The sequence below is a fragment of the Puma concolor genome, chromosome A1 (assembly GCF_028749965.1).
Source record: "Puma concolor isolate L17-30 chromosome A1, mPumCon1.1.hap2, whole genome shotgun sequence".
Lineage (NCBI taxonomy): Eukaryota > Metazoa > Chordata > Mammalia > Carnivora > Felidae > Puma > Puma concolor.
Window position 1 is genome coordinate 52,023,775 of NC_141667.1, and position 143,313 is coordinate 52,167,087.

A 143,313-nucleotide genomic window follows, 5' to 3' on the forward strand; every position below is an offset into this window, starting at 1 on the left:
ATGTAGAAACTAAGGCCATAAGAAGTTTAACTAGTTGAAGGTCACATTAAGAAAGTTCTAAGCAGGCTGGCTCAGTCAGTAGAGCATGTGACTCTTGATCTCAGGGTCGTGAGTTCAAACCCCACACTGGGCGTGGAACCAGTTAAAAAAATAAAGAAAAAAAAAAGGAAAAGAAAGTTCAAAGCAGAGCTATGCAGCTTTCCCTCCTTGCCCACCACGAATTGAAGTTTCACTATTTTTTTTTTATTTTTTATTTTTTATTTTTTTTTTTTCAACGTTTATTTATTTTTGGGACAGAGAGAGACAGAGCATGAACGGGGGAGGGGCAGAGAGAGAGGGAGACACAGAATCGGAAACAGGCTCCAGGCTCTGAGCCATCAGCCCAGAGCCTGACGCGGGGCTCGAACTCACGGACCGCGAGATCGTGACCTGGCTGAAGTCGGACGCTTAACCGACTGCGCCACCCAGGCGCCCCTGAAGTTTCACTATTAAAGTGATCCTGCCTAAGGATCATAGCTTCACCTCCTGCAAAAATGCAAGACTATAATAAGGCTTGCCAGTTACATACATTCAAAATTCATGAATCTGTTTCCAGTAGAATCTGAGTTGAAAGGAATACTAGCAATAATAATAGCTAATCCCTGTGTCAACTATTGTTGTAAGTTCACTTATCCTTTAAAATAAGATGACAAAGCAGGTCCCATTATTATTTTTGTCTTACAGATGCAGAAACAGAGGCAGAGAGAAGTTAGGTGAGTGGCCACTGGAATGATGTAGCTGATGGCTAATGAATGGCGTGGAGAGCTGGCCCCAGGCCACTGGCAGTCTTGTGATCCTCACTTCACACTGTCTTTCCTCTTGGCCAACTACCTGCCTCTTGGCCAACTACCTGACTACCAATAGGTCAATAGCCTATTTGTAGGCTCAGGTGAGCCTTTGGGAATCTGGAAAAAAAAAAAAAAAAAAAAAAAAAAGCCATAAATACTTTCCTGAGACACATAACTCTTTGTGATTTTAGGGGGTTCCCCAAACCTCCAATACTTATCAGAGAACCTCCAAAAAGTAACCTCAGCTCAACCCAAACCCTCTACCTCTTATCTCCCTACAACATCCCCATCAATGGCCTTCAGTCTTGCTTGACCACCTCAAGGAGTGGGAACTTTCTACCTCCCCAGGCAGCTCATTCTTCAAACAGCAAGATTCAATAAAAACTTCTTCCCTCTGGTGAGATGATGTCTGTCTCCCAGAGACCACTGCACAGAGCCTAGCGCCTCAGAGAACAAGGCAGCTCTCAGCTCCCAGACAGCCTCTTCCTGACAGCCCAGGGTCTATCCCACCCCACCCCTCCTTCCTGGAAGGCTTCTAACAGCAGGGGGTCCCAGACCTGTCATGTGGCTGCTAGTTTCCTCTGCAAAGTCTCCCCTTTAAGACAGAAACACAGAGACAAGAGTGATGCTTCCTCAGAAACTGTCCTCATCCCTCCTGAGAGGGTGGGTATGTGTGGAGGAAACATAAAGCCACCTACAGCTGCCTCCCCATCCAAGAAGTACAGGTGCAGATACCTTTCTACTGGCTGGGTATGCATCCTTGGTCAAGAGAGGGACTGGACCCTCTGGGCCCAGAGTAGTCTTTCTGCAAAATTAGGGTATTGTTTAGATTGGGGTTGCAAACCCAAATGCTCACTGGGCCAAGCTAATGATAGAAACATTTCTCTTCTGATTTCCTTAAATCACGCCACTCTCTCAGTCTTTCATTTCCTATTTCTGATGGTGCCAGATAGGCAAACTATCTAAAATAATAAAAACGAAAATGCCAAGGATGAAGGAAAATGGAAATTGGCACTTGGTCTCAGTGGAGGGGACAAGAGGGAACTGTAGTCCACTCCCTGTACACAGGAGCTGCTGACACTCACCATCAACAATTGGTGCCATGTGGACACACAGGCCCAGGGTTAACAGACCTTAGTTTTCTAAAGAAGCTAGACATGTGAATTTTTATGTGAAATCTCCCAATTTTTAAAATGTTGGCTCAAATATTTCTTAAACAGTGGGAGGGCCAAATACAACATGTTCTGAACTATGAGCTGCCAATCTGCAATCTCTGGAGTTGGTGTTTTTAAAGCACCCTTTTTGCTGGAACATTCTGTGTGAGAAGTGAAGGGGGAAGCGAAGAGGGAAGGAGGACATGAAGGAGGGAAGGATGGCAAGAGTCACAGAGGAATCTCTCTGAGACTTGGCTCAGCCTCTACTGAGCCTCCAGACCTCTGCTTGTTGAGCAGAGGGTTCAGGGAGAGAGAGAAGGCCCAGCCTTTCCATTCTGTAAAGCTTTGTTTAGGTTAACCATGCTTTCCTCTTGCTTTCAGTTCTCACTTGGGAGAAACACAATGGCCCAGGGCCTCAGGAGTGTCTGAACAGGTCTGAACAGGATGCTCCAGTTGTGGTTGAAGTGGTGGGTCCTGGCTCCCAGGGCTGGTGGGGGGAGGGGAGACTCAGCACACTAGGCCTGAGCAGGGCTCCAGGCCTCTGCCTCAGGCTGGACCGCTCCCTGCTTCCTGGCTTGCTTCTAGCTCTCTGGGTGTCTTTCCGACTGGGCCTCTGTGTCAAGGAGGGAGTGTATAGCCCATGGTCGGTGTGGCTGACTGCCAGCCTGGCAGATGGCCAGAGCCCAGAGCTCACCGGGAAGGAGCATAAACAAGGCCCCTGGTGGGCAGCTGTGACCCAGAATCTTCCAGCAGAAAAACAGTGAGGAAGGAGGCAGAATCCCAGGGGGACCCTTTCCTCAATACCCCAGGCTGCCCAGGATTCAGGCATCAGCCTGGGACAGTAGGGGACTCCCTGGGGCACTAGGCAAGCAGCTGTCACAAAAAGGGCTGCATGAGTCCACTTTTAAGGTGTCCTTTAGCTCCAACCTTCTGAAACTGTGATTCTATGACTGTATGATTCAGCTTTCCTTGCTGTAGACTTTGCTGTCTATAGAGGACATCTGTGGTTTTCCCTTGCCTGGAATCCACTCCACTCCTATTAGTAGCATCCTCGTCATCTTTCCAGAAACCACCCCTCCTCCACTCTTAGTCCATACAGTTTGGGTGAGGCTGGCCTGGCCTTTCTACCCGCCTGGCTCCAGGGTAGGCATGCGTGCCAGGCCTGGTGTGGCTCATCAGCCAATTTCTTCTGCTTGCTGGGCCAATGAGACTCGATCCAAGGAATTTTGCTTGAACTCTTGGGAAAAAAGGAACTGCCAACAGTTGGTTTGGTGCACATCTGGAACTGCTGGAGACCATCTGGTCATGACATGGGAGGAGCTTTCTTGAGAATGAAGCCATCACAGAAGACAGCATGGAATGAGAGGGAGAGAATTAGAGCTAGGGAGAGTGGAATGGATTAATTAATTAACTGATGTATATAAGAGAGAGATCAAGACCTGAGATGACAAAATGGGTTGAGCCCCTGGATTCAGCTTCAACTGATGCAGTATCCCATCCCTGGACTTTCTTTTCTTTTTTCTTTTCTTTTCTTTTCTTTTCTTTTCTTTTCTTTTCTTTTCTTTTCTTTTCTTTTCTTTCTGCAAGCTCTACGCCCAACATGGACCTTGAACTCACAACCCTGAAATCAAGGAGCACATACTCTACTGACTGAGCCAGCCAGGCACCTCATAATCCCTGAATTTTTCAATGATATGCTACTCTAACACCAAAATTATTTGGGGTAGAAGGCATTTGAATTCCTGATATGTCTTATCTCCCTAAATGCATAGCTTCTCAAAAGAACTCATTGTTATAAATCGCCTCTGGGAAGCAACCAGGAAAGACTAACTCAAGACTAGAATCACCACACCTAAACAGACATTATCACAAAACTATCATCTCATCTGTTCTCCTAAGGGCCAACTTATCTTCCCTCATGGTCATTTGTTTTCCTATAAACCCTTCTGCCTCCTATCGCCTATGAAAACCCAAATTCTAACCACCTCCTGGAGTCATTTTTTCTGTGGTCAGATCTTTTTTCAGTTTAATTTGCAGACCCCAACAATGAGCCTAAGAGGGTATAGGAAAAGTTTTTTATAAGCAAAAAATCTCCTTCTGACAACAGCTTCCATGACTGCAACATTCCACACAAGTCTATGAGTTACTCTATAATTTACCTAATAACTAAATTTTCTCATCTATTTTCTAGGACAGAGAGAAGCCAGAAGTGACCTGGGACTCTGAAGACCTGCGCTGGTTGACTGAAATCAGAGTGATTCGCCCATGAAGACTCAGATATCCTGGCTACATCCCTGCCCTGCCTGTAACTCCCAACATATACCCTAAGCAGTCATGGTCAGTGCCCAGACCTGCAAAGCAAATGGCACAGGTCCCAGTGTTGCCCTTTGTTGATTCATTTGTGGGGCGCCTGGGTGGCTCAGGTGGTTAAGTGTCCGACTTCAGCTCAGGTCATGATCTCATGGCCCATGAGTTCGAGCTCCTGCATTGGGCTCTGTGCTGACAGCTCAGAGCCTGGAGCCTGCTTCAGATTCTGTGTCTTTCTCTCTCTCTGCCCCTGCCCTGCTTGTGCCCTGTCTCTCAAAAATAAATAAACATTTAAAAAAATCAATTATTGATTCATTTGTTAATTCACCACTCACTTATGGAACACCAGCTGTGTTCAGAAATGAAGTTCTTTCATCAGAGATCTTAGGATTTGATGAAGAAAACAGACCAGTAAAAAGAATTTAATCAGAATGTGATTAGTGCTATGCCAAAAATAAGCACAGTGAAGAGGCCTCTACACCAGGAAGAGAGCAGCAGGCATGTCAAAGAAGCTTCCTGAAGGCGGTGACCCCTGAACTGAATTCCATATGTTGAGGAGTCAGCTGGATAGAGGGTAAGGAAGGAAGTGCTTTCCAGGTGGGCAAAAGGAACAGCATGAAATACAAACTCAAGGAGACAGAAGAGGCTGTGGTCTATCAGAGGAACTGTCTGGCATAGAGTTGGAGTGGGGACAGGTACAGGGGGTTCCCATTAGGGACATGCTAGGCTGCTGTTTGACATGCTGGCTTTGCTGAGGACAGCTTCCTGCATGTACAGACGCAAGATAGCAAGCATTGTAGCTCAGCCCCAAACCTGAGCCCAGAGCAAAAAGTCTGACTCACGCCCATGGAAAAGAAAACAAGCTAAGAGATCCCCAGCCAGGGTCCTCAGTCAAGGGGGTGCAACAGTGTCCTTGAGTACAAGTATCTCTGAGCTCCTTGCCCACAGAGAAGGCTTGGACCTTTCTGTTGATAATAACTGTACACCACTGAAGGCAGGACCCAGAGCAAAGTCTGCCATCTTCTCTCCACCCCCTCTCCTTCTAGATTCTTCCCTTCTCACCTATGTCCTTGAGCCCTGGGGGGCCTGTGGGAAAGGAACTATCCTGGGTAAAAGTAGGTCTTTTGGAGGCAGGTGATCCTGGGTCCTAATCCTGGCTGAGCCATTAAGTGTGACCTTCTTACTCAACCTCTCTGTGCCTAACTGTTCCTCTGAAAAATAAAGCTAATAATAGTACAGATTAAAGAAAGCAATGTATAACAGGTGACACAATCACGAATTCATTCATTTACTCTTTTTTTATATTTCCCGTTCCTTGGGATCCAGATTGTTCTAGGTGCTCTGCTGATACTTGCCATCACAGAGCTTTGGTCTCATCTTGGCCATAGGGGTGGGGCAATGACCATGCCAGCCAATCATGATATCCCCTTCTTGGCCAGGAGTGATTGGTCCCTAGGGTGGACTCAAGACTCCCACAGGCCAACCAGAGTCTGCCTTGGGGAAAGATCTCTTCTCCCTGACGTTCCTGGGCTAGAGAATAAGGATTTAGAGAAAGCCCGTCTGTCTTTGGATGAGATTACTTCTTATAAGGGAATAGAGCCAAGATGATGATGCTAATGATGATGAGGACAGTGATGATGATGTAGTACACATCAGTATGCACTGTTTCCAGCCAAATCCACTCCAGGACTTCCCAGTTCCAGGAGCCAAGTCATTAGCATTTTCCTTAAGCCAACTGAATTGGCTTTCCTTTATATGCAGATACAAAAATCTTAAGTCATTTGTCATGAAAAGGCCAGAGCTCAGTATTGGCCACGGAAGAAGAGCTCAGTGATTGGTCACACAAAGAGGGTGAAGATGACCCCGTGCTTCCTTTGCCACCACCTACCTCTTTCCCTCCCCTAACACAGACTCACCCCTTTCCTTCTGGCCTGGGGAACAGGCTGCTGACTGTTGGCCTTCTGTTTGCAACAATGGGCTGGGGATGAGGGACATGGTGACAGAAAGGCCAAACCACACAGTATCAGGCAGTCAGGTTGGGAGCTGCAGAACCCTCGCGCACGGTCCCCAGCCTGCCCCCGAAGGTGGTCTGGATTGGCTTCAAGATAGATTGGGCATAAACTGGAGTCTGACTGGCCTAGTTTGAGTCATGTCGCTACATTTATGTGGCCTCGGTCATTTTACCTTTCTGGTTTCTGTTTCCGTAATATCAGGACAATAATAGCTCCTTTCAGAGAAGTTGTGAGGGCTAGATGAGACAAAAAAAAAAATTATTAATGTTGTTACTATATCCAAGCAGTGTTCTAAGCACTTTATAAACTATTAGTTGAATTAACCTTGACAATAAACTGAGGAGGTAGGTAGTATTATTGTTCTCACTTTACAGATGAAGGAACTGAGGCATGGAGAGGTCAGTTTCACAACTAGTATTTCATAGAGCTGGGATTTGAATCCAGACCTGCTGACCGACCACACGCACACCCACCCAATAGTAGTGGTCCAAGGCAGGAAATCAAAACTCATGGCAGAGAGCTCAAGAGGAGTTAATACAGGCAGGGGAGCCTGGGTAGCTGAGTCGCTTAAGCATCGGACATTTGATCTTGGCTCAGGTCATGATCTCCCATGAGATGGAGCCCTGAGTCAGACTCCGCTGACTGATGGCTGGCTCAGAGCCTGCTTGGGATCTTCTCTCTCTGCCCCTCCCCCGCATGTGCACATGAGCTCTCCTCTCTCTCTTTCTCTCTCTCTCTCAAAATAAGTAAGTAAAAAATACATATATGGGGAACTATTTAATGAGGCTAGTAGGGATGGAAACCAAGGACAGGTGGGGCAACCTAGGGACTAACACCTGTGGGAGATCACTATTTGCCCAGGGCTGAGTAGATGTCACTTCAGCCCAAGAGCCATGCTGCCCGGAGCTAGGACGCTGAAGGAAGGGCCATCCTCTGGAGTCACTACCAGAGACTGCGGAAGTGCTGGTGTTGGGGATACATCCTGACATCCGCCCACCCCCCCCCCGCCCCCCCCAGCTCTCTAATCTGCCAAGACCTCCCATTGGCCGAACCTCGCAGAAAACGAGTGGGTAGGGCATTCTGGGAAATGTAGTTCAGTCCTAGATGCTGAGCCCAGCGGGGGAAGGGCAGAGAATGGATCTGAGGCCAAACAGTAAATGACATGCATACATGCTGTACAGCCTCCTCATCAAAATACAGGGCACATGGGGCGCGTGGGTGGCTCAAATAGTTGAGCATCCGACTTTGGCTCAGGTCATAATCTCAGGGTTCGTGGTGTGAGCCCCGTGTCAGGCTCTGTGCTGATAGGTGGGAGCCTAGAGCCTGATTCAGATTCTATGTCTCCCTCTCTCTCTGCTCTACCTGCTTGGGCTCTGTCTCTCTCTCTCTCCCCAAAATAAATAAACATTAAAAAAAAAAAAGAATTAAAAAAAAAGAATCAAGAGGCTTCAAAGATAGAGAACAGCAACAATAACAAAAATGCAGGGCACATAAGGATAATTGTGCCATAAATGGGAATGGAAGATACACACTATGGGGGCAAGAATTTAGGTCCCTGACTCCTGGTTCAATGCCGTGGCAAGCCCAGGAGTGGAACCCAGCAGCTGTGAGCATCCTGTGACACTGAAAAGCAAGACGAAGAGCAAGTGGAACTCCTGGTAATACCTCCTCCTCTTGGCCTTTGCACATCTGGAAGCTTCTACAGACAGCTCTGCACAGCTGGGTGCAGGACCTGCCCCAGGAAGCAAGCTCTCATTCTCTTTAAAGGGGGAGCAACCCAAATCACCTCAGCAGCCACTTTGGGGTCTGAGAGAAACAGACACAATTCCTGCTGGAAATCAGGAGGCAAATAAGTGGGTGAGGTGCCTCCCAGCTCCCCACGTCCTCCTTTTACAAAGGCCATCATCCCTGTCCCTGCAGGGCCTTCTCGTTCCCCTCCTCACTGCGGGCCCCTGCAGGACCTCACTGGGCAGCTGGCAGGCAGCTACCACCTGCTGCCCTTGAAGCCGGCAGGATCCCACAGGTGACGGCATGAGCAAGGGCAAAAGATGCAGTCAGAGTGCAAGAGAAGATGTGGAGGCTGAGCCTGTCCTGCTGGGATGTAGTAGAGATGGTCACAGGAACCCTGCCCTTTGACCTGGAATTCTGCCTCTAGGAATTTATCACACAGGTAACTTTACCCAAGGGCACAGAGACTTCTGGACAAGGTTACTTACTGTAGTGTGGGTTGTGATTAGCAGAAGACTGGGGGGGAAAAGCAAGTGGCCAATTTGATTAAACAAATTAGGGTGCATTGGAACAATGGAATGCTCTGTGCTCTTACAAGGAATGAGACCCTGCTGAAACAGGCTGATCTCCAAGATAAATTGTTAAGTGAAAAAAGCAAGGAACGGAACAGTATGTCTCGTATACTCACGCTTTGCGTGGGGGAGAGTGTTTTTATGTATATTTATGCAAGCATCTATTGCTACCCAAACCCATTTGGTTTCTGAATTCAGATAGTGAGGGTTCCGATAGCAGGGGATGCTGCATTATTGGAATCTTTGACTCCTGCATTTCGTTTCAGATAGCAAATAGCAAGCGTTTGAGAGCAAATAGCTAATCTGAGAGGCTATCTGAGTCCGTTTGGTTCTTGAGTTGGAGAAGTGCTTGGATAACCTGAGTAAATAGTATGGATATCTCTATATGTATAAAATTCTCATGTCCATGTACATGTGGACTCTCTCTGGGAAGATACACAGGCAGTGGATTAGTGGTTGCTACTAGGGAGGGTAATTCAGCCCTGAGGGAATGGGGTGGGAGGGAGACTTATTTTTCAGTTTACATATGTGTTGTGATGGTTTTAAAACGTAGCCCCAACATTCTCTGAGAGGTGGGGTCCCTGTCCCCTCCCACTCAATCTCAGTGGGTTTACACCTGCCTAGATCAATAAAGAACTGTAGAGGTGATGCTATGTGACTTCTAAGCCTAGGTCATAAAAGGTCATGTGGCTACATCTGGTTCTCTTTGTTTGCTTCCTCTGAGACAATCTCCGCCTCCAGCTCTACTCATGTTGGGAGAAGCCCAAGCCACATGGAGAGGTGCCATGTAGACACTGTGGTCCACAGTCCCGTCTGAGCTCCAGCTGATAGCTAATATCATATGTCAGGTGTGTGAGAAAGCCATCTGAGATGTTCAGCTCCCGTCGAGCGTTCAAATGACTGCACCTCCAGCCCCTGTGTGACCACAATGCCACCATACCAGAGATCCCAGGTAAAAACCACCCATCTGAACCAAGTCACACACAGAACTGCAAAAGACAGGAATATAATGCTGTTTTAAGCTGCTAAGGGTGGGAGTGGTCTGTGTGGTGGGAGTTGATATTAACGGAAATATATATATTAGCATACATACCACTATTCAAAATTAAGAGTATTTTCCTTGTAAACATACAAAGGGCAGTGCTACATGTTTACTCCTCGCAAGGTACCACCATTGTCTCCATTGCCAGATGAGAAAACTGGAGCTCTGAGAAGTTCTTGGGCTAGTTGTCCAAGAACACAGCTCAAAAGAGGCAGCCCTGGGATATGAAACTGGGAGACCTGCCAGCCCCGGGGTGTTCGCTCCTGGGACCCTGCTCCCATTCCTGGCTCACTGTGCTGTGTGCCTCACTTTCCTCAGGGAGGGGGTGTGGAATAGGTGAGGGTTCGAAAGGCCCAGCCCACTCCAAGCCCCAAGCCGGTGCAGTGACACAAAGGGGTGAGGGTGAGCAGACATGGCGGTGGGGTCTGTTGGGAGCCGCCTCTACTTGGCTCTGGGAAAGCCAGCCCAAAGTTGCCAGATCTTTTAATTTTTTAAAGGCAACTAGAAATCAGATTTTTATGTGCAATCTATTCCTATTTCATTGTTGCAACTCTTTTTCTTTCTTTCTTTCTTTCTTTTTTTTTAACTGTGCAGACTGAAAAGCAAAACAAAAACAAAAGCCTGCCGATTTGTCTTTCTGGACTAGGAGGTCTCCAGGGAATTTTCAACTCAGACATCTTGACTTTGAGCAGAACCTCTCTGGGGAGAGACTGCAAATCCCAAACCCAAGCGGCTTCTATCTGAGAAAGGAGAGGGTGGAGCCAAGGTGTAGATGCCTCAACCTCTCCCGCCACTCCCCTCCCCTCCCCTCCCCTTAGTGGAGAGGGAGCAGGGGGTGCTGGGGAGCAGGGAGTGCTGGGAAGCTGAGCCACGGGGAGCCCAGGGCGGCTGGCCGTGCGGGAGGGCAGCCAAGCCGCCCTGAATCCGCCTCCTGAACCGCCCGCCTTCCCAGAGCTGTCAGTCAGCTCCCTGGGCACTCAGGGAGACTCAATTTCAGTTGCAATGGGAAACCGCCCTGGCCCCTCACCAACCGTTTCTCCACCTCTTCTGTTCACCCTCTGTTCACCCACTGCTTTTCTAATGGGAACCCTGCCCCTGCCTACTACCCCAGTCGACCATCCTTAGCAGAGCCCGGATTGGGCCAGACTTGGCTGTCTCTCTGGGCACCGACCCACCCCCCCCCCCCACCCCCCCCCCTACCCCCCCCCCCACCCCCCGCCCAGCTACCTGCAGTGTCTTCCATTCCCTCCAGAGCCTGAGGCCCATTCTGTCTTCAGCTGACTTGTCTTCCTCAGATACAGCCTGGCAGAGCAGGGCGGCATGATTGATGAGCTAAGAAGCTCTGGCTGGCAGGCGGGTGGGCAGCCAGGCAGAGCCACGGCTCTCAAAAGATAGCAGAGCTGCCCGGTAAGGGGGGGCGGGGAGCCCACAGCTACCAACGCTACCATTGCCCAAGCTGTCACGGCAGTCACTCTGGGCAGAGCAGATAACCACAAGGGCCATTGGATACCGTGCGTCGCACACAAGGATCCTCAGTCACTGAGAGTGCTCCCTTCTTTCCCCACTTCAAAACAGAGACCCAAGAAATTGAAGATGGTGAGCTTCTGAAAGCTGGTATTGTCTGTCATTCAGTCATGCCACTCTGTCCGGGTGTTTATCATTTGCCCAATCATTCATTTGTTCATTCAAACATGAGGGTTTGCTGTGGGGATCAGCGTAGCATTGCAGTTGCTAGTGTGGTCTTGGGGGGGGGGGGGGGGGGGCGGGGCGCCAGGCTGTTTGAATCCAGGCTCCATGACTTCCTGGCTGTATGACCTTGGGCAGGTCACGTCACCTCCCCAAGCTGCCATTCCTCTCTCAGGTTCTGCTACAGTGAGATTCAGTCAGGTCCTACATGCAAAGTGCTTGGAACAGAGCCTGGCATATAAAAAAGGTAAATCTTTTCATTCATTCAACACCAAGTAACTGAAGGCTTGTGGGGCTATAGCTAGGATTGAGGCAGACGAGTGCTCTCATGCTATTTACCTTTGAGAGAAAGAAGACTGACAATAAACAAATAACTGAGCACAAGGAGGGAACAGCACATGTAAGGATCCTGAGGCAGCAACAAACCTTGGAATTCAGGAGAGAGAGACTGAGCAGTGTGGCTAGCAAAGCAAAGAGGAGTGCCACCTAGGTGGGTCTGTCGCTTAAGCATCAAACTTCAGCTCAGGTCTTGATCTCACAGCTCATGGGTTCAAGCCCTGTACGGACTCTGGGCTGTCAGCACAGAGTCCGCTTTGGATCTTCTTCCGCCTCTTTCTCTGCCCCTACCCCACTCTCTCTCTCTCAAAAATAAATAAACATTAAAAAAAAAAAAAAAAAAAGGAAAGGGGACAGCGTAGCACAGGAGCTTGGGGCCCAGCAAGGACTTGTAGGCTGGGATAAAGATTTTATTTTAAGCACAGTGGGAAGTGACTGTGCTTTTGTTTTTGTTTTGCTTTTCAATCTGCACAGTTAAAAAAAAAAATTACTTGCCAATATTTAAAGCAGGGGAGTGGGCTGATGGGGGAAATGGAAGAGAGGGCCGCAGAGCTCTCATGGAGGCTGGCGCCAGGGCAGCGGTCATGGCAGATCCGGGATGGGGTGAGAAATAGAGGGGACAGGTCTTTTCCTGGATAGCCGGAGGAGAGAAATGGAAATCAAAGTGTCCACAATGATTCCTGGGCATTTTGTTTAAGCTGCTGTATGAACAGTGGTGCCATGAACTGACATGAAGCTGACTGGAGGGACAGTGTCTGGCAGGTCTATGGATGATTAGTATTTTGCTTTATTCAGTGAGTCAAGAATAAAGGGTAGGGGTGCCTGGCTGGCTTAGTTGGTAAAGTGTGCAAGTCTTGATCTCAGGGTTGTAAGTTCAAGCCCCATGTCGGGTGTAGAGATTACTTTAAAAAAAATAAAATCTTTACGAAAAAAAAAGAGGGGTTCCTGGGAGGGCAGTTCAGTGTCTTACTCTTGGTTTTGGCTCAGGCCATGATGTCAAAGTTTGTGGGTTCGAGGCCCGCATCGGGCTCCATGCTGACACTGACAGAGTAGAGCCTGCTTGGGTTTCTCTCTCTCTCTCTTTCTCTCCCTCTCTCTGTCCCTCTCCTGCTCGAGTGTGTGCTTGCTCTCTCTCTTAAAAATAAATAAACTAAACATTAAAAAAAAAAATGAATAAAGGGCACAACACTTACAGGAAATCAGGAAGTGGTCTCTGTCTTTAAGAACTTGTGGTCTATTTGGGGGATCAGGGAAATGAGCAGGCAGTGATGATCCATTGTGATGCCTGCTGTGATGGGGAAATAAAGGGTGAGCACCTATCCAAACATGAGGGAGGAGTCCTAGGCTGATCTGCTCCATCCAGGCCCTGTCTCCAGCCTCCCTGCTTGCCTTCCTCCCTCCAATGCTCCAGTACACAGGCCTTTCCATTCTCGTAACAAGCCATTTGCTTTCCTGCCTCTGAGCTATGCACATGCACCTGCAAGAGTGCTGCCCCACACCCTTCTAGCTCAGCCCTGTTTCTGTCCCTCTCATGTTCATTGCAACTTAAATTATTGTATTGTTTTGTGTGTGTGTGTGTGTGTGTGTGTGTGTGTGTGTGTGTGTGTGTGAAATTGTTTAATTGGCTGTTTCCTCCCCAAAGAATCCATAAGTTCCCAGGGGATAGAGACAGATTGTGTCTTGTTCACTCCTGGATCCCAAACCCTGGGCACAGCCTAGCATATGGTAAGTGCTCTGTAAGTAGAGAAGGAAGGAAGGAGGGAAGAGAGAGAGGAAGGAAAGAAGGGAGGAAGGAAGGAGGGAAGGGAGAGAGGAAGGAAGGGAGGGAGGAAGGAAAAGAAGAAGGAAGGAAGGAAGGAAGCAGGGGAGGGAGGGGGGAAAGAAAAGAGGAAGGCAGGCAGGCAAGGCTTGAAAAAGAAATTGAGTTAAATGGGCAAAGAACAGGGGAGGTAAGACTATTTCAAGCATAGGGAATGGCTTGTGCAAAGGCTAGGAGGTGAGAAAACGGTGTCATCAGAAAACGTAAAGGAATGGAAGAACTGCAGCCATCTGTATTTGCTCTGTGCCCTCAGTCTGGCAGACAGGAGGTTCTCAGTAAGCATGGAGGGCTCTCTGCTCTCCTCCATGCTGTGAATAGACAAGCTGTAGCAGAACAGCACAGGGCCTGGGAACTTGTAGGGTAGGACAGCGCCTCATTTGCACACTGCCACCCCCTGTCCACAGTGCCTGGCATAGACTGGCACATGGTAGGTGCCCAATAGTTGTGGAGGTTGAATGATGCTGGAAGGACATTCACCCCTCAGCCGAGAAAGTGACAGGATTGGATAATTCCAGAATGTTAGCACCAGCAAGACATTTACAGCTTAACTTGTACATGCCACAAATGAGGAAACTGAGGCTCACAGAGGGGAATGGATTCACGCAAGCTCACATAGTGAGTCAGTGGCAGTGCTGGGATGGGAGCCCAGGTGTCCTGATTGCTGATTCAGAGCCTCCCTCATCCTGTCCCCTCTTCTATCAATTTGCCTCCTTCCCTCTCCAGCCTCTGCCTTTCAATATGTCAGAAACCAGCAGATTGGAGCCAACAGGAAATCCCTGAGTGCCTTTTACCAGGGTGAAGGCATTATGTTACAGGGAGGGCAGATGGGGTGACCCATTAGTGAGCTAACACTGAGTTCCTGTGGGTTCCATTAGTGCCTCAGATTAACCCATTAGCACCCAGTGGAAGCCAGACACACAGGGACCCCAGAAGGTTGAGTCACAGAGTAAGCCAGCTTTGATGAGGCTGAGGAGCAGAGTTGGAGGGATGGAAAAAGGGCCTGTCCTCTTTCCTTGGAAAAGGTTTTCCTTAGAGAGGGTGCCAGATAGTGTTAGGGGTGACAAAGAGCAGGCAGGATTCAGAATTGAGGTACTTCAGAGCTCGAGGGAGCCAGTTGAGCTGACCCTTTGTTCAGTGAAAACTGAACAGCAGAGAGAAGGAATTTGTCTCTAAGTCACTTATGGAGAACCCAGGGTTCCTGCCCATCACACTACATTACAGGACTCAAATGTGCTACTTTTTTTTTTTTTTTTTTGGTCAGGGGGAAATGGGAAGTTTATTCTCCCCCTCCCCCCAGTCTCACTGATTGCCAGTTTATTCTTAAAGTCAAGATGTTGCGATTCCCTTAAATCCTCCATTCAGTATGAAAAACAAGCTTTAGGGGAGCCTGAGTGGCTCAGTTGGTTAAGCGTCTGACTTTGGCTCTGGTCATGATCTCCAAATGTGCTACATTTTTAGCTATGGCTAAAAATACAGCCACCCATTATGGGGACATCATGCTAACTGCTTTATATACATCATCGCATTTTATTCTCCTGGCAACCCTGCGGACATCCTGGGGGCACTATTACCCCAATTTATATGGCAAAACTGAGGCTCAAGTTGGTTAAGTAACCTGCCCAAAGTCACACAGCTAAATCATGGAGGAATCAATGTTTGGACCCAGGCAGTCTGATCATCAAATCCTCATCTTTGTCATCTACCACATCCCGCTGAGCAGCAGAAGTAGGCAGAACCACTAGTTAATAAATATTGTCTGCAAAGCTCTTCCCACCAGTCATGCATTTTAATTTAACCACTTGGAGATGATTCTATCATCCCATCTTCCAGGTGGAAGATGCCAGGCCCAGTGAAGCCAAGCACCCCACCTAAAGTCACCCCTACAAATACTGTCAGAGGCAGGACGCGAACCCATTTATCTCACTCCAAAGTGGGCCACTCCACTACATGAGTGTGACAGCCCCGCACTAGGACAACTGTGAAAACTCATTCAACGAATGTGCTACTGAGTGCCTGCTCTGTCTGCCAGGCCCTTGTTTCCAAGACCAATGGATCCTAGCACTTCTGCAGCTTGTGTTCTACCTGGGGAACAGGACAGACAGACAAGCAATTCCAGTAGGGTAGGGATGAGCATTGGATGTCACGGCGTCATCTAGTCTTAGGGGATAGAGAAGACCAAGCTGAGTCTTATGGGCCAATTAAGCATTTGTCCAGACAAAGAGAGGAACCCAGCCCAGCAGAGGCCCAGAGGTATAAGAGAGCTCCAATCTGAGCCACAGCTGGGGCCAGAGCTTTAGGGAGAGTAGAAGGAGCAAGGTAGAAGTGGAGATTCAACAAGTGAGTGGAGTGTGGACTTTATGCTCAAGATAAGACATCGGAGGGACAGAGGGACACTTTGGAACTGCTGCAGGATATGAGGCATTTAGAAAGCTCAGGATCCAGAGGAAGGGTACGGGGTGGGGACAGATGCCTAGAAGCTGGCTTGGTGGAGTGCCAAAGATAAGGAGGGCTTTGGTGCTGGATTAGATCTGTGAGGCCAGTTTCCTGCTGGGATGACAGGCAGATGGAAGCGTGGGAGTAGGGGTGATGAACCATGGAAGAGAAGTATGGAGAAGTCAAGTTCTAAGGACCTGTTGAGTATGAGATGCCTGAAGGGTATCCAGTCAGCTCTGTCTAGAGTCTGGCTAGAATTTCTGGCCTGAATTTCAGGCCTTCCTGGTCTTAAGGTTTAGCAGACTTTAGACCTTCCTGCCATGTTCCTCAATGTCCTCATCTGTAAAATGGGTAATAACATTATGTCATAGAGCTGTAAAGATTAAATGGATATCAAGTATATATAACTAATGTATACAGCACTTTACATTGTCCCAGGCACATGGGGATGCCTAATAAAGGTTGGTCGAATAAATGTATAAATGGATGGTTCTTTGGGCGTGGCTGCTAGAAGTTATTTAGGAACAGAGTTGACTTAAAAACACAAAGGACTTTTCCTCCCTCTTCACTATTTAGCGCTGGGTTGGGAGGGTCAGGGAGAAGTATAGTAATGCAAATGTTCATGTGATCTAGTTAGTCTTTATCGAGAACCTATCTCCCTGTGGTCAGATACCACTGGGAAAGGAGACTATAACTTCACATCAGGTCAGGGAGCCGGACACCAAGTATTTTAGGTGATAAGTGTCGTCAGGGAAATGTAAGAGAAGCTGAGGCTTTTGCACCAGGAGAGGACCTTGACGTTTCAGTGGCACAGAGCTGGGGGAAAGGAAACACTGAGCAAAGGCCCTAAGGCTGCAGGGGATTTGGTTTCACTTAACTCTGAAAATACTTTCAAAGTGCCTCCTGTGTCCCAGGCACTCTGGAAGGTGCAGAGTACTCATCAGAGGGCAATACAGACACAATTTCCTGCCCTTGTCAACAACAGTGTCACCTCTGGCCCCTAAGAAGACCTTATGATTACGAGGAAAAGTGCCTCCTTTTGGCCCTACTAAGGTGACATTGAACCAAATGTGGGAGGTGAGGGACTGAGCTTCCCAGGCAGAAGAGACCACCAGTCAATGGCCCTGTGGGGGAATGAGCACGGAGAAGGAAGAAGGGGAAGGAAGGCACACGTGGCTGAGTGGACTAGCAGGAGAGGAGTCCAAGAGGGGCTATGGTCTGAATGTTCTGGCCCCTCAAAATTCATATGTTGAATCCTAATCCCCAAGTGCTGAGTGCTGATATTAGGAGGTGGGGGCTTTGGGACGTGCTTAGGTCATAGGGCAGAGCTTTCATGAATGAAACTAGTGCCCTGAGAAAGGGGACCCCAGAGAGATTCCTGGCCCCCTGCTGCCATGTGAGGATGCAGAGAGAGGTCTGTGACCCCTACCTGACTGTTCTGGCTCCCTGGTCTTTGGACTTCCAGCCTCAAGAACTGTGAGAAATAAATTTCTGTTGTTGATAAGCTGCCCAGTTTGTCGTATTTTGTTACAGCAGCCCTAAACAGACCATGATAAGAGGTCTTGAGCCCCAGGTCATTAGGCCTTGCGGGCCACTGAAGGGACTTTCACTTGGAGACAAATAGGAGACACGGCAGGGTTTGAGCATAGGCGTGGCTTGACCTGACAGGTCACTCTGGCTGCTGTGTGAATAGACTGAAGGGGCTGGAGGAAGAAACAGAAATCAGCGATGAGGCTGTTGTGATAATCTAGGGGTCAAGTGTTCAGACCTATTGGAGACAAGGACTCATTTGGAGTTGACAAGGACTCCTGAGAGGCTGCTTGTGGCCATAGAAGGGAGGAGAGGAATCAAAGATGACACCATGTTTGGGCTTAATTGTGTTTGGATGCCATTGATGGCAGTGGGGAAGACATAGGACTGGGGACGTGGGGAGAGAGTCTTATCAGCATGAAAATAGCAGAGGGCCACTTCAGTGAATAAATGGTAGCTTTTTTTTTCTTTTAAGTTTATTTATTTTGAGAGGGGGAGGGGCAGAGAGAGAGGGAGAGAGGCTCCAAGCAGACTCCATGTTGTGAGTGCAGAGCCAGAGTCAGACGCAGGGCGCTAACTCACAAACCGTCACATCATGACCTGAGCCAAAACCAAGAATCAGACACTTAACCCACCGAGCTACTCAGGCGCCCCTAAATGTTAGCTTTGAGATGACTACTAGACATCCATGTGGAGGGGTCAAGTTAGTGGTCGGACCCCAGAGAAGTCAGAACTGAAGACATCAATGATGGTGTGATGGCCTGTGAGTGCTACTTAAAGTCACAGCATAGGACAGGATCACCTAGAAGTGCCTTGATTTAAGGAGTTCAAGGACCATGTGTGAGGAGAGGGAGTGGGGTGTGCCATTTTGATGCCTAGTAGAGGAACCTGTTTCGGAGAATGAGAAGGGTCAGCCAGTGAAGTACAAGGAAAACCAAGACATTTCTGTGGGAGAACAAAAGCTTTTCAAGAAAGCATTCCACTCAAGGGGAAGTAATACAAAACTAATACTAGGGCGAGTCTGGGAAGGATATAGTGCTGGAAGGAAGGGAGAAGGTGACTAAGAGAAACAATAGGTTGGAGGTCCAGATGAAGTTACGAGATGCTGGAGGGAAGAGAAGGGAAAAGGAGGAACAGGAGGTGCTGGTCAAAGAGAATGAGGACCTCTTAGGGGCGTCTGGGTGGCTCAGTTGATTAAGCATCCCACTTTGGCTCAAGTCAAGATCTCGCAGTTTATAGGTTCAAGCCCTGTGTCGGGTTCTGTGCTGACAGCTCAGAGCCTGGAGCCCACTTCAGATTCTGTGTCTCCCTCTCTCTCTGCCCCTCCCCTGCTCAGGTTCTGTCTCTCTTTCAAAACTAAATAAACATTTAAAAAAAAATAGTAATGCTGGTGATAGGGGTTAAAGATACCACCATGGGAGGAAGTGGCTGAGATGGGTTGAGGGTGACAGGAGGAAGGGAGATGTCTGACCAGTGAGAGTCGCTTTAATGAAATTTGCAGGAGAAAGTAAGGTAGGGACCAAGAGCAGGCTGTCCCAAGATGGGCCACTTTGGCAGACTGGTGATTATAAAGATTTATTTTTTCTCATGTTTTATATTTATTTTGAGAGAGAGAGAGAGAGCAGGAGCAGGGGAAGGGTAGAGAGAGAGGGAGAGAGAGAATCCTAAGCAGGGTCCGTGCTGTCCCCGCAAAGCCTAGCTTGAGGCTAGATCCCAACTGTGAGATCATGACCTGAGGCGAAATCAAGAGTCAGAGCCACCCAGGTGTCCCTGGCATAGTGGTGATTTTAAATAAAAGTTACCAAAGAGACAGCCTGTGCAAGTGAGACACCCAGACCCTTCTCTGTCCCCCTTAAAGCAGGAAATAAAGCTACCACGTGAAAGGCACCCTCCCTATACCAGGAGGTAAAGAGACAGCCTTATCCAGAGATGGGAAATTTAGAGCCCAGAAAGCTGTATGAACAAGCCTGTTACTTCTCACTAATTTCCCACCCCAGCCCGAATTCTGTTTAGCATTCCTTACTAAAGCTCCCAAAGTTAAATTTTCTTTGTCTGGTGGATTCCTCAGTCTTATTCCCTTTGTCTAAAAAGTATGCCTTAGTCATTTCTTTGGGTCTCAATTTCACTATTGGGCCTCTGAGCACACGTTATAAAACTGTGGTGTTTTGTCTCCTGCTAATCTAGCCCATGTAAATTTAATTTTTAGTTCAGCAGTTAAAGCTTGAAGGATAGAGGAGAATGTTTTTTTCCCTTCAGTAACAAACGGGGTTGTGGGCCGTCTAGACTGGTAGTAGTAAGTCCACAGGACTTAATGAGTAGAGAAGGCAAAGGGAGGAGAAATGGGTTGCAAAGCTCCACGAGGAGCAAGCAAGAGAGTGCCCTTACCCCCCACCTCCACGCCCCGATCTACTGCAGTGTGTGGGAAAGTTAACAGCTTCCCAGGAAGGGGTTGTAAGGTTGGGGTCCTGGGTGGGGTGGGCAGGTTTCAGGGCAGGAAGGTGAAAGCAACGTGCGGAGAAGCTGAGTATCCATCAGTTTGCTGAAGACTGCAGCTCCGGAGGGCACGAGGGAAGGATGGTCGCGGAAGGGGGTAAATCTGGGCCAAATCAGTCGTGCAGAGCCTTGTGGCAGCCAGGGCCAGGTGAGGGACGGTGGACGCCACGGGAAGCTCGGGCTTGTGGAGGCGTAGGATCTAACAGTTTCACCGACGAACTCTGCGCGCACCTATCCTGAGCCCCGCCCTTAATAAATGTTTGCTATTCGGTTTCTTATTTCTGCAGGCTGCAACTGAAAGGAGCCTGCTGAACTCCCCGGGGCCGGCCCTCCCGGCTCCCCCCAGGGGAACCGGCTGGGGCGGGGCTCGGATTCCAGGGCCCCACCCGGGGCTGCCCCCCCCCCGCCTCGCGGCCGCTCCCCCGCCGCGCGCGTCCCTGCTGCTCTCGGAGCCCGGGGAACGGGGCGTGTCTTCGTGCTTTGCAAAATAGAAAGACAAAAGACTGCCGTGCCGATCCCCTGACCCAGGTAGCCCCCGGCGGAGCGCGCTCCCTCCTTACAGCCGGCGGGGCTCCGGGAGGGCAAGCCCCGGGGCAGCGCCGAGGCGGGAGTAACGGTGGGCGAGCCGAGGCCCCTCCCCTTTCCCGCCCGAGAGAGGCCTCCTAGGCCGCCCGCTTTCCCGGCCCTGGGACCTGCAGCCCCTCGGGGCCCAACTGAACGGAAGAGGCCCCAGGGGCCCCAGGCGCCTCACACCCGGGAGCTGGCCCGCATCTGCCCGCCGGGGAGAAGCTCCACCCCACCCCCACCCCCGACCTGGCTGCCCGCCGGGTCCTAGGTGGCCTCGGGCAGGTTGCCTTCCGTCTCTGGGCCTCAGTTTTTCTCATCTAAAAAGAGGCGGCTGAGCTCCATTTCTCCAAGGTCCCTCCAGGTTAGAGCGGTCTGTGTAATGACGCGCCTTCTTCGGATTTGAAAATACCTTCCCTCAAGGCCTTCAAGTGGACCCTGGGTTGTTTTGGATGGCATTTATCCATCCTACCTCCTTGGGGAGAGAACTGTTGCAGTGAAGGGGTACCCTCCAGTAGGGGTCTGCACACTTTCTCCCCCGCTGCAACCCCGTCCCCCGCTTTCTATAAAGAGCCAGAGGGTGAATATTTTAGTCTCTCTAGGCCCTACTGTCTCTGTTGTACTCAATTCTCCCCTTGTAGCGAAAGCAGCCTTTAAACAAATGAGCCAGGCTGTTCCCATTAGACCTTGTTAATGGCAGCTGAAATTTGAATTTCTTATAATTGTTACAAGAAATTTTATTCTTTTTTATATATTTTTTAAAAGCGTAAAAGCCGGGGCGCCTGGGTGGCTCAGTAGGCTAAGACTCCAACTTTAGCTCAGATCATGATCTCACTGTTCCTGAGTTGCCCCGCATTGGGCTCTGTGCTGACAGCTCAGAGCCTGGAGTCTGCTTCAGTTTCTTTCTCTCTCTCTCTCTCTCTCTCTCTCTCTCTCTCTCTCTCTCTCTCCCTCCCTCCCCCTCTCTCTCAAAACTAAATAAACATTAAAAAAACAAAAAACACCTTAGAAACCATTCCTAGCTAGCAGACTGCGCTAAAACAGGCAACTTGGCCACTGGCATCAATTTGTAACTCCCCCTGTTTACAGCTTAGGCTTTGTCTTGTGAGTTTTGGGGCTGGTTCTTTGGCGTTGCTGGAGCTGTTTTCTCATCTGCCAAATACTGACAAATTGCAGCATGACTGTGGGGATGAAGTCAGACCACAGATGAAGCTACTGCATGAATGATGTTATTCTTCATGTGGTAGCTGACATGTGTCCCCAACAGAACATAGGGACTTGGAGGACAGGTCCCACACTCCCCCCATTTCCTGAGTGCTTACTATGTGATAACACTGTGCTAGGGCTCACCTTGTGATATCTCATTTAATCATCTCAGGCCTAGGAGATAGAAATATATTCCCATTTCACAGATAAGGAAACTGAGACTCAGAGCTGAGATTTTCTTTAAAGTTTATTTTAATAATCTCTACACCCAATGCAAGGCTCAAACTCAAGACCCTGAGATCAAGAGTCGCATGCTCAGAGCTGAGGTTTGAACTGGGTATTAGGTTGGCCTCTGGGGCTTCTATACATCTTCCTGGCTTTCCTGTGAGCAAACTTAGAGGTATTTCGTCTGGCTATGTGACCTTAGACAGGACACTTTATCTTTCTGGATATCTGTAATCTCTTTGGTCAAGGGACAAGAATTAACACCCTCTGTGGGCAACTGTCATTCATTGTCATTTTTCAGAAGAGAAAACCAAGGCTTGAAAAAGTTAAATGAGGACTGAAATTTGGGCCTATCTGACCCCCGAAATGAGCTCTTTCTGATGACAACAGCTAGAGTAACTGGTTGCATAGGCCCCAAATCCAGGAGTCTTCTAGGACTCTTCCCTTCCCTCAACCCACGTCCAACAACATATTGGCAACTTATTTTCATTTATCCTTGAAAATATACCCCAAATCTCTGGGGCTGCTGTCATCTTTTTTTTTAAAGTTTATTTATTTATTTTGAGAGAAACAGAGTGCAAGTTGGGGAGGAGCAGAGAGAGAGGGGGGCAAGGATCCGAAGTGGGCTCTGTGCTGACAGCAGTGAGCCCGATGCCGGGCTTGAACTCACAAATCATGAGATCATGACCTGAGTCAAAGTCAGACACCTAACCGACTGAGCCACCCAGGCACCCCGGGGGCTGTTGTGATCTTTTAAAAGGGCAGATCAAGCCTTACCACATCTCTGCTTAGAACCCTGGAAGACTTCTAGTTGACTTGAAATAAAACCCAAATCCTTACATCAGCCACAGGGTGCTCTACCATCTAGTCACTGCCTGTCTCTGCCCTGACCCCCCTCATGTCCTCATTCCCTTTGTTCCAGCCTCAGTGCCTTTCCTTTTGTTCCCCTGACTCTCCAGGGTGTCAAGTCCTCGGCTGTCCCCTGAGCTCTTGCAGGTTTTCAAATGGGAGATGGCCCAGTGATACCTCCCCAGCCAAGCTTCTCTGGCCACCCCACCCACCCTCTTAACACAAGACCTGTGTTGTCCTCTTTCTGGCAGTCGTGCTATCTGATATTCTGCACACCTTGTCCCTCCCCCAGTGGAATGTAAACTCCATTCCAGCAGGAAACTTGTTTGCTTGTTCTCTCCTCAGTCCCCAATGCTTAGCCCACGTCTGACATGGAGTAGGTGCTCAACAAATATCTGATGAGCTAATGACTCATTGTCCCTGGATCTCTATTCTCTCAGTGGGAGATCATGAACTTGCAACAGAACCTTTCAAGAGAAATTGATCCTGATCATGTGCCTGGCCCTGTGTTAGTCAGGCACACGGTCAGGAGGCAACCACAAAAACATACCCAGTCCGGAGTTGGTGATTCACTGGCCCCCTGGGCAGAGATATGTGCACACACAGGAAGACCAGACACTGTACATATGCCCAGGATCTGCTTGAAAGCTGTCTGGGCTCAAAGGTAGCTAGAGATAAGACCACACAGCTCCCAAATCCTATAAGAAATCCACATCCTGTCTCTGTCCCAGAGCTGGATCTCTCCCCCAGACTCCCTCTGCCTGGAACAGCTTTCTCCCTGTGCCCCCAGCCTTCCTTGGCTTTGATTCATTCTTTGGACCCCAGTTTCCACATCACTTCCGCTGGGAGGGCTTCCCTTGCTTATCAGACCCCACCTTGATGGTAGCGCATCAGTCAGCCCCAGTCCCACTTGGCACTGTCCGCCTGTTTCCCTGTCTATACCTCACACACACTCTATAGGGCTATTTGTTCCAGGGAAGGAGGGACCTTGGCCAGCACATGGTGTAGTACAAAGCACAAAGTAGGCGCTCAAAAGTATCTCTTTCCTGAACAAACAAATACTCACATAAGGAATTTCTTGGGAAGGCACAATTTCATCTTTCCGAGGCCAAGACAAGGGGATGAGACCCAGAGCCCCTCCATCTAGCCATGGCTGACTCTGCTAACTCTTTGCGGTTAGCCTGGCCCACCTTCCCCTCTAGGGGCTCTAGCATCCAGCCCCAAACTGATGCTTTCTCTTCTCCTCCTTTTTCTTCTCCTTCTCCTTTTTTTTAAAGTAAACTTTACCCCCACATGGGGCTCAAACTCATGACCCTGAGACCAAGAGTGTCATGCTTTAGTGACTGAGCCAGCCAGGTGCCCCATAAATATGGTTTGCTTGTTTTGATTTACTGTTAAAAAAATTGTTTTTTTTTAATGTTTTCATTTTATTTTTGAGAGAGAGAGAGAGAGAGCAGGGGAGGGACAGAATGAAAGGGAGGTACAGTATCTGAAGCAGGCTCCAGGGCTCTGAGCTGTTACAGAGCCCAACGCGGGGCTGGAACTCACGAACCACAAGATCATGACCTGAGCTAAAGTCGGACACTTAACCTACTGAGCCACCCAGGAACCTCACTCACTGATTTACCATTTTTTTACAACAAAATTTTAAGTAAACTCTATGCCCAACACGGGGCTCGAACTCATGACCCCAAGAACAAGAGTAGCATGCCTGTGACTGAGCCAGCCACCCACCCCTTGATGCTTTCTCTTGTTAATTGTTTCTTGAAATAGGTCCGCTGTAGTACACATCGCAATGCATGACGGGTCTCCCTCCCTCTCCTCCTGGAGGTCAGCTTCTGTTAGCACTTCCCTGTACCACTCTTCCCTTTGTGGTATGGTGTCCTAGAGAGGCTGCAGCTTGCATCTCCTGGCCTCTCTAGCCACAGAGAAGGGAGAACATCAGTTTTGGCCTTAGTGGCCTCACTCTGTAGCTGGGTCCAGGCAGAGCAATGGAGGGGGTGAAGGCAGAGGGCCAGGATGATTCATCCCAGGCTGGAAGATTCCCAGGCTCCAGGGCAGCTGGGAAACCCCCTGCAGAGAGAACAGACAGTGCCTGCTGTCCTGCATTACAAGGTCTCTTCTGGTCCTCCTGGCCAGATCCCCAGAGATGCCACTCAGCAGCAGTGGTGGGAAGTGCCACTCAGTGACAAAGGGTGGGAAGACGATGAGGCCCTCAGGAGGGAGGATCTTACTCCAGTGTGGGACCTGGTGAAGGGGCATCCTTAATCTGGCTCATTCTGCCAGTTCTAGCTCCAAACCTTCCCCACCAAAGGGTTGTGAGTAAGTGGAAAAAAAAAAAAAATCTCAATGGCAGCCTCTCTGCCCAAACATAGGATTCTACATCAATATTAGGTTAAGACAAATGTCAGAAGCACCCAAAAATCAAACCTGACAGGGTTCTGGGAAAGAGGCAGAGCTGGTTCCCCGATCCAGGGCCTGCTGGAGGCTCTTCTTGGGGACTTCCATGTATAGGGGCCTCCAGTCTGTGTGTGTGTGTGTGTGTGTGTGTGTGTGTGTGTACATGTGTGTTTTCAATATAGGGTTGACAGCTCCATTTTGGATTCACCACTGAGTTGCAAGGAGAGGGGCAAGATATCTCCTAGTAAAGTTCAATTTCGTATTTCCTATATCTTAGAACAGGGAAGGCAGATACTCAGCATTCACAGCTACCTCACACCTCCTTCCCGAAGCTCCTGACCTCATTAATTATTCATGGCACCTTGTCTAACAAGCAATGCATGTTCACACTCGAAATGAAACCTATTTGCCACCCCTGCCCTAAACGTAGCTTTGCCTTAACCCTACCAGCCTCACAAGGTAGCTCACAGGAATGGTGTCCCCCATTTTGCAGAGCACAACACGTGCAGCCCTCCGCGGTGGCCCAGAGTAGAGAGATGGCCTTAGAGGTTCAAGGGTATGGGCCTTGAAGGGTGGAAGTGCAGGGGTGAGGGTGTGGGGGCTTTGATAATCTCCCAGGCTGCCTCAACCTAGGCAGTCTTACTTTACCTCTTACACTTTAGACTTCCCAGTAAGACTTCACTTGAAACAGAGTGTCCCATTGCTAACCACAGTGACTCTCCCTGTGAAATGTGTTCTTGAGGGAGGGGGCAGTGAAACCTCAGGCTTTAGCATCTGAATACCAGGCCTCTCACTGACTGAGTGACCTTGGGCGAATACTACTACCTACCTCACTGTGTGGCTGAGAGGACTAAGGGAGAAAAGGAAGCCACAGCACGGCCACATGGCCACCACCTGATCCATGGCAGCGTGATGACAGCAGGACCAGGGAAGAGGACAGTCTCTTCCATTTTTGATGGCAGTGAGCCTAGGGCAGTTTCTTTCACCCTCAGCACTGTTGACATCTGGGGCCAGACCATTCTTTATGGTGGGGGCTGTCACGTGCCTTGTAGGAGGTTCAGCGGCCTCTACCCGCTAGATGCCTGTCTCGCTCCCTCCCCACTTGTGACAACCAAAAATGCTTCCAGGGACTGCCAAATGCCCCAAGACAAAATCGCCTCTAGCTGGGAACCACAGCTTCTCTTGCTGCAAGAGCCAGGAGGGTACTGTGGAAGCAGCAGGGACCGGAGGAAGGAATGTGGAAGGCAGCACAGCCTGCCTCCCCCTCCTTGGAAAACTCCACAGTCAGCGCCTCTTGCTGTGTCCCTGGAGACCCCTTGTTTCTGCTGGAGGCTTCCTTCTGATAAGGCTGCAGTAAACTGCGTGTATGTGTGTGAGTGTGTGTGTGTGTGTGTGTGTGTGTGTGAGAGAGAGAGAGAGAGAGAGAGAGAGGGAGGGACAGAGAGAGAGGAGGGGGGCGCAAAGGGAGGGGCCCAGGGAGGAGAATGAGAGACTGCACAGGAGGGGGAGAGAGCTATAGAATGCTGAAAGCACCTCGGGTCCCCAGGTCCCTAGTGTCTGAACACACCCACACAGGATCCAGGCCTGGGGGTCTCTGGCAGTGGAGTCTAAGGTCCTTCACCCCTCCTGGAAGTGAGCTGAGGGAGATGACTCAGTAGGGCCCATACCCAGGCTAGAAGACGTGGAGTGGGAGGGAAGGCACCCAGCCTGGTCTCGGCTCTCCCAGCCTCTCCCAGACAATCCACCAGCAGGTCCTTCTCACCATCTACTATCCACTGTGCCCCTAAGATTCATCAGAACATGACTCTTCCCTGCCCCATTTCAGCAACCATCTCTATATCTGGAGACCTGGAGTCACTTCCTAGCTGGCCTCCTTGCTTTCACCCTCATTCTCTCTATCCTTTATTCTCCACAAGACAAAAGGCACGACCTATTAAAAATGCAAATCGGATCACACCGTCCTCAGGGTCAAAGCCCTCCAATGACAGCCTCAGCCCTCAGGATCAAATCAAGTCTCTGGCACAGCCTTGGAGCCTGTGTGGTCCCTGCCCTCTCTCTGACCTCAGCCCTTCTTGCTCTTTCTTTCACCCCACCCTGTCTTTCCTTCTATTCCTGCAATATACTGAGATCACCCCCCACCCCAGCTTTGGTACAAGCTGAACTTTTGCCAGAAGTTTCTCTGCTCGCTATTCACAGTCCTGTGTTCTAAGCATTAAAGTCTCTACACCAAAAATTCTTACCAGGCCTTCCCTGTCCACTAGTCTGAAAAGGACCTCCTTAGACACTGGTACATCACGCCCTTGTGTGGTGTTCCCAGCACTTTTGACCTTGTTCCTTTGTTGTTTGATTCTCCTGGCCTGGGATCTCTATTCCCGGAAGTCAGGGACCTTGCCTATTGTTAATTTCCGTATCCTCAGGACCTGTGTGTCTGCACATAGTAGGGGATCAAGAAGATTTAGAATAGACAAGGGAACGAATGATAAGATGATCTAAAGAGCCCCCTTTTGGGGCGCCTGGGTGGCGCAGTCGGTTAAGCGTCCGACTTCAGCCAGGTCACGATCTCGCGGTCCGTGAGTTCGAGCCCCGCGTCAGGCTCTGGGCTGATGGCTCAGAGCCTGGAGCCTGTTTCTGATTCTGTGTCTCCCTCTCTCTCTGTCCCTCCCCCGTTCATGCTCTGTCGCTCTCTGTCCCAAAAATAAATAAACGTTGAAAAAAAAAAAAATAAAGAGCCCCCTTTTAAAAAAATTTTTTTATTAATTTTTTTTAACATTTATTAATTTTTGAGAGACAGAGAGAGGCAGAGCATGAGCAGGGGATGGGAAGAGAGACAGAGAGATACAGAATCTGAAGCAGGCTCCAGGCTCTGAGCTGTTTTGTTAGCACAGAGCCCAACATGGGGCTCGAACTCACCAACCGTGAGATCATGACTGAGCCAAAGTCAGATGCTTAACTGACTGAGCCACCCAGGTGCCCCTCAAGAACCCCTTTCTACCCTATGGCTCCGTCTCATTGCAGGCTTTGTCCTCTACCTCAGGGAGGCTCACAGGCTGAGGCTGGCCCAGCCACTGGTGATAGGGCAACAGATGCTGACCCCCGCAGCCCTGTGAAGGTGCCAAGACGTCGTTGGTGCAAATGCTATGCTGTCCCAGGTCACAGTGGGGAGGCCACGTGCGGGGTTTGTTACACCTTTCCTGTAACTCTGATGGGCCAGTCATGGCTTCAAGAGTCCCTTTCCTCCTTCCAGCAGTCCCTTTGTGACTCTTTCTGTGAGTGCCTCGTTGTTACTATTATTGAGCTGGCTTTCCTCCGAGGAAGGACACTCCCCGGTATAGTGGCAGGCCAGCCAGCCCCCCAGAGATGAGTGTGGACAAAAGGGGCAGCCCCTCTTCCCTGGACCCAGACCCCCATGGGCCTTCGCAGGCCAGGCTGCAGAGTGCACCACCAGAGGGCGCTCCAGGTCACGGCATCTGTGGCAGCCAGACGCTTGGGGCGGGGAGAAGGGAGCAGTGTGTGGGGCTGTTAGCCAGCCTTGGCTCTGTCCTGCCTGCTGGGGCCTCTCTCTCTGTCTTTACCCAGCTTCCCCCACCTTTCACCTAAGCTCCTCTGCCTCGTCTCCGTCAGCAAACCCGCTGCACACCCTGTTCTGTGGGAAGCCCTACAGCCAGACGCCAGGGTGCCTAGCCTGAAACACAAAACCAGCCCCCAAAATAGGGAAGATTGCTGGGGATTCAGCCTTTCCTGCAAGAAGTGGAACCGAACATGGTCCGGGGAGAGGGGCCCGCGTCCCCACATGCCCTACCCCAACCAGTTCCTTTTCAAGCCCCTCACTGCACAGTCACAGGCCATGTGACTTTCTGAGGTGGAAGTCGAGGCCGTGAAACACAGTGTTAAGTCTGGGATCAAATCCTGACTCTATGATTTGAGAGCTGGATCACTGTGGGTATGTTCCCTAACCTCTCTGAACTCAGGCTGCAGAAGTGCCAGCCTCTTTTTTTTTTTTTAAGTTTATTTATTTTCGAAAGAGAGAGGTAGAGAGAGAGAGTATGTGAGCTGGGGAGGGGCAGAGAGGGTGAGAGAGAGTCCCAAGCCTCCAAGTCCTCTTGCTTCCTGTCCTGCCATCCCATCATAGTTTCTTTACTGGGAAACGTGCTGTGAAAGAGAAGCCAAGGGTTCAGCGCCACCCTGTGAGCAGCCTTGAAACTTGGGCTTACTACTGTCTCTGAAATCCTGTCATGAGGTTTACAGCTCCAAGGGCAGGGCTGGGATGGGGTGGGGATCATGGAGCCAGTAGTTCCCTAGGTAGAAAACCCCAGAACCTCAGGGAATAATTAAAAAAAAAAAAATTGTAGAGGGTCCTTCTCCACTGCTATCAGTGTGGTTTTAGTGAGGTTATGATAAAGGCTGAGTCTTATGCCTGGCTTGGGACCCACAGCCTACTAGTCAAGGACAAAATCCTAGTAATGATTAGATTGTTACCTTGGCCAAGACTGGCAGTCTCAGCATATCTACCCAGGAAGGCCACAGCTAGGACAGGTCAATTCCACCAGCTTTCCTTACTGGCGCAAGCCCCTAGCTCAGGTGGACAGTCGCCCCTATACACATGTGCATCTCTCCTTATGTGTACATGCACATCCCTCCACAAATACCCATCTGCATGTACATATATGCACATAAACAGGCATGCATGTGTTAACTGGCACACGTACACTTACATACATCTACCCACATGACTTAATACACACATACAAACAAAAACGCACACACTCACACACGCCTATCTTCATGTTCAACACATATTCCTACTGTTGTAGATCATTTCCCAAGATGGCTGCCATTGATTCTTTTCTCTTCTGCCTGTGCATCCTTTCCCACCTATCAAAAGGCAAATTCTATTTCCCTTCTCTTGAATACTTGTGGTAGAAGTGACATTCTGAGAGTTCTAAATCCAGGTTTTAAGAGGACTGGCAAAAAAAAAAAAAAAAAAAAAGCCCAAAACAAAATAAAACAAAATTACTGGCAGTTTTTGCTTCTACCTTGTTGGAAGTCAGCTGCCATTTAAGAAATTCACCTTTCCTGAGGCCACTATGCTGTGAGGAAGCCCAAACTAGTCATGTAAGGAGAGAAAGGAACCGTGCAGAGGAACACTGTGTCAGACATGTAAGGGAAGCCTTAGACCTTCCAGCTCAGCCCAGCTACTCGTGGAATATAGCTTTGTGAGTGACCACAGAAGATGCCATGTGGAGATGACCACCCTGGCACACCTTGCCCAAATTCCTGACCCACAGAATCATGGGAACTGATAAAACTTTGTTGTTTTAAGCCACTATGTTTTGGAATGGTTTGTTATGCAACAATAGGCAATTGAAACACCCATACATATTGTATACTTACTTATGTTTATATACACACAGACTCATGTACACTTACAGACATGCTCATATACATACACACACCTTTGTACTAGACACTATTGACTGTCTACCCGACATCCATTCCCATTTGTCTTTCTTTTTAACACTGTTTTTTCTCATGTTTATTTTTTTTTTTGAGAGAGAGAAAGAGTGGGGGAGGGGCAGAGAGAGAAAGAGAGAGAGAGAATCTCAAGCAGGTTCCTCACTGTCAGCACAAAGCCTGATGTGGGGCTCGAACTCATGAAACATGAGATCATGACCTGAGCCGAAATCAAGAGTCAGATGCTTAACCCAACTGAGCCACCCAGGAGCCCCTGTTTTTATTTTTTTAAGTAATGACCTCAAGATGAAGTGTCCCATGCTCTACCCACTCATCCAGCCAGGTGCCCACACATTTGTCTTCCTGACAAAACTCTGTCAAATGACTGCCATTCCTCTGAGCAGCCTTGGGCTTTGAAAAGCTAATTCCATCCTTAGTTCCAGGAGGGGGCCTAATTAGTTTAAGTGGAATTGGTGGTCTCAGTTCTCTTAACGGAGATTGGTTTAGCTTTGACCATGTAACCAAGTTCGAGCCAATGAGGCATGGTGGGGGGAGTAGGATTGGGGCTTCTGGGGACAACTTCCTCCTTCTTAGGTAAGTCACCCCAAAAGCAAAGATGCATTTATCTGTTACCGGATTCTTCATGTCTGAGTGTGTGATTTGGAAATATTGCAGTCACTCTGTGACCAGAAGGATATAGAATCAAGCATAGTGGAGAGGTGGAAAGAACAGGTTCTTAAAGATATTTTGATCAATGCAATCAGTCATCTTAAGAGTCCTTCCTCCCCACGTCTGGAACTCCTGTTATGTAAGATAATAACTTTATTATTGTTTGAGGGTTTTTACTTGCTTTGTTTGTTTTCCACTTGTAGTCTACCGCATCCAACCAATATCTCCCTTCCCTTCGGTAAATAAACACTCCCACATGCCAGTATACAAACAGGTCCAAGCCATTCACAGAGAACCACAGCTGAGCACATGTGCTCTGTGCTTTGTATGCATACATACCTATACACAGGGAAAGCATGCATCCTCCTACACACAGACATAGGGATATATGTATATATGTACATACATATACTTTCTCACACATGCATGCGATTTCCACTGCAGTATCACAGATGTAAATGCACCTGGGCAGTATGCATTTTTGCACACATAGGCACACAGACACACATATGGGTCACATCAATGTCAACATGAATTTACCCATTCCTTCCCACATCTGAATAGCCATAGTGAACATACCCACAGCTCCAAGGGTCTACTTGGCTGGGAGCAAGCTGAGAAACCAATGGCAGAGACCAACAGCACCTCACCCAGGACTGACAGAAAGTTCTGGAGAGAGTTAGGAAACAGGGACTTGCAGACCAGAACACGGCCCAGGAATCAGGAAGTCAGTTTCAGGTGGCTTGACTGTGCACAGCAGCCCCATGGTCATGGGAGCTGAACTAAATACAGCACCAGGGAAGGCCGGGATGAGTTTGTTTCCACCTCAGAGGGGAAGAAAACCTTCCCCCCACCCGCCCAGCACTTCCTTCCACATTTGCACAAAACCTGCTTCGCCCTCCAAGGAGCTCTCTTTGTTTACCTCCTAGGCAAACAATTGAATTGGTTATTGCACAAAAGTGAGCTGTCACTAATTACACCACTGGGTATTCCAGGTAGAGAGAATAGTATGTGTAAACGCAAGGAGGTGTAAAAGAGCACATAGTGAGTGTGTGTCTGTGTGTTGGTGGGTGGTGTGTGTCCAGTGATGATGAGTTTGCAGCAGAGAGTGAGGGCATAACAGAAAATGACCTTGGGGAGCTGGGCAAGGGCCGTATCAGGCCCCTGGGTTTACCTTTAAACTCCCAGGGTGCCTGGTGCCATGTGACTTTGCACTTAGAGCTTGATAAGGCACATTGATAATGGAGATGTTGTGGAAGATAGGTAGCAATAAGTACCTTTGCTTTCTGGCTTGTGGATGAGGTTATTTGGGATTTATTCTCTAAATTCTCCTTCTTTTGTATCTTCTCATAACCCAGAGTAGTTACCGAGAGTATTCTTGTTAGGTTAGATTTTATTATTTGACAATGTAAATTCATCTTTCAGAAATTTCATGTTGCTAAGTTTAATAAAAAGCAATTTCCAGGGGAGTCTGGCTGGCTCAGTCAGTGTAGCATGTGACTCTTGATCTCAGGGCTGTGAGTTCAGGCCCCATGGTGGGTGTGTAGAGATTACTTAAAAATAAAATCTTAAAAAAAAAAATAGCAATTTCCAAAGTAGCACATATAGTAGAATCACACTGTGAATAAAATGTTTGTATGTATATTTATATGTGCATATCATAAGTTCTCAAAGGATATATATACCAACTGTTAAACAATAGTTATATCTGAGTGATAGGGTTACAGATGACCCTTATGTTCTTTATTATTGTATTTTATTTGTTTTAAAACAAACTTTGTTCTTTTTAATTTTTTTTTAGCATTGTATAAGCTTTTTTTATGTTTAAAATATTTATTTTTGAGAGAGAGAGAGAGAGAAAGAGACAGTGACAGAGTGCAAATGCGGGAGGGGCAGAGAGAAAAGGAGACACAGAATCTAAAGCAGGCTCCAGGCTCTGAGCTGTCAGCAGCGAGCCCCATGTGGGGCTTGAACCCATGAACCGCAAGATCATGACTTGAGCTGATGTCTGACGCTTAACTGACTGAGTCACCCAGGCACGCCATTAAAAAAAAAATTTTTTTAATTTTTGTTTATTTATTTTTGAGAGAGAGAGACAGACAGAGCTTGAGTGGGGAAGGAGCAGAGAGGGAGACACAGAATCCAAAGCAGGCTCCAGGCTCCAAGCCGTCAGCACTGAGCCTGACATGGGGCTTGAAGTCATGAACCACGAGATCGTGACCCAAGCTGAAGTTGGACACTTAACCGACTGAGCCACCCAGGCGCCCTGACCCTTAATGTTCTTTAGACTTTTCTGCATTTTTCTGCATTTTATGCAAAAAGCATTGGTTACTTTTATCACCCTGAGAAAATGATTTCAGACTTTAAGAAAAGTTTAATTTACGTTTTAGCTAGAAGTATAAAGGTGGTTGTAAGAAACTGGGAATAAAGAGAAAATTTCAGGGAGAAGCAACTTGTTCATGAGAGAATGTTCTCGGTGCCTTCAGGAGGCCTGCCCTGCCCTTACCAAGAAAGCCTTGGAGCCCACCCTCTGAACCAAAGGCAGTCAAAGAGGTAAAGAGGGTCATAGAAATAGCTTCATCCTCAAGGGATGGCTGACCTAGGAGTGAAATACGAGCCATGTGCACATGAGAAGCATACCAGGCAGTAAATGAGAGGTGATCTGGAGGGAGAACTCACTTGGGGGTCTGGAGATGTGAGTTCCATTTCCATTCTGGCGCCCAGTGACCTTGGGCAAGTCTCTTCACCTCTATGAACTTCAATCTCCTTATCTGTCAAAGAAGTTTAATGATAGTAACTGGGATGCTATGATGATCAGATAAGATAGCTTATCAGTAACCACATTGTGAACTCTGAGGTGTGGCACAGGTCACCTTCCAAGGTGCAACAGTGCTTCCAAGACAAAGGAATCCATCCCTGTGGTGCAATCGGTGAGTGGACAGTTTGGCTGCAGGGCCACCTTTGGGTGGGCCTTAAAAATCCCACTAAGCAGACTGCAACCTGCACAGCTCTGAAAATTATGGGATATAAAATCAGGGAGGGCACTCTTGCCTCAGCTCAAAGACCTGCACAGCTGGTTCCTCTCTGCAGAGAAGTACACCCCAAGGAGAAAAAAAAAAAAATGAGTAGCCACTTCTCGCCCTTTTCTGAATGTCCAATCCATCCCCGAATTTAACTGCCTGCTCCGGATAATTACTTTTCTCCTACTTATGAGCTTAGAGGAATAGTAGTTCCCAATAACTAGAGACTTAATAAGGCTAAATTATAATGAGTGTCCTGTGGAATTACACACCGCATTAACACCAAATGAGTTCATTAGAAATTCATTAGGAGTGATTCCTGTGACCACCACAAGAATTAATCACAGTTAGCCAGAGGCAGGAGAGGGGAAGATGAATAATTGCATAGGGAACTGGATGAAGACCTTTTGGCACCTGACTTTGGCCCGAGGCAATACTTTTGGAGGGTCATGGGGTGCTTTGGCGGTAAGTGTGGAGGTGAGGTTGTTTGGATGTTGTTGGATCTACCTCCTACGCTTTTTCCTCCTCCTTCCTGGCTACAGCCCCAGTCAGGATTAAACTGGTAGATGTGGGAGTGAACAATCTTCTTCTCCAGTCCTAAGGAATCATGGAAGGACTTGTAGTTCTTGTAAGAACATGCATTCCCCTTTCTCTGTAAGAGCAGGTGCTGGTCTGCTTTCTGAGTGCCTGTATGTATGGAGTCATCCAATCCTCCCGTGGCCCTATGAAGTGGGTTTAATTGTTGGCCCCATTCTGCCACTGTGGAAACCCAAGTGCAGAAATTAAGTGACCTGCCCAGGTGACGCAGCCAATAGTTGGCCAAGCTCGGAATTTGAGTCTTGAGTGGTGTGCTGTAAGGATGGATGATGGTTGAAGGTGGTTCACTGGTCTTTCCTTCTTGCTCCCTGGTGTTAAGTGTGATCTTGAGGGCTGGTGGTTTAGCTTTTCCATCCTTTCTATGAGCTACCCCATAATCTCCCAAGAAGTTACTTTTTTGTTTGTTTATCACTAAGAATCAGCATTTTTTTTTTTTTTTTACAGATTTTATTTTTAAGCAATCTCTACACCCAGCATGGAGCTAGAACTCACAACCCTGAGATCAAGAATTGTGTCCTCTACCAACTGAGCCAGCCAGGTGCCCCAAGAATCAGTGTCTGTTACCTACATCAGGAAGAGTCCTGATCAATGCCTGAGTCAATTAACAAGTACTTGTAAAGTCCCTACTACACGTCTGCCCTGAGTCAGCTGCTGTACAAGTCACAGAAAAGCATAAGGCAGACTTCTTGCCCTCCAGCTGTTTCAGTCTCAGACGGAAAAGCAAGGGTAATAATTTAATCCCGTGCCCTCCTCTGCAGGTTTTAAGTGGAAGAGAGTGAGACCTAGGTGAACTGGACTGGGAGGAGAGAAAAGCTTCATGGAGGGCACAGCACATGAGCTAGGCAGGACCTTGGGGGAGAGGTCACTGTTGTGGACACTATCTAGGCAACTGCCCATTCCACAGTCCCTTTTTCAAAAACTGTCACTCTCCACCTGAGAAGTTGTCCCTTTGGTGGGATGGAGTGTCTGCACCCTCCTCTATGTTTAGAGAACTCCCCACTGCATGGGTTCTGGTGGAAGATGGGGTCAAGGCCACTTCCCAGTACAAAGCTGCAAAGGCCAGATACCCCATGGTCTTATCACCAGTGGCAATGAGGTACCTGTTCCTGACTTGAGCTCAACCAATCAGACATTCCCACAGGTACATTTCCTCTGCAGCTTGTGATGCAAAGAAGCAGGGACAAGAGAATCCATTCTGGTGGGGGTAGGGGAAGGCTTGGCGGGGGGCATACCCACTGCCCAAGGGAATGGTGGCTGCAATGCCAGTGAGCTGTATCACAGTTGATAGGGGTGCAAACTGTCCAGTCCATCTTTTGGTGGCACAGGGAGCAAGATCCCAACAAAACCACTTCTGTGATGTATTTGAGGCTGTGGTTCTTCTAGCTGTTTATCCTCTTCTGTCCCTGCTTGTTTACCAAGCCTGAAAATTCTGTGACCTAATCCATATCCCTTCAATAAATTTCATTTCTGCTCATATCTGTTTCCATTGCTTGCAGTAAAGACCGTTGCCTCTGTGACCACAGATGATCAGACCATGGGCAGACACCTGACTCACGACAGACCAATCACAATGTCTCTCCTGAGTTAGCTTCTGTTGGTTGCTCTGAAAGCCCTTTTCTCTGTGAGCACTGGCAGGGCAGAGAAAGGACGAGAGGGGAGAATCAAGTAGATACAGGGAAAGAAGCTGCATATGATAATGGAGAGACTGGTTCTGACGCTTTCCAGTTCCTCATGCTGTCCAACTCCATTTCTACCCTGTGGGCTCTCCAAGTTGGCCCCACATCCTTATATTAGGTTGAACCACACACAAAAAACTGTTGTTTTTAAAGGTCAAGAAGATCAAATATTAGCAATTGGGTATGGTTTAACCTAATAGGTCCCTTCTTTTGGCCTAGTCTAGTTCAAGTAGGTTTCGTTATTTGCAACATCAAGGACTGTGTCTACAACAGTCAGATATTCCATCAGCTCAAAATTGAGTGGAACAGTCAGAGACACAGAGCAGAGACAGAAAACAAGGGTTTGCCCTGTTTGGTGAATACTGTCTCCAGTGAAGAGGCTGTTCTGAAGACCAAAGGTTGTCTAGGACTTCCCATCTAATCTCCAGGGACCATCTCTGAGGTCACTGTCCTGTACTGGTTTATGACCCATGAACATCTACCAGAACTTTAGCCCCACCCCATTTGCCTCAAATAATACTCTTCATGTTAATTCATGGTCTTGAATAATGCTTTTGTTTTTGTGTTCTCCACATTGTGGTGTTTCTTATTCATGTATGTACTTTTTCTTACCTAACCTAATCATCCAACAATAAGGACTGGTTGACTAAGTTGTGATATATTCATAATGTGGATTCATATATGGTCATTAAAGTGATGGCTGGGACTGAGGTAGACTTGGGTGGTGGGGATGATGTAGGAGACTTGATAAGAGTTGATAACCACCCAGTGATGAGGGGAAAGACTAGTGAGTGTTCAATACCCGGCTGAGGGAGGACCATGAACTTGTAGTGGTGTCACTCTCCCTTCCCTGCACTGTACCTTTTCTTCTGATTGTAATCAGCAATCCTGGAGATGGGAGGTGAAAATACAGGGGTTTTTTGGTCCAAGGATGGGGCCTGGGAAGCCAACCAATGAACACTGAGGGTCCTGGCAGAGAGAGTGATGCATCAATGGGCTGGATAGGAAAGGAAGTGAGGCTAAAATTAGGGGGGTGCATGGGGGAAAGGGGAATGAGCTATGAGGCCGAGCTTCATTTATTGGGGTGGGGACTGTTTTCTCTTGCTGTGTATCTCTGCTCCTTAACACATAGACTGGTGCTCAGTAAATGTATATTGAATGAATTAATTGATGAATGCGTGGGTCATAATTCTGACATTAGAACCAGAGACCAATATTCTGCTTTTCATCAGGGATCTGGCAGGATCCATAGTGGTGTTAAGTACCACTTCAGGTCAGAGAGAACTGAGTTCAAATCCAAGTGTCATCAGCAACAAGCTGTGTGACCTTGGCCAAGTCATCTAACCTTTCAGGGCTTAGACTTTCTTTTCTGTAAATAGGGATAATAACAGCTCTCTTGGAAGTTCCAGATGCCATGTGTCAAACACTCGACACAAGAATTAGTTGGTTCTGGAGGCTGCATCCAAACCAATTGCTGTATTTAGAGGACATGAGGGCAGGAGAAAAGAAGACGAAGACAAAGACAAAGACAAAGACGACGAAGAAAAAGACGACGACATGAGGGCAGGACCTGAAGCCAGGCTATGGTCTCTAATTACCACCTGAGTGTGACATTTCTGAGGCTCAGTTTCCTCATCTACATGGTGAGTATATTATGAGGATACTACCTAACCGATTGGTTGAGAGAATTGAGCAGATAATTCATGTAAAACATTTAGGACATCACAGGTTCGGGATAGATGTTGGCTCCTGGTGGGTTTCTTATCAACTGAGATGGAGAAGTTCAGGGGAGGAGGAGGCTTTGTTGAGGGTTGAAGAACAGGGGGTTTTAACCATGTTAAATTTGAGATGGCATAAGACGTGAGGTGGTAGTCAGTTGGACATAAGTCCATAGAGGAGGTCTGAGACAGAGAGAACAGCTGGAGTCATCAGCATATAGATGACACTTAAAGACTTGGACTGGGCAAGCTCATCAGGGAAGTGAGTGCTCAGAGAATAGACAAGAATGAGGACGGGACCCTGGGGCTTCTGACACTTAGCAAAGAGGGAGTTGATTGTTACTGCAAAGCTGGTGGCCAGGCACAGCAGCACTGAAGCTACACAGCTAGCCTGCCACAGCAACATTTACATAACACTCTTACCTACAGGCAACTCTTAGAGATGTGGGTTCAGTCCCAGACCACTGCAATAAAGCAAATATCAAAACAAAGTGAGTCAAATTAAGTTTTTGGTTTCCTAGCACATATAGAAGTTATATTTACACCGTGCTCTAGTCTATTAAGTGTGCAATAGCACTATGTCTGAAAAAAAAAAAAAACACAACAATGTACATACCCTAATGATAAAATGTTTTATTGCTAAAAATTCTAACCATCGTCTGGGCTTCCAGTCATAATTACTGATCACAGCTCACCATCAGAAATATAATGGTAATGAAAAAGTTTGAAACATTGCTAGAATTACCAAAATGTGACAGAGACCCAAAGTAAGCAAGTGCTGTTGGAAAAATGGGGCCGGTAGACTTGCTTGACTTGGGGTTGCCCTGACCTTCAATTTGTAAAAAATGCAGTATCTGCAAAACACAATAAAGCAAAGTGCAACAAAACGAAGTATGTCTATAGTCTGTGCCAGGCTCTGCAGAAAATGCTTTCCAGAGATCAACTTATTTAATTAACTCATGGGAAAACAAAAATACAGGAAGATACATGACTTGCCCAAGGTCACACAGCCGGTGAATGGCAGATCTGGGATTCAGACCCAGGCCTTCTGGCCTCAGAGTCTCCATCTCTTCTGCTTCCAACTGTGGGTAAACAAAGTACTGACTGGAAGCTCCAAGGGAATGCTGAGTCCTGAGAGGAGAGCTGGGAGAATCATCATGGAATAAATTGCCCTCAGAGATCCCATTTAGCCTTGACACTCTAGGATGAACCCCAAGAAGCACTTCAGATTTTTGGTTGAGGAAAGAAGAGGAAGGAGGTTTGATTAAGGAATGTGTAACCCTGATCAGTCACTTATTCCATGCAAGGCACTGGAAGGTTCTGAGGTGGGGGGGTTAGGAGGAAGGCTACTGCTCCAACCATGGACTAAAGCATCTGCATTTCCCACTCTCTAGGCTAGCTACTCTCAGAATAATGGTGGCTGATTTGAGGTAGGAGCCAGAGTGCAGGTGGGAAGTTGGAGTGGCCCAGGGGATTGGCCTTGGAGTCCTACTTGATCTCCATTGGGGTAGAGTCTCTCTCTGTTAGTTCAATTGCCCCATAAAAACTCACTGAGATATGGAGGCAGTTTGAGTTCATTTACCCCTCTTGGAAAGTTCTCAGTGAGTGTCTGAACAAATACGTGAACCCCAGCTGAAGAGGAAAAGAGGCAGGGCGCAGGTGGAGAAGGGGTGAGGGTCAGATGCACACATAAACTCCAGTGAAGGGGAGAGGAGGGGCACAGCTGAGTCAGGCATCCGGGTGACAGTGTTGTTCTTTCCCACACCCCCCCCGCCTCACCCGTCCTGCCCTTGATGCTATTTAGGAGAAAACAGTTTTGACCGTCCAGAAGGAAGTCAATGGGAAAGGAAGCTGGAGGGCCCTGGAGAGGCTGTCTGGTCCATCCTGCCCACATCCCCTGGCCTAGAGCTCCTCAGGGTAACTGTGCAGCACAACCACTGGGGGTGTGTCAAATGCAGACTCCAGGGCCCCACCCAGACCTACGAAGTCAGAACTTCTGGGGGTCAGAGCCCAGGAATTTCTTTTAAAAAAAAAAGTTTATTTATTTATTTTGAGAGAAAGAGAGAGCGAGAGAGTGTGCGCGCACGAGAGAGAAACAAGTAGGGGCGGGGCAGAGAGAGAGGGAGAGAGAGAATCCCAAGCAGGTTCTGCACTGTCAGTACAGAGCCCAATGTGGTACTGATCTCATGAACCCTAAGATCATGACCTGAGCCAAAGTCAAGAGTCGTACATTTTAACTGACTGAGCCACCCAGGCACCGGAGAGCCCAGGAATTTCTATTTTTACAAGTCTTCTTCTCCCACACCCTTAGCAGTGTATGATGAGGACCACACTGTACAGAACACAACCTCACAGCCTATTGCAGACTGGTCTGAACAAATAAAATGAAATCAGTGGTATTCCAGTGTCTCTCACGTACACATTCACAAGGAAGTATGAAGTGCAGCTTCTATACTTGAAGGGATTACAATCTAATTGGGCCATAAAAGACATGCTTTGTGAAGAATTAAATTAATACTACAATAAATAAATATTAATTCAAAACAACAAGCAAATTCAAAAGGCTGGACAAATTGCCAATGAGTGGGCATAACAGTATCATTCAACGAGCACTTATGAAATACTAGATCCTGTGCTAAGCACCTTATTTATGTACTCATTTAATTTCATTAAAACTCTGGAAGATGGCTTTTTTAAAATCCCCATTTAATAATGAGTAAGTTGAGGCTTTGGCTTATTGGTCAATTCTTCTCAGATCAGCTTTCCCTGATCCTTAGGAGGTGGTCAGGCTCACATCTCTATTTTCTACAATATCCCCATGTTATGGCCTTTATCTCATTTATCATGCTGGGTTGTAACTCCCTGTTTTCTAGCCCGAGTGCCCCATGAGACTTGAGGGCAGATACTTGGCAGTTCCAGAGTCTAGTACACACTAGGTGCTCAGCTAATGTCTGCTGAGTGAATGAAAGCAGTGTGTCTGAAGTCTCTGAGCTAATACATGAAGACTAATGCATATGACTGTAAAGTCCAGGTCTCCCCGTGAGCCATTACAAGCAGATGGTACACACTATGGGGATTGCTGCAAGAGACATTCTATAGGTTGGAGGAATCAGGGAAGGATCCCTAGAGGAAGCAGAGTTGGAAGGACAGTTAGAATTTGGAAAGACAGATGAGAGGTGAGCAGTCAGTCCAGGCAGGCCAAGGCACGAAGGTGGAACTCTGCAAAGTACACACTTCCTCCAAGACTAGAGACCTCAGAGGAATCCAGGAGACTATACGCCATCCCCTAAGCCTTCCTAGCTTGCCTGTCAGCTGTCACCTTCTACCTAACTTACATGCCAGTTACTGCGGTGATATTATTTTCCTCCAAGGTTTATGGGAGATGACAATTGCTCCATGTTTTCCCATGCCTAGACCAGGTGACATAATGTACTCTTAGTTGATTTATCCATTTGGAATGTCACTTAATAATGAATGGGGGCGCACCTGGGTGGCTCAGTCGGTTAAGCATCCGACTCTTGGTTTTGGCTCAGGTCATGATCTCACAGTTTGTGAGTTTGAGCCCTGCATCAGGATCTGTGCTGACAGCACATAGCCTACTTGGGATTTCTTTCTCCCTCTCTCCTTGCTCCTCCCCAGCTTGGTCTCTTTCTGTCTCTCAAAAAATAAATAAACATAAAACACTTTTAAAAAAATGAATAGGATATTTTTCAGTTTCCATGAAGAAATAAGATCCATTAATGTCCATGGAAAAAAATCAAGATAAAACAGTATCATGGGATTTCATTTTTGTTAAAAAGAAAATATATTTGTATGCATGTGGGAAATGTCTAGAAGGCTATATATTCTGAACTTAACAGCAACTGATTCTTGAAAATGAGATATAGTGGGATGTGGGACTTTCACTTTTACTTTACAAAGTTTCTGAGTGTCTTTTTTAAATGTTTATTTATTCTTAAAGGAGCGAGAGAGAGAGAGAGAGAGAGAGAGAGAGAGAGAGACCACAAGTGGGGGAGGGGCAGAGAAGGAGAGAGAGAGAGAATCTTAAGGGTGTAGCCCGACATAGGGCTCAATCTCTCCAACGGTGAGGTCATGACCTGAGCTGAAATCAAGAGTCAGACATTTAACCAACTGAGCCACACAGGTGCCCCTGAGTGTTTGTCTTTCTAAACAATGAGTATGTATTAATTTCACAATTGAAAAATAAGGCCCTTTGGTGGGATTTAGGTAGTTTTTAGTTTATTTGTCCTTTGTTCTTCCCAGTTTTTCTACTGTGAACATCAACTACTTTTATAATCAGAAAATTAAAAGCCCTTTACACCATAAAGTTTATTAAAAAGAAAAGAAATAGATTATCAAGATGACATAGTTTGAGATGTTGGGGGACGGTATGTTTGGGGAAAGTGCCAAAGATGGTCTAAACTCTGTGTCCCAAGAAATTCAGCACCCAGACAAGCTGGATGTCAAACCAATACAGTCCCAACTTGGCAAAACATGTTAAGAGTTATAAGAATTTTCCAGATCCCATAATTTTGGAATCCCATCCTGGGGCTTCTGTTTAAGGAGATGCTTTTTAAAAAAATCATATGAAGGGGGGGTGCCTGTGTGGCTCAGTTGGTTAAGTGTCTGACTTTGGCTCAGGTCATGATCTTACTGTTCGTGGGTTACATCCCATGTCAGGCTCTCTGCTGTTAGCACAGAGCCTGCTTCAGATCCTCTCTCTCCCTCTCTCTCTGCTCCTCTTCTGCTCATTCTCTCTCTCTCAAAATAAATAAACTTAAAAAAAAAAAAGGCAGCTTTATAGAAACATGGGACTGTGTTTACAAACTAATGCTGAGCAAAGAAAAAAAGAATGGACTCTTGTATTTACATGGTGATCATGGCTATTATTTATGTGCTATACTTAGGGTCAGTAAGAAAGAACGCAAGGATGAGAGAGGAAACAGAGAAGAGCTGAAGGCTTCTGCTCATCCTAGAATAGCATCGCCCTGTGTTCTCCAGCCCTCCTGTTTCTTTAAATATCCAAATCCATGGGGTGCCTGGGTGGCTCAGTCAGTTAAGCAGTTAAGCATTAGTTGGACTTCAGCTCAGGTCTTGATTTCACAGTTCGTGAGTTTGAGCCCCGCATTGGGTTCTGTGCTGACCGCTCCCTGGAGCCGGCCTCGGAATCTGTGTCTCCCATTCTCTCTCTGCCCCTCCCCTGCTCACACTCTGTCTCTCTCACTCTCTCTCAAAAATAAGCATTAAAAAAAATAAATAAAAGAGAAAAAGAAAATAAACATCCAAATCCTATTGTTCCTTCTGGACCAGCATTGCCATCTACACAAACATGCACCAGACCCCAGCTGCAGAGCTCACTCCTTCCTGGAGCCCCAGGCCACACATCTGCATCTGTCTCAGGACTAACATGCTGCCTGCTGAGGGTTCTCTGCAGGCAGGTGTTTCGTTTCAGGACTAGACACGGAGCTCTTTGGGAAAGGGTATATGTCTCATGGATCTGTGTTTCCTCAGTGCCAGCCCCGCATGCAGGAGGTGCTTGGTGCACTTTGGTCGATGGATGAGAGGGTGAACGAGTAAATAAGGGGTGACGAGAGTGTGGCTGGAGGGCAGAGCAAGGAGGAAGTTTTGGGGGTGGGATGGCAGTGGCGGATGAGGCCTCAAAGGCCACGGCATTGCCCTCGTCCTTGCTGGGAGCGGCAGTGGGCTTACAGCCAGCTCTTCCCCAGGGTGACTAACCTCAGGGCTCTGCTCCTCTTAGGTCCTGCCCACGTTGTAAAGTGGCAAGTGCTTCCTCTTCAGGGGCTGGAGGGAGAGGTGGGGTGACTTAGGGGCCGAGCCCCAGCATGTGGAAGAGTTTATAAGCTGGGGCACCAGGCCCCTCAGCACCACGACCATTCTCCCTCATCCCCCTGCTGTCTGCCCTCCAGCTCTCCAGCAGAATGGCCTTCAGCGGCAAGTACGAGATCGAGAGTGAGAAGAATTATGACGAGTTCATGAAGCGTCTTGGTGAGTGAGTGCATGAGTACCCCTTCCCAGGGCTGGTCTGTCACAGCCAGCTTGGGGCCAGGAACCCAAACTCTTTGAGGCCGAGAGGAGTGGAGTGACTAGTCGAAGGTCACATAGCCAGTAGTTAGTGAGGTGGAGACCTGATTGGTTTATTCATTCATTCAAATGTATACTGAACACCTGTTATATGCAAGGGCCAGCCTGATGCTACTGATGGGGTGCCTCAAGGTCACACTGTAAATTAGGGACAGAGATCATTAGAACCCAGGGCCCTATGATGAGATGATGAGGGGGGCCACCACATCCTACCTGGGGAGAGGTAACCAAAAGGTCAGTATAGAGACCAGGCTTGAAAAGCCATGCATTCACTTGGCCATTCAACAAACACGGGCCTCTCTTCCTGTGCTAGGAACTACGGGAAGAGATCAAAGATGCCACTCCTCTCACCACTCCATTTGTGGCACTGGGTGTGAGGAACCCACAGGACAGCTGTCCTGACAATCCTGCAGAAGTCTTGGTGCACTATCTAAGTCTGAGACAGCACCATTGTCACGAGTCAAGGGACAGCCCCGGGGATCTCTGCCCTACCTCCCAGTGGCCAGAGAGGCCCTGAGAGCAGGGCACAGGGGAGACAAGAGTCCTTCTGGGTCAATTATTGCGAGTGGCCCTGAAGGATCGGTGCCTGGCTTCCCCTACAACAGTCTCATGTGGAATGGAAGGGAGCCAGTCTGAATGCTAGACCTGGTTCTGCTGCTAGCCTCCACTGAGATGCTGAGAAGCCCCTTTCCTGGTCCAGGTCTTCATCGTCTAATCTGTGAAGTAAGAGCCTTAGGAGACGGTGTTGGTGGTCCCATTCGTTCAAGGACTTTGTGAGCTTGGCAGTCTGTGTATGCTACGGTACTATCAGAAGAGCAGCTGTTATTTATTGTCAATTATATGCCAGAAGTTTTACAAGACACTATCACTTTGATTTCAACCTTGCAACAGCCCTGTGAAATGGGCCTTATTATCCCCACTTTGTCGATGGAAACACTGAGGCTCAGAGAGGTAGTGACTGACTCATCCAAGCTCATGGTTCATGGTAGAACTAGGATCTGTGTTCTTAACCATTGCGCTAGCCTGCCACTAGGGAGGAAAGCCCTCTCTCAAAGCCACAAGCTGTAAGCAGCTCTTACACAGCTGCTCTACTTGTCCCTGGGCCAGGGCTCCCCAGCGATGTTATCGAAAAGGGCCGAAACTTCAAGATTGTCACGGAGGTGCAGCAGGACGGGCAGAATTTCATCTGGTCCCAGCACTACCCGAGCGGCCACTCCATGACCAACAAGTTCACCATCGGCAAAGAATGTGACATGGAGACTGTGGGGGGCAAGAAGTTCAAGGTGAGAGGCCACTGGCCGCCATTCCCTCCTTCCCTAAGCCTCTGGCTAACTTCTTGGTCTCAAGCGTGTACCCTGGGGCTATACCCAAAGCTGAGGCTCTGTTCTCAAGTCTAGCCTCCAGCCCCTAAGCACTTGTGTTACTTGGCAACTTAACCACTCCTGGTTTTTAATGCTACCCCCATAACAGACACTGTAACGAAATTGTTAAAAATTGTTAACATGTGCCAAGCACTTAATATATCCCAGACACCTGCTGAATACTTCACATATGTTAATGCAGTTAGGCCTACAAAGTTGCTACAATTACTATCCCATTTTACAGATGAGGGAGTTAGGCTGAGCCATGGGGTTAAACAGCTTGCCCTCTTGCCCCGGTTGCACAGCATGGGTGCACCTTCACACCCAGGCAGTCTGGCTTCAGAGAGCATAACCATTTTTTCATGCTGCCTTCCAATGTAGCCTAGAGACTGACAACCCTAGAATCAGACTCATGTGGGTTTGAAACCACAATCTTACATAAGAAAGAAGTAAAAGGTGACTGTCCTCATCCGACCCAGCCTGGTCCCTCAGGTCTTCCGTGCATTCTGGGTCCCCTCTCTCTATAGCCCCAGTCATGACCGTGCGTACTTTGCCCCTTAGGCTGCCCCAGTGGAGAAGAAGTAGTCATAACATTCATGTTCTGTCACTTGTGTATTTAAAAAAATTCAACCATTTCTCATGATGTCTTTCTGAGTCAGCACATACTGATTTGCCTTATTCTTTTTAATGCTTGCATAGTATCTTGTAGTATGGAAAGCCTACCATTCATCTAACACTCCCTCGTTGATAAGATATTTAGGTTACTTACCAGTGGACAGTCCAGATTAGATATTTAGGTTGTTTACAATTACAAACGAAGCTGCACCCACATCCTTGGCTGACATCATCGTTGTCCTATCAGTGAGGATCGTAACTAACTCCGTGGCTAACAAGGTGTGCTCAGCATGTGCCAGGCACCGTGCCAAGCACTTTACACATGTCATATGAAATTGCTTAGTCCTCGTAATAACTCTGAAGTAGGTCCAGTTACTACCCCCACTTTAGAGGGGAGAAAACTGAGGCACAGCAAGGTTGAGCGACTCGTGCTTGTTACCCGTATCTTCAGACATAGGTCATCGTATATCTATCTACAAGGCAAACAATGCCAGAGGGGCTGCGATGGCTGTAGGTAGCCCATCCTCCCTGGGGGGCTGGCCTGCATTTGGGGGTGTCTGCCAACTCAGGCTCAGTGTTATGCTTCCCTCCCAGGCCACCGTGCAGATGGAGGGTGGGAAGATAGTGGCAGACTTCCCTAACTATCACCAGACCTCGGAGATCGTGGGTGACAAGCTGGTGGAGGTGAGTGTCCTGCTCGTTCCTGGGATAATGATGAGAACACTCTTCTGCCTCCAGCCATGGCCCCTGAGAGCCGGGCCTCTGGGTCCTGGCTCTGTGAGCATGTCCTGTGTGCCAGGCTCTGTGCTGAGCACCCGGTGTACGTCATCTGGTTTGATCTTCAGAGCAACCTGTTAGGCGGGGGTTCTATCTCCATCTTCCAGGTGAGGGGACTGAAGCACCGGGAGCTAAGCGGTGAGCTGGAGGGCACCTAGCTTCTACGACAGTCCTGGGAATTGATGCTTGGCAGTCTGGTTCTGCCACCACCGGGGCACAAGTGTGGAAGCCCAGAGTTTAGGTGAAGGGGGGAGTCTGGGTGGGCCCCGCAAGGCCAGCCACCATACTGCTCCACGTCCTCCAGGCCCTTCTGCTAGACCTTCTGATTTTTCAAGAGAAGCTGGAAATTTGCACTTCTTTGTGAAATCTCCAGACTATTAAACATTGGCATTGAATCAATCCTTTTAAAAAATGCAGGCAGGGCTAACACACATATCTGTGGATGGCCCCTTCCCACACTTAGTGCTCTGTAAACACAGATTGGAGGCCCGTTACTTCTTCCCGGGGTTCCAGAAATTTCCCCAGGTGAAAGAAATGGGTATGAAATTAAAAGCGAAAAGCAGGCATTTCCACACTTCATTCCCCACCTTGTGATCCTATGTCTTGGGCCAGAGCTCCCTGGGGTCCAGTCTACCCTCCCGAGGCTCTCCAGAAGGGAAGTGATGAGGGAGGTAGGGTTTGCCACCTCCTTGTTGCCCCCTTCTCCTCTCTCTCTCTTTCTCTCTCTCTCCCTTGTTTTCATCATCTCAAACCCAGTCTAGAGGCCCAAGAGACTCAATGACCTCTCATTATTCCCATTTTACAGACTGGCCATAGAGGTTCAGAGACAACAGGTAACTTGTCCAAAGCCACACAGCTAGTTTGTGCTGGAGGCAGATTCCACTGGCTGACTTCTAGACTAGGTCTCTGCCAGCTCTTCCCAGGCTGGTGGGTCTCTAATTTTTTTTTTTTTAATCTAAAAATGAAAAAGATGCCCAGTGTTTTAAAAAATATATAAAAGATCAAAAGTGATTATCCTGGATGGAAATTGATCTCTTAGAGAATCTGGTAAAAGCTTTGGACACATTTTTACTTTAAATGTCAGCCAGTGGGTTCTGACTCCCAGAAGCAAAGCTCCCCAAACTGAGGTGTGTGGGGAGAAATGAGGGCAGAGACCCAGAAGCAGGTTTGTGCCCAACAAGAGGATCGATCTTCCCAAACTGAACAAACCTGTCTCCTGATTCCTAAGGTCTCCTGACCATGGAGCCTGTGTGGTGTGAGCAGTGCTCAGAGATCAGGGTGTGTCACATGTGTACACACACACACACACACACACACACACACACACACACGTGCATATGCACTGGCATGCACACACACAAATGCACATGCACACAGACCAAGCACCACAGAGAAGCTGTCTTGGTGGGCACATCTCCCATTTTCAGAGGCTGGAATCATCCTAGACTTCTCTGTCCTCCACCAGCAGGGAGTGCATTAGGTGGGCATCCGTCCTCCCCCTCCAGGCCACCATCAGCAACGCTTGCCATGTTCTCACCATGGCTCTAGACCAAGTCCCAGCCTCCTTCCTGCTTGCAGCTCCCCCTCTGCTCCATCCTGCTCCATGTACAAATCACACATCACTTCACACTGCTGCCCTTGACAAAACTCCATTTGCCACCTGCCCACTTCCCGTGAGAAGGCAGCCTCCTCTGTTGAGTCTCAGGACCAACTGATGATATGTACGTGCCCCACGATGTTGGGTCCCTGATGGCCTCAAGCTCAGGACACAGCACACAGTGGGCCTTCATGGAACAGCATCCTCTCACCTGCCTCTCTCAAGAAATCTTACACTTCCTTGGGGGCAGGGACCCTATCTTCCCATCACCGAACACAGGTGCCCCATAAATGGTGTGTGTGCAGAGGCTGTGGACTCTTGATCTTAGAGGGCTTACTTGACTCCTCTAGACTTCAGTTTTCCCATCTGTACAATGGGCACAACGCTACACCATTGTTGGGAGGATTAAATGGGATAATGCAAGGCAAGTGCCTGAAGTGGGTGAACTTCAATGAACAGACAGGTGGAAGGTTATACTACAAAGAGCCACATCAGCCCTGACATCCGTTTAGCACTTTTGCCACATTGAGTCTGCACAGTGACTTGTGTAACAAATTGGGAAACTGAAGTTCAGAGGAGTGGTGCAACCGCTCACTTCTACTCAGGGCTGGGACTGGGGCCAGTCCTCCTCCAGCTGTGCCCCATGTCACTTAGCGACCCCTGCACTGACTCCCTCTGTTCCCGCTGCTTCTTTCAGATCTCCACCATTGGAGGCGTAACCTACGAGCGTGTGAGCAAGAGGCTGGCCTGAGCAAGCAGGTGGGGCTCCCAGGGGGCTACGAAGCCAGCAGTGAAAGCTGGGATAAGAACAGACATTGTTTGCTCCAAACCTTTGTCTTTGTTTTTTGTTTTCTGCTGTCTGGGGACAGTTTCTAGCTCGCTGGGGGTGGGAGAGGACTCAGGACAGCTGCATAGGCCAAACCTTGGCCCTGAGACCCTGTACAGTCTGCAACATGGCAGAGGGAGGCTTGAATGTGGACTGCAATACTCCTGACCCCCCTGGAAGTAGCCAAAGGTGGTGTTCAAGAAGCACGGTGGGCACACTTCCATGTGCCCTCACCCTACCTTGCCACCCACCTTTCTGTGGGTACGGAGACAGGGCTCCTTTAGAGAGACAGATGTCACCTGGGAAAGGTAACACACGGACTCTCACAGGGGCCACAGGGCAGGTGTCAGACGGTGGGTAGGAGTAGGTGTGGCACTTCCAGGAAAGGGCCGTGGACCTAGGCTCCAAGGCTGGCAGACAAAGGAGGGACACACCAGGGCTTAGCCAGGAAGGTGTTTTGGCATTGCCATGGCTCCGCTGTTAATTGGCCGTGGAGGCATCCTTCTGGGCCTGTTTACCTAGTGGCACAAAGGGGGACCAGAAGGACCAATGAGGGCTGAGGAGAAATCAGAGAGTATGAGATGGGGCCATGGGAGGGGCAAGAGGGACTAGAAGGGGCTGGGATGTCCTGGTTTGCACAGTGGTGCCCTGGAAAAACTGCGAGGGGCTTTGGCTGGCTGGGAAATGTGGTCAGAAGGGTCATTCTGACCTCCTGGTGGGTGCCTGGAGCCCAGCCCAGGATTCTGAGGCAGCATCTGGGTCATCTCTGCCTGATTATGCGTCTGTCTAGGGCATGGGAGTGGAGGACTGGGGTCGGCTTGCCTCCTGGCTAGATAATCCCTAACCCAGAGCACAGAACGGACCCTTTTCCATTCTCCTCTCTCCTTGGCAGTGTTCCTCACCTTGACTTCTTATCCCATATTTTCCTGTATGACAATTCACTTATTTTTGCTACAATGGAAACTTTACATCACTTCTATATATGGAAAGCCAACATCATTTGTCGTGAACAGATGAAAACTATCAAAAAAACCAAAGCTGAACAACAGTGAGATCCTGTTGCCAGCCCAAAGCCCTGAACCTATGGCCTCCCTCTGTGAAGAGAGATATGTAGCAGACACAACAGCATCAAGTGGGCAATGTTTTCCTTGACTAATCAGAATTACTGCAAGGCTACTAAAAAGAGAACATACTCACTATGAGAGCCAATTATCTAAATTATCTAGAATGTGTAAGTCCCAGATATGGGGCATTAGAAATAAGGTTTGCTATGGGACGCCTGGGTGGCGCAGTCGGTTAAGCGTCCGACTTCAGCCAGGTCACGATCTCACGGTCCGTGAGTTCGAGCCCCGCGTCAGGCTCTGGGCTGATGGCTCGGAGCCTGGAGCCTGTTTCCGATTCCGTGTCTCCCTCTCTCTCTGTCCCTCCCCCGTTCATGCTCTGTCTCTGTCTGTCCCATAAATAAATAAAAACGTTGAAAAAAAATTGTTTTAAAAAAAGAAATAAGGTTTGCTCAAAGCCTTACACAGGGTCCGGCACACAGCAGGTGCTTCATAAGTGTCACCTGACACGTGGCCCTTCCAGTCCGTGTAATGTACAACCTTTCACTGTCATGGGCCATCCTCAGTCTAGACAGATGGCATGGCCCAGCTTACTGGCAGCTCCCTACTGCCTCCTCCCACATTCTGCCCTGAAACTTGTTTATCTTCCTAAGAACAGCATTCAGCCTCCCCCACCCCCCATCAAGCCAGGACCCCTTGCATTCCATCGTTTTGCCAAGACTTATTGCTAATTAAGTGAACTAGGTAAGCATTAAATTAAACTAGCAGTGTTGCTGTTTCCCCTCCAGACTGAATAATTACTCATAATGAGCTTGGATAATAAGTCTCTAAATAACAGACAGCCATAATTAGGCTGAAAATTGAGATATTGAGAGAAAGCGAGAGGAGGAGGAAGGGAGATGAGAGAGGATAGAAGAGAAAAGAAGAGGAGAGAGGGGCCAGGGGGAGAGGGAGGCAGGGAAAGGGAGAAGAAGGAGGAGGGAGAGGAGAGAGAGAGAGTTTGTCTTTAGATTGGTAACTGATTCAAGGACAAATTCAAATTGTTAGCAGGAGAGAAATTCTTAAGCCAGTGTCATTATAGATTCACAGACTTGGAATATAGCAGGACCTCAGAGCCCAACTAGTTTAAGCTCTGTATTTCACAGATAGGGAAACAGAGACTCAGAGAGGGGAAGCCATTTGCCCAAGGTCACACAGCAGAGAGTGAGTCTCTGAGGAGAATGTGGGGTTGGGCGTCGCCAGCTGATGGAGGCTATGGCTTCTCAGGCCAGCTTGGGAGGGTAGACAGAGTGAGGTGTGCTGGAGCAAAGCATCCATTTTGCTGGCATCTCAGCAAGGAGGCTTCCTCAGCCAGTAGAAGGGACATTGGTTAAGAGCTTTAGCGCTGGAGACACGTTGCCAGGGTTTGAATCCCTCCTCTACCACTTAGAAGCTGTGTCACCTTGGGCTAAGTTCATCCATTCCTCTGAATCTGTTTCCTCACCTGAAAATGGGGATAATAATGTACTTACCTCATACAGCTGACATGCTACAAGCATTTGCTACAAGCAAATATTAGCTGCTGCCACTGTGACCACCATCACCTCCATCATCACCACTGTCATTCTCAACCAGTGTGATGAAAGGGCTAGCTGCCTCCTTCACTAACTCAAGGCACGTGGGCAAGCTGCTGGATTTATGTGTCTTATCTTGTCCATGTGTAAAATAGGCCCCTAAGACCTCCCCTTCCTTCACAGGGGAGTTGCAAGGATAAAGTGTAAAAACCCATGTTCATTGGCTTCCAGAAAGAGAAGCCTCTATCATTTTCCTGCACTGTTTGAGATGCTATAGTTTGAGATGCTGTTTGAGGCCCCTCCACAGGCCTCAGTTCTGCTGCCCTTTACCCCAGGCATGACTTTCATCCTGACCCTTGGGAGTCATCTCTTTCACTCTGCCAGGGCAATTGTCTCCCTCCACCAAACTCATCTGGTGGAGCAGGAACTTTCAAAAGCATCTTTAAATTTGTATTTATTTCTGAGAGAGAGAGCCAGTGAGTGAGCGAGGAAGGAACACAGAGAGAGACACACACAGAATCTGAAGCAGGCTCCAGGCTCTGAACTGTCAACACACAGCCTGATGCCGGGCTCGAACTCACAAACCGTGAGATCATGACTTGAGCTGAAGTCGGACGCTTAACCGATTCAGCCACCTAGGCGCCCCTCGGGAGCGGTTTTTAAGACCACCACTAGGTGGCGCTCCACCACCCAGCTGCTGCCCTGAGATCACCAAAGTGTGAATGTATGTTGCCGGTTGGGGCAAGGGGTGGGCAGTGAGATCCTTAGTGATTGGGCTTTTGTGGCCGTGTGTATGTGTCATCTAGGGGTGACATGGCGTTGGAGGTCACATGGGCTCCTCAAGCATTTCTAAATGTGAAACCCATTCCTACCACTCACCCATATTGAGACCTTGAGCCTTCCTCAGCCCCAGTATCGTCATCTGGAAAATGGTGATAATAATATTAGCTCTGGGTAATGCTGTGAGGACAAAAAAAGAATAGGGGGAGTAAGAGAGCATGAGGAAAGTGTCAAGTACAGGCCTTGGAACATAGTAAGTGCTCACCAAACAGCTATTAAGGGACTCTCTTGGTGGTTCTACTGGGAGAATGGGCACACACAGGGTCAGAGCACTTACAGCGTGCAAACCTGGCTGTGCATGAGCATCTCCTGAGGGTCCTGGTGAGAGGATAGCGCAGGCTGCACCCCAGACCTGGAGAACTGTCACTGTGAAGTGCTCCCCAGCCAGGCATAACTTTGGAGACTGACTACTCCGGTCCCAATCCTCCCATTTTGCAGAAGGCATGACCTCCTGTGTATCCTGTCCCTTGTATCCCGGGCAAGGGCAGCAGCCTGAAACACTGGTCAGCACTGGCCCAGTTCTTCCTTAGAAGCTAGAGCTTGGTAGGAAGAAGTGAAGCTCAGAGACTCACCTGCATCCCCAAAGAACGGAGAGGCCCACTTATTCACATTCTGTCTCACAGAACTGTTGAATAACGATACCATATATTCCATGTTTTGTTATCATAAATCTGAAGTGTAGCCCAAGCTGATACCCTTCCCACCTTATAAATGAGGAGACAGAAGTCAGAGTGGAGAGGTGGCTTTTCCCAAAGTCATCTAGCTAAGAGCAGACAAACTGAGACCTCCTGGCCTAATGTTCTGGTCTATATACCAGAAGTAGCATGCTTCCAGCCCAAGAACTACTCTAACTTACGATGTGTTTTATTGGTCTTCTGTTGTGTTAATAATTTTTTTAATTTAATTTTTAAATTAAATGAAAAGTTAATAGGTTTCCTAGAGGTTCCTGAAGATTCCGCAATGTGGAGCTTACACCCTTGAAAGGCAATAATTGACCAGAACGGAGTAGGAGCCATATCCTCTAGGGAGACACTGGTTTCAACACAGTACTGACCACATCACACCCTCTCAATCACCCAGCTGGATTCACTATGTTACCTGCCTAGTCCTGGCGGGCATCTGGACTTGAGACTCCTGCAAAATGCTATGGCCTTTCTGCTGAAATTCAAGTCACAAAAGTCTTCCCTGAGGAACAAAAAATGAGGTGAATGAGGGCTGTTAGATTCTTTCCTAGGCACTTAGGGCCAGGGATTGCCAGAGCCAGCCCAGAGACAGGTTAGGTTCCTCCCCGGGGGATGCTCTGGGAAAGCCCCAAGCCTGCTCCCACCTTCACAGATGGGGTTCAGGGAACTCCTCCCAAATCGGAGCCTGCTGGGGACAGACAGATGGAGCCATAAATCACATTAGCTCGTGGCAGATGTGCGAGAAGCTGTTTCTATATCTCTGTCTGCTGGTAAGCACACTCTGAGAAGGCCTGCCACCCAGTACATCAGGAGCATGGACGCCTGGCAACTCTTACGAATCTATATCCATTATTCTGCCATGTCTTCCCCACCAGGTGAGTGAGATGGCCCGCTGGGACAGTCACACCACCTTTCACTCATTCAAAACCCTTGACTGAGGTACTACAAGGCGGCAGGGCAGATTCAGACTGCCTGTTTTTGAATTGTGTCTCCTTCCTTCCCCACTGCTGTCCTCAGGCAAATAACCTGTGTCCCCATTCTCTAATCTGTAAAATATAGCCAATAACAGTTCCTACCTTGTAGGGTTACTGAGATGGTTACCAAAAATATGAGCAAACGCCTTAGCATAGCACTTTATACATACATAGTAAATGCTGAATAAATGTCAGCTGCTATGATTACTGCCACCACCACCAGGTGATAATATTCTTTATATTCTACTGGGGGGAAAGTAGCTTAGGGCACAGCCATCAAACCAAGTTCACAAACTAAAAAGATCATTTCAAATGGCTTGAACAGCTATGGAGAAAAGGAAGAGTAATGAGTGAGTAGGGTTGTTACAGAGACCTCTTTGGGAGATGACACGGGAGTTGAGGTTTCTTAACCTTCTACTGTTGTTGTTTGGGGCTCGACAGTTCTTACTGTGGAGGCTTTCCTGGGCTGTGGGATGTTGAGCAGCATCCCTGGCCTCTATCCACTGGCCCCCAGCCACCACAGTGGGGACAACCAAATACGTCTCCAGGCATTGCCCAATGTCCTCTAGGGGGCAAAAGTGAGCTCTGCTGAGAATCACTGATCTAAAGGATTAAGGGAGAAGAGTATTCACATGACAGAACAGATGGCTTTGGAGAGATGGACTCTAAACCCAGAGGGCTGTGGAACCTTGACCCCAACCCTAATCCAGGCACTGGTGATGTTAAACCTGAAGGGAAGCCGGTTTTCCTAGGAAAATGGATCTGCATGTCCAAACCTTTCACACAGAAATACTGCATAAAACACAGACAACTAAATATGGAACAAAGTGTAGGTCTGGAACTCAGATGGTGCAGAAATTCAGCCGGGGATGCGGTTTCCTTACTCTCTCTTTTGGGCCCACAATCCAGGGCCTGCACATTCAGTCCTTTATTGGAACTTCAAAGAAAACCTGCATCTGAATCCCTGGGAAGCCAGCTAAAAACGCAGATTCTCAGGCCCCACTCCTCTTGGAGATTTCAGGTCATTCCGCAGCTTGCTTAGGTTTGAAAATCTCTGGACTGAACTAGATGTCAGCCCTGGCAGGGCCTTTAAAGCCACCTCTATGCTTTTCTTTTTGTTTGTTTTTATTTTGAGAGAGAGATAGTACAAGTGGGGGAGGGGTAGAGAGAGAGAGAGAGAGAGAGAGAGAGAGAGAGAGAGAGAAAAGAGAATCCTAGGCAGGCTCCTCACTATCAGCGCAAAGCCCAGTGTGGGGCTTGAACTCACGAACCATGAGATCATGATCTGAGTCGAAATCAAGAGTCAGATGCTCAACCTACTGAGCCACCCAGGTACCTCAATCATCTCTGTTTTTCAAGCTTTCCGAACTACTGCCCAGCATGGGAACTTAGGAAATCTAACACAGAACACCCATGTGTGGGAGAGGTACAAGTTCTTCCCTCTGGTTGAAGAAAGGCAGGGGCCCAGGGCCTCTGTGGCTCAGTTTCCCTCTAGTGCTCGAAAACCACCCATCAACTCAACCATCTCTATGGTAACAGGTGGAGAACCTGAAGCCTAAAGACAGAGGCACAGTAAAGTGGGTATTCTTGGTAAACCCAGAATTTGCCTTGTCAAGTTGTTGTCAAGTCCCCAACACCTAGACTAGCTTCCTGCCTTGCCTGACTTGATCATGGCAGATGGATAGTACTGCCCCCAGCCCAGCCCTGCCTGCACACACACGGTTCCCAAACACCTCCTGGGGCTGGATGTCAGCTTCATGGCCTGGGCAGCTCTCCCCACACCTCCCCTTCCTAACTAAAGGCATCCGTGCTTAGTGAGAACCACTCAGCTCCACACGGACACCAATCTCCAGGATGGCTCTCCTGCAGGAACCTGGGTGGGTAGAGGGCAGGGCTCTCTTCCTGTCAGAAAAAGAGTCTGACACTCTCCATAATTGCAGATATATAGTCCATCCATTCTATGATACACATATTTTTACGTGTTAACGTTCCTGAAATAAGAGTACACTATTTAATCAGCAGTATCTTAAACACTATGTCATGGCTTAGTTGGTGACTTTTTCTTGAATTCTCTCACTGGTGCATAAAATAATGGTACATCTTAGAGTAGACCTTGTGTTTGGCTTTGACATGCTTTATGTTGCTTAATCCTCATGAGAACCCTGTGAAGCAAGTGTTCTCACCCCCATTTTAACAGGTGAGAAGACTAAGGCTCAGAACAGTTGAGTCAACTCCCTCCAGACAGCTAGTAAGTGGTTGTGGTGAATTTTACGTGGTAGCTTGGCTAGGCTATGGTGTGTGGCAGTTCAGACACTAATCTAGATGTTGCTGTGAAGGCATTTTGTAGATGTGACTAACATTTAACAATCAGTAGGCCTTAAGTAAAGGAGACTCCTCTCCACGTGGGTGGGCCTCATCCAGCCAGGTGAAGGCTGTTAAGAGCAAAAAACAGGTTTCCTGGAGAAGGAATTCTGCTTCAGAGACTGTAACAGAAATCCTAAGTTTCTGGCTTGCCCTACAGATTTTGGACTCAACTGAAACATCCACTCTTACCCGAATTTCCAGCCTGCTGGCCTGCCCTACAAATTCCTAACTTGTCAGCCCCCACTGTGTGAGCCAATTCCTTAAAATAAATCTCTGTGGGGTGCCTGGGTAGCTCAGTCGGATATACATCCAAATCTTGATTTCGGCTCAGGTCATGATCTCGCAGTTTGAGGGTTTGAACCCCATGTTGAGCTCTGTGCTGACGGTATGGAGCCTGCTTGGGATTCTTTCTCGTTTGCTCTGTCTCTGCCCTTTCCCGGCTCATGCACGCACGTGCTCATTCTCTCTCAAAAATAAACATTAAAACATAGCAAATAAATAAATCTCTCAGATATGATGGGCTGTTTCTCTGGGGAACCCTGACTACTAGTGGTAGGGTAGGGGTGTTAAGCTCTACTCCGGGTGTCCCCAGAGAGGCCCAGCTCCACAGGAGCCAGTCTTGTAGAGCCCACCCCCCAAGCCTCTCAGCGGGAGCGGAGACACCGACGGGGCTGGCTGAGAGTCGAAGGCCAGGAAAAGAACGGAGACCAGGAGTAGGTGATCTGTTTATTGCAAGACGCCTTCTTCTGCGTGCTGGGCTGGCTGTGAGGCTCTACTGGGGGCCCTTCACAAGCCCCAGTCCCAGGCCAGACAGACACAACAACTTGGAATCCAAACCAGTCTCACATAAATAGAAGGAGGTTGGCAAAGGAAAAAGAGAAAAGCAACAAACAAACGTGTAGTCTTCCCACACTCATGTGACACAGCGGCACCGGTGCCTTATTCGCGTTACCTCTTCTTATTCTGCTTCCACACCGAAGCCTTCATCTGCTCTGAAAATCACCTTCGGATCCAATTCAGCAGCACATGGCCGCCTTCCTGATAGTCCCCGAGCCAGTCTCCTGCACTGACGGGCAAATAAGCCAAGAAAACCAAAATGGGTTCTTCTTAAAACAAACAAAAAAAATGTCTCCATTGTTCTTTACACCTCCCAGTTCTAATGGGTGAACAGTGTGTCGCCCCGACTCGGAACAAACCAAAAAAACACAACTAGCACAAGTCATGAGTCAGAATAAAAACATATTGCACATGGTTATGAGAGTCTTCCTGAGGGCCCTCTTGCTGTAGGTGCCCAAACACTGGCTTTCGATCCAACCAATTGCTTGCCTGTATTTGTGACATACACCCCTGTCCATGCCCCGCTCCCCGACTCCAGCTGGCACGAAGCAAACATTCCACATTATTAGCCTTCCCTATTAGCCAAACTCACACACCATAAGCACCTGGTGGAGCGGGGTTAGGGTTGTTGGTTGTAAACCTCTGTCTACCTTTCAACCACTTCTCCTCTGGGTGGCTGTCAAAGTTCTACAGGTGAACACAGCATCCAAGATGTGGAATCTTCTTGAACTGAGAGCCTGGGGAGTTGCTTTCCCCAACCACCTGCTTGTTGTTACAAGCTGGGTCCGAACCTACAGCCCTTGCATGGGACAGGCAGTGTGGCGATCAACATTTTTTCTCTCCTAAGGAATTTTCAAGTATCGTAAAATCCCTGATACACTATGTAAACAAGATATCTTACTGAACAGAAAGCTAGGTCACTTCAGGAAGCAGCAGCATGTGAGATATCTAAAAGGCCTAATAAGGTTTTAGGTCCGACAACAAAGGCAAGACAGCCGCCCACCGTGCCTCAGAAGGCCGACGCTTAGGCATACACACACACACAGCTCTTCTGTATGGAGGCAGGGAAAGAGCACCCAATGCGGCACCTGCTGGGGTCCTGAGGATACATCATGCAGTCCCCTTCTTTTTCAGTGTAGCTGCCACTGGCGAGAAGTAAAGAAGTCTTTGATGCTAAAAACCAAACATGCTCATGGACTGGCAGTCTGCATCCAGTTTCCAGTCTCCTGGCCTCTCACCAAGTCTTTCTCAATTCAGGGGGTCCCTCCTCCAGAGGGTGGTGGCCGAGACACCCCCCTGCACCCCAGCTACATATGTGGAAGACGCTTTCCAGAGGAATGCTCTCGGGGGAGGTTGTCATGGACTGTTTTGCTGGGGGGTCAGCTTTATTTAAAAAGAACATGAACCCTCTCCGTTCAAGGGTAACAATGAGGCTCTGTGGGGATGGCCTCCCCACTGCCTCACTCTGCTGAGCTCCCCTCACCTGTGTCCTCGTCCTCTGCCCAGGTGGGTCTCCAAGGGCTCCCTGTGTGGCCCAAAGGTGCCCTATCTGTCGAAACAGCCCGTGGGGAACGCGTGGCTTCCGCTGAAGTAGCTGCTTCCATAGGTGGTGGTGAGGCAGTGCCTGGGCTCAGCCGCGATGGCCATCTGCATGCTGAGGGGCGTGGGGAGGGACACGGGACACACGTCCAGGGGCTGGAGGGTGGGGTACAGGGCATGGAGGGAGGAGCCAGAGCCTCCTGAGAGCAGGCTCCCAGAGCGATGAGCCTGCAGCGAGTCCCGATAGGCCAAGCATAGGTCCTGCACGGGGGTCTGAAATGGCGCCAGGGCTGGTGTCGTCGGCTGGCTCAGGGTGGGGTAGGTGGGTGGCTGGAACAACACCTGGGTGGTGGCAGGGGGCGTGCCAGGCACCATTGCCAAGGCCTGGCTCTTGACCGCAACAGCATCCTTGAAGACATTGTCATAAGCTCTGAAAGGAAAGGACCTAGGTGAGACTTGAGGTCCGAGGCCACAGCAGCAGACACCTGAGTGTGCCCCTCCCTCCCTTGCTAAGTGGGATTCGAGATCTGTGTGCTGTGAGCTCAGGGTGGTACCCAGCCCACACCCACTGCCTGTAGCACTGCCTCCCCTGTCCTCTGACTAAACTCAGGCCTCACACCTACACCCGGATCTGCCTCCTACAGAAAACCCCTTCTGATCCCAGACTCTAGCTGTCCCCCCAAGCCTCTGTACTGCCCTATCTCGGCGATCAACCCCCCAGATGATAACTTCTGTGTTACCACCTAGTTCCTTGTGCTGAGCACGAGCTCCAGGGGGAGGGGGCCCTCTGCTCTTGCTCATCACTGCATCCCCAGCATCTGGCACAGGGCCCGGCACTTAGATCAGCACCTCTGCCTTCAAGGCACCTGCAAACAGATCCCAAGCAAGCTGCCCCTGGGGTCTAAGTTTCACCTTCTGGAAAGGGAACCAACAGGTTTATTTCCATTAAAAAAAAAAAAAATAGCTTCCCATAAAGCTTTTTGAAATAACAAATCTATTAGAGGCTCAGGTAAGACAGGAGCAAAGGGAGGCTACAGATCTGAGAAGAGGATCATCCCAGAGCCACAACCATGGTGAAGAGGCAGGGCTGGTGGCCAAGAATCTGGGGGCACCTATCTGCACTCAGACCAGACCATATGCTCTGTTTCTGGGCACCTTCTACAAGCAAAGATTTTAAAACAAGGCCCAGAGAGCAGGGCAGACAGTTCACACAGGGATGAGACAAAGGCAGCTACTGGCACAGCTTCCCATATCAGGAGGCTGAGAGGCAGCTCTCCAGGGGCCTGGCCCCATGGTCAGTAGGGCCAGCATCCAGAAGATGCTGCCATATGCTGGGGGGAAGAGGGATGAGCAGCAGCCAGGCTTGGGTTCTCTGTCCTGTCTCCTCCTTGTGGTCACCAGTGAACACCTGCACCTTCAATATCAGTTTCATGGTGTTGGGTCTGTGCTGACTCTTTGTACCCTCTCTGATACACTGAACATGTCCTCACCAAGCTTCCCAGGGACCCTTGCGAGGAGGCCATGGCCTCTTATGTAGCTGGCTAAGAGGTCAGCTTTGTGGCCACATCTGATCAAAGTAGCTAATTATAAGTCTCTCAGTGTAATCACCCAGAAGACTGACTGGCACACGGGGATTCAGAGCAAACAGCCCAGACACTCAGAAGGATGTGTCCATCACCTTCTCTTCTCCCCACCTCCTTGACCTTAAAATCACAAATTCAAAGCTACCCAAAATAGGAAGGACCAACTCTGCAAACCTCATTCTAGCAGGAGTCACAATGGCCCACTTCCTGTGAGACACTAGCTCAGGGAACTACCCTAACCCTCTGACTTTGAGAGATCTCCTGAGGTGAGTCTCCAGAGCAAGTGCCTCGATTATTTTGGAAACAAAGAAAGATCAGGGATGGAACTTACACCAGCAGGATTTCAATGCATGTGCTGAGATGTTCCAGAGAGTAATTTGAGATCCTCTGTAGGTCTCTGGTCCAGTAGGGGGAAAGCTGAAGGCAAATCCTGGAGGCCCCAACGCAGGCTGCGGCCACCACAGAAGGCTGGAATTTGTAGAAAATATGATCTGAAAGAGAATCACAGAAGTCGGCTTCATAGAGCCTCACTCTGGAGTCCCAGTGGCCCTCCTTCCTGCCTTGTGCTTCCTGAGAACTGGCAGACAAGTGATTAGGTTCAAGGCTGTTCATTGCTGAATACACACACAAGATGAAAAATTAGAAATACTATGAAGTTCCATTCCTGAATCTTAAACACCTTGGCTCTCGGTCTGGGATTTCTGGTGTCAGCCTAGAGTAATGATTTTTCAAAATTTCGCCCTAAGTTCTGGGGGGCTGCGAGGGGCTTGGTGATGGGCTACAAAGAGAACCACAAAACATGTGTCTCTTCTTTGGCTGTTAGTGGCGAATGACACAGCATTTCAAAAGCTTCTGTTTTGGGGCATGACTACAGGCTACTTATTGATGGTAACAAAGCCTGGCTTAGAGTGAGCACCCAATAAAAATTTGTTGAATGAATAAATGGTCACAAACATTTGATATACATAACTAAAACCAGCACCTGACTTAGTTTATGGAGGAATCTTCCCCCACCCTCAGCTTTTCTGACATATGATTGGCAAATAAAAAAACTATGCACATTTAAGGTGTACAACATGATCTTTTGGTATATGTATATGTTGTGAAATGAATCTTAATGTCCTACTAAGATATCTGGCAACATGGCAAAGTCTGGCACTACTTATGTGCAAAGGCAAACTGTTCAAATTTCCACTCTTTGTGTGAATGACACTGGTTATTTGTGCATTATCATCCTGTCTTACATTGTTTATGATTTTTGGTAACTTCCACATTTGCCTGTGAAAGTCTGAGTCAAGGCAGGTGGCATTACAGTTACAGGCACAGTTACAGAGTCAGACGCCTCAGATTCAAATCTTAGCAATGACCTTGGGTAAGTTACTTCACCTCTTGAGCATCAGTTGAGGAAATGGATTGGTAAAACAGGAATAACAGAAGTGATTTTCATGTGGAGTCATTGTGAAATTCAATGACATAATATACACAAAGCACTACAATAAGGTGCCTGGCACATGGTACATGCTCAATTAATGCCTGATATTGTAATTGTTTATATTGGTTTTTAAAAATTTTTTAATGTTTTTATTTTATTTTTGAGAGAAAGAGACACACAGTGAGAGCAGGGGAGGGGCAGAGATGGAGACGAACCTGAAGCAGTCTCCAGACTCTGAGCTGTCAGTGCAGAACCCGACATGGGGCTTGAACTCACAGACTGCAAGACCATGCCCTGAGCCAAAGTCAGACGCCCAACTGACTGAGCCACCTGGGCGCCCCTGTAACTGTTTACATTGTTACTTGGGATCATTTTGGTTTGTGGTGGGTTACTGGGTATTGTATCAACAGTATTTCTGACCTGGTATTTTACCTAGTACCTAGATATTAAGACAATGGGAAGAGTGGGATTCACATGAGGTCCCCAAACAGGATAACTTTATTGCTGAACTTTATTACTAAAACATACCCCCTCCCCCACCCTATCTGTACGATGACTGCTCTTCCAAAATGACCTACTTGCAAATCTCTCCCATTTGGATCACTTGGAATGTTCCAGGTTACTGTAAGAAAAACTACCAGGTGATCAGTAAGTTTGTAGGGTGCCGGCTGCCTGTATGTATATCAGCTGCTTTATTTCTCCTTTACATGGTGTTGGCAGTACTTTGGGAGAATCCTAGCTCCTTCTCTGTGTATCCCCTGAGAAGTGGGAGTGATCTGGGTGGATGGGCCCCGGTCAGCAAGGACTCCCTGGGTGGACATGCCTCTCAGATCCCAGCCTCTGTGTGTGGGGGGAAGGGCTACCGGGTCCCGACGTCGGGCCACACCTTGCAGGGTAACCTCTAGGAAGTAGTGGGCATACTCCTTGAGGCACTCTTTGGTCTTGCGGGGGCAGGTGGCGGGCCAGCTGTGGCAGTGCCGATCCTTCTGGCTGACGGAGGCTGAGAGGTAGTAGTCCAGAAAGTGGGCGGGCGTGGGCAGGCAGAGGTTCCAGCTGAAGGCTTCCAGGAGCAGCAGCTCTGTGCTGAGCAGCTCCTTCTTGGTGAGGGTGAAGTTCTGGCCGTTCAGGACCCTTGTACTGTTTATCTGCTCCAGCTTGGGCACATGGTCTTCCCTGTCCTCGAACTTACCTGCAGGAGAAGCAGACGTTACTGGAAGACAGCACTTGCCTGCACCCAGGAAGCAAAGGCCCACCTCACGGTGCCTGGACAGTGCTGGCACGGAGCACAGAGAGCCAAAAGTCCCCACTGCCAAGCGACTAAAAACACACATTTTGGATCTGCCAACCCTGCGCTTAAATCCCCAAGTCATCATGTCCAGCTGTGTGATTGTGCACAGGTGATTGTGCACAGAGGCCTTTCCATGCCTCAGTTCCCTCATCTATAAAATGGAAACTAAGGGTTTTGTCAGATACAACAAGAAAATGCACACCACATGTTCAGACCAGCACGTGGAACAAAGAAGGCACTCCATGGCAGTTAGAAACAGCAGTGAGGGCCTGGAGGATGAGGGAGCCCTCTCTCCACTCCTGCCTGGTCCTCACTAACACAATGTCAGGACTGGTCACGGGGTCAGACAGCCATAGTCAGAATGACCTTGCAAATTTGATCCTGTCCCCCCACATATAGAAAAGCCCCTCAATGGCTCTCCACTGTCCTCAGTACTGGGTTCAAACCCTGTCAATAGCTTTTCAGCTTGGATTCCCTCAGAAACAGTTTGCTTAGGAGGTGAGCCTAGGAAAGACTGGTAAGTGGGAGAAGACAGGAAAGGGAGGAAAGCCAGAAAGGGAACATGATCTTGAAGTTATCCGTACCCCTGTGTTCACTGCAGCATTAATTACAATAGCCAAGACTGAGAAACAACCTGAGTATCCACTGATGAATGGACAGAGAAAACGTGGTATTTATATACAATAGAATAATATTCAGCCATACAAAGAAGGACATCCTGCCATTTGCGACAACATGGATAAACCTTGAGGGCTTTATGCTAAGTGAAATAAATCAGGCAGAGAAAGCCAAATACTGCATGATCTATCTCACTTACATGCAGAATCTGAAAAAGCCAAACTCAAAGGTACAAAGAACTGACTGGTGACTACCAGAGGCAGGGATGGCGGAAACTTGTGAAGGGGGTCAAAAGGTACAAACTTCCAGCTATAAATTGGCCCTGGGGATGTAAGGTACAGTATGGTGACTAGTTAACAATGCTGTACTGTGTATTTGACAGCTGCTAAGAGAGATCTTAAAAGTTCTTATCATTAGAAAAACATTTGTAACTGTGTGAGATGATGGACGTCAACTAAACTTACATGCGTACAATAGGTACATATATCAAATCATTTTTATACACTTGAAAACTAACATGACATTATGTGTCAATTATATCTTAATGCAACTGGGGTGGGGGTAACACTATGGACTTCCGAGGTGAGGCTTTAAAGAGGCCATGCAACTCCCACCTTCTTCCTCCCTTGGAGTGCCATGCTGAGACCATCATGTAAGGAAGCAAGCCTAGCCTGCTGGAGGTGGAGAGGCCACAAGAACAGAGGAACCCAGGTGATAGCCAGCGCCAACTCTCAGACATGAGAACGAGACCATCCAGGACCTTCTAGCCCAGCCCCTCCAGCGCTGTTTGAATGAGCATAGGTGAAACCAGCAGAGGAAACCCCATGCAACCCACATTGCTGTTTTTTTGTTTTGTCTTTTAGTGTTTATTTATTTATTTTTAAGAGGGAAAGAGGAGGGAGAAGCAGAGAGACAGAGGGTGAGAGAGAATCCCAAGCAGGCTCCGGGCTCTGAGCTGGAGCCCCTCCGACGTGGGGCTCGAACTCACAAACCAGGAGATCATGCCCTAAGCTGAAGGTTGGTTGCTTATCCAACTGGGCCACTCAGGCTTCCCACATATCACTGTTGTTTAAATCACCAAGTTTAGGGATGATTTGTTTGGCAGGAATAGATAACTGGGATATACTCATATCCATGGGCAGTGGCAAAAAGATGTGAAACCCCACAAACAGGCACGTCACACGGCTCAGATTCCTCTGAAGGAACAATGAGTAAATACCGGAAGATCCTGGAAATAAATGCCATGAAATAAAGCCACATAGAGTTAGATACAAACAAAAATTAAACACGAGTCTTGAGTTATCCTCAAGGGTCAAGGGAACTGAGGTATTTACAGAACAATCCCCAGCGGTCACCAGTGGTGGAGAGCTCCAGTGGCAGCTCCCACTGGGGAACGCTCTGCAGGTGGGGCGGCTGCAGGCCCCCCAGCCTAAACCCACCTCACCCTGAGGAAACCACGCACACCTGGCTGAGGCCTCTGTCACTGCACTCTCCGAAAGCCCCGTGCCCCCCTTCCCCATGAGCCTTCATCTACACAGCCTGGATCACCCTTCCCCTTCCCCTGTTCACTCTGCCAACCTCTCCCCACCCTTCACCCCTGAAAGCCTTCCCCGACCACTGTCCTTGTTCTGGCCAAGCCCCACATCACATGGTGATCCCTGAGGCCTGGCTTTGGTGTGGTCGCCCGTAGCCTCCGAGCCCAGCTTAAGCAGGAGCAGAACACTGCTGAGTGAGTGTTGGAAGAGGCGGTGGGGTGGCCCAGCTGAGCTCAGAGAGCATGTGACAAAGGGTCCGCACACCTGTGCACAACTGTGAGTACCCTGTGACCCAGTTCTCACCAGACTTTCATGCTTCTTAGGAGAGATGAGGAAGTAGCCGCTTCAGGCTGCCTTACAGCAGATACAACACATTTCTCAGGAAGGCCTCAAAAAATGTCCCCAAGAGGGGCACCTGGGTAGCTCAGTTGGTTAAGTGTCTGACTTTGGCTCAGGTCACGATCTCACAGTTTGGAAGCTGGAGCCCCGTGTCAGGCTCTGTATTGACAGCTCAGAGCCTGGAGACGGCTTCACGGTCTGTTTCTCTCTCTCTCTGCCCCTCCCCCACTCATGCTCTGTCTCTCTCAAAAAACAAAAAAAATGTCAAAAAAGTGTCACCAAGAAACGAAACATTGGACTCTGGGAAGCCAGTGTCTCTATTTTCTCTGCAAGCTTTAAAAGAGTCCACAAAGTGGGCAAAGATGGTGTGATGTGAGGCTCTGGTCTTTGATGGGCAGGAACTGAGCAAGTGGAAATATACAAAACAGCAAAGAGTGGAGACTGATGGCTGACCGGCTCCTATGCAGCTTACAGCCACCCCAGAGCCTCGGCTGCCAGAGCCCTTATCCAGCAGGGCCTAAGCCTGGCACAGCACCGCCTCCACAGCTCACACCTTCCCTGGTCTTGCACACATGGGCAACTCAGGCAGGACAGGCAAGATCAATGCTGTCCAAGGCGGGAGAGCCTCCTGTATGGCTGGAAATCCTGGGGTGGGGAGGGCTGACCAGGCCTCTCCAGCCCCACACCCTCCCTAAATGCAGGACCTCTCCTCCGGCTGGGATTGCTCATCCCTTCACTCACCTTCCTGTGTGTCCTCCAGCGGTCGGTTCAGAGGCCACTGGCTGTCATTAAGGCACTTCTCATGCTCAGATTGCTTAATATCAAGTATTGATATTAATGGCTAGCACCTGACCAATAGGTCATTAATGGGCCTAAGCCCATGAGGACAGGAACCGTGTCTGACCCATTTGCAGCTGTGCCCCCAGGTCCCAGCACGGTGCCTGATACAGAATAGCTGCCCAATGAATATTCGTTCAAAGAATGAATGGTATTCTCTTTCTTGTTTTGTTTTGAGAGCGCGTGAGCAGGGGAGGGGGCAAAGTGGAAGAGTGAGAGAGAGAGAGAGAGAGAGAGAGAATCTTTTTCTTTAAGTTTACTTATTTTGAGAGAGTGAGAGAGGGGCAGAGAGAGAGGGGGAGAGACAGAATTGCAGGCAGGCTCGGTGCTGTCAGTGCAGAGCCCATTGTGGGGCTTGAACCCCACGAATCTGAGATCATGACCCAAGCCAAAACCAAGAGTAGGATGCTTAACTGACTGAGCCACCCAGGTGCCCTGAGAGGGGGGAGAGAGGGAGGGAGGGAAGGCTCCACATTCAGCACAGAGCCCGAGGTGGGACTAGATCTCATGACAGTGAGATCACGACCTGGGCTGAAATCAAGAGTCAGACTCTTAACCGACTGACCCACCTAGGCGCCCAGATACTCTGTTGATAGTTGAATTTAGGGCCATTTAAATTGTTCTCCGATGATATCAGATTATCTATATTCCCTAATTTTTTCTCCCATGATCATATATTCTTTGTACAACTTAAAAAGAAAAAATTTTCTTGCACAGTTGTCCAATTTTACCTGAACCTTGTGCCGAACTAAGCCAACACTGTTAGCAGGCACTCAGTAGATACAAGTAGATACAAGTGCTCTTTTCTTCCCCAGGGCAGAAGGTGGCAAGGTGAAGGTCACAGCCCGGCAAAAACATGCATCATACTCAGGGTGGCATTAAGACTCTTCCACACCATTTCTGGCAGCCAGCAATCTATTCTAACTGGCAGATGTGCTCAGTGAGATTAGTTTCCTCCCTGCCCTCAGAGCTTTTCAAACCTTTCAGAGCTCTGCCTTTTTCCCAGCCACCAGGCCCAAGAGGATTAGCCTCAAATGGAAGGGGCTATGGATTACTGAAGAATCTGAATTCACCTGCTCCCCAGGCTGGAGAAGCTTCTTGGGGACCCACCACACTGTGGGCCAGGGCCAGGCAGAGTGGGGTCTGAATCCTCAGAGTTGGCGCTGGACCTAAGAGCACCAAACTCCACAGGCCATTTGTTTCCTGTTTAGGAATATGCCCCCCATGGAGATGAAATGGCCACGCAGAATGGGAAGTGCTTCAGTAGTACCCAACACACACACAGGGGCAGTCTTCATGCTGGGTTGGGCACTGAATCCTCCCAGGCAGGTTGCGTTCGGATCCCCAGAAGCTCAGAGAACTTAGCTCCACACATCTAGGAGCGACCTTACAGTCCCTGCTCTTAATTGCTGGCCAGCAGACCCCAGCTTAGCAACTATTCCCAAGCACAATACATTTCACAGCCAGAAAAGATTTTATGAGTTTCCTGGTGTTGCACGTGCCTGGCAGACATTTCCTCCCCTCCTCCCATGACTGTGAGCAGGCCAGCCTTTTGTCCCCATTGCTGCAACCAAGCACCGCCACTCAGCTGCCTGCTCCTTATCGACAAGCTGCACTGACGACAGATGCCTGGAAGTCTTCAGGCAGGTCCCCTGGGAGGTGTGGGGGACAGAAGTCCAAATCTTTCCAAGTCACACCAGAGCCACAGACGCTCTTCAACTCCTTTAATGTACTTTTTGTTTGGAAATTTTTCAAATACACAGAAAAGATTAAATAATGAACACAGAGGACCCTTCAGCCAGATTCACCAACTGCTGACTTAGAGCCACATTTATTCCGTGTGTGTGTGTGTGTGTGTGTGTGTGTGTGTATAAATACTGAGTTTGCTGGACTATTTCTTTTTTTAAAATTTTTCTTTTAATGTTTGTTTATTTTTGAGACAGAGAAAGACAGAGCATGAACGGGGGAGGGGCAGAGAGAGGGAGACACAGAATCTGAAGCAGGCTTCAGGCTCTGAGCTGTCAGCACAGAGCCCGATGCGGGACTCGAACTCATGGACCGTGAGATCATGACCTGAACCGAAGTAGGAAGCTCAACCGACTGAGCCATCCAGGCGCCCCTTGCTGGACCATTTTTAATGAAGTTGCAGACGTGACAAGCCAGCCCTGGACAGTGTACAGCCCTGAAGTCATTTTCCTACATAATCATGATGCTATTACCAATTCTAAGAACATCAGGATTAATGCAATAACATTCTTTTCTTTAAAAATTTTTTTTTATTATTATGTTTATTTATTTTGAGAGAGAGAGAGAGAGAGACAGAGTGCGAGTGGGGGAGGGGCAGAGAGAGAGGGAGACACAGAATCCAAAGCAAGGCTCCAGGCTCTGAGCTGTCAGCACAGAGCCTGATGCGGGTCTCAAACCCATGAGTGTGAGATCATGACCTGAGTCAAAGTCAGATGCTCAACTGACTGAGCCACCCAGGCGTCCCTCTTTCCTTTTTTTTAAAAAAAAAATTTTTTTTAATGTTTATTTATTTTTGAGACAGAGAGAGACAGAGCATGAACGGGGGAGGGTCAGAGAGAGAGGGAGACACAGAATCGGAAGCAGGCTCCAGGCTCTGAGCTGTCAGCACAGAGCCCGACGCGGGGCTCGAACTCATGGACCGTGAGATCATGACCTGAGCCGAAGTTGGATGCTTAACTGACTGAGCCACCCAGGCTCCCTCCTTTTTTTTTTTTTTTTTTTTTTTTTTTAAGTAAGCTCCACACCCTGCATGGAGCTTGAACTCACGACCCTGAGCAATCAAGGGTTGCATGCTCCACTGACTGAGCCAGCCAGGTGCCCCGGCAATAACATTTTCTAATATTCAATCTACATTTGACTTCCCCTAAGGTGCCCCAAATGTCTTTTATTATAACCTTTGTCTTTTTTGGATCCAGGTTCAACAAAGCTCACACATGGTGTCCCTTTATATCTTTGAGTCCCATTCTTTGTTTTTCATGACACTGACTCTAGATAAACCCAGGCCAGTTTTCTTCTAAAATGTCCTATATTTTGGGAGCACCTGGCTGGCTCAGTTAGTAGGGCATGCAATTCTTGATCTCAGGGTCATGAGTTCAAGCCCCACATTGGGCCTAGAGACTACTTAAAAAAAAGTCCCATATTCTGGACTGTTTCCTCACGATAAAACAGTTTGGGCAAGGAAACTACAGAGGTGATGTTTTGTCCTTCTTACCAGATCACATCAGGAGTTATATAACGTCAGTTTGTCCCGGCAATAGCGATGCTACGTTTGATCGCTTGGTTAAGGTGGTGACACCAGATCTCTCCATTTTAAAGGTACCATTTTCCTGTGAAATTAATAAGTAATCTGTGAGGTAGACGCCTTCAGACTCTCTGAATATCCTGTTTCCCAACAACCTTTATTTTTTAAGTTTATTTATTTAGAGAGAGACAGAGACAGCATAAGCAGGGGAGGGGCAGAGAGAGAGGGAGAAGAGAGAGAATCCCACGCAGACTCCACACTGTCAGCACAGAGCCCAATGGGGGCTCGAACCCACAAAACTGTGAGATCATGACCTCAGCCCAAACCGAGAGTCGGACGCTTAACCCACGAGCCACCCAGGCATCCCTCCACCAAACTTTAACTCAATGATTTGGCGTCCAGGAAGAATTCTTTCCTGAATACGTAAGTAATTACACTGGGATTGAAAAAGAATTTTTAACAATTCTATCATTCTATCTACATTTTTCTTTTTGGATGTTTACATTGTTCCCAATTTGACCAGTGGGAGCCCTATCATCATACTTATAAGATTAAAAAAAAAATCCTAAAACTACTGAAGCGCTCAGCCTGGGTCTGCAGCCAGGCACAGGCACATGAACCCTTAGTGTAGGTGGCAGTGGTGAAACCTGCAAATAATGCCCTACAAGACCCTTTGCACACCCGGCTGACCGGGTCCTCTTGCTACTCTGATGCACAGACAACCGGGAGAGCCCCAGCCATTCCTGGCATGTCACACAATTACTGAACTGACCACCACAAGTCCAGCCAAGTGGCCGGACTCAACCAAAGTGGCAAGACCCTGTCAGTCCAGCAAGCCTCAGGAGGGACTCTCACAGACTGGCTTTTTTTCCTTTTCTTTTTTTAATAGCATTTTTGTTTGTTGTGGTAAAATGCACATAACATAAAATTCACCATTTTAACCATACAGTTCAGTGGCATTCAGTACATTCACATTGTTGTGCAAACCAATCACGAGAACTCTTCTCATCTTGCAACACGGAAACTGTACACCCATGAAACCCAGTAACTCACTGTCCCTGTGCCCCCTCCTCTGGTAACCACCATTCCATTTTCTGTCTCTATGAACAGACTACTCTAAAGACTGGCTTTTCTTCTTATACCTATGGTCCTAGCATTCACGCCTTCACCAGACCAAACAGATTCCTGACTTTTCTGAATTAGGGCTGAGAGAAACAGTACCTTTAACTGCTTAAAAAAATGTTTTATTTTAGGGCCACCTGGGTGGCTCAGTTGGTTAAACGTCTGACTCTTGATTTCGGCTCAGGTCATGATCTCATGGTTTGGGAGTTTGAGTCCTGCCTTGGGCTCCGTGCTGACCACACAGGACCTGCTTGGGATCCTCCGTCCCTCCCCCAATTCACACTCTTCCTCCTTCTCAAAAATAAATAAATAAACTTTAAAAAGGTTTTATTTTGGAAAAATTAAAATACCAAAAAAAAAAGAGATGTTCTAACGAACCCCTAAGAATACATCACCCATCTCCAACAATCATCAACCTCTATACTGCCTTCAGAAAAATTCCTAAACAAAACGGTGCAGAGTAGGATTCTATAAAAAGTCAGTGCCGCCCTGTCTGTGATGTCCAGGCCCAGGGCTGCTCACACACTACTACAGTCTGCTTCACGTACTGCTTGCTGTGAACTCCCCCATAGACAGCCCTTCATGCCCAGCAAGACACCTCTTTACACACTCATCCGGGGTTACCTGCTGCCCATTCAGGAGCTACACTGAGGCTCAGGGATGAGGCCACAGTTTCCTGGCTAAAGAAAACCAGGTTTTAAAGCAACAGCTGGTTCCTCTTCTTCCCTAAAGAAATGCAACGCTTTTAAAAACAGGCAAAGCTACTGTTCCCCAAGAAGGGCCATTCCCCTATTTTAAAGTTTTCCCCTCTCTTTTACCTGAGAAAGAGAAAAAATGTGAATAGGAACTGAGGCCCCATGGCTGCCCCACACCCTTCAGGAGCCCTCTGTCCTACTCTGTCAGGTGCTGATGGTAAAGGGAGGTGAGGGAGGCAGGTCAGGGGATAAAGGGCCACTCCACTGGCTTCCCAGCCTTGCCTGGCCCTCCGGGTAGGCCTGGTATCTTCGGAGGTGACTGTGGGAAGGACCAGGCAGTAGACAGAGATGGCTGGAGCCAAAGAGGAAACAGGAAGCTGTGGTGGAGAGCTTTCTCCCAGTACCCAAGGGAGGAAGTATGGGCCCATTTGTTCCCAGGCAGGACCAGGCTGAATGGAGACTTTTCTGATGCTAATTCTTTCTTCCTCAGATTCTTCCTTCCTTGGGGTAGAGAAGTAGCTATCAGGAGAGACATATATTTAACGTGAGCTGAGAATATTTAATGAGGGCTGAGAATGTTGTGACCCAGAGGAGCCCAGATTCTGGGGGAGGTCCTGACTGGAAACAGGTTGAGAATGCCCTCTCCAATATCATGTGTGATTTCGGGCCATCACTTAGAAACCCATACCTCAAAGAGTGGTAGGGAGGCTCAGGAGAGAGCACAAGTAACGTGATGGGCACAGATCCTAGGACAAAGAAAGCACTCCATAAACGACAGCAGCTGCTGTTCTTTTTTTTATAAATTTTTTTTTTCAACGTTTATTTATTTTTGGGACAGAGAGAGACAGAGCATGAACGGGGGAGGGGCAGAGAGAGAGGGAGACACAGAATCGGAAACAGGCTCCAGGCTCTGAGCCATCAGCCCAGAGCCTGACGCGGGGCTCGAACTCACGGACCGCGAGATCGTGACCTGGCTGAAGTCGGACGCTTAACCGACTGCGCCACCCAGGCGCCCAGCAGCTGCTGTTCTATGATTTATGGAACATGGTACTTATTCTTTGCACCCCAGACCCAGGATCTTCTTCTCAAGTCCTGTTAGGTAAGTACGGATGAACCAAAGTTGGTAGCTAGTGCTGCAAGACATTTTCTTATAGGCCCCGAAAAAGGGGTAGAAATAAGCTCAAGAAAAGGCTCCCCAACCCCAACTCCATGCCCCTGGCCAGGCTATGCTGGACTCTAGAGTGGCTCCAACCTCCTTCCCCTGAACTGTGACCTTGAACTCCACCCTGGTGCTGCAGGTTCCAAGGTTCACATAGAGGGAAGCAAAGGGGACAACGGGGTCCACAGCCTTTCCCAGATGGGTCCTCTCCACAGGCGTGGGACTTTCCCAGGTCACCGAGCTAGTCAGCAAGAGACAGAACATGCGTGAACCAGGACATGCATTCTGGGTGCACAGGGATTCTGCTGCCAGGTGCCACCACAGTCCAGCAGGCACCAAGAAACACAGGCAGCACCCAGGGAGGGGAGGCCTCCGTGTCATGGGCTCAGCACATTCTGGTAACACACCGGGAGGCTGGGAGCATTTCCCACTTGGAATCAAGCTCAGAAGGATTGAGTGAGCTGCTCCAATCACCCAGCTGGTGGGGACAAATCAGAATTGGAAATCCAGCAATGTGTTCCATGAGGTCAGGGGTCACATGTGTCTTGCAGAACATCACAGATCCCCCTTACGTGGCACAGCATCTGACATAAGGTGAATAAAGAACTGCTTTTTATTTTAAATGATGAATAAACGGCGCCACAGTCCAGAGCATCTCAGAGTCATGAGGATCCCTACAATCCCACAGAGTCTCCATAACGAGTACATCTGTCTGGGTGCAGGGATTCCCACAGATGTGGGTGTGAGGCCAGTTGTGCCCCCTCCCCACCTCACAGTCCCGTTCTCCACACACACTCTTGTCTTCAACCTCCTCTATGCTTATGCTAGTTTAGCAGTTTAATCTCAGAGCCTTTCTGCTACAGATCAGTACAACCAACAGGACCTACTTTTTCCTCCCAATGAGAGGACTGAAGTTGAAGAGTGTATCTCTAACGGGACACTTTCTGTAATAAAGGACCACCCTCTTCCCATCCACCTAAACCAGCTTTTTCATTAAAAAAATTCTTTGGCTTGGGGAGCCTGGGTGTCTCAGGCATTTAAGTGCCTGACTCTTGATCTTGGCTTAGGTCATGATCTCACAGTTCGTGAGTTCAAGCCCTGCACTGGGCTCCATGCTAACAGCATGGAGCCTGCTTGGCATTCTCTCTCTGTGTCTCTCTCTCTCTCTCTCCCCCTGCCCCTCTCCTTCTCTCTCTCAAAATAAATAAACAGATAAACTTAAAAAAATTCTTTGGCTTTTTGTATTTTACTGGAGGCCAGAAAGGGGCTTCTTCCTTGTCTCCCTAGAGCACACTGCTCATATGTCCAGCAGGCAAGTGTCTTCCTGAGGAACCATGGGAGACATATTTTGAGTGATGTGACAGAGAAGCCAGGAAACCACTCTGAGGACAGCACCCTCTGAAAGGCTGTTTTACTTTTTTTTTTTTTCAACATTTATTTATTTTTTGGGACAGAGAGAGACAGAGCATGAACAGGTGAGGGGCAGAGAGAGAGGGAGACACAGAATCGGAAACAGGCTCCAGGCTCTGAGCCATCAGCCCAGAGCCCAACGCGGGGCTCAAACTCACAGACCGCGAGATCGTGACCTGGCTGAAGTCGGACACTTAACCGACTGCGCCACCCAGGCGCCCCCTTTTTTTTTTTTTTTTTTTACGGAGGGCAGGGGGCACTCTGATGAACCACCTGTGGTTCTAGAGAGGCCCGGCCATGCACTGGCTGTGAGGGCTGGGCAAGCCGATGGGGCAAAGGTGGCTTGAAGGCTCAGCGTGTTGGAATGGTGCCCAGTGCTCCCCCCAAACAATGGATCTTGCTCTTGTGAACTTCTGTTGACTCAGGGCCAACCGTGCAACTGCAGTCATAGGGACCATGACAGGTTAGTTTCTGGATAGAATCTGATATGGTGGAGAAAAAAAGTCAGGGACAGAGTACAAAAACCCTGCAGCTAAAGGCAGTGCTTGGGTGCTCTTTGGGTGAGTGGGAAGCTGTGCAGACCTCTGGGAGCGCCCCTCCCACTCTGCCCTTACCCTGCTGCAGGGATCTGGAGATTAGGAAATGTCCTGGAGAAAAAGCCTCTGATCTTGGCCAAACCGGGCAAAGGGGCCAGCCGGGTAGACCTGGTGTGAAGGTGGACCTGGGATCTGCCCTGGGTGAGTTTCATCCTTCCTTAGGACACAAAGAAAGGTCCTTACCATGGCTTACAGCCCCAGGGAGACGGTGTGAGTGGAAGCAACGTCTACAATCCCGGTTGCTGAAGAAGACTCCACAAACTCGCACCTCCTCTGTGCTGAGCACAGTGGAGCACAGATCAGATCCCCGTCCACACAATTCCTTACGGTGCCTCCCTCCTCCCCAGGCCTGTCTCCTTTCTCCCCTAAAAGCAGGCTGTTCCATCCATGGCTGTATCTCCAGTCTCTGGCACAGAGTAGGGCTCAATAAAATGTTGAAGGAAACAATGAATGAATGAAAACACACATCTGACTGGCTGAGTCAATTCCTCAGTCCAACTTTGGAAACAGAGACTAGAGGTGAGGCTACGGGTGGTTGCTGTCTTCAGGAGGAAACTGTAAAAATGCCTCTCAGGTCAGGGTGGCGTCTGGCCAGCTGGGTCACACACTGGCTTCCCTTCTGGCTGCGAGAACTTCCTTGTCTCAGGACAGAGCAACTGGTACAATGACTTAACACGGTGGCAACAGATCCCGGGTTCCTTTGTGCTCCTCTCTACAAACAATTTCACTATTTAGGGGCACCTGGGTGTCTCAGTCTGTTGAGTGTCTGACTTTAGCTCAGGTCATCATCTCGTGGTTCGTGTCAGGTTCTGTGCTGACAGCTCAGAGCCCGGAGCCTGCTTTAGATTCTGTGTCTCCCTCTCTCTCAAAAATAAATAAACATTAAAAAAAAAAAAAAGTATTAAAAAAAAAGAAACAATTTCACTGTCTAAAAGCAGGGGCTGTGGGGTGGGGGCCCTTTGTCAGGTACATGGCTGGCAGCTGGGGCCAGGACTGAGCACGTGCTTCATGTGGAGGAACAGAGTTCTCTCCACGAATGGAGGTCACTGCTCTGCAGAATGCTCACTCCCAGCTCACCGGGGGTTGCTGTGGGCCAGGCCCGATGGGGCTGCGGCTGCACGAAGAGCAGACAGCACGTCCTTCTGGGCTGGAGTATCACTGGCATGGCGATCAGGGGTCCTGGCTGGACCTCTGCTGCAGCACAGAGGAGGAGGAGGAGGAGGAGAGGCAACTCTGGCCACTTCCCTCAAGGTTAGAAGGTGAGCTGCTTCCAGACCCGAGACATGTCCCTGAGGACTGAGGTGTTCACCCAGGCTGGCTAACATGTGGCTCTGCAGGCTCAGGAAAGAGAGCCAGGAGTTTCCTAGCAACCTCGCTGCCTGCTAGCAGGTCTCCCAGCTGCAGCGGCAGAAGGAAGAAATCCAGCTGTAGGACAAAGGCCGCTGTTGTGTGGTGGCTGAGAGCAAGGACTCAGGGAGACGGCTACCTGGGTCCCCATCCACGTACCCTTGGGCAAATCACCTTAGTGGGCCTCAGCCCTCCTCTGTCAAGTGGAGAAAATAATACTGCCTATTTTATAAGACTGTTGTGAGGACCAAATGAGGAAATCCATACAAAGAATCAGTGGTCTGGCATATAAACAACATACTAACCACTCCCTGATCACTGGGGCCAGGATCTGCCCTCTACCCCCAAGTTTTGATTACAGAAAAAAAAATGTAGTGATTTTGCAAGTAATTTTTGTTTTATTCTTTGTATTTTTCTCTATTTTCTAATTTTCTACAAGGAACAAATATCCCTCTCCCGCTTGGAAAAAAAAAAAAAAACACTTTAAAATTCTCAGAAGACACCATTGATGGGACCCTAGAAGTCAGAACTGGCAGAGTAACTGCCAGAGAAGGTTCCAGAACATGGGTCTGCCCTAATCCAAGACTATCTCAGTATGACTGTGCTTTACAAGTGCCCACAAATCATACTTTCCTAGAAGAGTTCCAGGAACCACAACATGTCAAGTGACAAAGAAGACACTTTTCCTGTCTAGACACTGAAATGCTTATAATTAAATCAAAGACTCAGGAGGCAGGGAGAGGCAACAGATACTCCTTTAAGACAATCTCAAAAATCCGGGCAGGGGCACCTGGGTGGTTTAGTCTGTTGGGTGTCCAGCTCTTGGTTTCGGCTCAGGTCATGGTCTCACGGTTTGTGAGATCAAGTCCTGCATCAGGCTCTGCACTGACAGTGGAGCCTGCTTGGGATTCTCTCTCTGTCTCTCTCTCTCTCTCTCTGTCTCTCTTTCTCTCTCTCTCTCCTCCCCCACTCATGCTCTCTCTCCTCTCTTTTAAAATAAATATTAAAAGTTTATTTATTTTTGAGAGAGAGACAGAGTGTAAGCGGGGGGTGGGGGGGCAAAAAGAGAGAAAAAGACAGAATCTGAAGCAGGCTCCAGGCTCTGAGCTGTCGGCACAGAGCTGGACGAGGGGCACGAACCCACGAACCATGAGATTGTGACCTGAGCCAAAGTTGGACGCTTAACCAACTGAGCCACCCAGGCGCCCCTAAAATAAATAAATAAACTTAAGAGAAGGGGAAGGGAGGGGAGGGGAGGGGAGGGGGGAGGGGAAGGGAGGGGAGGGGAGGGGAGGGGAGGGGGGGAGGGGGGAGGGGAGGGGAGAGGAGAGGAGAGGGGAGGGGAGGGGAGGGGAGGGGAGAGGAGAGGGGAGGGGAGAGGAGAGGGGAGAGGAGGGGAGAGGAGAGGAGGGGAGGGGAGGGGAGGGGAGGGGAGAGAAAAGAAAAGAAAAGAAAAGAAAAGAAAAGAAAAGAAAAGAAAAGAAAAGAAAAGAAAAGAAAAAAGAAAAGATCCAGGCAAACACACCTAACATAAAAATACTCTCTAATCTCACCACCCAGGGGTATAACAGCTGGCCTGTTTCTTTGGGTCTGAAAGTGGTTTTAAAGCCAACCAAAGTTGCCCTGCCTGTAGTGTCACCACTCATGCTGACTAGGTGGTGGGTACTCAGTGAAGGGCAGGCTGCTGTGACCCGAGGAGTGAAATGTCTCCACCACGGACAGCCTGAGTCTCTGAGGTGAGACAAGGAAGAGATATAATCTGGAAAAGTCTCCAGTGGCTCTCCCAGGGGGCAAGAGGACTAACGAATTAGGACTCTAAAGTTCTTCCTCTTCAGCATTAACAGAAGAATGCATATAGCACAATCCTGACTGTAACAAGGGAGAAGGTACTGGTAAGACACAGTATTCACTACAGAGAGGGTTCAAGGTTAAAGTAAATAAAAAGAAAAGAAAGATAAATGCCTAGCTCTCAGCAGCCAGGCTGCAGATAAGCGTGAAGAGCAGACAGGGTGCTTGACGTCAATGTCTTGGTCATCTTCCCGCTAAGATGTGGGCCAGGCTATTCTCCTGAAAGTAAGGACATTTAGATTTTCTTAGAAGGGTCACTGGCTCATTCTTGGCATGTCTCCAGAGACCTGCTGGGTCTCTGGCTTGAAGGCTGCTTCTTTAGGAGATGCCTCCAGATCATAAGCAACATGAGGATGGGGATTAGATTTGTTTTGTGCTCCCAGCTATCTCCCAGGCTCAGTGCATAGGAGGTAAAGATGTGTGGAATGACTTATCTTCAGTGGCAGGGACTATAGATATTCCTTCTGTTTGCCACTGCCTCCATGGGTATATAGCTTCTGGTATACAGCAGAGGTCCAATAAATGTTTTTTTTTTTTTTTTTTTAAATGACTTACCTGTGTGGGGTCATGGGCTCCTGAACATTGCATCTTCAATTAACCCATGCATCTTAAGACTTCCTTCTTACTCTCCCCAGCCACAGAAAAACCCTACTTGGATCCCAGAACCCCAGGCCCTGGAAAAACAGGCCTGAGCACTAAACTTGCTAAGGCAAACTGTACAATTTCTGAGTTTCCGGCCCAGCCAGTTTCCTGACCAACATGTCACACAAAATCCTTCCCCTGAAAATAGCTCTAAGCCTGCCAGTCTGCAGAGATGGGAACAGGAAATGGAAAATCACCATGTCCTCACTCACAGCACTGCAACATCAGGGCCCTAAGTCCGGATGTATTTGGTGTGGCCCTTAGGTGACAGACCACTTTTTCCAGTCCAGCCCATGCTGTGGGGCCACCACCAAGATGCTACTGATTAGAAGAGGCACCATTGATGTTGCACAGTCTTTGGAGGAAATAATAAACAACTGTCAATATTAAGTGCACACATCAAATGTAAGACCCGTCTTCATTTTCTGAAATGGGAAACCATGGCAGGAAGGGAATGTAGGATTCCTCCTAGCCACTCCCCCGTGAATTATCTCCTGCATGGGGGCAGCCATATTTCCTTGCAGATTTGGGTTTAATCCTGTAAATGAATCTCCTGCTTTGCTTTGTCTAAAGTACACCGGTGAAAAAGGCCACCTGGAAAAACAGACCCCTTTGCATCCACTGCCCACGATTAGTACCCTAGGGGCATTTCGACTATTCCCAGCTTGGGGAGAGCTGGTGTGTTTAACTTCTCCCCCAGCAGGAAGGTACTGCCTTCCTTCATCCCCTTCACCAGGAGAGATGAAGACTGCTTTCAAGTCTGCAACAGGGAGACCCCATCTCACCGCCCCCCTGCCCTGCTCTCAAAGAAACTGCTTCTCAGAAGCAGCAGTTGCTAATCAAAGCAGGGGGAGGAAAGGGGAAGGATGCAGGGGTGACTGAGGGGGGAGTGAAGGTGCTTTACTGGGACGGAGATGGGCCACTCCTAGAATTTCCTGAGGCCCAGAGAGCACAAGCCCTTGGTAGGCAGTGGTTTTCACTGGTACCTTCGCTAAGAGATGAGACTATTCATTTCTGGCTTGAGGAGTCTTAAAAGCAATTGGTCTGGGGAACTCATTTCTCATCTGGGCATCCTGGACAGGGCAAGGCAGCAGGAGGGATGCAAAGGTACTCCCTGCTGGGAGCACAGAAGAAGGAAAGCCATAAGTAGACACAGGTGGGGGGCCGGCATGGGGGAGGGACACTGCTCCTCTATTGATGGTTTCTTGAGGTAGAGAAGTGTGGTTCCAAAGGCTCCCACAAATTAAGTTCAATTTAAGAAAAGGGATCTTGTCATTCACGAGGCAATTTAGTGCTTCCTATCAAAATCTTACATGCACACAACGCACACACCTTTGTCCCAAGCACTTCCATCTCTGGGCATTTTTCTCACACTTCCTTGTACAAAGATACAGGGAAAAGGATAGCTGTCGTCGTACTGTTGACAGTAGTGAAAAAACCAGATGGCAATCTAAATGGCCACCGACAGTGGAGTAATCAAACAGACGTCAGTGTTTATGATATAGAGAACTCAGCAGTCAAGGAAGAGTAAGGTAAACCCAGACAGACTGACAGGAAAGATGTTCTTGACGTGCTACGAAGAAAGCACTCTTGGTATTAACCCACTTGTGTAAATACACAATTGATTCTGGTTATGTGCAGAAGCTGTGTTCCATAAATTCACTGGGAAAGGCAGAACTAGTGAACCCAGAACCGGGCTCCTAGGGAAGTACAGGGTTAGGTTCCTGTGAGCCACTGGTCGTGTTTTCATCAATCGATCAACACAGAACCTGGTTCTGTGTATTTCTGTTCAATATACTGTTGATTCATTATCACCGAACCCACAGCCCGCAGCACTGTAACTCGCGCCTGAACAAGCCTCATCTAGCACACAGGTTTTGTCTGAACGGCACATCATGGCCTTGCACTCAGGAATGCGAGACAGCACTTCAGCACTATGCTTCTGGGGGCCGTATTAAGCAGTAAAACCACCAACAAGCAGAAAAATCAGAAAATGTGGCACTAAACAGACTGAGAAAAGGACCCTTGTTTTTAAGCACGAGAGCTGAATCAACAAGGCAGTGTGTTGTCTTTGTTCCTCAGCTGGGAACATGCACACTGGGTGCCTCTGAACATGTCCACGAATGACCGCCAAAGTTCTGTGAGTATGGATTTTGAGATTACAAATAAATTTTAGTGAGGAGCACCTGGGTGGCTCAGTCGGTTAAGCACCTGACTCTCAACTTCGGCTCAGGTCATGATCTCACGGTTTGTGAGTCTGAGCCCCACAACACTCTGTGCTGAGAGTGCTTGGGATTCTCTCTGTCTCTCTGTCTGTCTGTCTGTCTGTCTGTCTGTCTCTGTCTCTCTCTCTCCCTCTCCCTCTCCCTCTGCCCCTCCCCTGCTCTCTCTCTCTCAAAATAAATTAAAAAACCCACAAATTTTAGTCAATTCGCAAGTATGGAATCTTTGAATTATGAGGAATTACAGTAGATCAATTTTGGAAAAAGACATAAGAAACTACTCCCAGAAGGTATTTTTGGTGAGTGGGACAGGCAGCAGATTTTTTACTTTATTCTGTGAATCTCACTGTCCAAATGAGTATACTATTTCTAATTTTGGGGTCACCTGGGTGGCTCAGTTGGTTGAGCATCCAACTTCAGCTCAGGTCATGTTCTCACAGTTCATGAGTTTTGAGCCCTGAGTTAGGCTCTGTGCTGACAGCTTGGAGTCTGGAACCTGCTTTGGATTCTGTGTCTCCCTCTCTCTACCCCTCCCCTGCTCACACTGTGTGTGTGTGTGTGTGTGTGTGTGTGTGTGTGTGTGTGTGTGTCTCAAAAATAAAGAAACATTAAAAAAATTTAAAACAAAATTTGCAGTGGGAAGGTGAGCCTTTCTGTAGGTACATGCATCACAGCATGACAGATTCACTGTGAGCTAAAGGATACTCTGCCCCCACATTTGATGCTTCCCTCTTCTGGGGAGGAGGAGGGCTGAAATGAAGGCTAGCAGAGGACTCAGCCTCACCTACAAAAGCCTGAAAGTCAGAACTTTACCCCAAGAAACAAACTTGTCACCCTTAGCTTTTCCCACTTCACATACCAGAAGCAGTCAGTGAGGGGCAGGATGGGGCTCACAATCCAGAAGAGAAAGTACAATGGAATGGGGGAGAGGGAGGGAATCTTGCAATTCTGTTTACTGGGCAGTTTATATGGGTGTGATCTAGGATTCCTTTTACCACCTTGTCAATAAAAATAGATTTATTTTCCCAATTATGAAAACACATAAATATGTTTGGGTCTGGAAGTATACACACCAAACTGTGGCAAAAGGACTATGGGTTTGGGGAAAACAATTTTTTTTTCTTTTTTCTTTTAGAGAGAGCGAGAGAGAGTGTGAGCACACACACACAAGTGGGACAGGGGCAGAGAGAGGGAGAGAGAGAATCCTAAGCAGGCTCCATGTTTGGCATGGAGCCCGATGCAGGGCTCAATCCCACACCTCTGGGATCATGACCTGAGATGAAATCAAGAGTTGGACACTCAACTGATTAAGCCACCCAGACATCCCGGAAATGAATTTTTATATAATTGGATTTTTTCATAATAAAAATGTATCTCATGCCTTTTTGATTGTAATAACAACGTCTCACATTTAAGGCCATGCTGCCCTACCAAAAAAGCCACCCTGGTCATGCCTCCTGCCTTTTTGGTTTTCTTCCCCACCCTCTCTCCTTCTCAGGTTGCTTCATGCCCTGGCCAAGCACTCAACACCCAGTCATCTCGGAGCAGCAATAGCTAGGCAAAAGCAAAACTCTGGGTTTCCTTAAAAAGTTCAACACTGAAGAGCCAATTCTAATCAGCAATTCCACTCTTAGGCTTCTGCCTAAAAGAACTGAAAACAGGTGTTCAAACAAAACTGGTACTGAATGTTCATAGCAGCACTAATAATAACAGCCAAAAGGTGGAAACAACCCAAATGTCCATCAACAGATAAATGGATAAACAAATTGTGGTATGCCCATACAACAGTGTTATTCAGCAATGACAAGGAATGAAGGACTGATGTGCGCTACAATTTGGATGAACCCTGAAAACATTAAGTGAAAGAAAGCAGACAAAAGGTCATGTACTGTAGGATTCCTTTCACACGAAATGTCCAGAACAGGCAAATCCGTACATATAGAACACAGATTAATGGCTGCCAGCGGCTGTGAGTGGGAAGGAATGGGAAGTGGCCACTTAATGGATACAAGTGTTCCTTTCGGGGGGATGAAAATGTTCTGGAACTAGAGAGAGGCAACAGTTGCACAGCAGTGTGAATGGATGTACTAAACGCCGTGAAACTGTATGGTTCACAATGGCTAAAATGGTAAATTTCATGTTGTGATATGAATTTTACCGCATTTAAAAAACAAACAAAACTCCTGAGCTGTGTGATCATAGGCAAGTTACTCAGCCTCTCTGAGCTTACGGAATGGGCAGATGACAGCACAACCACATAGGCTGGTTGGGAGGATTCCAAGAGACATGGGTGTTAAGTGCTTGACACACAGCCGGGTGTGGAGAAAGGGGCTAGTAAGTAATAAAGCTGCGGCCACCAGGATGACAGTTATGGCACGCTGACAAAGCCCATTCACCTGGAAGTTGTGGGGTCTCCATGCTGCCAAATTATCCTTTTAATTAAACAGCTATAACAACAACAAAAAGAGGGGCTGGGAAGCTGTAAAAGATGAAAGATTAAAGAAGACAGTGGCTCTACTATATTTACAGTATACTTACATCTAGATTATATTTATGGTAGGATTCTATCCCGTGTAGGTTACATGAACAGTTAACTCAATCATAGGAAGACCAAGTCCACCATGGAACAACCTATAAGCTCTTGCTTTTCCACCTCCTTCCATTGGTCTGACCCTTGACTTCCACTGGTCTGACCAAGATATGGACCCTTGACTGACCCTTGATTTATGGGGGCAGAGGGGCTGCAGGTAGGTGAGACGGTTCCATCTGTGCAAAGGCTCTTATCTGGAAACAGCTCTAAAAACTGAAAAACTGACAGGTGGGTGCAAGAAATGTTACTCTTCTTATCTAGGAATTATCTGGTACAGAATTAGCAGAACTCAAAACTTCCTGAGGCAAGGTGACCACCCACCCCCCCCCCCCCCCCCCTTGTGGCTAATAGTCAGCCTGGGGAGAGGGGAGGGAGCAATGAATAGGATTTCAGGCTGTCATGGAAACTTTTCTTTCCTTGGGCCTCTGAGCATATGGCAGGTGTCCTGAAAAATCCGTTCCTGCTGCCCCAGGCTGGCTGCTGCCCTCAGACATGTGGGTGGGGGTGTCTGCCTCTCTGTCTGAAAGGCCCTCTTCCCTCTGCCATGACAGCGGCAGCACAAAGGAGTCTCCAGTGTGCGCCTCACGTCCCAGCTCCCCAGACAGACGCTGGAGGACAGCCTCCATGGCCTCATGGAAATCTAAGTCCCCTGCCCCCATGGGGCCTCGATGCAGCCCATAGATCACAGACAGCAGCAGGCCAAAGGCCATGGCGTGGACTTCTCCTAGGCCGCCTGAAATGTGATGCCCGTTCTGCCCTCGGCCAACAGTGATATCTTGCAAGCCCCCTGCATCTCTTCCCAAGACGGAAGAGAGCTACATGTTTGGGGACTTTGAGGTAGCAAGCAGACTGGATTCCCACCCAGCAAGACTGACTTCTCTGTAGAACACAGGAAATCAGCTGGCCCAAGGTAGAGCAAATCAAATTGGAAGACTGTACACCCAAAGCAGCCAAAGGGATTAGAATAACAGGTAGAAAGTGCCATGGTGGAAAACAATACACAGTGTTTAAAACTCTATAGCTGTGCTTCTGGAACTGGGTGATCGTGGCCACAGGGGTTCAGGGCAGCATGCCGAGGACAGTGCCATAGGAGAAAGTGGGTACCATCCTCTTGTGGCATCGGTGGGACTCAAGGATTGGAGAGGGGCCGATATAATAAAACAGGATGATAACATATTGTAGAGGGGAATGTAAACTCTGACTGAATTGTCAGAAGAAAATACTAGATGTCAAGGAAATGTCATGATTGTAGCTAGCCACTTTGGGGCACGTCACTCCTTTCCGTTAAGGGCACCTTGGAGAGGTGTGAAAGCCCAGCTCGGAAGGAACCTCTAGCTTCATTCATTTCCTTTATTCCACAAATATTTTTTTCAGGTCTTATGATGTACTAGGTTCCTTTCCCTCCCCAAAACTTACTGTTTAGTAGTGGGGGTGGGTGTTAATTAAGAGTGCATGATGCCATGGAAATGTGTATTTGCTGAGTGTGTGGGGGAAGGCTTTCTCAAGGATGTGGGGCCTGAGTGACATTTAATTGGGTCCAGACAGGTGGGGTGGGGAAGCTTTCTAGGCAGAGGAGACAGCATGGGCAAAGTTCTGTGACAGGAGGGGGCCTAGCTGGGATTCAGTGCCTGAAGAGGGGAAATGTATGAGGTCAGACAGACAGGACCTTGATAGACGATCCGTACCCTCAGATTGTTGGTAAACCAGGGGGCGATTTTAAGTAGCAGGATGGCATGACAGAACTGTGTTTTAAGCACATGACCTGAGCAGCATAGTCAGGCGGTAGTCCCTACTGAGGCAGACAGACAGACAGCTATGCTGTGTTTTTTGTTGGGCCTCAATGGACGATTGAGGCCTGGTGTCCAGGCCTGGTGACAACACAATGGGTCTTGGTTGGCCCCAATCAAGCAGTCACATTTCTACATACCTCTAAGAACAGTGGTTGTTAGGGTTTCCCCTAACATACATTCCCCTAATAGCACACTCAGAGGCCCTATGCCTCTGGTGACACTGCCTTAAGAGTACAGGTTCTGGCACCACGCAGTTCTGGGCCCAAACTGTGTCTGCTATATACTAGCTAGATGACCCAAGGCAAGCTTCTTAATCTCTCTATGTCTCGGTAAGATGGGGGTACTACAAGTATCTGTCTCTCTGTCTCTTGGGTCATAGTGTGGATGCATTAAAATCAAGATGCTAAAATCCTTATCACTTAGCCTGGAACATTACAGACGCTAAAGAAAGTGTTGATTATTATGACTATAGTTTGCATTCAGCAAAGGATGGACACAGAAGATGTGCAAAGACCTCAGAAATGTAAAATGACTCAGGAGCACCCAGGCTCTAAGGGGGGGGGGGAGTGGGTGGGAAGCAGCGGTTTCCACATACTTGCGAGCAGGAGGCAGGAGACCGCCACGGCATACAGCTGCTTGGAGGTGGTGATGTTGTAGCGGTCCAGGAAGTGGTCCAGCAGGTAGACAGCCAGGTGCCGGGCCGCGGGGCACAGCTGACAGTGGCTGCTCAGCAGGGTCAGGATGTCCACAAAGAACCGGCGGCTCTTCAACAGTGGGGAGTGGGCTCGGAAGGCGGGCAGCTTCAGCTCCTGGAGCACAGGAGGGACAGAAGGGGGGTCAGGGCTGCCTCCTGAGAGCCTCGGATGCCCCAGGAAAGCGAGACACGGGGGCCTGCCTGCTGGCTGGTGAGGGGCAGTGATTCCTTCCAGACCCTTCAAGTCCCAGGATGGCAGCCCCTCTATTCCAGAAACTCCTGGACCATCTCCCATCTGCCCTCAGTGAGCACAGGCTCGTGAAGTGTCAAGGATATGATGACAGAGGCACATGAAGGAGATAATCGGCACCAAAGACACCAGTCATTCCCTGGGGAAAGGATTAGTATTTGAGATATACAAGCCATAAAAGAATATAGGCCTGGAGGTCAGAGACCCGCATCCCAATTCCAGTTGCACTACTCAACCCAGTCGTGCCAGCACGGTCCCCTGCCTTCACCTTTGCCTCTTCCTCAACAGCTGAGGGGAGGATTAAATAGAAAATGAATGTAAACACCCAGCACACAGTGACCTCTCAGGGACCCCAGCCTAATTGCCTCTCTGGGTGGGATTGTGAGAGATGAATTTTAAAAAATATTTAATATATGGGGCATCTGAGTGGCTCAGTTGGTTAAGCATCTGACTCTTGATCTTGGATCAGGTCATGATCTCATGGCTCGTGAGTTCGAGCCCCACATCGGGCTCTGTGATGGTAGTACAGAGCCTGCTTGGGATTCTCTCCTTCTCTCTCTGCCCCTCCCCTGCACTCTCTCTCTCTTTCTTTAAAAAAAAAAAACAAAACATTTAAAAAATATTTAATACACAAAAAGCTGTTAAAATAATAGTACAAAGAACTCCTGAAATACCCTTCACCCAGGCTCCTCAGTTTTCATTTTATATTTTCTCTCTCTGCATGCACATACATTTTTTTTCTAAAAGTAAATTCCAAACATATTTCCCTCCACCCAACGAGGCAACTTTTACTTTGTAATTTGTACACTGCCATGTTATCCAAATTTATTTCTCCAACATAAGCCAACAAGAGAAATATCAAGCCAACCAAGATTTTTAATGACAGGAAAAATTTTCTTATATATCTGCTATATTTGCAATTTAACCAAAGTAGGCCAGATATTATTTATTTAGGAAATGCTGTAGCTATATTTTGTCAAGTAGAGAAACTAAAGAGAAGCAAAATTGAGGGACAGTGGGAAAGGGGGAACTGGCAGAAAAGGAACTGTGAGAGCTTACTAAAGGCAGGTTCCCTGGGGGTGAGATTAAAACAGACTGGAGCCCTTTGTCTGTATCATGCCACTTTCTCAGCCACTTTCTCAGTGTGGCTCTACTGAGATAGCAACAGCTCTGGGACAAGAGATATCTGTTCATTCATTCATTTATTCATTCAAAATATATTAATTCATTCATTTAACTCGGTAAGTATTGAGTGCCTTCTATACATCAGACATTATTCTAGGCACTGGGAATATAACCTAGAATAAGATAGACATACATCTAAATGGAAGATTAAAACCATCAAACTCTTACAAAAGGAGCAAATCTTCATCACTTAGGCAATGGTTTCTTTGATGTGACTAGAAGCAACAGAACTAGAAGCAAGATCATCTAAGTTGGACTTCAAAATGTAAAATCTTCATGCTTCAAAAGACAACATCAAGAAAGTGAAAAGGCAACCCACAGAATGGGAGAAAATGTTTGGAAATCATGTATCAATAAGAGGCTGTATCCAGAATAAAGAATTCCCACAACTCAACAATAAAAAGACAACGTAGTTCAAAATGGACAAAGGACTGAATAGATATTTCTGCAAAGAAGACATGGAAATGGCCAATAAGCACATGAAAAGATGCGCAACACTCAATTATTAGGGAAATGCAAATCAAAACCACAGTGAGATACCACCTCACACCCATTACAATTGCTACTAGAAAAACAAAATCAGAAAATAAACACGTGTTGGTGAGGATGTGACAAACTGGAACTCTCATCCACTGGTGGTGGGAAGGTAAAATGGTGCAGCCACTGTGGAGAACACTCTGGTAGTTCCTCAAAACGTGAAGCACAGAGGAAGCACGTGACCCAGCAATTCCAATCCTTGCTGTATGCCCAAGAGAAATGAAAACATGGACACACAAAAACTTGTATAGGAATGTTTCTAACAGCTTTATTCATAACAAGATAGGGAAACTGAATGGACCCCATGAAAGACTACTTTTTTTGTTGCCTCTATTCTTGCTAGGACCTACACCTCCACTCTACACACACTTTATGGTACAGATAATGTATGTCCTCCTTATAAAGGGCATGGAGTTAATGATTTCTTTGGAGTCATTCAGCGCAGCAGATAACATCTAAGGAGTGATGAGGTGGGTCCTCGTGAACCATTTTCCAAGACCACTGACTCACCAAGACCATTGGCTCCAGGGCATAAGTGACTGATGGAAGACACCTAAACACTTCTCTTTGTTGCTGGATGCCTGAGAAGACACGTGCATTGACCATATCCTCAATGAAAACCCCAGACCCCAAGCAAACATGAGACTCACACCTCTTTCCTTTCTGAGTCACCCACTCTGTCTGTATCTGCTTTATGTCCTCAATAAATGCTGTTCTCACTTCCTCTCGGCTTGTGCTTAATTTCCATCTTGTGAGAAGCCAAAGACCCTCTTGGCTGGTCCTGCAGGATTTCCTCTGGGTCCTCGGACGCAGCCAACCTGCATCACTAACAGTCTCCAAATGGAAACAACCCAAATGTGCATCAACTGATGAATGGAAAAACAAAATGTATCCATACACCACGCAATATTACTTGGCCATAAAAAGGAAAGAATATGAATGACCCTTGAAAACATTATGCTAAATGAAAAAAAGCTAGTCATAAAAGGCCACATATTGTATGATCCCATTTATATGGTATGTCCAGTATAGGCAAATCCATACAAACATAAAGTATGTTAGTAGTTGCTGGGAGCTAGGGATGGGTGGAAGTTAATGGGCGGGGGGGGGGGGGGGGGGGTGACTGCTAATGGTTTCTTTTTGGGATCATGAAAACATTCTGAAATTAGATAGTGTTGATGGTTGCACAATGCTTACTATGCTAAAGGCAACTGAATTGTATACTTTCAAAGGGTGAGCTTTATGATATATGAATTGTATTTCAATAAAGCCATCTTTTTACCATTCTCATGGAGTTTCTAGACCAGTAAGAGATGGGAACCAAATAATAAGGCAATTACATGATTCCAAATGGTGATCAACACTACAAAGGAGGGGTGCCTGGGTGGCTCAGTTGGTTAAGCATCTGATTCTTCTTTTTTTTAATGTTTATTTATTTTTGAGACAGAGAGAGACAGAGCATGAATGGGGAAGGGGCAGAGAGAGAGGGAGACACAGAATCGGAAGCAGGCTCCAGGCTCTGAGCCATCAGCCCAGAGCCCGACGTGGGGCTCGAACTCACAGACTGCGAGATCGTGACCTGAGCTGAAGTTGGACGCTTAACCAACTGAGCCACCCAGGCACCCCTTAAGCATCTGATTCTTGATGTCAGCTCAGGTCTTGATCTCAGGGTCATGAGTTCAAGCCCCGCGTTGGGCTCGGTACTGAGTATGGAGCCTCCTTAAAAAACAAAAACAAAGACAAAACACTACAAAGGAAAACCCTGAGCAGTGAACGCCTCCATCTTCTCAAAGGGAGAAAGGCCTTCCCTGTGAAAGTGAAGCCTGCGTTGAGATTTCACGCTGGGATCTCTCCTCTTCTGGCTTGTTCCCCCACAGAGCTCTGAGCCCAGGACATCTCTCGTGCTAACCCCAGGGCTCTGCTCATGGAAGGTGCTCCAAGGTGAACAAAGTACTCTCTCTCCCTCATGTTTACACATAAACTGGAGTTTGACAAAGTCCTGAAACCCCAGGCTTTACTTAACCTGCAAGGGATCTGAGACCACAAGACTGTCAATGTACCTTTTTCTCAACCTGTCTTTTTTTTTTTTTTTTTTTAAAGTAATCTCTACACCCAACATGGGGCTCGAATTCATGACCTCGAGATGAAGAGTCGCAAGCTCCACCAACTGAGCCAGGGGGGCACCCCGGTTTTTTTCATTTAAATCACAGAGACAATCTTTTATTGTCAGTTTAACTTTTTTAAAGAAAAGATTTGACTTGTGTATTATTCATCTTCATTGTCTGATGAATTTATGGGCCACTGTGGGATTTCAAACTCCTTGAGGGCAGGGTCTGGGTCTGCTCTGGCTCATCCCTGTTTTCTCAGCACCCTGGGGTGTCCGAACATCATCAGGTACCTAATACTAGCTGTGGAAGGAATAAAGGCAGGGAGGGGGAGAGCTGGGGAGGAAAGAGGAATGAACTGCAGTGGTGAGTGGAGAATGCCCTCAGCCCATCAGTAGGGAGCAGCAGTGGAGGCTTCAAGGAGGAGAGATCCATCCAGCCAGGATTTGGAAGGAAGTGACTGTTGAAGATACAGGAAGGGAGGAAGCTCAGCAGGAAAAACTGCATTGGCAAAGCTACACAGGTGTCCCATCCAGGGAATCGGGGCACTTGAACAGCCAAACAGGTAGGGTGTGCCCAGACAAGCAGGTGAGGACGGCGGGCGGTCCCATCTTGTGCACCCTGCTAAGACATCTAGCCTGCTCCGCGGGCAACAGAGAACCCCTGAAGGGCTTAGAGCAGGGCATATACACTGGTAGCGTGGCTACGCATGAAGATCTCTCAGCCAGGCTCCTCCAGGGCTATGTCCAGACACCTGGTAGCAGCAGCCAATGTGGGGCTGCAGCTGCAAAAGCAGCCTCCTCCTCCACCCTCTGGCAGCCCCCACAAGCCTGCAGGCTGCTTGGGTATTTCCTCTAAACAGCCGGCTCTGAGGCTCTTGACAAGACGCAACCACAGTCACAGATCCTTGGTGTTCCGTAGGCAGCAGCTGCCGGAAATGAGACAAGTGACCTTTGGCCCAGACTGCACTGCCCCCATCAAGGCAGTTCAGAGTCCCAAAACACAACAGGTCAGATATGCAGAGTCCTGACTTCCCTGACTGCTCAATTCGGCCAAGCTTAACTCCTTCTGGACTTTCTCCTGTGTCAACTGGGAGAAGAGAGCTCCCTCTGTATACTTTCCTGAGAAAAGGGTCCGCTGGCGTGAGCAGATTCCCAAAGGAAGTCATCGATGCATAAAACAGAAAGTTATGAAGGGGGCACCTGGGTGGCTCATTGGATGGGTTGAGCTTCCGACTTTGGCTCAGGTCATGATCTCGCGGCTCGTGAGTTCGAGCCCTGCACTGGGCTCTGTGCTGACAGCTCAGAGCCTGGAGCCTGCTCAGATTCTGTGTCTCCTTCTCTCTCTCTGCCCCTCCCCCACTCACGCTCTGTCACTGTCTCTCAAAAATGAATAAATGTTAAAAAAAGATTAAAAAAAAAAAAGAAAAAGTTATGTTCCTTTGGAACAGGCAACAGTATGGGTCAAGAAGGATTTGGCAAATAGGGCTTCCCAGAAGAGGCTGAGTGTCAAAAGTGGGCAGGATTCTGAAAGTAGAACAGCCATCTGTGATGCTCTTCACCCCCATTTCTGCTCATTCCTCAGATATTGGTTTAAATGTCCCTTCCTAAGTTTTCTCTGACTCCTTATCATTCCAAATCAAGCCCCCTTGTTCTCTTAGCATGCTATTCTTCACGGCCAGGTATGTACTTATTTACATGTGTCTTCCTGCTAAACTCTAGCTCCGGAGGGTGGAGGTCAAGTCCACTTTGCCTATACCATTTGCCCAGTGCCCAGAGGGAGGTGCTCAAAAACTATCTGCAGGAGTAAAAAGGAATGGATAGTCATGAAAAGGCAAGGAGGAGGGGTGCCTGGGTGGCTCAACTGGTTAAGTTAAGTGTCTGACTCCAGCTCAGGTCATGATCTCATCGGTTCCTGAGTTTGAGCCCCACATTGGACTCTGTGGAGCCTGCCTGGGAATCTCGCTCTCTCCTTCTCTCTGTCCTCCCCTATTAATGCTCTCTCTCTCTCAAAATAAACAAAACTTAAAAAAAATTTTTTTTAAAAGGCAAGAAAGAAACTTAAATGCACATTACTCAGAGAAAGAATCCAATCTGAAAAGGCTAAATACTATATGATTCCAACTGTATGACATTCTGGAAAAGGCAAAACTATGGAGAGGGTTAAAAGATCAGTGGTTGCCAGGGGATGGGTGGAGGAGGGAGAGAACAGACCAAACAGAGGATTTTCTAGGGCAATGAAACTACTCCGTATATTATAATGATGGATACACATCATTATACATTTGTCCAAACCCACAGAATGTACAACACCAAGGCTGAACTCTAATGTAAACCAAAGACTTTAAGACTTAAGACTTTAAGGGGCACCTGGGTGGCTCAGTCAGTTAAGTGCCTCTTGATTTCAGCTCAGGTCATGATCTCATAATTTGTGGGTTCAAGCCTGGCATCAGGCTCTTCACTGGCAGTGCGGAGCCTGCTTAAGATTCTCTCTGCCCCTCCCTCTCTCTCTCAAAAAGAAACATTAAAAACAAAAGACTTTAAGTGACACTTATGTGTCATGAGGTTCATCAACTGTAACAAATGTACTCCTCTGGTGGGGCATGTGGATATGGGGGAGGCTGTGCATGCATGCGGGGGCAGCTGGTACATGGAACATCTCCGTACCTTCTGTTCAATATTGCTGTGAACCTCACACTGTTTTAAAAACATAGCCTTTAAAAAACAAAAAGAATGAATACTGTAACGTACCACGGTGCATCAAATACACTCTTCTCCCCACATATTGGGGAGCAGTCTGGCACAGATAGTTAAGTCAGGCAGTTCTGGGGTGGAATCTCAGGTCCACCCCAGTTATTAACCTTGGGCATGTGAATTTGGAACCCCAGTGCCCTCATTTGGGCCCTCATCAGCCTAGCTGATTCCTTCTGTAACCCAATTAAGGGGGAAAAGGCCTTCATTACAAGGGCTTTGCTCTAAGGATCCACATTCCTCCCCAGACACTTTTGAAAAATGGGGCACATTTGAAAAATGGGGGTCACACTGCCCTAACTGTAAAATATTTGGCACTTGACAGCAATCAGTAAGCATTAGTGGCCTTTCCCTCAAGCTGGGCAATCAAACTTCAGATAAACTGAGCTTATCTGCCTCTGTCAAAGGCTCTCTGGACTCTCAGAGGAACTGTTGGATGGAATGCTTTGGTGGGTGGAGGGAAGCTTTCTACCTGATGGTTTATAGCTGGGCCTGGGGGCCTCTGCAGAGAAGGAAGCCTACCCATCCCCTTGTCCTCCACAGAACCCTGAAGTCAAATGGAATGAGGAGTCAGCCTCAGCTTCTGGCGCTGAGAAGGGTGATTCCTTGGCAAATGAACAACAATGTGGGACGCCAGCATGCCTACCCTGTTTAGTTTGAGAGCCCAGCTGATTCCTTCTGTAACCCAATTAAGGGGGAAAAGGCCTTCATTACAAGGATTTTGCTCTAAGGATCCGCATTCCTCCCCAGGCACTTTTGACCTAAGTCAGGTTAAAGGCCACAGCAGCCCGGGTGCATGAAGCCACCCCTCCTGGTGAGGGGCCTGGATTCCAGAAACAAAAGAGCAGCCTGCGAGGGGCGGCCTGTAAAGCCCTCCAGGATTAGGCAGGCACTTGGCAGGCACTCAGCAGCCAGTGTGGGCGGAAAGGGGCAGGAAGGGCAGGAACGGGGCCAGGCAGAGTGACCTTCCTCTCGGCAGGGCAGGGGCAACATCTCTGTGGCCAGCAGAAAGGCTGGGAGGAGGGCACAGAAAAGGAGGGGTAGCAGGACAGGCAGAGGCTTCCAGAAACTCTCCCTCACAAGCTGCTGGCCCTTTATCACCTGAGCCAGACAAGAGAGCACGAGTTCCTCAGCCATAACCAGAGATGAGCAGGCTGGGGCACAGGGACAAGCGGCCGTGACGGAGTTCAGGTGCAGGGAGTGCAATCCACCTTACCAAAAAACACTTCTGTTATCAAAGTTTATTTTGGTTTTTATTATTTATTATTATTATTATCTTTAATGTTTGTTTATTTTTGAGAGAGAGACAGAGCACGAGCAGGGGAGGGGCAAGAGTGAGAGACTAAGACACAGAACCCGAAGAAGGCTCCAAGCTCCAGGCTCCAGGCTTCAGGCTCCGAGCTGTCAGCACAGAGCCTGACGCAGGGCTGGAACCCACTGACCGCGAGATCTTGACCTGAGCCGCGAGATCTTGACCTGTGCCGAAGTCAGATGCCCAACTTCCTGAGCCACCCAGGCGCCCCTATTTTGGTTTTTAAAAGTAATAACAGGGGCGCCTGGGTGGCGCAGTCGGTTAAGCGTCCGACTTCAGCCAGGTCACGATCTCGCAGTCTGGGAGTTCGAGCCCCGCGTCGGGCTCTGGGCTGATGGCTCAGAGCCTGGAGACTGTTTCCGATTCTGTGTCTCCCTCTCTCTCTGCCCCTCCCCCGTTCATGCTCTGTCTCTCTCTGTCCCAAAAATAAATAAACGTTGAAAAAAAAAATTTAAAAGTAATAACAATGGAAGGGCGCGTGGGTGGCTCAGTTGGTTAAGTGTCAGACTCTTGGTTTTGGCTCAGGTCATGATCTCACAGTTCAAGAGTTCAAGCCCCATGTCGGGCTCTGTGCTGACAGTGCAGAGCCTGCTCTTGGGATTCTCTCTCTTCCTCCTTCTCTGACCTTCCCCCACTCACACTCTTGCGCTCTCTCAAAATAAATAAGCTTTAAAAAAACAGTAACAATGGACAAGAAGAAACTATTAGATATACAACAAAATGTTAACAGCAGTATCTTGGAGGGCTGAGATCTTGTGTGATTTTTATTTTCATGCTTTCAACACTGTGGATTTTTTAAAAAAGAAACATTCAAAGTTAAAAAAAAAAAAAACAAACTCACAGAGAACAGATTGGTGGTTGCCAGTGGCAAGGAGGTGGGAGGTGGGCGAAATGGGTGAATGGAGTGAAAAGGTACAAACTTATAACTGTAAAGTAAATAAGTCCTGGGGATATAATGTACAGCATGGTGAAGACAGTAATATCGTATTCTGCATTTGAAAGTTGCTAAGAGATAAATCCTAAAAGTTCTCATCATGAGAAAAAAATGTAACTACGTGAAGTGACAAATGCTAACTATACTTATTGTGGCAATCATTTCCCAAAATGTACAAATATTGAATCCTTATGTTGTACACCTGAAACTAATATAATGTTATGCCCATAAAAAAGAGTGCTTCAGGGATGAAAAGTACAGCATGGGAATACAGTCAATATACTGTAATAGCATTGTATGGTGACAGATGATAATAATACTTATCATGGTGAGCACAGCTTAATGTATAAAATTGTCAAATTACCATGCTGTACATCTGAAACTAATAACATCGTATGTCAACTACACTTTAATAAAAATAAATTGAAAAGTAATATTCAAAAAAAGACTGAAATTTTAAAAAAATTCAATGTATAGACATTTTATTACTTCAATACTGTGTTTCCAGTCTGAAAAGAAACAGAGGGAAGGACTAGATACCCACTGTATTAAGGCCCAGCTCAAAATGTATCCCCAAGGATTCCCTGGTAACTTCACGTCACGTCTTTGAGAAAGTCAGCCCTTTAATAATAACATGCCCCGTGTCAGCACTGTGCTAAATATCCCACTTCGTCCTCACAAGATGCAAGGCCCCACCCAGGTCCAACCCAGAAGTAGTGACCTTTTTTCTTTTTCCGTTTTACTAATTATAAATGATATATTCACTGACAACTTTTATAAAGTAGAAAAAAATAACAAATATCACTTACGATCTCTCATGAAAAGTCCTAGTAAGTTTTACATGGATTCCTTTTTTCAATGTTTATTTATTTATTTTTGAGAGAGAGTGCGCACACACACAAGCGGGGGAGGGGATAAAGAGAGAGGAAGACAAAGAATCCCAAGCAGGCTCTGCCCTATTAGCTCAAAGCCTGATACGGGGCTTGAACTCACAAACTGTGAGATCATGACCTGAGCTGAAATCAAGAGTCAGACACTTAACTGACTGAGCCACGTCTTTACACGGATTCTTCAGATATTTTCCTCTGTGCAAACTTCTACAAAACGGAGTGATAATCTACAAGTATGCCCAACTCCCCCTTCAAGACAGCATCAGAAACCATATTTTCAATGGCTGCCTAGCATTTTGTCATCATAAGGTTGTGTCGTGATTCCACCAGATCCCCATTCTGGCATTTGGGCCATTTCTCATCCTTGTGGTCTCTGTTCTGGTCACTCACCAGACAGGCCTTCCCCGACTGCCCTTCCATAGCAGCCTGTGTGTTCCTACACTGAGCAGTGACTGTCCAATAAAGGGTTTATTCCTTCCACCCCGCAGAATGTGATCTCTGTGAGGGAGGGAGTCATTTTTCTCTCCAGGTCTGGGCTGTACCCCTGGTACCTGGCACACAGTTAAGGGCTAAAAAATATCTGCTGAATGAATGAACGAATGAATGTTTGAATAAATGAATGGAGTGTTCATGATGCACCTCAGCCAACACCAGCTGCGGGAAAGCTTCTTCCTGCCTGTGGCCATCCCTGTCCTGCCCCAGTCTCCCTTAGCCAGCCCTGCATCCTTCCCTGGGGTAACCAATGCGGGGGGACACTGCCCCCTGAATGGGAAATTCCACCATGATGCGGGACAGTTCTGTGACCAGAGGCACCATTCTAGAGGAAAGGAAGGTGGTACATGTCCAGAAAGGCTTGCGTCCTTTAGAAACCACTCTCCTTGCTGACCAAGAGCTCTGTCTGGGGATTCCAAGGCAGAAAGAGGATTATTGAGAGGGACAGCTTTCCGAAAAAGGCTGAAGACAAGTGACTCACAACACCTACAAAGCCCAAACTGGAATACACAGAGTGGCGGCAGGGCTGTGTGGACAGGCTTCTGAAGATTCCATGCATGTGTCTGCTCCTCCAGTGCTCTCCCCTTTCTCACAGAGGCACTGACCTTGGCAGAGGTAGCAAACACTCTACACCTGGGCTGGTCTCAGATGTGCCTGGGAGAACAGGTGAGGCCAGGCTGAAGTGCAGTTCAACAGGCCCCAAGCCCACAGCCAGGACTGCTGGGCAGGGACCCTGGCTTGTCACTGCTGAAGGACAGATGGGGGAGAAAATTCAGCTTGTGCTCTTCACACACAGGCTATGCCGGCATTTTGAGGCTAACCTCAGAGGAGTTTGAAGGTCATGTGCACTGTAAAAGTTCAGCTGGTCACCCTTGTTTTCTCATATGAAGGGAGGAAGGAAGGTCTACATTTTGTAGACTTGGTGTCTTGTACTGTGTTGTTTTCTAACTGCCTTATGGTTTTACTTCTCATCATTCACCTATTCTTCCTTCAGATCTCAGCTTAAAAGTCACTTCTGAAAACAGTGCTTCCTGGTCATATGCCTTTCAGATATTGCCCAAGCACCTAGAACTTTTCCCCACCTATCTATCCATCCATCCATCCATCCATTCACTTTGAGTGTCTTTCTTCACTCCTCAATGATAAACATCATGAGAAAAGGGATGGGTTTGTCTTGTTCAGCTCTGTGACTCCAATACTTGACACACAAGAAATACTCAATAATTAACAAAACGTCCGAATTTGGAGAATGGCACATACTTGAAATGAAAAGGGAAGTAAAAATGGTTTGCTCGGGATCTTAGAGGTTGAATAAAACTATCATAACGTGCAAATCAAAATACTCCCCAAGACCAGGAGGTGTAAGAACCTGGGGATGCTGAATTCTAGGGGAAAGAGAAAACTCTGTCCTTGCCTTGGGGTGCCTCAGTCTACCCAATAGCAGCAGGGGTTGAACACAGAGGAAAAAGGTGGTGTTTTATAAGGGACTGGGAACTTCAAGAATTCTAAATTACATACTCTACTCTCAGTCATTTCAAAGGCAATGTTTCCCAGTGTGTGTTCCATGACACCCCAGGCCCAATTTTATACTCCCTGAAGAACAGGGATCTGTGGGCCATACTATATACTGCATACTACTTTGTTCCTTCCTAAAAAGGAATCAGATATTAGCTCACTGGAATCCCTGAAACATTTGTTCAGGAAAAAAAACGCACATAGTTTTAGGAAACTCTAGGTTAAATCTGTTTATCCACAGATGACCATCACCACCATCCCTTTTTAGGGGGGATGGGGGCAGAGGAACAACATCCCAGAGAGCTTGTTCCGGGAGATGGTGATTTAGGGTGCTGGCAGCTGGGCACTGGTGTGCTGGGGACATTAAATTCCAATGCATCTGCAAGGTGAGACTCCAGAGAAAATCCCTGGCTCAACTCCCAACAAGTTGATGCTGCTAAGCCGAAAGGTTTACTGAAAAGCTCTCTGAGATGAAAAGCCACAGTTTTCACCTGTTGAATTGCCCTGGTAAGAATTTCCACACAGCCACGGTGTTCAGAGCCTAGGAGAGGCACAAGACGACAGAGATGCCAGCTCACCCTGGCAGCCAAGAGCCGGGTGCCCTGCCTTGTGGGGTCTACGGACGGGCTCCAAATTAAATCCCCTCAACTTCCCTGTCTCATATATATGTATATTACATATGTGTATATATGTGTACAATACACATACATTTATATATATATGTATATATATGTATATATATATACACACACACACACACATTTTAATATATTACATATGTATTTACAATTTTGGCAATTCCCAGTCCTCTGTAAACACAGACTTGGTTCCTCCCTGGAAACCACCTACTGCTATGTAGACTGAGGCACCTGTCTACTGTCACTGCCACACCAAGGGAAAGACAGAATTCAGCATCCCCAGGTTCTTATACCTCCTCTCTGGTCTGGTCTTCATGAGTATCTGGAATCACTCATTATGATGAACAGCTTTATACAACCTTCCATTTTATATACATGCCTATATATATATATATATATATATATATATATATATATATATATGGTTTTAAAACTCTGTGTATTTCCTTTGCCAGATACCATGTTCCATGCATTCTGTCCTCTCACCTCCAACAAGCCCACATGGTGGGGATTATCGGCATCCCAGTATTCAGGACAAGGACAGCTCAGAGAAGCTACATAACTTGCTGAAGTTCCCCCAGTTTGTAAGTGATGGATCTGAATCTGGGCTTTCTGATTCCATGCTCATAACACTGCTTTGCAGACTCTATGGGATAGTTTAGGTTTGTGTTTTCCTTCCAAAATAATGTTATATTTAACAGGTTATAAAATATTTTATTACTGTAGGAATTTTAGAAAACAATATATGAATACAAAGAAAATTAAATTCACCAGCAATGCCACCACCAAGAGACAAGTGTGAGCATGTGCACGTGTTGGTAGACGCGCCTCCAGTCCAGCTTCTCTGCACACACATGCCCCCACTTCTCCCTCACACTGTACTATGGCCCTACTGACAGCTGTAACTCATCCTGGGCTCTCCATCGCAGCACTCAGCCTGTTGAGCTGGGCACAGTCAGTGGCACCACCAGGACTGGCTGATGCCCAGAAAAATGAGGCACAGAAGTGCAATGGCCAAAGCCGCCCTGTGGGTTAGTGGCAAATCCTGGACCTGGACATCAGAGGGACTGGCTGGGCCTGGGGTGTGGTGCTGCTTTGAGTGTGACAACCACTTTGTAAGTGGCCCAAGGTGTAGAGCAGGGGCAAGTTGCTCTCCCACACCAGCCGCTGAAGGAAAACCACACTGGTCTCCTTTGTGCTTCCCGCCATGCTCATCCTCAGTGCTGCCAACTACTGCCTCCCTAGGGAGGCTGGGCCTCCAGGCACTGGGCCAGCTGGTTGGGAAACAGCTCGAGGGATGGTGTCTGCCTGAGAACAAAGAGTAGCAAGACATGAAGAAACATCATGTGTAACCAAGGTGACCAACAGGAAGCGGAGACTTGCAAATTGAAAGGGAAAAAGAAAGGGGAGGTGGGTAAGTTGGCTCTTCAGAGGCCTCAGAAGTACACACCTCTGACCCCAGAGGCCCTGCACAGTTCAAGGATCACCCTCCTTCCCCTCTCTGCCCCAATTGCTTCATAAAGCCCAAGAAGGTATTTTCGGTAAAGAACCAACATCGCTGCGAGAACACTATTTCGACACCCTCAAGAGGGTGGTTTGCAGCACATAAAGCCAACAATGCCAGTGACATCCCCTCCTGCTGACCTCTGGCCTGTCTTCCAGCAGAAAGAAAGGTCATCTGCAGCCACCACATCTCTCACTGGCCCCCTGAACTCAGAAAAGGGCCAGCTCCGGACACGCCTCTTTGTTCCCAGGAGCCACAGCCAATGGCGTCCAGAGCATACTCTGTGACTGTCTGAGGTCTGGCTATAGCTGCTGGCATCCAACTGCGGCCAAAGGCATGTGTGTCTGCCTCTCTATGGTCCTGCCCCAGAGACCTCTCAACACCCCCAAAGACAACACTCATGGTCTTTTTATAAACTGTCCCCCATATTCTTCATTTCGGCAACTTCCTGATTTGACCACATCCCTCACACCTTATCTTCTCAATGGGGGGTGCCCCTCATTCTCCCACATGCTCTGTTATGTAGGGACAGGGGTCATGATGCATCCCCTTCCATGGTGGTTCTCTGTAACAGGTCCAACCCCTGGATCTCTCCCCCTTCCCTCCTGGGTCACCATTCCTAAGCTGTGGCTCCAGCAGCTCTTCACTCGACTCTTCCCGTTCCCAATTTCCAGATTCCTTCTGAGGGATTTTCCTGGGAACCTTGACCCTACCATGCAGCCTGAAACAGGTCAGTAAGGTAACCACTACCACAACCACTACCTCCATTCCCCTGCTGATATACAGTCCAGGGTTTCTACAACTATGGTCATTTGATCCCAGACATTGCAATCTTCTGAGAATTCCCTGAAAAATGGAGGCTTCCCCCTGTCCTGAGTTGAATAATGTCTCCCCCAAACCCCTACCTACCCAGAACCTCAGAATGTGATTTTGGAAACAGGGCCTTCATAGATGAGACCAACTTACAATAAAGTTGTAATGGATTAGGGTGGGCCCTAAACCAATGACTGGTATCCTTATAAGAACAGAAAAGAGAGACATCTAGACACACAGGGGAAAGACTAGGCAAAAGCAGATACAGGAGGAAGACGAGGTCAAGATGGAGACAGAGAATGCATGAATGCAGCAATAACCCAAGGAGCACTCCAAAAGTGTGAGAGAGTAAAGTTCTACTGTTTTAAGCCACCCAGTCTGAGGCAGCCCTAGCTGTCTACTGCATTCCCCATTTCCTGACTTACTGTATCTGACTTCCTGGAGACACAGCTGGGCATCCATCTGTGCTTTACGTGCACGTCATCCGAGCCTGATGCTTCATTATATGCTCCATAAAGGTAGAGAATTTTGTTTTGTTCACCACTTATATTCCCAGCAGCTGGCAGTGCTTAGCATGTGGTCAGCTGCTAAAAATAGGTGTTGAATGCAAGAATGAACATGCACTGATGTTCAGGAACTACTAGTGCCGTGGTCAGTGGTCAGGACAATTAACTCGTCTTTTTTTTTTTTTTTTTTTTTTGAGAGAGAGAGAGAGAGAGAGCAAAGCAGGGGACAGGGACAGAGGGAGAGAGAAACAGAATCTTAAGCAGGCCCCATGCTCAGCACCGAACCCAACGTGGAACTCAAACTTGAACCGTGAGATCATGACCTGAGCCAAAATCAAGAGCCACCCAGGGGTCCCTCTTTGTCTTTTCTTTCTTAAGCAACATTAATAATCAATTAGATAATATGAATCAAGGATTTAACACTATCTGGCTTATTGTAGGCACCCAATAAACATCAACTTGGCGGGCAGTGGGAGTCTTTAAAGAGGACACAGAAACTAGCATATGCTAGGAGTTTTCTAAGAATGATGTTCACTGTGACAAAGGCCCATCATGCTCAGCAATGGAAAAACGTAAGAAACTTGAAACCCTTCTCCCCTTTGTTAACTGGTCCTTTGACTCTATTTCCTCAAACTCTCAAATCTCTCCACTTCCTGCCCTGGTTCAGATGCGATTTCTCTGGACCACCACCAACACTGGAGACACAGGTCTCCAAGGCCAAGGCCATTTCCCAGTGATCCAGCACTCCCTCCTCATACCACTGTGCGTGCTCGCAGGATACGTGTACACATCTGGGAGACCCACATCCCCAGAGCCAATGCTCCCGGCCCCTCTCCTGCCCCTCCCCCACTCACTAGACCGCCCTTTGCAAGTCACTGTGTGACCATCGCTCACTGCCCTGTGCCCTGAGAGATGAACTTCCTCCACGCCTCTCTCTGCCTAGCAAGCTTCTGCTTATCCTTTGAACACAGCCCAAACAGCACCTCCTCTTTGAAGCTTTTCACGTGTCTCTAGGCAACGGGATGTCACCATCTGTACAGTGGTTCACAGTGTGAGCTTTGGAGCCAGGTTGCCTGCCTTCAAATCCTGGCTCTGCCATCTTCGTAGCTGCATGGCTTTAGGTAAGTCATTTAACTCTCTAAATTCTCCTGAGTCTCACCTGTAAAATGAGGATAATTACAGTACCTTCTGGGGGGGCTGCCTGAGGACTTTGATAATGGAAGGAAATGTGTATCAAGCAAGCGTCCATTAATGTACATTAACGTGGACTATCGTTACTGATGTTGAGGCCCCCAGGGTGTGGTTGAGTCCACAGCCTCTCCTGGCAGAGCCTCCCATAGGTCTACAGGTTATACGTGGGGCTCAGTAAATGCTGACTGAAGGGGCTGTCTGCCAGTAAGGCCATGGAGATGGTCCAAGGAAATAAGCCAGTATTCTGCCATCCCCACTCATGGTCTAGAAAGGTTGCCTGTGGCCCTGGGCTTCCTCCTTTCTCACCAGAATGCTGAAATCCCTTCCTCCCAAAGCAGGCTTCCAGGGAGGTTCCTGACAACTGGGAAGATATCCCTAGTGGTCTGACAACACTTCTCCCACAAACCACTTCATGGCCAATCTCAAAAGTAACCATACAAAATAAGCCCTGAAGTATTAAGGGATAACACCTGCAACTTGCTTCCAGAAAAAAAAAAAAAAGTATCAAGATGGAAGAAGAGAATGATAAGGCAAATGTGTGAAATGTTCACAATTGTGAACCATGTTGGCAACTCTCCTGTACGTTTGATATTATTTCAAAACAGAAAATGAACACAAAAGGAGAGACTAACGAGATCTATCAACTCAGAACCAACAGCCTTGTCCCACTAACCCCCGCTTTCTCACGTCCCTCGAGAGGAAGTTCGTGTTACCCCATCACTGACTTCAAGGCTGGCTGCAATTCTTTTGCCCGTCCTAAGTCACACCATGCATAGCAGATCGCACGGTCTCAAAGCCCCAGCTCTCCCACTTAATAGGGAAGTCCTGGCTGAGCATTTAAGCTCTCAGAGGCCATTTCTCTACCAGCAGGGTGGAGTTACTGGGAGCCATGCTACCTGCCCCAAAAGCCTGTTTCAACAGCGAAATCCAGGAAGGCAGTGTGTGGGCTGTAGGACACAGGCTCCAGATAAGGTGTCTCTGATGTGCAGCAGTCACTCTGCTCAGAGCTGAAGAGACACGGCCCTGGCCTGCCCTCGCGGGCCTGCTGTCTAGGGGGGAGGCTGGTTCTAAATCAGATAATCCCATTAATAAGTATAGAATTACAAATCATGCTGAGTGCTGAAGCAATAATGCACGGTGGTCTGAGAATGTAACAAGGGTCCCAGGCCCGACCTTGTCTGGAGGGGAGTAAAGAAAGGCTTCTCTGAGGAAGCGATGTTTGAGCTGACAGCTAGCTAGACAAAAAGTAGGTTACAGCACACTAAAATCCCACAAGAGTAGGGAAGTATATAAACCAAATTGTTAACAGAGAACTCAAGTTAAATGATACCATTAGGAAGGAACAGGCCAAATCAAGGTAGGGGACATTTATCAGAACAAATGACCTGGTTTCTCCAAAAATCAAGGTCATGGGGAAAAAATGCTTTTAAGGGAGAGGGGTGCAGGGAAGGGAGTCTATCAGAGAATTAAAACCTTAAAGAGTAATTTAAAAAAAATTTTTTAAGTTTATTTATTTATTTTGAGAGACAGAGAGAGCAAGCAAGGGAGGGGCAGAGAGAGAGAGAGAGAGAGAGAGAGAGAGAGAGAGAGAAAATCCCAAGAAGACTCTGCACTGTCAGTACAGACCCTGATATAGGACTCAAACCCATGAACCACGAGATCATGACCTGAACCAAAACCAGGAGCTGGATGCTCAACCAACTGAGCCACCCAGGCACCCCTTAAAGAGTAATTTTTAAGAAATGTAATACATGGACCTTATCAGGATGATGATTTGAATAAACCAACTATAAAAGCCATTTTTGAGACAAGTGGGGAAGCTTAATATAGACTGGGCAATAGTAGATATTAATGAATTGTTAATTTTGTTAGGTGTGATGGTGGCATAGTTGTTACATTTAATTTTCAATATTTATTTTTGAGAGAGAGAGAGAGAGAGAGAGAGAGCGCTCGAGTTAGGGAGGGGCAAAGAGAGAAGGAGACACAGAATCCAAAGCAGGTTCCAGGCTCTGAGCTGTCAGCACTGAGACTGATGCGGGGCTTGAACCCACAACCCGTGAGATCATGACCTCAGCCAAAGTTGGACACTTAACCGACTGAGCCACCAAGGCATCCCCAAAGTTGTTACTTTAAAAAAAAAAAGCCTGTTAGCAGATATTTATATGTGAAATCACATGTTGTCTGGGGAACAGATGAAACAGGTACTAAGCTAAGTGGAAAGTACATGGGGATTCATTTTACTATTCTCCCTACTTTTGTGTATCTTTAAAAATTTCTATCATAAAAGTTAAGAAAAAAACAGAGGTACACTCCAAAGAATTAGACATGCTCTGAGCTGTCTGGGATTTTTGCAATGGTCAGAAAAATCAACTGTCATCAAGCACAAAGCTGTCTTCCACAATGTCACATCTAATGACTCCACAAATTTTAGTGTGTTAGACCAACCACAGTGAAACCAATTCCCTTCTGATGGGCATTTAGGTTCTTTCCAACTTTTCTGTACAGCAATTGAATCTAGTTCCTGATGCTTCTCTTCTAATGACCATCCCTTCCCATTCTTGTTCCCTCAACCCACCCACCCAAGTCACTGGATGATCATTTCTGGAATAAGTAGCTTGTGGTACCAATGCGGATCTCTCTATCATAAAGGATGTCCAGGCTCTGGCACTACCTGCTCCAGTGACCTCTAAGGGAGCCAATGCCTCTGGACAATTCAAATCTGGCCTCAGAAGGAGTCAGTTCCCAAGTAAGTGCCACTTGGAGGTAGGAGGCAGCACACACTGAGGGGGCTAAGAGGAAGCACTAGGAGTTTTCTGGCCAGGGTGGAAGGCACTTCAACAGCCCTTACCCAGGCCAAGATGGGTCCCAGGCTGGTTCCCTGCTGCAGATGGGGCCCCTCAGGTCTGGGAAGGTATCAGAGTTCCCTCCTTATTCCCCTCCAGTGCTTTTCCCACTCTGGGTTCCCATTCCTTTCAAACACAGCCAGGAGACACCATTTTGACCTAACCAAATGGCATTGATTTTTTTCAAAACAGTAATACCTAGGTTTAGCAAAGCTGCTGGGAAGCAGGCACTCTCCCACACCACTGGTGGAAGTGCAAACAGGTGCAACCTTTCAGGAATTAACCGGTGATATGCAAAGTTCTCAAAATTATACCCTGTGACCAACAATTTCATTTTAGGAATTTATTCCCATGACCATACTCACAGACAGACTTGGATCAGTACCGCAGTGCTATTTATTTATTTATTTATTTATTTATTTATTTATAAAAAAAATTTTTTTAAACATTTATTTATTTTTGAGAGAGAGAGACAGATACACAGAGCATGAACAGGGGAGTGGCAGAGAGAGAGGAAGACACAGAATCCAAAGCAGGCTCCAGGCTCCGAGCTATCAGCACAGAGCCCGACGTGGGGCTCGAACTCACAAACCTGAGTTTGTGACCTGAGATCATGACCTGAGCCAAAGTCGGATACTTAACCAACTGAGCCACCCAGGCACCCCCCACAGCGCTATTGAAAATCAAATGGTACATGAGAGGGGCTCCTGGGAAGCTCAGTCAGTTGAGCGTCTGACTTCTGCTCAGGTCACGATGTCACAGTTTGTGAGTTCAAGCCCCGTGTCCAGCTCTGTGCTGACAGCTCAGAGCCTGGAGTCTGCTTCAGATGCTGTGTCTCCCTCTATCTCTCTGCCCCTCCCCCACTCGCACTTTCTCTCTCTCAAAAATAAATAAATATGAAAAAAATTTTTTAAAAATCAAATGGTATACGAGAAATGCCTCAAAGGACAAGGGAGAAATGGATGAAAGAGCTGTGTTGTATAAATAAACAAATGGAATATTACTTAGCAAGAAAAAGGAATAAACTCCTAATAGCTATAACATGGATGCATCTCAAACATATTACGCTACGGAGAAAAAGGCAGACAGAAAAGAGTACGTATGTGTAACTCTATGTATATCAAACTCTAGGAAAGACAAATACAATCCAGAGAGACAAACAGTAGATGGCTTGCCTAGGGCTGGGAGCAGGATGGAATGAGTGACTGAGAAGGGGCACAGAGGAGCTTTCTAGGTCAATGGCAATGTTGTACATCTTTTCTTCTTAAGATTCTGTTTTTAAGTTTATTGGGGCAATTGGGTGGCTTGGTCGGTTAAGTGACTCTTGATTTCGGCTCAGGTCATGATCTCATGGTTCGTGGGTTCAAGCCCCACATCAGGCTCTGCGTTGCTGGTATGGAGCCCGCTTAGGATTCTCTCTCTCTCCTCTCTCTCTGGCCCTCCCCTACTTGTGCATGTGCTCGCTTGCTCTCTCTCCCTCTCAAAATAAGTAAATAAACGTAAAAAAAAAAAATTTTTTTTTTTACGTTTATTTGTTTATTTAAGCATTCTCTCTGTATCCAATGGCGGGGGGGGGGGGGCGCCTCGAACTGATGACCCAGAGATCAAGAGCCATGTGCTCCACCAACTGAGCCAGCTAGGTGCTCTGGCAATGTTCTGTATCTTGAACATGGTGGTAGTTACATGAATGCACACATTTATCAAAACTCACTATACACTGTAAACTGTATGCACACTTAAGATCTGTACATTGTACCATAGATATAGCTATCTGGGTGGCTCAGTCAGTTGAGTGTCCAGCTTCGGGTCAGGTCATGGTCTTATGGTCTGTGAGTTCGAGCCTCGCATGGGGCTCTGTGCTGACAGCTCAGAGCCTGGAGCCTGCTCCCGATTCTGTGTCTCCTCTCTCTGCCCCTTCCCAGCTTGCACGCTCTCTCTCAAAAATAAATAAACATTAAAAAATTTTAAAAAAAGATCTGTACATTGTACTCTAGATTATAATTCAGTTTTAGAAAATGAATAAGCATTCCACCTAAATATCCAACAAGAAGATGAGCCAATCAAATCCTGGTGTATCCACACAAGAAAATGTGATGCATGATACTGTAGAAAAGTAGTTAATGATGTAGAAAGCTATTTGGTATATACAGTGAAGGAAAGAATTAAGTTATAGAACCATAATATATATTTAGATAGAAAATGACCAAAAAGAAATAGTCCGTCCATTCATTCAATAAAAACGTATGGAGTATCTACTATATACCTTCATAATTACCATGAACAGAAAAGCCAAAAAAAAAAAAAAAAATCCCTTCTGGTCACAGAGCTTCTGTTCATTGGTTTCACAGAAAATATTTAAATTATTAAAATATACACATTAAAAAATCAAATGCAGCACAATATAAAGTACACTACTTGTGTTCAAACACACAAACACACACCATATTTGTGTTTGTTTACACATGGAACAACTTTGGAAGGATTCACAAGAAGCTGGAATTGGTGGCACCTTTGAGAGAAAAACTCACAGAATGGGACAGGGTGGAAGAAAGCCTATTTACTACCTACCCTTTCATACAGTTGGATTTTTTTTTTTACCATGTTTTCATATTACCTATTCTAAATAAGCACAATTGCCTGTTTCTAATTTTTTTTTTTTGCTGGTGTCCAATAGCCAGGATTTCGGTGAAGAATGATACAGAAATGCATGAAATGAACAGAGTGTTTTGAGGCAAGGTATTTTCCATTTTTACTAAAAAAAAAAAAAGCAAAAACAAAATAAAACTGTATCATGATAACATGCACACAAAGGAACAGAAGAACCTAAACCAAAATATCAACAGAAATGACTTCCAAATGGTGAGACTAACTTTCTTTGCTTGTATTTATTTTTGCAGTTTCCTAAGCAAACAAGCAAAACAAAAACGAAAACAAAAAATCAAAAACAACCCACCCCAGTCTGTGTGTGTGTTTAATAACTTTTAAAAAAACAAAAAGAGAGAAAACAGCAGACCCAGTGTCACCTCTTTCTGCCAGGTGCTCAGATACTCCAGACAATCGTTGGCTGTACTCCCTTTACCCAAGGGGCAGTGTGGTTTAGAAAGACAAAGAAGAAGTCAAGGGCAAGGGCACAGGGCCAGCTCAAGGCCTTAAATGTCCTCTCCTTACTTAGCATACGCTTCCCCAGCCAACCAGGGTGCCTGCCAACCCCCTTCTCCACCTCAAAATCAAGGCCCCAAAGCCCCATACCCATGTATTTTCTCCTGGGACATCTGGGAGGCAGGTGGGGCAGGGATCACACTATCCTGAGGTGCAGATGAAAGGAAGCCTGCAAGATAACTTGCATCTTCCACAGATAAGGTGCACAGAGACCAAGTCTCAGGTGAGCACTGTGGGCACACTGAGCACTTCTGTTGTCTAAGACCAGAGGGGCTCATGAGAAAACACCCAGTTCTAATTCACCTTTGTCCCCAAGCTTCCTATAGAACACAAGTAGGGATACTGGAATCTGGGTGTCTTAAAGCTGGATGCCACCATGAATGACGTCTCATCCAGCCCCCCAACCTCATTTCTCACTCCATCTTCTGTCTTCTGCATACAACCCCAGGGGTAGCCCAGATCACCCTTACAAGTGGGACTGTAGGAAACCCCTCCTTATACTAAAAGCCTCACCCTTCCCTCCAGAAAGGGGCCCTGAGGGCCAGCTGCTTAGGGTCTCCCTTGAAGACCACAACCATAAGGCAGCCTTGTCAGTAGGCCATTTGGGGTCTGAGAGGCTTGAATGACACATTTCTGGAACTGAGCTGGGCAGACACGTTCTGTCACCAGTGTCTAGAACATTTTCTTATTGATAGATCTGGTTTTATCTCATGATTTGGGAAGAACTGTCCCTTGAGTGTGCAGAAACCCAAAAGGAGGGCAAGAGAATAGAAAAGCCAATTATGGGGTGACCTAGTCAAATTGTGGAGCATGGGCTTGGGTCAACACTTTTTATGAAGAGTCAAATGTTCAACCGTGCAGTGGAGAAATTTGAGGAATTTAGGGAGAAGAGCGAGAAGGAAAAATATTGATGTTGGAAGTGCAAAATAAAAGGATGTGAAAGCTTTAGAAGCCATTAGAAAACAATGTGGCTTTAATCCAGGGGTGGCAGACTGAGCTGGGGTGAGATTCTGTTGTGTCCAGCTGTCAGAGTTCAGGCAAGAGAAGACGGCCCAGAGGGGTCCCTACTCTGCCCTGGCAGGTCAGAACACCATCATGTCCACCCCAGGGAGAGGCAACAGCAAAGGCCAAATCACTTCAAGGTGAGAAGCACCATACACAAGTGAGGTGCCAGAGCCAAAAGAGGAAGGCCCTGGCCTGGCAATCAGCCCTTCCAATGCCCAAAGCAAGGCCAGAGCCCATGGCTGCTGGCTTCTCAGGGTGGCTTAAAGAAAATCCAACTTATAGAGTCATTGTAACACCGACTAAAGCCAGAGCCTACAATGCCACGGATGGAAGAGCCTTGACTCCCCTGCCTTGTATTTCCAATCTTTGTTAAAATGGACGTTTTTGCAAATGAATCTACGGTCAAGCTCTGATACAATGATCTATTCGCTCTCAACAGAGTTACTCATACCCTCTGAGTCTTGTAGTTTCCCATCTGTAAAACAGGGTCAATCCCAGCACTAGGGCAGATATGAGAAGTGAAATAATACATGGAGGACATGCTTGGCACACTGCCGGCATCAGGAAGTGCTCAATAAATAGTACCCGCTAACATTATCGTCGCTAAATGTCACTTTTGTTGGCGGTGTTTAGGAAGATCTTTGTATAAATTCAATCACAAATCAGTAAAAATGTCCTTGATCAGTCTACTGGTTCAAGAAATGTGGTCTCACACAGCTCAAGTTCTCTAAGTGTGGAAGGAAGCAAGCTTCAGGAAGCAGCTGATTGCTCTGCAGATCTGGAGCAGGGCAAGGAGACCCCCAAGGTGCCACATGACCCCAATCCTAGGAGGAGGTGAACAGGATGAAGGAGGGAACCTCTAGCATGCAGGCTCCCAGGAGCCCTGGAAGATAAAGCTACCAGGTCAAAACAAGTAGGGCTTGTCCACATGGTTTTGAGAGCGTGGGATCTTAAATTTTAAAGCTTAAAATTTTATTTTAAAGCTAATTTTAAACTTAAGGTGGACTCACCTTTTGGTGGGGAGAGGGGAAGGAGGCTCTCAGCTTTAATCTGAATATTCATGAGGGCATATACCTCGTCACCAGAAAACATCACCAACAGTCTCACTGTCCCCACTGGTGACAGTGATCATCTGTGATCATGTTCTCCTTCCCTCATGTTCAATGAAGAAGTTCAAGGGCACAGGTGTTACAAGTAAGAAACCTGATTCCCCTGTACTGGCTGGCAGCCCTTCGCCCCAACAGAAAGTAGCTGGAGAAAGGGGTTCCAGGTTTGCTCTAGAAGAAGCAATAGGGCAGGAAAGATGATGAAGGGAGCAATTTAAGTCTGAGCATGGGATAAAGGTGGCCTGAGAGGGAGACACTTCTCTAGAGTGATCTGGAAGGAAGGAGGGTTCCATGGCTGCTTAGATTTTGCCGAGGGCACCTAGCTTCTGGGTCCCAGGTACGTGACTTTTGGCAAACTGAGGCTTCTCCCAGCCTCAACCCCATCACCATCCAATGGCTCAAAGGGATAATGATCCTTCTCTTAATCAGGACTGCCTGTCACACTTGTGAAGCGTTCACAAGGTGGTCACAAACCCCAAGCCTTACTCTGCATATACTCTATGTGAAAGGGACTATCAGCCAATGTGGGAAGGCCAATGTAGGAGACAAGAGATGAGAGCAGGTGGGGCCCAACTATGTCAGATATTACAGGTACAGGTAAGAACTGGGAATTTTACTGAAAGCAATGGGATGACAGTGGAGGTCTTTAAGCAGGGAACTGACACGATCTAAATTCTGGTGGTGGTGGGAAGAATGGACGATGGAAGCCAGGTTCAAAGAAGTTTAGAGAGGTCATACAAGCAGCTCGGGGTTTCACCGCCATAACTAGTGTGCATCTGACACCACCGTTCATTTCCACAGTGTCACATTTTACACACTATAGTGTAATGCTATTCTGGAATGGCACATCTGACAAAGTGGGGCTTCCACTAGCTCGGTGATCCAGCCTTGCTTCCTGCATCCGTCAACTGAGCATAACCACGCCCGGGTCGATGATGACAGTTCAACGGCACACACACAAACACACTTTGTGTTTATCTGGGAACATTTGACAAACAACAGTGTCTACTGTGTGCCAGACACGCACAAAATTGTTCTACAGTGTTAGAAATGTAGTACTAGAATAGATGTTGACTAAAAAATTACTCTGGGAAAAATGAAAGGCCAGCCCTCATTCCTTAAGAAAGGTGAGGCTGGTATGGCTGCTGGGTTCCCCTTAGCCCTCGCTTTTCTCTGCAAACTCTCCATAAAACCAAATTGTCTCAAGAAGCATCTGGGGCGCCTGGGTGGCTCAGTCGATTAAGCGTCCAACTCTTGGTTTCGGCTCAGGTCATGATCTTGAGGTTTGTAAGTTCGAGCACCGCTTCAGGCTGTCATCTTCTGTCAGTACAGAGCCCGCTTTGGATCCTCTGTCCCCCTCTCTCTCTGCCCCTCCCCTGCTCACATACAAGCTCTCTCAAAAAAATAAACATTAAAAAAAAAAAAGCATCTGCTTCTTTGAACAGAGAGTGGAAATAAAGGAGGAAAATAGTTAATATGGGGGGGCATTTACATTATAAACCAAAGGAACCTGGGATTGCCCTGATAAGACCAGCTTCAAGGTCACAGAGGACCCTAGGCATCAACCCCTGAGTTTTCCATTTCTATCCTGTAAAGCCTCGACAAAGCTCTTCTCCCTCTGAGGCAGGCAGCCCAACAGGAAACTAAGAGCGATATGGCTTGGGTGAGGCACAATTAATGGGGGACCGCCTGCCCCTGCTCCTCTGAGTGGCTGGAGGGGTGTTCAGAACACTCATATAAAAGACTGGGGATTCTCAGGTGACTGAGCTGGTTGAGTTTATACTGCTTTCAGAAATCCTTCTTGCTAGAAAGGGACAAATTATACCAGTCATTGCTCCCAAGCTATGAGGAGAACTGATAACCACTCAAGCCTATGATCAACAAGGAAACCCAATTTCCATGGCAGTTCTTCCTAGTTCATTTAGCCACTACCTCCAGGAAAGGACCAGGACTATACTGCCTGGCCTACCAATCCACTATCTCTGCCTTCTAACACTTTAAGACCTAGATTTCTTCTCCAGATGCTCAGAATGTGTGGCACCTTGGCCATTCTGCTCCAGGGAGAAGACCAAAAAAGCTACAGCCTGGGTAACCAACACAAGACAGAGATAGACTAACAGGTACAGGCAAAAGAAAAAAATATTAATTTGGCTGGAAGACAGCCACTCCCTAATGAGGGGGCAAAAAACAACAACCCTGAATATCTGGTGACTTTGTAAGAACTCCACAGACACTGGGTGCAAATGCACTACCTGTCTGTGTAGGGACCCAGGTACCCCACTAGGAAGACCTCTCCTTCCCTATATTGGGTTGAATTGTATCCACCCCCTTCTCACCAAATTCATGTCCACCTAGGAAATAGGTCTTTTCAGATGTAATCAGTTAAATTAAAATACTGTATTAAAGTAGACCTTATTCCAATGACTGGTGTCCTTATAAGGAGAAAAAACAAACATAGAACGCTGTGTGACAACCAACTCAGAGTTTGGAATGATGCATCTACAAGCCAAGAAGGGCCAAGGATCAGAATGACTCTGCCAACACTTTGACTTTGGACTTGTAGCCTCCAGAATTGTGAGAGAACACATTCCTATTGTTTTAAGTCCTCTCCTCAAGGCAACCCTAGAGAACCAATATACTCCTCTATTTCACACCTGTTTCCCAAACCACCCTTCTCAGTCTCAGCCCAAAGACAGAAGGCAAGACACACAGGCCCTTGCCTCAGTGGCCATCAGCACTTCCTTTGAGGTGAGGGGAGGGCAGGGATCCCATTTCAGCTGCCCCCAGAGGCAAACTGGCAGGGGAGTGTTTGTTTTCTCCTCACAGCCTCCCAGTTTTGTCGCCTCTCATTTAGACTGTTTTTTCTTAAAGTTTACTCAGTTCCATCCTAGAGATTTGTGGGGTTTTTTTTTGTTTTTGTTTTTGTTTTTGAGGGAGACATAACTTCTATATACCTTACACTTCCGCTTACCTAACATTTCTTTCTACCCAGTCACAACTTTTACTATCTTAAAAGGAACTGTTAGGTCATTACAATCAATGGGAAATCAGCATCATTTGTCTTATGCAGAACTTGCTAGATTTTCATTTTTTAAATTTCACATTAAAATGAATACACAATAATTGTTTCTTTTAAAGGTACCATTTAAAATAATCTCTTGTGGCAATACTATGGGAAATATAGCTTTAAGGACTACAGTCGCGATCTCTGAGTTCCTAACCAGTAAACCAGTTAAAGCTCTCCAATCTCCAGTTTCTCCCCCACAATTTTCCGGGAGAAGGCTAAGGGCAGGAAGAAAGCAAGGCCATCAGTAGATCCAGTACCTACAAGGGACGACCGGAGGACATCGAATCGAGACCCAAAGGCACTTTAAATACCCAGCCAACCGCGGCAGGGAGGAACTGACCTTCTCGCGCAGGGTGCAGTGGACGTCTGAGGCGACGCGCCCTTCCCACCACGGCTCATCCATCATCGGGTATGCAGCACAGAGATCCGACGCTACCGGGCTCTCAGGGCGCACCCTGCATGGACATGGGCAACTTGAGCAGCCGCAGCACGCCTCCCCGGCTCGGACCCGCGGCATCCCTATTCTCGCTAGTCCCCGGCCAGGGCCCGAATGGGCGCCCCTTCCTACCCCGCTGAGAGGAGCCGGTGGTCGCCTCCGGTCCCAGCCAAGGGTGCGGTGCCCCCTTGCCCTCTGCTCGAGGGAGCCGGGGCCACCTGGAACTCTGCAACAACTTGCAGAATTTTTATCTTCCTTTTTGCAAAAGTTGCGCAGAAAGTTGCCGACTCCGCTAGCTCACCCAAGGCTGGAGCTCCGGCAGCGGCCACCGGCTCGCCGTCCCCAACTCCTCCCCCGCCGCCCAGCCTTTGTCCTGCTCCCACATCCTGCCCTCGAGCCGGGGCGAAAACTCACGCATCCCTCTTCGGGCGTGGGGGGCTGCGGGTGCCAGGCCCCTCTCAGGGCCAAGGCGGCGGTGCCCTCGGGTGTCTGCACGCGGCTGGGCGCGCGAGCGCGCGCGCGCGGGGCGCCCCACGCTCTCGACGTTCGCCTTCGCAGCCCCGCTCGCCCTCGTCGCCGCCGCGCCCCTGCTTGCGCTCGGGTCCCGCCGCGGCTCGCAGCCTCCCGGCCGCCGGGGGCCTCCCTCCCTCGCTGGGGGAATTGGGGGCCGGGCCACGCGCATGCGCCGGCGGCCCGCACCCCGTGGGGCGGGGGGCTGGGAATTGGAGTCTTTCTTTCGCCGGCGCTGGCTCCGCTTCCTGCCCGCCCGCCTCCCCCGCTTGGGTGGAAAGCTTCCTCTCACCTTCGCGGAGGCTCTGGGTGGCCTCCTGGGCTCCTCGCCGGCTTCCGCGGGGAGCTCAGGGACCGCAGCGCCACCTGCGCGCACCACGCGTGAAGAGCGCGGGCAGGATGCCCCCAGAAAGTTCTGTCTCCCGCGTGCGCTGCTGTGGCCAATTTTACGTCGGTTCCACCTGTTTTTTCTTTCTTAATTCTTCTTCTTCTTCTTTTTTTTTTTAAACTCGTCTCGAGATGGGGAGGTAGATTTCTAAACGGACAAGTCCCACTAACGCTCCAGAAAAGCCGCTCTTGGTTACCCACAAGTCCTGAATTCAAAAGGAGGCTCAGTGAATCAACTGGTATTTATTGTGTTCCTGCAGAGTGTAGATCTGCGTCTTGGAGTGGTGGAAAACCAACGGTACCGTGGATGGAAAGCATTGTCTTTTTAATTCAGCTGACTGTTTTCGGAAAGGCACTCCCTTTAATCAGCTGATCTATTGGCACCACAGTGGGCTGTCCTCTTGGCTGATGGTTTTTTTTGTGATACTTTTTGAGATTCGCAGACTTGTTTCAAACCCACCTACAAACTGGATAATTTTTGCCAAGTTCCTCACATGTTCTAAGACGGGGAACCCTCTTGTGTAAAATGGGAATAAAAATTGCACGAGCCTGTTGAAGATACTGTATTATTAAAGAAGATAATTCGTGTGAAGTGATAATTGCCATGTCAGGTATAAAAAGAACACTCAATAAATAGCCACCACTAAAGCGCCTTTAGTTTCTGACTGGTTTCCTGAAAGCACATACCCACCTGGAAAAAAATTTTAAAGTCAGCTTTGACAAGCTTCAACTGGAGCTTAAAGAGCAATTTTAATGTAAAATATATATAGTGTATTATACGTATATTATACAGTATATATACTCTTGTAAAAGTGTGAAATACCTAGGAATAAAGTTACTGAGAAATAAAGGCTTTTAATGAAGACATTATAAAAGTTGAAACATAATAAGAAAGTCTTGAAGAAATAGAAGGTGAAAATACCAACTTTACCCAAATTTAGTCCTTTAATAAAATTCTAATGATTGTGGGTAGATGAGGCTGGAAAAGATAACATGTAACACTTTCTGTAACATTCAAATGGAAGAATATCCATGAGAAAATCTAAGAATTTTAAATTTTAAAAATGGAGGAGATAGACCTATATTACCAAATCTTAAAACATATTGCTAACCTGGGGTGCCTGGCTGGCTCAGTCAGAAGAGCATGCAACTCTTGATCTTGGGTTCATGAGTTCGGGCCCCACATCGAGTGTAAAGATTAATTTTAAAAAAAAACCAATAGGGGCGCCTGGGTGGCGCAGTCGGTTAAGCGTCCGACTTCAGCCAGGTCACGATCTCGCGGTCTGTGAGTTCGAGCCCCGCGTCAGGCTCTGGGCTGATGGCTCAGAGCCTGGAGCCTGTTTCCGATTCTGTGTCTCCCTCTCTCTCTGCCCCTTGCCCGTTCGTACTCTGTCTCTCTCTGTCCCAAAAATAATAAATAAATGTTGAAAAAAAAAATTTTAAAAAAAACCAATAAAACATAAATTTAAAAAAACATATTGCTAAGGGATAATTATAATAGTGTGGTGTCAATACAAGAGTGGATGGATAACCATCAGTGGAATAACTGAAGTCTAGAAACATATACAACATACTTAAAATCCAATCTTAGGATAAATGTGGCATTTCACTTTTGTGTGGAAAAGGATAAATTCTTCATTAAATTAGGCTGAGGAAATTAGTTAATTTGGGGGTAAAAGTAAAACTAGAGATTTATTTCAATCATCATTCAAATAAATATAAGAACCTGTCAAATGACAAAACTAAAATAGTGATGCCTGGGTGACTCAGTCAGTTGAGCGTCTGACTTCAGCTCAGGTCATGATCTCACCGTTCCTGAGTCTGAGCCCCCACATTGGACTTGACCACTTCAGATCCTCTGTCTGCCCCACCCTCTCTGCCCTTCCCCCATTCATGCATGCATGTTCTCTCAAAAATGAATAAACATTTATAATAAATGAATAAACATATATAATATATATACATGTACTATATATTATATATATACATGTATATTATATACATACATACCTGCCAAATGACAAACCAAAACAATTTAGTAACAAGTCTGATGTCCTTTATTCAAGGGAACACAGTCCATGGATTGGGAGAGTGCAGTGTCTCACCAGCAGTGGAGACCTCTTCCAGAGGGATTTTGGGCAAGAACAAGTTTTATAGAATGTTACAAGAGGTAATGCAGAAGCAAGGCATGACTCATTAAGAGGTTAGAGATTTCCTTATAAGGCTAGCAGGTCCTATTTCCTAAGGTAAGGTAAACTAGCTAAAGCTAACTTGGAGATGTGTGATTGGTGTATATTAGGTTTCCTTGCCAGGTGTTTCCAGAAAAGTGCAGAATGACTTAGGTTTAGATTTGTGATGTGGCACAGACTACTAGGGTGGCCTCTGTTTTAGGGGTCCCTATCTATAAATTAGCTTTATCAAGCCCAAAGAACTACAAACAACAACAAAATACAAGACAATTAAGAGAAAATATAGGTGCATTATTTCAGAAGAGAAAGCCCAAATATAAAGCACAGGAAGAAAGCCAAGGATGAGTATATATATTCGAGTAAATATGCAAGAGTTAGTTAGATATATCAGATGTCACGAAAAAGGCAAATGACAGATTGGAGAAAATGTTTTTAACAAATGTGACAAAAGGTAGATCTTACTATCTGAACCTCTCATAAATGATTACCACATGAAACACATCAAAATTCAGAATTTCATGTATGCCATGAAAGAAGGAATTCAAAAGGATTAGTATCATTTTTAAAACGTTCATACTGGGGTGCCTGGGTGGCTCAGTTGGTTAAGCATCCCACTTCAGCTCAGGTCAAGATCTCGCAGTTTATAGGTTCAAGCCCTGTGTTGGGCTCTGTGCTGACAGCTCAGAGCCTGGAGCCTGCTTCAGATTCTGTGTCTCCTCTCTCTGCCCCTCCCCCACTTGTGCTCTATCTCTCTCTCTCTCAAAATAAATTAATAAATGTGAAAGAAAAATTTTTAATGTTCATACTCACTACAAACACATTAAAAATTTTTTTAGAAACTTTGTGATACATCTTTGTTGAGGATTTTTAAAAACACAGCAGGCAAAAATTAAAAAATAAAATAAAATAAAATAGGGGCACCTGGGTGGCTCAGTTGGTTGAGCGTCCAACTTCGTCTCAGGTCATAATCTCACAGTTTGTGGGTTCGAGCCCCATGTCAGGCTCTGTGCTGACAGCTCAGAGCCTGGAGCCTGCTTCAGATTCTGTGTCTTCCTCCCTTGGCACCTCCCCCACTTGTGCTCTGTCTCTGTCTCTCAAAAATAAATAAACATGAAAAAAATTAAAAAAAAAATAGAGCAGGCGAGGGGTGCCTGGGTAGCTTAGTAGGTAAAGCATCTGACTCTTGATTTGGGTTCAGGTCATGATCTCATGGTTTGTGGAATCGAGCCCCAAGTCAGGCTCTGTGCTGACCGTGTAGAACCTGCTTGGGATTCTCTCCCTCTCCCTCTCTCTCTCTGTTCCTCCCCTACTTGTGCTCTTTCTCAAAATAAATAAAAATTTAAAAAATCTATACATAACATGCGAGTGCTTGCTTTGGCAGCACATACACTAAAATAGGAACAATGCAGAGAAGATTAGCATGGCCCTGTGTAAAGATGACACGTAAAAATATAACATGCAAGGTTGACAAATATATGTTTGGGACAAATATGTGTTTGGTGTTGTTGGGAATATAATCCTATCTTACTAAAAGATGGTCTTACTAAAATTTTTTAATATATCATTTGATCTAATTATTCCACTTCTGAAATTTCATTTTATTTTATTTTTTAATTAAAAAATTTTTTTTAACATTTATTTATTTTTGAGAGACAGAGAGAGACAGAGCATGAGTGGGGGAGGGACAGAGAGAGAGGGAGACACAGAATCTGAAGCAGGTTCCAGGCTCTGAGCTGTCAGCAGAGGCCAACGTGGGGCCTAAACCCACGAACTGTGAGATCAAGACCTGAGCCAAAGTCGATGCTTAACCAACTGAGCCACCCAGGCTCCCCTTTAATTATTTTTAAGCTTATTTATTTATTTGGAGAGAGAGACAGAGTGTGAGCGGGGAGGGGAAGAGAGAGAGGGAGACAGAGAACCCCAAGCAGGCTCTGAGCTGTCAGCCCAGAGCCTAAAGTGGGGTTCGAACTCATGAACTGTGAGATAATGACCAAGAGTCAGATGCTCAACTGACTGAGCCACTCAGGCACCCTTCTGGAAATTTATTTAAAAAAAAAAAAAAAAGCAGATGAGTATAAAGATTTCTTTACAGGGGGTTTTATCACAATGCTTTTTTACTGTAGTGAACTATTAGAACAGGTACTGGTTAAATAATAAATCATGATGGGGCGCCTGGGTGGCGCAGTCGGTTAAGCGTCCGACTTCAGCCAGGTCACGATCTCAACGGTCCGTGAGTTCGAGCCCCGCGTCGGGCTCTGGGCTGATGGCTCAGAGCCTGGAGCCTGTTTCCGATTCTGTGTCTCCCTCTCTCTCTGCCCCTCGCTCGTTCATGCTCTGTCTCTCTCTGTCCCAAAAATAAATAAACATTGAAAAAAAAAATTTAAAAAAAAAAATAATAAAAAAAAAAATAAATAAATAATAAATCATGATTAGAACAGGACTGGTTAAACACACATGCAAAAGAAACTGAAGAATATTTATAAAAGTATTAACTATGCAATCAGTGGTAGGATTATGGAAAATTTTATTTTACTTTTTATTCTAAGATATCTGTATTTCTAAGTTTTCTACAAGAAACATGCATTACTCTTATAATCAGAAAAAAAGTAAATGTTATTAAAATAAAATCACATGATAAAATTACTAGAGTGGCCTTCCATTGAATAACAACTCACAGGGGTGCCTGGGTGACTCAGTCAGTTAAGCATCCGACTTCAGCTCAGATCATGACCTTGCTTGCAGTTCGTGAGTTTGAGCCCTGCATCAGGCTCTGTGCTGACAGCTCAGAGCCTGGAGCCTGCTTCGGATTCTCTGCCTCCATCTCTCTCTGTTCCTCCTCCGCTCTCACTCTGTCAGTCTCTCTGTCTCAAAAATAAATAAGGTTTAAAAAAAAAATGACTCTCAGTATTGTTTTGCTTTTTGTTGTTGTTGCTGTTCTTTATTTTTTTAAGTTTACTTGTTTATTTATTTTGAGGGGGGGAGGAGCAGAGAGAAGGAGGGAGAGAGAATTCCAAGCAAACTCCACACTGTTAGACACCCCAATGTGGGGCTGGATCTCAAGAAAAGTGAGATCATGACCTGAGCCAAAAGCAAGAATTGAACACTTAACCGACAGAGCCACCCAGGTGTCCCTGTTCTTTATTTTTCTTAGCAGTATTATAATATTTCTATGCAGGGTACACGAAGGGCTTTTATTATTCACTAATTTGGAGTCTCTCTTTTCCTAAAAACTTCAGCTCTCAGTTGTTAGCAGTTCTTTTTTTTTTTAATTAATTAATTTATTTATTTGAGAGAGAGAGAGAGCATACATGCATGCATGTGCAGGAGGGCAGAGAGAGAGAGGGAGAGAGAGGATCTCCAGCAAATTCCACATTGTCAGTGCAGAGCCTGACGAAGGGCTCAAACTGTGAGATCGTGACCTGAGCCAAAATCAAGAGTCAGACACTTAACTGACTGAACCACCCAGGCGCCCCTCAGTTACCAGGAGTTCTGACAAGTGAGAGAGAGAGGGAGGCAGAAAGTTGGCTTTTCTCCAGGAGTGATTTTCAAAAGATTCTAAAAACCATTCATAGTCTGCAGTCCTTTGTGTATCATTTCAAAGACTCTTGTTTTCCTAGTATCTCTGAAGAATAAAAATACATTGCACTGATGGTTTTGGTGGTGCATCGCTGTCCACAGGTAGAAATGATGTCAGTGCCCTTAGCCTCTTCTGGGGCCAGCAGGAGAACCGTGCAACTGAGTTCCCTTTCCCACCCCCTATACCCCACCCATGCCAAGAAGTATTCATTTGTTCACTCCTTCATTCATTCATTCAAAACCAAACCTTTATCAAGTGCTTACTATGAACCACTGAACCCCCTCCTACCCCCAATTTCTGAAGCTCACAGGCTGGAAACCAAAGATTTAGGGCAAGAGCATCCTATCTACTGATGACTGGCCCATATATAAAATGAGGGCAAAAAAACTTCTCTGACCTTTCCAATCTTCCTCAGAGGACAAATCAATCTAATATCATCACATGCTCAGTTTAACCTCCCTTTCTCTCTCTCTTTTTGTTTTCATATGATACAAGGTGTCATTTTACAAATATATACTATGGTGAAATGTATGTGTTCTCCCCCTGGTCCCAGGCCTCATTCTCCTCCCCAAGTATAACCCATGCCTTATGTTTCCTTCCAGAAGTGATCTGCACATTTAATAACATAGACATTTATGCCTTTTTCCTCTCACATGGGTGGTAGCATATGGTATACATCCCTCTGCACCTTGTTATTTCCTTTTGGTTTCATGGCCGTGGCCGTGGAGCTGCACAGTTATCCCATGTCCCAGGGAATGGATCCACCGTGAGATATGTAGCTGGTCTTCTTCTGCTGGACATTTAGGTTGTTTCCAACCTTTGCTGCCATAACTACCCTGCCCTGCAGTGGCAGAGGAGTCAGTGATATAAATTTTTCAAGCACTCTGTTTTTCATGAGGTATATACTTTGAGTGGTGTTTCCATTGGGTTTTAATGGTTTGCATTGCTTCATTTAGGACCCAAATCATGAAGGCTGGCTCTGTTTATGGGAACAGAAGGAAGCCATCTGGGCCATAAACCATGAGACATAAGCTTTGTTTACCACTTTGGTCTTTAACCAGAAACCAAGCCAACGCCTTCAAACTGTTTCTAGCTGGGTGCTCTACATAGTCAGAAGGACGTTGGCCAAATCCTTCATGATCTTTAACTAGAAATTCTTGAGATACAACTCTACAGATTAGGTCTGAGAAGCAGGCAGGAAGAATAAAAAGGCAGCATTTTGCAAACAGAACTCAAAACCTAGGACATTTGTAAAGCTGGCCCATATCACTGTTTTTAATTAAAAAAAGAAAGGTAGGAGATCAAAAAGTAAAAAATAGATCTCCCTCTCAATGGAGGTCTGTTCATGGGTGTGTGATCTATGCAGTTGCACAGGCCTGTGATCAGAATGGCCTTGTGCTTGGTTTAATGCTCCACCATCACCACTTGAAATGCTTAAGAATTTTATCTTTGAAGATGTGTTTGTAAATGAAGTCTGAGGGGACAGCGGAACATGCGCATGAGCCAACAAGACTGCTGTTCCTTGCCACCCTTAGCATCTGATGTTATCCATGTCCCAGGCGCACAGAATTCCAGTGGACCTAAGAGGCATGGGAGTTCCTGGAGACAACCCTGAGGGGCCATGCTTTTCTCTTGAACTAGAACTTTGTTTGAACACAGAAAGAAGGCATATCCATTTCCTAGGGCTGCTGTAACAAAGTGCACAAACTGGGTGGCTTAAAACAACAGAAATTTATTCTCTCTAGTTCTAGAGACAAGAAGTGTGAAATCAAGGTGTCTGCATGGCCAAGCTCCCTCTGAGACACTGGGTAGAACCCTTTCTTCTTCCTTGCCTCTTCCTAGCTTCTGGAGGTGGCCATCGATCCGTGGTGTCCCTTGCCCTGTAGCTGCATAACTGCACTCTCAGCCTCCACCTTCACAGTTTTCTTGAAAGGACACTGGTCAGTGATACAGGATTGAGGGCCCACCCGACTCCAGTATGGTCTCATCTTAACTACATCTGGAATGACCCTATTTCCAAATAAGGTCACATTCTGTCATATTGGGTGTTGGAGGGTCACGATACAACCTATAACAGAAGGCAATGGCATTTTAAGAAACATGAATGACTAAGGATCCCTCTCAAATCCTTACTGGTGTTGCTTCCTTATATTAGGCAACCACATTTCTTGACACCAAAGAAAAGGAAGGGATGGGGCAACCCATTGTCCTTTTCCTTTCTGCCCTTCCTTACTCATCAACAAGCCAAAGGTAGAGTATTGATAAGATGTGCACGTATCAAGAAGTTCATTGCAGCATTATTCACAACAGCCAAGACACAGAAACAACCTGACTGTTTGTGGATGGATGAATGGATAAAGAAATTGTAACAATATGGGGGCGCCTGGGTGGCTCAGCTGGTTAAGCATCTGACTCTTGATATCAGCTCAGGTTTTGATCTCAGCGTCGTGAGTTCAAGTCCTGCATTACGCTCCATGCTGGGCGCAGAGCTTACTTAAAAAAGAAAAGAAAAGAAGAGAGGCACCTGGGTGGCTCAGTTGGTTAAGTGTCTGACTATTGATTTTGGCTGAGGTCATGATCTCATGGTTAGTGAGTTCAAGTCCTGCATCGGGCTCTGTCCTGATAGGGCAGAGCCTGAATGAGATTCTGTCTTCCCTGGATCTCTGTCCCTCCCCCACTTGCTCTCTATCTCTCTCTCTCAAAATAAATAAAAATAAACTTTAAAAAATGTTTGAAAAGAAAGAAATCATAGTGTGTGAATACATACACACGCTGGAATATTATTGAGGCTTAAAAAAGGAGATCCTGCTGTATGCAACAACATGGATAAACTTGGAGGGCATTATGCAAAGTAAAATAAGCCAGTTACAGAAGGTCAAATAAAGACATGGTATCATTTATGTGTGGAATCTAAAAAAATCCAATTCAGAGAAGCAGAGAGTAGAACAGGGTCAGGGAGGTGGGGAAAATGGGAAGATGTTGGTCAAAGGGTACAAAGTTGCAGTTACGTGGGATGGATAAATTCTAGAGATCTAAAGTACTGCTCTGTGATTATAGTCAGTAGTGCTATAGTGTGTACTAAAACTTTGGGAAGAGTATAGATCTCAGGTGCTCTCACCACTAAAAAAACAAAAAAGGTAACTCTGCGAGGAGATGAATATGTTAAGTAGTTTGCTGTCCTCGTATCACGGTGTATGTAAACATTAAAACATCATGTTGTGCACCTGAAATATATACAATTTTTATTAAAAAATGAAAACAAAACAACAACAACAAAAAAAACAAAGAACAGAAACAAACAAAAACAAGTGAAATAAAGGGCTGCCTCAGTGGCTCAGTTGGTTGAGCGCCCAACTCTTGGTTTTGGCTCAGGTTCGTGGGTTCTCACAGTTCGTGGGTTCGAGCCCCACATCTGGCTCTGTGCTGGCAGTGCAGAGCCTGCTTGGGATTCTCCCTCTCTCTCTCTGCCCCTCCACTGCTTGCACTATCTCTGTCTCTCTCAAAATAAATAATTAAAAAAAAAAACCTTAAAAAAAAAGAAAAAGAAGTGAAGTAAGAGCAGTTAACTACCTGTGGCATTACTACTGTTAGTGTATGAACTAAATACATATCCACATAGGAGCCATGAAACATGAATTGTATAATTTCAGGGATCCTACATATGAGTTAATACTCTTATTATTCCATTGAAAAGTGACACTGCAGGGCACTTGGGTAGCTCAGTCAGTTAGTTAAGCGTCCCACTTTTGATCTTGACTCGGGTCGTGATCTCAGGGTTTGTGAGATCAAGTCCTGAGTTGGGGTCTGTGCTGACAGCATGGACACTGCTTGGGATTCTCTCTCCCTCTCTCTCTCTCCCTCCCCTGCTTGCACCTGTGCTCTCTCTCTCAAAATAAATAAACTTAAAAAAAAATGTTTAAGGGGAACCTGGGTGGCTCAGTCAGTTAAGCATCCGACTTGGCTCAGGTCGTGATCTCATGATTTGTGAGTTCAAACCCCACATCTGGTGAGCTCTAGCCCCACTTCAGGCTCCACACTGCAGAGCCTGGTTGGGGTTCTTTCTCTCTCCCTCTCTCTCACTCTTTCTCTCTGCCCCTCATGGAACTCTCTATCCCTCCCTATCTCTCTGCCCCTTGCTCACTCGTGCCCTCTTTCTCTCAAAAAAAAAAAAAAAAAAAAAATTGTGTTTTAAAAAAAGAAAAGTGACATCGCACAATATAAAGATGAACAGTAAAACTCATGTTAATATTTAAAATATTTATTTATTTAGAAAATTAAATAGCAACTAAGAAAACCCATGACAAGTTGAGAGACGGACAAAGAAAAGAAAAGCCTTTATATTTTACTGCTTTTAACAGCACATTTCTCTGCTTTTTGAACAGGGGACCCCCCCCATTTTCATTTTGCATGGGGCCCTGCAAATTGTATAGTTGACCCAGTTCCCACCTTGTCCCCTCTGAGGTCGAACTCAGAGGAAACCTACTGCTATGGTCTGAATGTTTGTGTCTCCCTCAAATTCGTATGTTGAAACCCTAATACTCAACAATGATGGCATTAGGAGGTGAGGGGTTTTGGGGGCTGATTAGGTCATGTTGGTGGAGCCCCCATGAGTGGGATTTGTGCTTTATGAGAGAGACCCAAGGGAGATCCCTAGCCCCTTCCACGGTGTGAAGACACAGTGAGAAGGAGCTGGCCATGACCCAGGAAGAGGGCCCCCAACAGAACGTGACCACGCTGATGCCATCTTTACCTTTGGGTTCCCAGCCTCCAGAACTTGTGAGAAATGTATTCCTGTTGCTTATCAGTGGCTCAGTCTGTGGTTTTTTGTTATAGCACCCCAAATGGACTAAGACACCCATTCATGTTTCCTCCCTGAGATATTCTGTGCCATATCACTCTTAATCTGAACTCATCCCTCTCCCTCCACGGGCAACACGTGAGGGAAAGTTTTCCCTCTTTCTCCCCAACATTACTATTTACCCTCACACAGTGTGGGCTTCTTGAGGACAGCAAGCACAGTGCCTGATTTCAAGGAGGTGCTCAATACAGGTTTGCTGATTTAATTTATAAATGAGGGGCGTATGGATAGCAGCACGAACAGGGCCTGAAGGAATCACCTGACTCAAGCTTCATTTGGTAAGGAGTTACTGTCCTCATTTTTCATACGAGACCGAGAGAGCTGTGTGACCGTGGACATGTATGCTCTTTGAGCCTTATTGTCTATTAGTAAAAAGGAGGAACTATTCTTTCCCTAAAACTGCTGTGACGTGGGGCGCCTGGTGGCTCAGTTGGTTAAGAGTTCGACTCTTGGTTTTGGCTCAGGTCATGTTCTCACGGTTCGAGATCCAGCCCCGTGTTGTGCTTTGCGCTCACAGCTTGGAGCCTGCTTGGGATTCATTCTCTCTCCCTCTTGTTCTCTGCCCCTCCCCCACTGTCTCTCTCTCAAAATAAATAATATAAACTTAAAAAAAAAGATGTTGTGACTGAAAAGAAGAAACATTCGGGGAAGTACAAACTACTCGCTAATGTTTCCCCTTCAGAGTAACAACCAACAGGCTAGAACCTTCCTAGGGTGTTGCTCTTTAGAGCCTGAAGCAAGCACTGTGTAAACTCACTGTGCTGACTTGGCGAGCAGCCTTCTTTCCGTGGGCCTCAGTTTCTTCTATCAAAGGAGGAGATGGAATGAAATCGTGGGGGGCGCACACACCCAGGGACATAATGAGATCCAGAAGACAACATTTAAGTGAGACAAGCTTGCTGAGGTGAAGAAAAGCCTCACAGCTCTCCTGGTCTACACCCCACCCCCAGCCCCAGCCCCAGCCCCACCCCCACTTTGAAAGAGATAGGGATAGGGAAGTATTTCTCTCTTTGAGGGTCAAAGGCCCAGGTGCCAGGGAGGTACAGGGGAGCAGGATAGAGTGGTAGGACAGCCGTGAAGCAACAGCCTGTGGCACATCCAGAACAAGAAGCCCTTTCAACACCCTATGATGGTCCCAGCTTCAGAATTTGGGCCTATTATTGCTAGACTGTTAGATTTTTCAAAAGAAGGAAGAAATTGAGATATTGCTTAATTTTAAAACACTGGCTTAAAAAAAATTGCCGCGTGGCCACACCCAGCATCAGCCCTAGTTTGTGGACTCTGGGATAGGTGTGTGGTAAGGAGCCTCCCAGACTGACTAGGAGTCTGTGGGGAACAATGGAGCAAGACCCTAAGAACAAGCCAGTCTCCAGGAGAAAATAAAAGCAGCCATTGACTTCAAAGCCCCTGAGCCTGCCAGACCCCCCTCCTCCGACAGACAATGAACAGGAAGGAAACTGAGACTGGGACAGTAAAAAGCAGCCAGACAAGCTTGTTGGGGCCTGCAGGTGGGGCCTTCAAGATGGGAAGGTCCTGACTGCCAGCAGCGGGATGCCAGCAGGTCACCTTCTGTGAGGTGCTCCTGAAGCTTCCAGGTGTGCAGAGACCTGAGCGGAAGGGCCAAGAATTAGGGTAGCAGCCGCCGTCTGGGGGCCCTGAGGCTAGGGGGTGGGAGAGGGGGCTGGGCCATCTTCTATTTAAAAATGTTTTTGATCACACAAGTATCACTCTCCTCCTAAGCGTGATTAAAATATTATTAAGATCCTGGGGCGCCTGGGTGGCTCAGTTGGCTGAGCGTCCGACTTCGGCTCAGGTCATGATCTCACAGTCTGTGAGTTCGAGCCCCGCATCGGGCTCTGTGCTGATGGCTCAGAGCCTGGAGCCTGCTTCCGATTCTGTGTCTCCCTCTCTCTCTGCCCCTTCCCTGCTCATGCTCTGTCTCCCTCTGTCTCAAAAATAAATAAAAACATTAAGAAAAAAAAAAAAAAGATCCTGAACGCCACCCTCCTACCAGAACCAGGCAGCCATGTGATATCAACGTAGTGACATTCTTCATGTGGTGGGGGGCACATAGACAGTGGGGGTCAAGGAAAACCAGATCAGAGGCTCCAGGTAGCAGTGCTGGAGGAGGTAAAAAGGGGCCAGATTCTGAGCATATTTCGAAGTTAAGGCTACTAGGAGGCCCTGCTAAGGGACCCAATGTGGGATGTGAAAGAGGGACATCAGGAAGACCTCCAAGATTTTTGTTCTGAGCCCCTGAAGACCGAAAGTGCTCATTTACTCATACAAAGATCTGAATCTTCTCACCAGGGATGTTTCTGATGTATTGCCCTCCCCCCACCCTAGCTCCACCTCCTGCCGGCTGGGTTAAGGCTGGCTTCTGAGTGACACCGCTTCAGACTTCGATCTTGGCCTCGCTTCTTTACAGTTGCTGCTCTCAGCCAGTTAATCCCAATTCCTTATTGGCAAAATGGGGATAATAACAGCACCTCCTTTACAGAGTTATATGAAGATCAAATGATACGATGTCTGGTGAGTACAGGGCACTGAATGGGTGTGAGGCAAAATTCCCATATCGTCATTAAGTTGTAATCATATGTATACATAGTTTTGTGACCTGCTCCTGTGCCCCAGGTTACCTTGTTGGCATTTCTCACGAGATGCCTTAAAAATATCTTTCAGGGGTGCCTGGGTGGCTCAGTTGGTTAAGAGTCCGAATTTGGCTCAGGTCATGATCTCACAGTTTGTGAGTTTGAGCCCTGCATCCGGCTCTCTGCTGTTAGTGCGGGGCTTACTTGGGATCCTCTGTCCCTCTCTCTCTGCCTCTCCTCACTCACACTCTCCCTCTCTCTTTCCCTATCAAAAATAAATAAATATTTAAAAAAGACATCTTTCAAAAATATTTGTATTGGCTACATGATATGTTATCATACAGATAAATATTTATTTAACCAGTTTTTTACTGTTGGATATTTTAGATTATGACTAACAGCTATTGGTAACTTTTGCACTGCTTCTGTTTTTTCTCTGTGTATTATAAACAACACTGAGGTAAAAATCCTAAAAACAGGGGCACCTGGGTGGCTCAGTCAGTGAAGCATCTGACTCTTGATCTCAGCTCAGGTCTTGATCTCAGGGTTGTGAGTTCAAGCCCCACACTGGGTGGGAAGCCTACTTAAAAATTTTTTCTAAAAACATACTTTGTTTATACTTCTCCAATTGTATCTTGAGGATATATTCCTAGAGGTGAAATTGCTGTGATAAAGAGTATGAACAGTTTTATGGCTTCTGAAATAGATAATAAATTAACCTCCAGGAAGAGTCTACCAAAACACATTCCTGTCAATACACCGTTAAAAAGTGACTGCTTCCCTGGCCCTTCCCCAAAACTGAGTCACCATTTATCAAACAAAACAAGGAAAGAAGAATATATTAGATTTTCCCCCAAATTGATTATGAAATGGAATACATTGTTTTAGTTCACATCTCTCTGCTCTCCAATGAGAGTGGAATTTAAAAATGTGATTATCAGTCATTTGTATTTTTTTTAAGTTAAAAAAAAATTTTTTTAATGTTTATTTTTATTTTTCAGAGAGACAGAGCACGAGCCAGGGAGGGGCAGACAGAGAGAGGGAGACACAGAATCTGAGCTGCTCAGAGCCCAATGCGGGGCTGGAACCCATGAACTGTGAGATCATGACCTGAGCTGAAGTCAGACATTCAACCAACGGAGCCACCTAAGTGCCTCTGTCATTTGTATTTTTTCTGCAAACTGTCCTTTATCCCTCTTTCTGTTGGCATACTCGAGTTTTGCTAAAGGAAGAGCTAGCTGTGTATTAAAACTAACAAGAATTCGTCTATTGAATTTGTTGCAAATATTCTTCCTGCTGTCTTTAAATTTTATACTGGGTTTTTATAACTTACAGGACATATACAGTCAGACCTCTTTTCCCTTCCTGAGAGATACGCTTCCAAAACGTTTTGGCATACCTGCTCAAATGCACCTGGGTTCCCAGCTTGATGGCCATCCTCTGCCCTAGCTTGATTCATGACCATCAGCAGGTGACATCTCTCAGGTCATAGCTTCCCTGCCTGTCAATGGGGGATAGACGTGGTTAGACCTCTGAGCTCCCTTCCAGCTCTGGCATTCTATGATTCTAGGTTTAGAGCTAGAAATTTGGTTGTGAGCTCAGAGCTCATTGCAAGAAACCTTTACTGCTTATTACGACGCTCTCTGTCTTAGCTTGGGCTGCTCTAACACCATTACTGGTGACTCAGACAGCAGACATTTATTTTTCACAGTTCTGGAGGCTGGAAGTCTGAGGCCAAGGTACCAGCATGGTTGGGTTCTTGAGGAGGGTCCTCTTCCTGGTTTTTAGACAGCCGTTTTCTTTTTATATCCTCACCTGGCGGAAAGAGAAAGCTCTGGTTCTTTCATCCTCTTATAAGAGCACCAGTTCCACCATGGGGCTCTATCTCTATGACATCATTCATAGACCCAGTTACTTCCCCAAGGCCCCACATCCAAAAGGCAACACGTTGGGGACTGGGACTTTAACATATCAATGGGGCGGTGGGGGGGGCAGGGGAAGCAGATACAAACATTCAGCCTACAGCAGTGTCTTAATTGGTCTTCCATTTTTGATCCCTTCAGGCTCCAATCTTTTTTTTTTAATTAATTAATTTAATTTACATCCAAGTTAGTTAGCTTATAGTGCAACAATGATTTCGGGAGTAGATTCCTTAATGCTCCTTACCCATTTAGCCCATCCCCCCTTCCACAACCCCTCCAGTAGCCCTCTGTTCATTCTCCATATTTAAGAGTCTCTTGTGTTTTGCTCCCCTCCCTGTTTTTATATTATTTTTGCTTCCCTTCCCTTATTTCATCTGTTTTGTATCTTAAAGCCCTCATGTGAGTGAACTCATATGACATTTGTCTTTCTCTGACTGACTAATTTCGCTTAGCATGATGCCCTCTAGTTCCATCCACGTAGTTGCAAATGGCAAGATCTCATTCTTTTTGATTGCCAAGTAATACTCCACTGTGTATATACCACATCTTCTTTATCCATTCATCCATCGATGGACATTTGGGCTCTTTCCATACTTTGGCTATTGTTGATAGTGCTGCTATAAACATGGGGGTACATGTGCCCCTTCGAAACAGCAAGCCTGTAGCCCTTGGATAAATACCTAGTAGTGCAATTGCTGGGTAGTAGGGTAGTTCTATTTTTAATTTTTTGAGGAACCTCCTTACTGTTTTCCAGACTGGCTGCACCAGTTTGCATTCTCACCAGCAGTGCAAAAGAGATCTTCTCTCTCTGCATCCTTGTCACCATCTGTTGTTGCCTGAGTTGTTCATGTTAGCCATTCTGACAGGTGTGAGGTGGTATCTCATTGTGGTTTTGATTTGTATTTCCCTGATAATGAGTGATGTTGAGCATTTTTTCATGTTTCGGTTGGCCATCTGGATGTCTTCTTTGGAGAAGTGTCTATTCATGTCTTTTGCCCATTTCTTCACTGGACTATTTGTTTTATGGGTGTTGATTTTGATAAGTTATTTATAGATTTTGGATACTAACCCTTTATCTGATATGTCATTTGCAAATATCTTCTCCTATTCTGTTGGTTGCCTTTTAGTTTTGCTGATTATTTCCTTTGCTGTGCAGAAGCTTTTTTATTTTGGAGAGGTCCCAATAGTTCATTTTTGCTTTTGTTTCCCTTGCCTCTGGAGACGTGTTGAGTAAGAAGTTGCTGCAGCCAAGGTCAAAGAGGTTTTTGCCTGCTTTCTCCTCAAGGATTTTGATGGCTTCCTGTCTTACATTTAGGTCTTTCATCCATTTTGGGTTTATTTTTGTGTGTGGTGTAAGAAAGTGGTCCAGGTTCATTCTTCTGCATGTCACTGTCCAATTTTCCCAGCAACACTTGCTGAAGAGACTGTCTTTATTCCATTGGATATTCTTTCCTGCTCTGTCAAAGATTAGTTGGCCATACATTTGTGCGTCCATTTCTGGGTTCCTTGTTCTGTTCCATTGATCTGAGTGTCTGTTTTTATGTTCAGTCTCCAATCTTAAATGGGCACTGGTGACGTCAACCTTCCCAGAAGGCAGTTGTGAACGCTACTCAAGGTCTATAGACTGGACCCCCACCTCCTTGGCAGTCATTGATCTCTCCCCTGCTCTCCAGCCTTGTTGCCTACTGCTCTCTGTCAAAACAAATATTTGTGGTGCTCCAAATATTTTTGCTCATACCATTGCCTTTGCTGGGAATGCTCCCACAGTATAAATTTTACATGGAAAAATATTACCTAACTTTTAAACCCTGGTTAAGCACCACCTCCTCCTTCAAGTCTTAGCAACCATTTCCCGGCCCAAAGGAAATTTTCTCTCTTTTGAGTCACAGTATTTTTCACGTGCCACATGCGTTATGATTGTTGATATTAGGTCTTATTTCCTGAACAGAAGTACACAAACTTCTGAGGTAATAGGGCAAGCCACTAAATTAGTGAGTGCAAACTGGCAGTCTATATGATATTTTTAGAATTGGGAAATGTCACATAAATTCCCAATTCCATTTCTCTTGAAAAATCAGAAGATTTGAATTACAGTCCTACAAGGCAGGGTTCAGGAAACTATGGCCCAAGGGCCAAATCTGGCCTGTTGCTTGTTTTTGTAAATAAAGTTTTATTGGAACACAGCCACACCCATTTGTTTATATATTCCCTGCGGCTATTTTTGTGCCACAATGGCAGAGGTAGGTAGTTGCCACAGAGATTATATGGCTCACAAAGCCTATTTACTATTGGATCTTTTACACAAAAGGTTTGCTGAGCCCTACTGTAAAGCACCAAATGTGGGCCACCATAGAGGCTCCCTTTAAATGGAGCACGCCATGTCCAGTTCCTGCCAGGAAACCCCCCACCCACTCGTAGATCAAACGTGGCCAGTTGCAAGTATTTCTCTTACACTCCAAGGCCTTTGAATCATTTGCATTTTTCATTCTTATTAATCCTCTAAATCACACCCTCACACAACATGAAAGCCATTATGCCACCATATAAGCAAGGCAATCTGTAAAATGTACCTAATAACATTATACTGCCAATATGAAATTTGATGATCAAGACTAAGAATAATCTTCAGTAATTGGAGATGAAGTAACTACTGATGAAGTAAGTTCTTGCAGTTCAAACCTTAGGGTCTAAAGTCAGATTTGCCTGGGTTGAGATTCCAGCTGTAACACAGGTAAACTTAGTGACCCAGTATGCAAGACTTCCCTTTACTTTTCTCACCTAAAAATGCAGATAATGGGGTACATGGCTGGGTCCTAGAACTTACTTTAAATATACACATACAGGGGCACCTGGGTGGCTTAGTTGGTTAAGCATTCAATTTCAGCTCAGGTCATGATCTTACAGTTGGTGAGTTGAAGCCCCGCGTCAGGCTCTGTGCTGACAGCTCAGAGCCTGGAGCCTACTTCAGATTCTGTGTCTCCCTCTCTCTCTCTGCCCCTCCCCAACTTGTGCTCTCTCTCTCTCTCTCTCTCTCTCTCAAAAATAAATACACCTTAAAAAAAAAAATACATACATACATAAGAATCCTGTCTTAAAAAAAAAAAAAAAAAAGGGATGGGCGCCTGGCTGGCTCAGTCTGTAGAGCATGTGACTGTTGATATCAGGGTTGTGAGTTCAAGCCCCATGTTGGGCATAGAGCTTACTTAAAAAAAAAAAAATTAAAAACATGCAGATAACAACAGTAACTACCCCTGGATTGAAGAAAGGATGAATTAAATTCCTTCAACTAGTATTTACAAATACCGACTGTCTGGCACTGTGCTGGGCTCTTGGGATACAAGAGTGAACAGAAAGGATAGTCTCCCCTCACTAAGAGCTTACCCTCTAGAAGGTGACATGGGTCAGGCAGCAGATACCAGAGCTCGTGATACCTCCCACCTCTGCATTTAGCCACAGCTGTGTTGGGAAGTGCTGACTGGCCTCTGGCTGCCAGACCTTTCTCCAAAGCAGCCAGGCAGCCAGAATTAGCTTGGCCCTTAGGTATACCCAACCTGGATGTCAGGGAATTAATGCCCCAAATGCAGCCCTCAGCCAATGGGGAATGGGAGCCAGTGGATAAAGGTTTCCACCTCCCACGTTCGTGTTTCAGCAGAACAACTCTGTGAGGTGTTCTACAAGCTTCCCAGAGGTGCCTCCCCCACAGTAGTAAGGCTAACACTCTTAGCTGATTTTGCACCTTCCTGTCTCTTCCCACATCCCCGTGCTCGCTTCAGCAGCATATACACTCAACCTGCACCCTCACCCCCACTCTGGCAATGTCTTCCAAATAACCAATCCACAGTCAAATCCTTGTCTCATTCTGCTTTAAGGGAAACTCAAAGTAGAATGGACATTAAAAAAGAAGAAGAAAGAAAAAATACAAGAAGGTAGTGAGAGCCATGCAGAGAATTAAAATAGACATGAACAAAGTAAGTAATCAGAGGCATGGAAAGCCTCAGCTAAGACCTGGGGACAAGAAGAATTCAGCCATGCATGGTCTAGGGGAAAGAATAATCTGGAATGGAGGGAACAGCTGGTGCAGAGGCCTGAAGCAGGAGTGTGGCTGGCATGATAAAGAAGAGAAAGGAGAGTGAACTAGGAATTTAGCGGGCGAGGAAATGAGTGGAGAGGAGGCCAGATGGTGAGGGACATCATAATCCAGGAACATCATTCTAAATGCCATGGAGGAGAGGTCATGGGAAGGTTTTAAGCAAAGGAGTGACATGGATTGATCTGCAGTTTTGTGAGAGAGCAGGTTGGTGGGGAGGGAGTAAAAATGGGACGCCCAGCCATGACGGTGGCTCGGACTAGTGTAGTAATGATGGGGATAGAGAGAAATAGAAGATTTGGGATATGTTTTACAAAGAACAATGGCAAACACAAATAGGGCCTACTGTTTGTCCCACGTTCTTCTAGCAACCCTCTATATATTAACTAAACGTTCACAAAATCCTAGGAAGATGGGTGCTGTTCTTAGTCCCATTTTATAGATAGGAAAACTGAGGCACAGAAAGATTGAGTGATTTGCCTAAGGTCACCCGGGCAGGAGATCTGAACTGAGACCATCTGGCTCCACAGGCATACTCTGCCTCACTAGTGCCTACTGAGGGATCGGATGTGGGGAGGAGGAAGCCTGAAGGGAAGCAGGCCCCCAGAGCTGCAGACATTCTGTTAGAACTGCCGGTCCCCCCAGCCCCCAGGCCTCCACTGCTGGTGAAGAAGGGGCCACTGACATCGCTGGGCTCCAGGCAAGAGCCCATCCGTACCTGTCCCTACCACTCACAGCCTCACCACTGCCATCACAATCTGCCTCACGACCATGCTGGGGATTTGAGCCCTCTTCCGCCCAGGCCTTTCCTCCCTCCCCCAGACTCAGATCCTCCTGCCAGTGCCCCCTCATTTTCTCCCCATCGCCCACAGGGACCCCACCCAGCCATGGGCAAAGCCCCTCATATCATCAGACTCTTTTTTTTTTTTTTTTAATTTTTTTTTCAACGTTTATTTATTTTTGGGATGGAGAGAGACAGAGCATGAACGGGGGAGGGGCAGAGAGAGAGGGAGACACAGAATCGGAAACAGGCTCCAGGTTCTGAGCCATCAGCCCAGAGCCTGACGCGGGGCTCGAACTCACGGACCGCGAGATCGTGACCTGGCTGAAGTCGGACGCTTAACCGACTGCGCCACTCAGGCGCCCCATATCATCAGACTCTTTAGTGTCCCCTTCACCTTCTGGCTGTCATTCCTGGGCTGGACATTCAAATCACTTCCAGCGCTTGGAAACACACCAGAGTCCAGGCACCCCACCAGACTAATTAAATTAAAATCTCTGACGGTGGGGTGCAGGCAGTAGTATGGTATCCTGGTTCCCCAGTTACTTATTTGTTATTATTACTTTTATTATTTTATAAAAAAATTTTAATGCTTATTTGTTTTTGAAAGAGAGAGACAGAGCACAAGCAGGGGAGGGGAAGGGAGAGGGAGACACAGAATCCAAAACAGGCTCCAGGCTCTGAGCTGTCAGCAGAGCCGGACATGGGGCTGAACCCACAAACCGTGAGATCATGACCTGAGTCGAAGTCAGATGCTTAACCGACTGAGCCACCCAGGCGCCCCTCCAGTTTTTTAGTTTGAATGTTTATTTATTTTTGAGACAAAGAGAGCGGTGATGGGGCAGAGAGGGAGGGACAGAGGATCTGAAGCTGGCTCTGCACTGTCAGTGCAGAGCCCAATGCGGGGCTCGAACCCAGGAACCGTGAGATCATGACCTGAGCCAAAGTTGGGTGCTTCACTGACTGAACATCCCAGGCGCCCTTCCCCAGCTGTTTCTAATTTGTGCCTCCAGAACCAGGACCCAGACCCCGGTTCTGCCAAGCGCTCAGCTTCCCCAGCCGCTGTCTCTCTCAAGTGGTGGTGCTGCCATTCCTGCCTCTGCTCCATGGCCCTGGAGGTGGGGGGCTCCTCCTTGCTCCCCTTTGTCACTGCCAGACCTTTCTCCACCGTCGTTCCTGTAAAACCTTCTGGCTTTGAACCTCCTGTCATGGGAGCGCAGCTCTTGTCACCTCTCCCATTCAGTCACCTCCCGGCCAGCAGGTCACCACCTCATTGCTTGAGGATTTTAGCTCCTGGCTCCCCGTCATGCTCTCTGACCAGGTCCTGTTTTAAGTCTTGCTGTTTTCTTTTTTTTTTTTTTTAATTTTTTTAACGTTTTATTTATTTTTGAGACAGAGAGAGACAGAGCATGAACGGGGGAGGGGCAGAGAGAGAGGGAGACACAGAATCGGAAGCAGGCTGCAGGCTCTGAGCCATCAGCCCAGAGCCCGACGCGGGGCTCGAACTCATGGACCGCGAGATCGTGACCTGAGCTGAAGTCGGCCGCTTAACCGACTGCGCCACCCAGGCGCCCCAAGTCTTGCTGTTTTCAATTCCCAACAGACACATGTACTTTCCAACACTCTCATTCCATGGCCTTCTGTCTTCCAATCACCTTGCCTTGGCCACCCCATGCTAGGGTCTGGCTCCATCTATAACCTCAGCTTCTAGTTCACTCCCTCTAGGACTCAGCCCCCGGTGATCCTTGAAGGCCGGGATCCTGCCCCCTCTCCAATGACTCATGTCCTCTCTTTCCACATGGTCCACCTTCAGCCCCAAGCTCAATCTGTCAAACCACTCCATTGCATCTACCCTTAACCCCCATTGCCTTTCTTATGATTCGTAGCATCCGCTTGGCTAAACCTCAACCCCGGTTAAACCCACCTGTCTGTTCTGTGCCAGCTCCAGTGCAGCTGAGCGTGACTGGACAAGAAAACAGCTGTGCTGGTGGCCTTCAGTGAAGCCACCATCATTAAGCACAAGTGAGCGCTCCATTCTGCCAGGTTAACCCACTGTACTATCGGCTGGTGGTTCTCAAAGTGGTTCCTGGACGGACAGCGTCAGAAATGCAGTTGTCAGGCCCCACCCCCCACCTACTGAATCAGAAACCTGGAGAGGGAGGGGGGCATGGCAGCAGTCTGCATTAGCAATCGTCCAGCCTGATGTGCGTGCTCAGATTTAAGAGCCAATGCTCTAGTCTGTCTCCTCTCCCACCCTCCTCTTGTGCCTGCAAAGGCGTGATATGTTCTCTCCCCTCTCACGTGCAGTTTGCTTCCTTACTCAGTAAGAACCAGAAGAAATCAGAGGAACTTCCACAACATACCTGTGCCCCTCTTACTGCACACAGGTCCTCACACCCTGCCTCTTCTCTCTTAGGAAGGATGTACTGGCTGTCGGGGCTCCTGAGGCCATGGCCCAATGACTGCCCTGGTTCAAGCCACCACCAAATCTTGGCTGGATTTTGGCAAAAGTTTCTTAATGAGTCTCCTTATATCAGTCCTTGCCCCACCACTTTGTCCTCCATACAGCAGCCAGAATCTTCTCATCGAAATGCAATTCACATCTCTCCTTTGTCCCAAACCCTTCAGTGGCTTCCCATCTCTCTCAGAGTAGAGGCCAAGTTCTACCTATACCTACAGGGCTCTACATGATCTGCCCACCCCTCTGTTTCCCCCTTTGACCTCATCTCCTGCCATGATGCCCCCTCCCTCCACCTGCTACCACCACACTGGACTCCCTTTTTCCTCAGATATTCTGCATATCCTCCCACCTCAGGGCCTTTGCACTTGCTGTTCTTTTTGCTACCAGATATCTGGTCAGCTTTCCATATCCTTCAAGTCAATACCCAATGTCATCCTCTCAGGGAGCCTTTCTTGGCCATCTATTATAGTTTTAATTCCCAATTACTGACACTTCCATCTCTCTCCAGTGCTTTATTTTTTCTCCTAATATTTAGCACTAATAGAGTATATATTTGACTTTTCAATCTTGTTTACTCTATCTCTGAGGACAGGACATTTTACTCTTTTGTGCCCAGCTGAATGTTTGGCATAGAAAGAGACTAACACCACCAGTCTTTTTGACTATTTGCTTCCTGTTTTCTCTTTACCTAAAATTTGGCTCCTTTCTGAGAATGTTCTCCCATTATAGCTTCCTTAGGTTGGGTTTGTTTTCTGTTCCATTCCCCTTGTACCAAGGGGCCTGAAGGGGAAGTGGTGGGTGACCTCCTGCACCTCATTGCCACACCCAAACCATTCTCTCTCCTTCCTCCATAAATCCCCACTGCTTAGAAATTCATATCCTCAGACTAGACCATCTGGTCACAATGTCCTGTGGCCCCAGGGCATTTCCCCTCATTCCTTGAGAACTTGAGGCCTTGTCTCACTGTCACTATCCCTACCACTGCCTCATCATAATTCTTGCTGATTTTTATTATCCTAAGTCATTTTCCAAGACCCAGGACTCTCAGGTCCTGAGGTCTTCTTCAATGATGTTGCCCTCCACACTAACTCAGCCCAGACACAGACTTTGTTATTACTAATAGCTCTAACCCATCCATTTCAGGCATTACATGCTATAACCATCCACCAATCTTTCCAACTCACCACTCTGGCCCCTCAAGTCCAACAACCATTCCATCTCACTACACCCTCCATCCATTGATCTCCACCTTTTCACTGTCCCAAGCACCTGCTATCAGGCCCATCCTTGCTTCTGCCCACAGCAGATTCCACAGCTTACCAGTAAACTTTTAAGCTTAACTTAAAAGTTAACTCCTCAGCTACCTTTTCTCATTTTACGACTTCTACATGGCAAAATTCCAGCCTTCTGGGGAATGTAACAGTCATTTGCTCTACTCCTAGGCAACTAGGTGCTGCAATAAAAAACCACAGAACCATGCTGGAGACCTCACTTTATTTTTTTATTTTTACTTTTATTTTTTTGAGGGGAAGAGGCAAAGGGAGAAGAAGAGAGAATCTTAAGCAGGCTCCATGCACAGCACAGGGCCCAACCTGGGGCTTGATCTTATGGCTGCGAGATCATGACCTGAGCCCAAATCAAGAGTCGGATGTTTAACCGATTGAGTCACCCAGGTGCCCCTGAAGGCCTCATTTTGAATTATTAATAATAGCTACATGCATTTTGTTCCCTATGGGAAGGTACCATTATAAGTGCTCTCCACAGAAGAAGTCATTTGATCCTCATGAGGATTATTATCATCATCTGCATTTTCAGGATGAGAAAACTGAGGCACGGAGAGGTCCAGGAACTGGCCCAGGATCACACAGCTAAGTGGGAGAATTCTAATGGAACCCTGGGCAGTTCAGCTCCAGACTCCACATCAGAACCTCTATGCCAGCGCTCAGGGCTGCTAACGCCCAGCAGGTACAGCACATTTCCCCGTAGGCCTGGCCTTCTCAGGCCAGACAGGGCATCAGATCAACCTCAGACAAACCAGGAGGGCTTGTTAAATACAGATGGCTGGCCCCATTCCCTGGGGTTCTGAAACCCTGATAAGAAGGGGTGGGCCTGGTCATTTGCATTTCTAACAGTGCCCAGGTCAGGCTGCTGTGCTGGTGTGAAGGCCACGGTGAGGACCCTGGCCACCGTTTCACACCTTTGCTCAACCTCCAACACCTTGTCCCCATCTTCACTCTTGACTGATACCCTGGCCTCCAACCTCCCTGAGAAGACAGAAGACTTCAGAAGAGGATTTGCACAAGTCCCCCATCATTCTTCCTCACCTTCCTGCTGCCTTCCCTCCTGTTGTCACAGACCAACTGTCTCTCTGCCAGGTTGCCCCCATCAGTATAGAAACATGCTGCAACATTCCCTTAGGCAAAAATGACTTCAAATCTCCCTCTTTGCTACCTCACTGCTTTCAACAAACATTCAACAGAACTTCTCAAAACAGTTTTTCACCAGCATCTCTTCTCATTTTTTAATACTTTATTGTGATAAAATATATATAACAGAGAAATTGCCCTTTTTAAACATTTATGTATGTATGTATGTATGTATGTATGTATGTATGTATGTATGTATATATGTATGTATGTATTTTTGAGAAAGAGAGAGAGAGCGTGTGTGCAAATCCCATACAGCAGGTGGAGCCTGACTCAGGGCTCAATCTCATGAACTGTGAGATCATGACCTGAGCTGAAATCAAGAGTCGGCCACTTAAATTAGTTGGACAAAGCCACCCAGAATATGCCCTTTAAAAGATTGTTAGTAGGGGCGCCTGGGTGGCGCAGTCGGTTAAGCGTCCGACTTCAGCCAGGTCACGATCTTGCGGTCCGTGAGTTCGAGCCCCGCGTCAGGCTATGGGCTGATGGCTCAGAGCCTGGAGCCTGTTTCTGATTCTCTGTCTCCCTCTCTCTCTGACCCTCCCCCATTCATGCTCTGTCTCTCCCTGTCCCAAAAATAAATAAACGTTGAAAAAAAAAATAAATAAAAGATTGTTAGTATATGATCCAGGGGTGTTAATCACATCCACACTGCTGGGCAACCATCATCACTGTTTCCAATTTTTTTCCTATGTATAGGAAATCCCAAAGTCACAAGAAAGCTACTGGAGCTAATGAACAGATTCAGAAAAGGTCCAGCCTCCTGTTGTCTCTTGAATCTTCCTCAACCACGTTGTACCTCTATTTCTCCTCCTAAATGGCTCTTTCCAAAATTTCCTCTGAGTTCCATTTTGCTAAAGCCAACAGTCAACGCTTGGTCCTCATCCTACCTTTCCTGCTGTATCATGACATGGTTGATCATTTCTTCCTTTTTGCAACAGTGTCTTCACTTGGTTGCTGTGGACTGAATATTTGTATTCATGTGTTGAAACCTAATCCGCAATGTGATGGTATTTGGAGGTGGGGCCTTTGGAATGTGATTAGGTCATGAGCATGGGGTCCTCATGAACTTTAGACTGTTGCCCTTCTGAAAGAGACCTCAGGGAGCTCCTTGTCCCTTCTACCATGTGAGGACACAGCAGAAAGATGTCTGTCTATGAACCAAGAAGTGGGCTCTCACCAGATACCAAGTCTTCTGGCACCTTGATCTTGGAGTTTCCAGCTTCCAGAACTATGAGATATGCATTTCTATTGTTTATGACACAATCAATGTATGATACTTGGCCATAGTTGTCCAAATGGACTAAGACACTTGGCTTCCCACACCACAGTCCCTTGGTTCTCTCCTGCCTCTGTGGGAGACAGGCAATATGGCCACAAGCCAAAGAATGCCACCATTCACAGAGGCTAGAAGAGGCAAAGAGCAGGTCCTCCCAGAGCCTTCAGAAAGAACATGGTTCTGTTGACACTTAGCATTCAGACTTCTGAGTTCCAGAACTGTGAGAGAACCAATTTCTGTTCTTTTGAGTCACCAAGATTGTGGTAATTTGTACAGCAGCCTTAGGAAACTAATAGGACATCTAACAGACAACTCCAAACTGATGTGTCCAGAACAAGGTCTTCGGTTACTTCCTTCCCTGAGCCCTTACCCTCTGAACCTGCTCCTCCCACTGCCATTTCAGGAAAGGACAATTCCCAGCCTCATAGTTGCTCAGGCCAAACTCCTTACTTTCTGTCACACCCCATGTCCAAATCATCAGCAAACCCTGTTGGCTCTACCTTCAAAGATAGCACCAATCAGGTCACTTCTGACCTCCTTCCTTGCAACCACCTGGGGCAAAGCCAAGATCATCTCTTGCTCAGGTTTTTGCAACCATCTTCTGTCTCCCTGATTTTGTCCTTGCTCCTTACAGTCTATTCTCAAAACAGTAGCTGGAGTGATGCTGTAAAAATCTAAGTTGAACTTTGCCACTCCTTTGCTCAGAACTGTCCAAATGTCCTCCAGCTCACTCAACATAAAAGCCAAGTCCTTACAAGGTCTTACAGGGGCCTACATGATCTGGGTCCCTGTAACCACTCTGTCACTCCCCTCCGCTACTCTCCCCCTACCTCATCACTCAGCTCCTTGGACAAACCATTTGCTTGCCACTTCAGGAACTTTTCACCGAGAATGCTGGGAGTCTAGGAGGGAAGCTGATAGAATTTTCAAGGTACATTTTGTGCCGTTAGAGATTTGAAGACATGAATTTAAGGTGAGATCAAATTGGGGTGCCTGGGTGGCTCAGTAGATTAAGCGTCTGCCTTCAGCCTAGGTCATGATCTCATGCTTTGTGAGTTCGAGCCCCGCATCAGGCTCTGCCCTGGTGGTGTAGAGCCTGCCTGGGATTCTCTCTATTTATCCCTCTCTCTCTGCCCCTTCCTCACTTGCACTTCCTCTCTCTCAAAATAAATAAAAAAATACACTTTAAAAAATATTAAAAAAAATAAAGTGAGACCAATTAAAAAAATAATAATAATAAAGTGAGGCCAATTGGTACAGTTTGTTCTCTTCAACATTCAATTGGGAATAAGTGAATGGAGAAAGAAGAGGTTTGGGTGTGGCCAGATCAAAGTTTTTCTAGGGAAGAATAATAGGAAGAGAAGATAAGGACATTAAGGTCGTTTGTGTAAGGGAGTGATTATAATGTTGGACCATGAAATCTACACTGGATAGGAAGGAATTACATTAGATAATGCAGAGGAAACACTTACTAGGGGTCCTGGCACATTGTAAGGGCTCAGTAAGCAAGAGCTAGTCTTTTTTTTTTTTTTTTTTTTTTTAAGTAGGC

The 143,313-nt window shown here is 47.2% G+C and overlaps 2 protein-coding genes, 1 long non-coding RNA gene and 1 other non-coding gene across 6 annotated transcripts; 3 read left to right on the forward strand and 1 right to left on the reverse strand.

Annotated features, from left to right (window-relative positions):
* The first annotated feature begins 10,990 nt into the window (after nt 1–10,990).
* Nucleotides 10,991–49,595, forward strand: FABP6 (fatty acid binding protein 6). Of its 2 annotated transcripts, XM_086718546.1 has the most exons (5): nt 10,991–11,238; nt 44,242–44,320; nt 45,524–45,699; nt 46,987–47,076; nt 49,464–49,595. In XM_086718546.1, exons 1-5 carry the CDS (start codon nt 11,236–11,238, stop codon nt 49,515–49,517), a joined length of 402 nt encoding a protein of 133 aa, XP_086574672.1. In that variant the 5' UTR covers nt 10,991–11,235; the 3' UTR covers nt 49,518–49,595. The 2 variants fall into 2 exon arrangements, with proteins under 2 accessions (XP_086574672.1, XP_025780323.1); XM_025924538.2 differs by lacking the exon at nt 10,991–11,238 and having other exon boundaries at nt 44,168–44,320.
* An 8,187-nt stretch (nt 49,596–57,782) lies between these two features.
* Nucleotides 57,783–115,893, reverse strand: CCNJL (cyclin J like). Of its 2 annotated transcripts, none has more exons than XM_086707094.1 (6): nt 115,499–115,893; nt 114,601–114,715; nt 86,360–86,573; nt 63,345–63,647; nt 61,358–61,517; nt 57,783–59,873 (listed from the first exon to the last, which is right to left on the reverse strand). In XM_086707094.1, exons 2-6 carry the CDS (start codon nt 114,664–114,666, stop codon nt 59,450–59,452), a joined length of 1,167 nt encoding a protein of 388 aa, XP_086563220.1. In that variant the 5' UTR covers nt 114,667–114,715; nt 115,499–115,893; the 3' UTR covers nt 57,783–59,449. The 2 variants fall into 2 exon arrangements, with proteins under 2 accessions (XP_086563220.1, XP_025779271.1); XM_025923486.2 differs by lacking the exon at nt 115,499–115,893 and adding an exon at nt 115,111–115,451.
* A 3,254-nt stretch (nt 115,894–119,147) lies between these two features.
* LOC112861809 (U6 spliceosomal RNA) lies at nt 119,148–119,259 on the forward strand. Its single transcript, XR_003223702.1, has one exon. It is a non-coding gene; the product is annotated as a U6 spliceosomal RNA (small nuclear RNA).
* A 9,374-nt stretch (nt 119,260–128,633) lies between these two features.
* On the forward strand, nt 128,634–130,082 carry LOC147584165 (uncharacterized). The gene is made up of 2 exons (XR_015251547.1): nt 128,634–128,749; nt 129,810–130,082. It is a non-coding gene; the product is annotated as an uncharacterized LOC147584165 (long non-coding RNA).
* The last annotated feature ends 13,231 nt before the right edge of the window (nt 130,083–143,313 follow it).

Excerpts from the sequence above, each read along its gene's own strand:
- CCNJL (XM_086707094.1), bottom strand. The coding sequence starts at position 114,666 with ATGATGGATGAGCCGTGGTGGGAAGGGCGCGTCGCCTCAGACGTCCAC. Across the intron at positions 86,574-114,600 it reads ACTGCACCCTGCGCGAGAAG|GAGCTGAAGCTGCCCGCCTT; the intron begins GTCAGTTCCTCC and ends CCTGTGCTCCAG. Across the intron at positions 59,874-61,357 it reads TGCATTGAAATCCTGCTGGT|AGCTTATGACAATGTCTTCA; the intron begins GTAAGTTCCATC and ends CTTTCCTTTCAG.
- FABP6 (XM_086718546.1), top strand. Across the intron at positions 44,321-45,523 it reads CGAGTTCATGAAGCGTCTTG|GGCTCCCCAGCGATGTTATC; the intron begins GTGAGTGAGTGC and ends TCCCTGGGCCAG. Across the intron at positions 45,700-46,986 it reads TGGGGGGCAAGAAGTTCAAG|GCCACCGTGCAGATGGAGGG; the intron begins GTGAGAGGCCAC and ends CTTCCCTCCCAG.